General features: G+C 40.4%; 3 protein-coding genes across 3 annotated transcripts in view; all 3 read left to right on the top strand.

Annotated features, from left to right (window-relative positions):
• Window positions 1–1,770: 1,770 nt before the first annotated feature.
• abcc2 (ATP-binding cassette, sub-family C (CFTR/MRP), member 2) lies at window positions 1,771–79,301 on the top strand. The gene is given in 33 exon segments (XM_034184682.1): window positions 1,771–3,508; window positions 4,944–5,117; window positions 6,990–7,136; window positions 7,227–7,367; window positions 28,598–28,720; window positions 28,803–28,858; window positions 28,963–29,218; window positions 29,319–29,500; window positions 31,007–31,184; window positions 45,042–45,296; window positions 47,482–47,547; window positions 50,135–50,272; window positions 50,378–50,459; window positions 50,462–50,523; window positions 50,613–50,697; window positions 50,810–50,876; window positions 50,957–51,083; window positions 52,520–52,696; window positions 56,279–56,446; window positions 61,011–61,194; window positions 63,116–63,251; window positions 64,274–64,376; window positions 67,086–67,293; window positions 70,797–70,951; window positions 73,510–73,665; window positions 73,814–74,013; window positions 74,145–74,271; window positions 74,388–74,489; window positions 74,754–74,897; window positions 76,652–76,810; window positions 76,897–77,063; window positions 77,178–77,372; window positions 78,952–79,301. Coding segments are annotated over 33 exon segments (4,695 nt in total). The 5' UTR covers window positions 1,771–3,463; the 3' UTR covers window positions 79,082–79,301.
• Window positions 79,302–92,181: 12,880 nt separating this feature from the next.
• LOC117523889 (rho GTPase-activating protein 19-like) lies at window positions 92,182–102,353 on the top strand. The gene is made up of 11 exons (XM_034185511.1): window positions 92,182–92,264; window positions 92,584–92,831; window positions 94,953–95,033; window positions 95,566–95,775; window positions 95,887–96,113; window positions 96,923–97,009; window positions 98,496–98,561; window positions 98,926–99,129; window positions 99,364–99,459; window positions 99,799–99,900; window positions 100,511–102,353. The coding sequence occupies exons 1-11, from the start codon at window positions 92,212–92,214 to the stop codon at window positions 100,514–100,516; spliced, it is 1,380 nt and encodes a 459-aa protein (XP_034041402.1). The 5' UTR covers window positions 92,182–92,211; the 3' UTR covers window positions 100,517–102,353.
• A 5,877-nt stretch (window positions 102,354–108,230) lies between these two features.
• slit1a (slit homolog 1a (Drosophila)) overlaps window positions 108,231–121,896 on the top strand; it is a 290,699-nt gene continuing 277,033 nt past the window's right edge. Inside the window, 1 exon segment of the mRNA XM_034184458.1 lies at window positions 108,231–108,877. Within this exon segment, the coding sequence (XP_034040349.1) occupies window positions 108,681–108,877 (197 nt within the window). The 5' untranslated portion in view covers window positions 108,231–108,680.

Here is a 121,896-nt window from a genome sequence, read left to right as displayed (position 1 = left end):
CACTGCATGAGGCAAATGGTGGTCACACCAGATACTGACTGGTATCCCCCCCCCAATAAAACAAAACTGCACCTTTCAGAGTGGCCTTTTATTGTGGGCAGTCCAAGGCACACCTGTGCACTAATCATGGTGTCTAATCAGCATCTTGGTATGGCACACCTGTGAGGTGGGATGGATTATCTCAGCAAAGGAGAAGTGCTCACTATCACAGATTTAGACTGGTTTGTGAACAATATTTGACGGAAATGGTGATATTGTGTATGTGGAAAAAGTTTTAGATCTTTGAGTTCATCTCATACAAAATGGGAGCAAAACCAAAAGTGTTGCGTTTATATTTTTGTTGAGTATAGAAATCATGGCGGGCTCTGAAATTTTCATCTCAGGTGCATGTCCACTGTGAGAGACATAATCTAAAAAAAAAAAAAAAAAAATCCGGAAATCACAATGTATGATTTTTTAAAAATAATTTATTTGTATGTTACTGCTGCAAATAAGTATTTGAACACCTAACAACCAGCAATAATTCTGGCCCACACAGACCTGTTAATTTTTCTTTAAGAAGCCCTCTTATTCTGCACTCTTTACCTGTATTAATTGCACCTGTTTGAACTTGTTACCTGTATAAAAGACACCTGTTCACACACTCAGTCAATCACACTCCAACCTTTCCACCATAGCCAAGACCAAAGAGCTGTCTAAGGACACCAGGGACAAAGTGTAGACCTGCACAAGGCTGGGATGGACTACAGGACAACAGGCAAGCAGCTTGGTAGAAGATAACAACTGTTATGATTATTTATTAGAAAGTGGAAGAAACACAAGATGACAATCTCCCTTGGTTTGGGATTCCATGCAAGAGCTCACTTTGTGGGATAAGGATGATTCTGAGAAAGCTCAGAACTACACAGGATGACCTGGTCAATGACCTGAAGAGAGCTGGGACCACAGTCACAAAGATTACATTAGTAACACATGATGCTGTCATGGTTTAAAATCCTGCAGGGCAGCAAGGTCCCCCTGCTCAAGCCAGCACATGTCCAGGCCCGTTTGAAGTTCACCAGTGATCATCTGGATGATCCAGAGGAAGCATGGGAGAAGGTCATGTGGTCAGATGAGACCAGAATAGAGCTTTTTGGAATCAACTCCACTTAACATGTTTAGAGGATGAGAACAACCCCAAGAAAACCATCCCAACCGTGAAGCATGGGGGTGGAAACATCATACTCTGGGGGTGCTCTTCTGCAACGGGGACAGGATGACTGCACCGTATTGAAGGGAGGATGGATGGGGTCATGTATTGCGAGATTTTGGCAAACAACCTCCTTCCCTCAGTAAGAGCATTGAAGATTGGTCATGGTTGGGTCTTCCAGCATGACAATGACCCCAAACACACAGCCAGGGCAACTAAGGAGGGGCTCCGTAAGAAGCATTTCAAGGTCCTGGAGTGGCCTGGCCATCTCCAGACCTGAACTCAATAGAAAATCTTTGGAGGGAGCTGAAACTCCAAACCTGAAAGGTTTGAAGATCTGTATGGAGGAGTGGACCAAAATCCCTGCTGCAGTGTGTGCAAACCTGGTGAAAAACTACAGGAAACGTTTGACCTCTGTAATTGCAAACAAAGGCTACTGTACCAAATATTAACATTGATTTTCACAGGTGTTCAAATACTTATTTGCAGCAGTAACATACAAATAAATTATTTAAAAAATCATACATTGTGATTTCCGGATTTTTTTTCTCTTTAGATTATGTCTCTCACAGTGGACATGCACCTAAGATGAAATGATTTCTAAGTGGGAGAACTTGCAAAATTGCAGGGTGTTGAAATACTTATTTTCCTCACTGTATGTCTGTTAGTGGAATAATGACTATAAACCATGAGGTCCACCCTCATTCATGGCTCCACTTAGTCAGATATTGTGTTGTTTTTATTATTACAAGTACACATGCCGGCTTCATGTGTCACATTTTTGTCCTTTCGGCGGCATACAAACACACAGGGGTCAGCTGGATTACAACTTGTGTTGTAAGATGTCTAATGATTAACTATCACATAGTCAGAGTAATCTATATAAGGACCAGCATAGTCAATAAAGGGCTTCTTCCATGCTACTTTTACTTGTAAACATGGTGTAACACAATAGTGGCCACCAGGACCCTGCAACGAGCAAAAGCCTTCACAAGAAACTTGATAAAATGCCTTTATTATATGTTGTATATTCAAAGATGCCAACATGGCCCAAAAAAGGAGGTTCATTGGTCCTCACTAGCATCTATCAGAATGCTAAATTTCAGAGCAAAATATGCAGCTGTTTTTAAATCCTCAATGTACAACTGGAGTTGCATCAGGAATAGCATCCAGCATAAAACTTGTGCCATATTCCAATATGGATCTCTACCAGATCTGCTTTGGAGACCCCTCCCAGCTGGGAGCATCCGAAAAGAAAAAAAAAAAAAAAGACAAACAAACAAAAAAACTGTAGTTTTTATGCTGTTACTTCCAGAAAATTAATTCATGCCCAACTGACACTCTTAAATGTCCCGATAATTTCAGAGAATACCTACTTTTATGTCAGCCAGATTTCAACAAAAGCCTGAGGTTCTAGATAACGTGATGAAGGGGAAGCAGATCCAGATACAGTTTTTAGTTTTGAATCTCTTTTGTTCTGTGTGTCTTTGATTGTGGAGTCCAGCTCTCAGTATGACAGTACAAAATGGGGAGAGAGCAAAAGGGTGAGAGAAGAAAGACTGAAAGAATGTCCCCCTTTCAAACGTGCCACTGGCTTACAAATGCAACTTTTAAATGCTTTGTTTTCACATTACCCTCCCACTGAATTCAACCCAGCAACCTGCGTTCCTGTCTGACATTTTTAGATATTCAGTCAGTTCAAAGAGAGTGAAGACTTGCAGGGAAGCAGAGTACAAAGCGATTACTTCCCCCTCCATTTCCAAAGTATTTCAAAGTATTCCTTTTTGGCTGAGTTATCCCACTCACAAATGAACAGATGAATACAGTACTTGTGCAAAGTACTGCCCCTTCACATGCAATCGTCTGCCCAGCGTGTTGAACTTTAGACATATAACACTGAACAGTTTTTTTTTTTCTCTTTGAGCTCTTCGGGATCAGTGTGTGTGTGTGTGTGTGTGTGTGTGTGTGTGCTTCCAGCCATCAGACAGCTGACTGAGGACTTCCAGAAGACAACTCTTCAGTGCCTTTAAAAAAGAAGTCTCAAGATCAAATCTTCTTTCTAGAAAGCAAGAACATTTTGGAAATGGGAATATCTTCTGACTGTATTTGAAGGTTGCACGATTTGCTTTTTGTTTAAAATTTTATGGCTCAAAGTCTCTCAGAATCACATCCCGTGGCCGTATCCGGGGAGGAGCCTTTGATCCAGCAGTCAAGTAGAGCTGGAGAGATGTGCTGGTGTCACTTACGGGGGTGCTGAAGTCATCGGTGTGGACAATGGCAACAGCAGCTCTGGAGGAATACTGTGGCTCCATTTTCTGGGTGAGTTCAAAGGCGAGAGTTGATGTGTCCGAGAATTAATTTATCTGTAACCAGAGAACTACAGGAAACAAACAGAGCAATGACACTACAATTTGTCTTGATTAGACAGTTGTCTTACATTGCTCTACATCACGTTTCCTGTTACTTTATTACAAATTAGTAATAGTGTTATAATCTTTCTTAACATACAGTACGGGTCAAAAGTCTGAAGCACCTCAGTGTTTTGGTGTAAATGTGTTTTTTTTCCACATTAATATGTCAGTAAAAGATCAAGTTTGAAATTGTACAATATTTAAATAAAAAAAGTGAGAATTTTGTTCATTTAATTAAAGGCAGTGGTACATTAAAGAAACTAACATAGTTTTTCAGTTTAAGAAAAAAGGTGATTTTTTTTTTGTTGTTAACATGATTTCACAAATTTAACAAATGCCTTAATAATGAATGCTTGATAAATTGATGAATTAATGTCTTGTAAAAACCACTGCATAAGTTGCAGTGGTTGCTGCAGGCTTTCTTTTTAGATTATGTTCTATATATATATATATATATATATATATATATATATATATATATACCATTATTGTGAGTTTAGGTAATTTGTTAAAGGCACAACTGAGAAATGGTTAGAAACATGTTTAAAAGGTAAAATAAATAGAGTTTTTATTTTCAACCTTTTTATTCTGTTTTCACCCCTGTACACAGTGAGTGCTTGACTGAGCACTAATGACAGATAAAAGTCCAACATGACTCAGCATGTCTATCAAATGTTTAGGAGCTGTAAATCTGCATGTTCATTGTTCCAATAAAAAAAAAAAAAACATGGTTACGTGTTTGCCTGAATATCTTGTCATTTCAGGCTGACTTTAGATTGAAATTAAATTATACAATGGTACAAATTTTACTGAGCCAATAAAGAAGCTTTCGGTTAACTTTCAAAGTCTGATTAGGTATCCAAAAGAATTACTCAGAATAAGACATAATCATATAGCTAGCTCAGAAAACCTGCATTTTTCTGGATTATGTAAGTATGGCATTCATGTTATACGGTGCATCTCAATAAATGAATAAATAAAATTAGACAATTTTTTTCTATTGTAGCTTTTGGCTGTAATCATCAAAATTAAAATAAAGTTTATAGGTAATGAGTTTCTAAAGTAAACAAATTGTTCACTTTCTGAAATAAATTACAACAAATATTGTGCTTTTCATGATTTTTTGAGATGCACAGCTCCGTCCCGAGTCACTCATTCTCAGGAAGCACAGATTTGAGGTTTAATTACACGATTCACTGTTTATCCCAGCATTAGTCGCAGAAATGTCCGTCCCTGTGGTACAGTTTGTGTTAAGGTGGCTACATGAGAAAAAGACTGGCTTTTTCAGGCAGGCTTTTTTTATTCATTTGGAGATAATCCAGTGCATACCCGATGTCCTTCAGAATGCTTCATACCTGGAAAGCGAACAGCCGGACCTCCCAGTATGCGTGGAGCAGACGGTGCTGGTCTGGATTCCTCTGGCGTACCTGTGGCTCTCTGCACCACATCATCTAGTGGCTTTCTGCAGGAAAAGAGTGAAAACAAAGCACCTGTCCAAGCTGTACATGTGCAAACAGGTGATGCATCCAGCAGGAAAAGGACACTAATAAAACCTGATTCTAATGATGTGATGTTGAAGAATCAGCAGATGTTAGTTACAGAATCATCAGTGAAAGTAACACATTTCTCAAAGCAGTAATATTACACCCGGGTACAGTGGCGCCTTTGTTTGTTTTCTTGCCTCTGTGTCGGAAGAGTTTTGATCTGATTTGGGCCAAGCATGATGGAATGAGTTCAGATCAGCCAAATGATTTAATTCTAAGAAAAACTGGTTAAAAATCAAGGTCACAAGCCAAGGACTAAATTTTCTCCCAGTACTTAAAAATAGGAGATATTTTGAGGAATTGGTTAAAGATGCACCTTTGGTTACTGTGAAACACTAACATGAAGTCACCTGTCACCTACGGAAAACTGTAAAAGGACTACATTTATATAGCATTTTTCCATCTGCATCAGACGCTCAAAGCGCTTTACAGTTATGCCTCACATTCACCCATTCACACAGACACACTCACACACCGATGTTAGGGTGCTGCCACACAAGGCGCTCACTACACACCGGGAGCAACTTGAGGATTAAGGACCTTGCCCAAGGGCCCTTAGTGATTTTCCGGTCAGGCTGGGGTTTGAACCGAGGATCATCTTAACGCTTAATCACTAGAACATCACCTCCCCAATCTATCTATTCGTTACATGACCTTTGTCCTTGAGTGACCATAAAAACTCAAAGTCATAGGTGTTTAATTCAAACAGTTTGGAGGGTTGTGTGTCAGTAAGGGATAAAGTTATTCTATTTTGGGCGGTATTAATTAAATGTCAAGGCTTTCTGTGTAGGCTCTCAGTTGTCCAGGTGGTTTCCATAGTAGAGAAGCTTGAATCTTCGACTGGACTGGGTTGCTTGACGCAAGGACGTTTTGCTTCAAATCGCAGAAGCTTCCTCAGCTAAAATTCTTGCTCTGGTAGTCTAACTTCTGTCTTGACTCTTGTAGAGAAGAATAACAGAACTCAGACTCAGACTCATTTTTATTATCACTCGACCCTTACAGGCAGAACGAAATGCAGTGCCAGAAGACACAAAAGCTGGAGTTTTAAACCTAACCAAACCCCTCCTACCAAGAGGCAGACTGCTATAGGCTAGTGACTAAACAATTGCTGTAATTAGCACCTATTGTGCTCTAGTAGCACCCTCCTAATGACAGGGCAGCTGTCCCTCCTAATGATGGGACTGACGCCTCTCCTGACGGCTCCCCTGACGACTCTCCTGATGACGTGAATGACTCATTACCATGAACAAAAGACTGAAACTGCTTTGGCCTGAGTACCCCATTGTAAACAGGGGACAAAGCGTGTCTCAGACCCCCTCCCCGGTTAAGGCTGGGTTTCAGCTGTTTCACATACATTGCCTCCTTCACTCCTCTCTCAAACCATTCCCTTTCTCTAGCTAAGATTTTAACTTCCAAGGAAGTTAAAAGCACAATAGGAGCTAATTAGAGCAATTGTTTAGTTACTAGCCTATAGCAGTCTGCCTCTCGGTAGGATGGGTCTGGTTAGGTTTAAAACTCCAACTTTTGTGGCTTCTGTTATTCGTCTCTACAAGAGTCAAGACAGAAGTCAGACTACCAGAGCAAGAATTTTAGCTGAGGAAGCTTCTGCAATTTAAAGCGAAACGTCCTCGCGTCAAGCAACCCAGTCCAGTCGAAGATTCAAGCTTCTCTACTAAATGTCAAGGCCTCACAGAACTATAATAATTTTCATAAATTGGTATCAAATGTGTAAGGTGTGGGTATTTCACTCTCTGGGTGGCCCTTCTAGTAGACTGTGTCTGTCTACTGATGGGTAATTTAGATGTTTGTTGACCTTGATGCATTTCCCTGCCTTTCCGTTGACAGATGGTGGTGTGTTTTTTGTTCCTGACGGCCATAGCAGGCCTGGCAGTCACGTTGGCACAGGATTATGGTCCAAACAACAGTCCACCTTCGGCAGAGAAGAGCCCTTGTGTATATTATGTAAACCCAGTCCTTTATGCCGTCTCGTGGGTAAGTAGAGTTGGTTTATTGTTCAGATGTTTGTTGCAGTGATGACTGCAGAATGGTTCATGCTCTCACAGTCTACTTGTTTCCCATTAGATCATTATATTGCTGTGCCAGGAATGCGTAAGGCGCAGGGAAAGAGCATTTGATTCTGGCACACTGTTCCTCTTCTGGCTGTTCCTTGTAGTGTGCAACATCTTTCCTTTCCAGACTCTGTTGCGTGAGGCAATCGAGCAGGTACGTCCAAGACATGAAACCGTGTAGTTGCAAAGCTTTATTGTTAAACTTTCAAAGCATCGCTCTAGACTGCAGACGCTGACACTCCTCATCAATTCCCAATTTTTAACTATTGCCACATACTAATTACAGAAGTTGGACACTGAAGACAACACATACAGTTTTTGTAGTCAGCGGATCCATATGAATTATTCTTTCCAAAACATTTCATGTGCATCTGGACAAAGCTAGGACTTATCCTCTTTTTTTTTCTTGGTCTTCTTTTTTCCCACAGTCGGGTGTGTCCTGACAGTGGTAGGCACAGATCAGCTAGTGCTTTTCAGCTTTTCGCTAGTGGATTAGCTTTTCAGCTAACTTTGACAACTATTAGTGGGCCAATTAATGTAAATTGACTGGGATTGTATAGCGCATTTCCATTGAAATCAGAAGCTCAAAGCACTTTACAATGATGCCTCACATTCACACACATTCATGTCAGGGTACTGCCGTGCAAGACACTCGAAGAATTACGGGTCTTGCCCAAGGGCCCTGAGTGATTTGAACTGAGGATCCTCTTGTCTTAAGCCAACTGCTTAACCACTAGTTCATCACCTCCCCCAGGGCCATACTAAAATACGAAATGGACAAAATGGAGCGAAATGGGGACTGATAGTCATAAAATGAGGATAAAATGTAACAAAATGGAGCAGAGTGAACCAGACTCACTCCAAATAATTACTTTTATTTAATTGTTTAGCTTTTGTTTTTTTGTGAGATGTGCTCAGTACATGTAGTAGGGGCAGGTGCACCATCTGGCGTTCAAGAGATGAAACTTTAATCAGTGGGTCAGTCTGCTCCATTTTGTTACGTTTTCCCCCAATTTTGTTATCAGTCCCCATTTCATCCGATTTCACAAAAAACTTTTAATAAAAGTACTTAATTGAATCATATTTGGAGTCAGTCTGCTCCATTTCATTATGTTCCTCCTAAGACCCAGAGGTTCTCATGAAACAAAACTTAGTATTATGGTCTTGACAACCAAAATGTCATGTCCACATATGTGGATGCCAGGCTCTAGGAGGTTAATCCCTGTTTTGCTATTATCAGTCCCCATTTTGCTTAAAAATAATTAAATAAAAGTAATTAATTGAATCATATTTAATCATATTTGGAGTCATTCTGGGGCAGTCTGCTCCATTTCATTACTTTTTACCCCATTTCGTGATTATTAGGCTTCATTTTGCCCCATTTCGCTCAATTTTGTCCATTTCGTATTTTAGGCTAGTCGCCTCCCCCATTAGCTTCCACTAAATTTTGTTCTGCTAACTTTAAGTCAATTATATTTTTGTTGAGTGTGTGTGTATATATATATACACTCAACAAAAATATAAACGCAACACTTTTGGTTTTGCTCCCATTTTGTATGAGATGAACTCAAAGATCTAAAACTTTTTCCACATACACAATATCACCATTTCCCTCAAATATTGTTCACAAACCAGTCTAAATCTGTGATAGTGAGCACTTCTCCTTTGCTGAGATAATCCATCCCACTTCACAGGTGTGCCATATCAAGATGCTGATTAGACACCATGATTAGTGCACAGGTGTGCCTTAGACTGCCCACAATAAAAGGCCACTCTGAAAGGTGCAGTTTTATCACACAGCACAATGCCACAGATGTCGCAAGATTTGAGGGAGCGTGCAATTGGCATGCTGACAGCAGGAATGTGTCGCGGCTCGTCTTTAGTCTTCTCAGGATGTCGTCTTTTAGATAACACAAACTAATTGCAAGTGATATGCTAGAAAATGACACAACACTTTAGAATAATTCAGCCTTAAGCAAGATAAAATGCACAGAGTTTTTAAGTTTATTTAAGCCTTCGACACAAAGCTTAAACAAACTGAGTCCTCTAGAGAGACTGAATAGGTGACAACCGCGCTCATCTATTTATTGGAGACCCGCGGGCATCGCTCCTCCTTCGACTTTTTTATTTATTTCATTCCCAAGACATGGTTTTCTATTGGAAGCGTCCTCTAGTGAACCCTAAGCAGGTGTTAGGCCATTATTTCAATGTGACAAACGCTCCCATTAAAACGTGAAGGATTTACAACTGATTTTTTTAAAAGACCTTCAGCCACAGGTGCAGCTGGCCTGAGGCCCCCTCCGCACGTGGCCTCAGCCACACGTGCAGCTGGCCTGAGGCCCCTGCACGCGGCCTGCGGGAAAGCACCTAAAAGGCCTTGGAAAGCCCCTGACAGACTGAATGACTAATAGAGCCCTTTTTTTTGGGTTGAACACCTGCTAGTTCAACCAGAGGACATACAGTTCGGATCAGGACACTTGATAGTTCATCACAGTTCAAATATGGACCTAAAAATTCTTCTACAGTCCCTCCTCTGGGACTCGAAAGAGTCCCATTACATCAACTATACTCTTGGGTTGTTTACTGACAAGACATCCTCATTTGTGCATTGCAATAAAAAAGAAAAACACATCACTCGACTTACTGATAACTCTGGTGCGGATATGAATATCAGTGATACGTCACACGGTAAATATATTGAAGTGCAGGTGAACCTACATACTAAGGCACAAGGTGATCAATTAGCTGGATTATATCAACGCAAGGTGACATTCAAACATTGAGTTTTGGTGTAATTCAAGGCACTTAAAATGGCCACATAAAACAAGTTACAGCAACCTCTTAATCATGGCAAAGTAAAGGCTTTACATTGACATCAGTGCAACCAATCATATTCTGGCATCTATTGTCTCACTCGACCAGAGGCTCCAACCCATTATACCTGGTTCTACATATTATTTTGTTAAAGAGTCACACATTTATTATTTAAATGCATCAAATAACCCCTACGTTACCACTATTTAGTCAACCAATCAAGAAACTATTCTAAGGTTAGCGCAGCTATGTCTAGTTAAATGATAAACTCAATAAATGGTTTCCCTTCATGTCCGTCCTTAAGTCATTTGCCTTAGTCAATCATATAATGGTTTTCATTATAGGCCATTTCTCAACATTCTCCACTTTGTTTTTCTTCTTTTTTCAGCTTGTTTTCTAATGCCCGTTTTGGCCAGACACCAAATTTAGGCAATGCATGTCTCTTGAGGCATGCTATAATTTAAGAAAAAAGGGGTCCCTATGGTGCATCTTTACTACTAAATCTACAAACACGCCGTGTAAGGGTCCCCTTTTTATAACTTTGCAATGTGATATCTATGTGTATGCATTTAGCTTTATCTGTGTTACGCAGATGATGGTAAGGACAGACATTTACCCAACCTTCGTTACTAACATATATCCTTCTTTGTTTTTATTTACACTCAGATTTCTGAAACCAGTCCGCAATTCAAACTCAAGAACCAAGATCATAGTCCGTGTTCAGTGCCATTACGTCAGTCCGCGCTCCTCAGCATTTACTCAGCATCTGAAGTTTTGGGAGAAGTTGGGGAACATGGGGAGGTTGGCCTTTCAGGGGTAGTGGGGGGAGGATCAGGAATTCTGGCTTTCAGACAGTCGTGCAGTTCTCTGATGGATCTTTCCAGCTCCTTGTGCTGCTTGGCCAGGTTGTACAGGGCCCCCAGAGAATTCTTGCCCACATTCAGGGTGGTGGTGGCCAGCCCTAGCTGTTCCCTTTCCATATGCTCCATCATGCAGGCTAGCATGTCCATACTAGACTGAAGACCACACAGTTGAGTATGGAGGCCCTCCTGAGCACAAGAGATGTTGGCATTGTCACGGTGTATCCTGAACAGGTATGCAGCTGTCTGACTTAGTTGTGGCATGATTTCCTCAAATAGCTCATGGGGAATGTGATTTGTGAGGGGCAGGAGCTGCTCCAAGGTTTTTGGAACAGACTCTTGTGGAAGATGAAGCTCTCGAACCAAGATTGCAATGTCCTGTGGGGTGACCATGACCAGATTAAGGTTGTGCAATCCAGGGGACAGGAAGTACAAGGGGGAAGGCATTTCGTGTGTGGGGGAGTATTGTTGATGTCGCACAGGCAAGTGGGTGGGACACTCTGGGCATTTAGCAGCCTGTACAAAGCTCCCCTCTGTCCTGGTGGGTGAGTTCGGCTAAGGTCTACCCCTGCTGATCCTCCTCCAGAGGTACTGGGCTGATCAGAATATCTCTCCTGCCTTGGGGGTGGAAAGCTGGGGACAGGTCCTAGCAGTGAATTGGGTCTAGGATGCACTCGGGCGGTTGCTGCATATGGCCGACCTTGGCTGCCTCCCCTGGAGGGTATCGTTGCCACTGGCACATGTGACTGTCTCCATGGCTGTTCCTGAGTCCAAAGGGTCTTTCAGGTGATGGTGGACTCCTCGGGCCGACTCTTGCTGCAGGCAGATTCTGTGAAGCCGTCATCGCCAGGTGCTGGAACGATGAAGATCCTTCTGTTGCCAACTGGTTTAGCTGCTGGATGGAAGGCGGCTGTGGCGACCAATCATGTCTCGACCATCCCTCCTGTATATCCTCTTCTCCAAACAGTTCTGAGAGTCCAATCAGACTTGATAGAGGCAGATCAGGCATAGGTCCCTGATCAGGGGAGTCTGGTCTCTCAGCCATACTCCTGTGTCCTAGTAATATACATATACGTTCATTATTACAGCTCCATGTCATTCTTTCAGATATTGTCTATCCTATCCCTCATTTTTGTGGGTGCATGTGTGTGAATGTAAATGTGCGTGCATGTCTTCTTCCTCGTCTACAATATCACCAAGCACGGTCCATCCCAGTCCTCCCTATCTGGGGTATACGCCACAATATTAGGGAGCTGGGGGCTGTCGGGGAGGATAATTGGTATTTCATCCATTTCCATATATTCTGGTTCTCTGTCTGTTTCGTTGTGCTTTCTTCTAGGGCTCGGATGGCTAACAGTGGGAGCTGTCCTACTGTGGATGAAATCAATTTATTGACCAGAAATTTTATCAAGGGAATACCACAACATATTACCAGCAAGACCGCCAACCCCTGTTAGTGCCAAGATTACACCTATCTGGTATAACCAGTCTTCCATGATATCCACCCTCTCCTTAGAGTCCCAAACAGTGAAAATAGTGGGCCAATATTCATTCCATTCCCTACAATGTATCCAGAATCGTCAGTTTCATTTCTCCCTCCTATGGAGTTACTTAACAGTTCCTGTTGCATCTCCTCAAGTGTGATTAAGAGCTCTGTCAAATTTCCGTCTTCCCCTGTACGCATGGGAATAGCTGTGCAACATTCGGTGGCTTTGATCATAATACAAACTCCTTGTTCATCAGCCATCATCATCTCGATAGCTAATCTATTTTGCATTGTCATTAGCGAGGTGGCGTGCAGTTGTTCGGTTAAGGCTCCTACTGCTGCCAATGTCCAGTTCAGGTATCTTTGCTGATTATACCACAAGTAATTAATCCACTGCACCTCCTGGAACCTAGAACGGATTTTTTGGAGTAACCCCGAACAGAGCCAATGCCCATCCCCATTTATCCGCATCTTCATCTGCTTTAACTCTGCTACTGTCTATGGCTACTAACTGTCGGGGTATCCCTTCTGGTATCCCGTTTCTTACTGTGATGTTGTAGTCTGTTTTAAACGTCATTATTCCTCTTTTCTTACGAAGTTTCTGTGGCATGGGTTGTATTGAATTTGGCATTTCAATTACTGTTATAGCTCCTGTGAGCATCACAGGAGCACAAAGGCCCTTCCAATTAGGGGACAGCGATGACAGGAGTTTCCTTATTTGTCCGCATATCCAAAAGATATCAGCTAAGGGTACCGTTCCCTTAGCTAAATTTGGAGTAGATACCCATGAAGCATGGGTGAGATTCAGTCCAATTACTGACCCCCCTGTGGCCGGTACTATTTGTTCACACTGTATGCCTGCTGCTGGCAGGGTGTGACAGACGGTAATGTTCCATGCTGTTTTGGCCGGTTTGTATTCTTGCTGCTTTTGCATACACTGTATGTGGTGTTTTGGTTGGGTCGTCCCTACCTGCCAATCGCTTATGTATTGTGCTACTAAGCCTTTAGCTATACAGAATGGGTGTATCATCCCTTTCTCTATTTTAATCATAGGTGGAACGGTTCCTTCTGTACTTAGGGGCACTGGACAAAGTTTACTGTCGGCAGCATATTTTTCATCACCTACTGCCATTTTCATAACACATTGTGTATAGCATTCTGCTTGGTCTGAGTTATGTTGGGGACTCCTATAACAGTTGTTGATATCAGGTAGGGGTTTAGCCTGAGGTATCACACCTTTCCGGTGACAGGCTATGCAAGGCTTTTCACTGATCTGCCTAGCCGAAAATTTCAACCATTGGTAAAATAAATTGGTCTTCAACCCTTGTGTGCGGGCTAGGTCTGTACTGGGATCCCATCTCCCTAAGTGACTGCTTGTTTCTAGGCTTCTAATTGTCCTCTTTTTCCTTGGTTTGATTTTTACCCATTTTGTGGCTTCATGTACTGTAACAGTTACGTCTTGCTTGGTTTCCCTGCATCCTCTTTTATCACAAATTACCTCTATGTTGAGTGTTCCCTCCTCTTCACATTTGATGCTAATGGCTTCGCCTAATATGTAATCCCCCAGCTTTCCCTGTATTCCTATGTTCTTGTAGGCTTTTGATTTAATGTATACCAAATTATATGTTTTTCCTGTGTTTAGAATGCCTTGTTTAGCTGCTATTGCGGCCATGGCCACGGCACAGTCCGTTGTATGTTTTGGATGTCTATTTTCTCCCATACTGACCACCAGTAGTATTGTCAATCCCTTGAATAATTCCTTAATCATTGCTCTGATGACTGTTGAGATGTGCTACTAGATGTGCTACTAAGTGAGCCGTCACTAGATGAGCTGTCACTAGGGATGTGTGGTGTATCTGTGCTTTGTCTGGGTTGTACTTCCTGCGGTTCTTCTGTCGGTAAATCTACTGAGTTGCTGTCCGAGTCTGATGTCTCCTGTGGCCTGTCTATCTGTCGGTCTGTATTTCTGTCTGTCTGTTGGCCTGCGTCTCCAGTTGTTTCTGAGTCTGCATCTGAGTCTGTCGCTGCTCTATCTGGCAGGGATCCACTACTCTCTGAAGCTGTGCGTCGTCTTTGTTCAATCAGTCTCTGTGAGCGCCTTGGCCAGTGTTCGCCTGGCTGCAGGGAGGCGTGGCCTTCCCTCGGTGCTTCTTCTGGCTGCAGGGAGGCGTGGCCGTCCCTCGGTGCTGCTGTAGGGTCTCTGGCTTCTCCTGCTTCCCCCCTTGGCCCGGCGGCTCTGCCAAGACGAGCTTGCCGAGGCCGCAGGGGCGCTGGGCCACCAACCCTACAGCAGTGGTTTAAATGAAACCAAGTGTCCTTACCGTCTACTTTGACTGCTGTACGTGAGGCAAGAATAACTTTAAAAGGACCTTCTCGGCGGGGCCTGTCCCACTTCTTTTTGAACACCTTGACGTAAACCAGATCACCAGGCTGGATGCTCTGATTTTCAAGTGGAATCTCTGCTTCTCTGTCTTCTGTAGCACCTTTGACCTGCAAAAAGATAGTTTTGTGTATTTGGGTTAACTGTCTCAGATAATTATGCCATTCGTCTTGTAGCTGCTCCAGCGATGGTCCTTCGTAGGGTCCTCTCAGGTATGGAATAGGCATCGGCCGACCTGTAAGAGCTTCAAATGGTGTCAAATGGGTTAGTCGGTTAGTTTGTGAGCGCATTGACAATAAAGCAAGCGGCAACGCATCCAGCCAGGTTAGTTTGCCATTGCTGTCTGCTATGATTTTTGCTAGTTTGTTCTTTAAAATGCCATTAGCCCGTTCCACCGCCCCATTTGATTGGGGGTGATAAACACACCCAAACTTCTGTTTGATACCCAATTGTTTGAATGTTTCTTGTGTAACCTTGGCTACAAAAGCCCTACCGTTGTCAGATGAGATAGTATCTGGAATGCCAAATCTTGGAAAGACGTCTCGGCACAAGAATTTGGCTACCGTTTTATGGTCTTGATTTGCAGAGGCTACTGCCTCAATCCATCGGCTGAATCTGCATATCACTACCCAAACATATCTCATTCGTTTAACTCGGTTTTCAGCTCCCATGTCTATGAAATCCATCATAAGATGTCTGAATGGCCCATCAGGGACCGGAATGTGGGCTAAAGGGGCTGTGAATGATTTCCGGACATTGTACTGTGCACATACCTCACACTCATTCAACAAACGCTCCACTGTTGCTGCCATATATGGTGACCACCAGACAGCTTTTAGTTTGTTCATAATTTGGACTCGCGAACAATGATCGGGTCCGTGGGCCCAAATGATTGCATGTCGTAATAAATTGGTGGGTAACACAAAATGTCCATGACTACTGCGCCACAGCTTGTCCGCTGGCCCCTGACTGCGTGTCTCAATAGCGCCTCGTTTAACCCACATTCGTTTTTCTTCTCCACTGGCCCTACTTTGAGCCACTATCAGTGCGTCAAGTGAAACCAGTGGGGCACAATCTTGGATGGTTAGCAGGGGAAACATATTTTCTCCTTGTGCTCCTTTGCGAGCTGCGTCATCTGCTAGGTTGTTACCTTGAGCTATGATGTTATTATTCTTTGATGACCTGCACATTTAATGATGGCTACCTCAGACGGTAATTGGAGAGCTTGTAACAGTTGGGAAATCGCTTCTCCATGAGTGACAGGGGTGCCATCTGCTCTCAGGAATCCCCTTTGTTTCCAAATGTTTGCATGTACATGACATACGCCATAAGCGTAGGCTGAGTCTGTGTAGATATTAACACGTTGATCTTTAGCTATCTGGCAAGCCATAGTTAAGGCTTTGATTTCTGCCAGTTGGGCTGAACAAGGCTGATCAATTCCTTGGGGCTCCAGTAATTCAAAGGTTTCGCCATCCGTGTTTAGTTTAACAATCCCCATACCCGCATGCAATCCCTCGGCATCCCGAAAGCATGAGCCATCCACGAACAGGGTTAGATCTGCATCTATGGCGTGATTATACAAATGTTCTCTGGCTCTCAAAAATTTCTCTGTCTCTGCCACACAGTTATGTGGAGTACCATCTAACGGTGTGGTCAATTTGGTGGCGGGATTCACCGTGTGACAACGTTGTATTGTTATTTCTGGAGCGGACAACACAACTTCATATCCAGTGCGTCTAGCTTGTGTTAAGACAAAACGTTGACTGGTTAGCAGGGCATGTAACTGATGCAACGTGTACAACGTTACTGCATGTCCCATGATTATGGATGATGCTTTTTGAAATGCAAAGGCAGCTGCTGCTAGACCCTGATAGCATGGTGGCAATCCTGTTTCAATGTTGTCAAGCTTTGTACTATAATAGGCCAATGGTTGTTTTCCTTCATTTGTTTCCTGCATTAGTACAGCACAAGCATATCCAGTTTTTTCAGTAACATACAAATGGAAAGGTTTCCCATAATCTGGGTTACCTAACGCGGGAGCAGATTGCATGTCTGTTTTTAGGGCCTCAAAAGCTCCCGTTGCCTCATCTGTCCAGACGAGGAGAGCTGCATTGCTTGTTTGCCCCACTGCTCTAATCATGGCACGCAAAGGTGCAGTTTTTATAGCATAATCACAAATCCACGGCCGACTGTACCCTGCCATCCCAAGGAATGAAAGCATCTGTCCCACTGTTTGGGGTTTGGGAGCCTTGATTATAGCCTCCACTTGGCTTGGGGCTATACATCACGTGGTCCCACACAACTGTCTTCCCAAGTATTCTACTTGTTGTTTGCAGAACTGCAATTTGTCCTTACTTACTTTATGACCTCCATCTGCCAATGCATGCAATACAATTAATGAATCTTTTTCACACTGTTCTTGAGTCTCTGATGCAATAAGGAGATCATCCATATATTGCACCAATGTACTGGGTATGTCAAGGTGTTGTAAATCTTCAGCCAGGACTTTGTTAAAGATGGCTGGGGACAGGTTCAGTCCCTGAGGTAGCCGTGTATACGTTAGCTGTTGTCCCAGAAATGTGAATGCAAACAAATGTTGTGAGTCTGGGTGCACAGGCACACTGAAATAGGCTGAACACAGATCGATTACTGTGTGCCATTTTACTCCAGCAGGGATGCTTGATAGTATAGTATGCGGATCAGGTACTATAGGTGCATCCATTTCTATTATTGCATTGATAGGACGCAGATCATGTACCAGCCGATACTCTTTGGTATTGTTTTTAGGGATAGGATAGATAGGAGTATTGCATGGGCTTGCAGTTTTTATTAGAACTCCAGCTGCCATTAGTCCCTTAATTACTGGTTTATGCCTTCAATAGCCTGAGGTTTTAATGGATACTGCCTTTGGTGAGGCAGTTTTGCTCCCGGTTTTACTTTTATTTTTACTGGTAAGGCTGTTTTTACTAGTCCTACATCCGTTTTGCTTTTGGACCACACCACTGGTGGTATTTGCTCTAACAATTTCTCTTGTTGGGCTGATAACACCATCTGTCCCTCTGGTCTAGGATTGAGCTCCACTTTTTGAGCTATAGCCTCATCATTTACTTTTAAATTAATTCGTATAAACTGCTGGTCTTTTGACAGATGTACTTGTGGACTTTCCATGTTTTGCCATTCTTCAACTTCTGAGGCTGTCTTTACCATTGGACCTAGGTCATGGGATTCGTACTTTTCTGAGACTAAAAGGGTCACATGAGGCGTGGCATTTGGCACTTGATACCATTGTTGTTCAGCTGAAGTTAGCTTGACAGAAGCTGCGGCCCCTTGGGGGCCTAAATAAATTTCTGTGGTGGTTATGTGAAACAGCCGTTGATTCATCAATGCATCCCAGCAGCATGCATAGTCAGTTTGTTCTTGTTTGGCATCGAACATCAGGGTGACATGTAAAGGTAAACTAGGTGTACATACTGCTTCATAGTGTTGTTCTGCCCAGGGCTTCCATTTTTCCCATTCCAGTTGAAGATTTGAATTTTCTGGTTGTAACTTCAGCCAGTATACCATGGGTTGCACAGGTCGGACCTTGTTTTCCATGTCCATAAGCACCATAATGTTGGCGAGTGCTTCGTCAGGAAAGTGTATTTGCAGTCCTTGGTGGGTACACACTATCTGGGTTTGTAGCTTACATAAAATGTCTCTTCCCAGCAAATTCACAGGTGTATTTTGTGAGTATAACAGGGGTGCTTCAATTGTTTTTCCTGCAATCGTTACAGGAAGTGGGCGTGTAAAAGGTATTATTTGAGTTTTCCCAGAGAAGCCGATGGTCTTAATTACAGACCCCGAGAGGGGGAGATGAGCGCCCATTTTCCCTATGCAAGAGTATGTTGCCCCTGTATCCACCATGAACGGGAAATCTCTGTTTTGTATATTAACAGTGACGGTTGGCTCTTCCTTAGGTATCATCGAAATAGCCAATGCCACCGTTTCCCCCTCTGTCTTCTCTAGGCCTCCCTATTGCCAATAGGCAGAGGGTCCAACCCAAGGTCGGGCTGGACAATTTCTCATTCGATGTCCAGGTTGTCCACAGCTCCAACACTCATTAGAGGGTTGATCCCCTATTGGGGGTGTTGGTCCCATAGGCGGTCCCGCTTGACTGTTCCTGGGAGCTGAGTTTTGGAATCTGCTTCCAAATGAAGGTTGGCAAGATCCTCTTCGCCACCCTCCTCTTTGACCTTGAAAGTTCTGTGACTCTCCTCTCCACCCATGACTGTAGGTGGGTCCATTTCCGGGTGTGCCAGTGCTATGGTAGTGATAGTGATGCTCCACTGGTGCTGAGACTTCTCCTGCAGCAGTGCTCCCTGCTGCTTCTTGGGGGCTCTGTGTGGCTGTTACCACAGGTGCCTGTATGGTGGCAGCAGTGTTTGTCGTAGGGCCTGTGCTTGCCGACTCAGAAGGAACAGGGGTCATCATTGGTGCCTGGGTCTTTGTTTTTTCTTTCTTGACTTTGGTTAGCTCTCCCAACTGCATCTGCACCAATTTTTTCGTCAGGGATTTTGCTGCATCTTCTTCTTTTTGTTTTTCTTTCTTGTAGATTTCAAGATGGTGACAAATATGCTCAGAGTATAAAGCCCAATTCATTTTCGATAGTCCCACGACTCCATCTAGGGCTTTCTGTACCTCATCTGGTAGAGCCTTTTTTACAGTTATTTTAAACAGGATTTCAGTTGCTGGAGAATGGTTCCATGCATTTCCTGTTTCCTCCGCCCATCTTTTCTGGAATCGGTGCAGGAACTTCTTTGGGCACTCTTCAGGTGTCCACTCCTCATCATCCAATTTAGAGGGATCCAAGACCTCAGGGTACTTTCTTCTCAGTCCTTCCCACATGGAGTTTCTATAGCGATTAAAGGGGACTTCATCATGTTGATTAGTGCCCATCATTTGTGTTAGTCCAACCTTTCCTGCTAATTCTTCAGTGTCATGTTTTCCCATGACATGCATTAGCAAGGCTTTTATGTCACCTAAAGACAAGGTTACCCCTGCAGTGCCTTCTTCTAAGGCAGTTATCCATCTCCCAGCTCCTTGGGTGATGTCTGGCAGCCTGTTGGCCAGCCCCACCATGTCTGTCCAGCTCCATGGGGTATACACATGATGACCATTTCTAACCACCAATGGGCATATGAGGTCTTCGTCCTCCTCTTCTTCTGTGCGGGCTCCATACTGTCTTCCAGATCGAGTGCGACTGACTGGTTCCAGGCAGTCCATCCAGTCGGTTATATTCTGTTCTAAAGCCGCTATGTCTTTGGCTACACATCGTTGTCTTTGCCTGAGTCGGGCCTCTTTTGCACTCTCAATGATGATCTCACCAGAAATTTTTCGGGTGGGTGGCTGTATAATGTGATTCCCTTGATTGGGCGTCGATTGTTGTAATATTCTTCTTTCCTCGGCGTCCCTATGTCTTTGTATTCTTTCCTTCGCTAGCCGAAATTGCTCAGCTAGTTCTTCATTATCTCTTCTGGCCAGATCCAGTGTGTCACAGAAGCTCTTGTGCCACTCTTCGGAGCCTCTATAGCCTGTGAAGGTCCAGTCGGCTGACTTATGGTGGGAGGGGACGGTTTTCAGTGGACCTCGATGTGCAGGCGGAGCCTTCAGGTCTCTCTCTTTATCCTCGTCTGCCTCCGTGTCACTGTTATTTGTGGCCCCCCCTGCTGGTCGTGGTGAGCGACCACTTACTTTCGGACTTGGAGACCTTGTATGATCCATTTGACAGACTGAGGACCTGTCTCCTTGTGGCTCTCGAGCTTTTAGTGTCAGTGTGAATTTGCCCTCCACATCCATGCCTTGGTCCTCTTCACGAGTTCCTAATACAAATTGTCCAGCTGTCTTTCCCATATCATGACGTTTATATGGGGGTGGCTCTGCTTCCCAGCTCGGTGCACTGGCTTTAGTCTCTTTGGATCTTTCCTCCGTCATTTTTTCTCTTTTCTGCTGTAGCCTCTGTGCTTCCTGCTTGAACAAGGCCAAAACTTCTTTTTCTTCAGTGCGTTTTTTGTTGTTTTTCACGTTCTTCTGCTGATCTTTAATTTCTTTTTTCTGTATTTCTACCGCAACTGCTTCACACATCACCGGATCAAATGATCCCACCAAAGGCCATTGCCTGCCCCCATGTGACCTTTTGTGCCACTTTCTCATACATTGGTTGGCCTTAGTGCGTTTTCCTGGATATTTTCTTAGTACTAAGTCTAGCGGGGTACTTTCCCGACCTTGACCTTGAGAGTTACCCATGTAACCCTGACAAACGCTATGTGAGGTGTTTCTATGGTGTTCTGGTAGTCCCTCAGGGGCTGTCCTGATCCAGACCAATAACTTGCTGGCTGTAACACCTGTTTTGTATTTTAAACCCTTAAAAAGGATTAAATTTCCAACTGTTATGCCCGTCTTCTTTTTCTTTAACTAAATACGAAAATTTACCTGTTTCCCACCGAACCTTCCTTGGGACCACAGTCAGAGTCAACCTAGGAAACAGTTCTTCACCTGGATCGGCTGGCAGTGTTATTAAATGATTTAATGGTATGCTAAGTTCTTTATTAGGATCAGCACAAAGCAGCTCCAGCCACGGGGTTAAACCCTGATGCCACAGACGTCTTATCAGCAGCTCCCAATTAATTAGAGGGAATTGTTCTTTCTTTTGCTTCAGATTGATTACCTTAGTAATCTGCCATAATTTCTGATTGATCTTTTGTTCGTCCTGCCAATGTTCTGCTCCTACCCTGTCAAAATAGGTCCTTTCCAGCCAAAAATGTGTCCTGATTCCCTGGGTTTCGATGTCTCCGTCAGTCAAGTAATGTTCTGGGAGTATTATTTCATCATCACTTAAGTCTCCCATCAATGACTGTCCCAAGCATTGATCAGTCTGTCAGCTTTTTCACTATAATCTAAGCTTTATCTCTTTTGATTTATAACCAACTTTATTTATTTAATCCTCTTACAACCCTAACACTTCCTAATGTCTTTGCTCCCGACTTTCTTCTATTTTCCTTCTAATTTTTTAACTTTCTGCTTCTAGTCTTTTTCTGCTATATTTGTTTATTAGTTTTCTCTCTTTGAAATAATATCTACCTTTTCTGTATTTACATAGCACTCTTCTCCTGTCTTTTTCTTCACTGTCTCTGTTTCACACTTTACTCCCTGTCATGCCCCTCCCAAGTCCTCCTGTTGGGTCTAAATACCTCCCCCTCGTACTCTTTCACATTAATCTTGTATGTCAGCCAGCTTGCAAGCCCACAGCTTTTTGCTTGCACCTCCCCGCTTACTCTCCACTCTCCCACACACAATTTTCAACAGCTTTATACACAAAAATTATTAAAAACAACTTTCTATATATCTCTATCTAGACTTCTGCCACTTTTCACTCCGCGGCTTTAAACAACCTTTTTATTCACTTAACACCAATGTGTTCTGTTTAAGCATGTATCTCTTCTTCACGTTAGACAGCTTCTCCGGCGCTGTCAGCAACTTCATATATTACTTTTTTACAAGCCCTCTTTGAGCGTACAATATTTCATTTACTTCTACGCCTTACCGCACCTCGCGTGCGTATCCTGTGCTTAATATATTATTTTTCACCAGCTCCTTTCTGAGCATACAATATTTCATTTACTTCTACGCCTTACCGCGCCTCGCGTGCGTATCCTGTGCTTACTATATTATTTTCACATGCTCCTTTCTGAGCATACAATATTTCATTTATTTCTACGCCTTACCGCGCCTTGCGTGCGTATCCTGTGCCTTTCTGCACTTTCTTCTACCTTTTTTTTTCACTTACTGAGCTCCTCGTGAGCTTAATGTGCCTTTGCACTGAAAATATTCTCTTTTTCTTTTCTTATAAAAAAACTCATATTACTGTGTACTTAATTACTTATTCTTCTCCCACGCCCCACAAGCGTGTATCTGGTGCCTTACTGCACTATTTTCTGCTTCATTAATTCTCATGTATTCTGCACTAACTCTTCATTCATTTTATTTTTTTTTTTATAGTTTTTCTCTTTTCTTAAAAAATGACGTCCTTTATTGAGCTCTTTTACTTACTGTCAGCTGTGCCACTTTGCACTTTTAAATCTCTTTAACACGTACGGTATTTCTACTGCGCCCCCTCAGGCGCTTATCTTGTGCTTCCTCTGCACGTATTCTCTGTTAAACTCTTTTTCTCACGTATTTCACTTCAGTCTCTGTTAAACTCTTTAAACAACCTTGTATTACCTTGTATCTATTTGTCAGTATACTCCCCTAAATTAACCCCTACAGCGCATGCTATCAGCCGGCACGTTAGTAACGAATTTCAACACCAATTATTCCCCAAGCATCCAGGTTAGTTCTTCACGCACTCTTTCCGCACCAGAGTTCATGAACATTCCTGACCTTTCACTCACACAGACATTCTTTTTCCCGGGAACACACACACCTTCTGAGCATTTTATCTACAAGGCCTGATAATTTTCAATCTTATCTTTTTTAGTCTCTTATCAATTTTCTTAGTCCAGGTTCTTTTGGGTAAGAGGCAATTAAAAAATATCACCTGTCAACTTGGGCGGAAATCCTGACTCACTCCTCCAGATCGTGCAGAAATTATAAAAGGTTTCTGCTTACCTTTTAGTCGTGATCACTGTTATTTACGGTCTGGAGGGATGAGCTGGACTGCCCCAGGCTGCCGGAATGCCCCTGGACCCTCCTGAAGCTGGCTCGCCAAGTTCTGTCGCGGCTCGTCTTTAGTCTTCTCAGGATGTCGTCTTTTAGATAACACAAACTAATTGCAAGTGATATGCTAGAAAATGACACAACACTTTAGAATAATTCAGCCTTAAGCAAGATAAAATGCACAGAGTTTTTAAGTTTATTTAAGCCTTCGACACAAAGCTTAGACAAACTGAGTCCTCTAGAGAGACTGAATAGGTGACAACCGCGCTCATCTATTTATTGGAGACCCGCGGGCATCGCTCCTCCTTCGACTTTTTTATTTATTTCATTCCCAAGACATGGTTTTCTATTGGAAGCGTCCTCTAGTGAACCCTAAGCAGGTGTTAGGCCATTATTTCAATGTGACAAACGCTCCCATTAAAACGTGAAGGATTTACAACTGATTTTTTTAAAAGACCTTCAGCCACAGGTGCAGCTGGCCTGAGGCCCCCTCCGCACGTGGCCTCAGCCACACGTGCAGCTGGCCTGAGGCCCCTGCACGCGGCCTGCGGGAAAGCACCTAAAAGGCCTTGGAAAGCCCCTGACAGACTGAATGACTAATAGAGCCCTTTTTTTTTGGGTTGAACACCTGCTAGTTCAACCAGAGGACATACAGTTCGGATCAGGACACTTGATAGTTAATCACAGTTCAAATATGGACCTAAAAATTCTTCTACAAATGTCAACCAGAGCTGTTGCTCGTGTATTGAATGTTCATTTCTCTACCATAAGCCATCTCCAAAGGCGTTTCAGAGAATTTGGCAGTACATCCAACCAGCCTCACAACCGCAGACCACGTGTAACCACACCAGCCTAGGACCGCCACATCCAGCATGTTCACCTCCAAGATCGTCTGAGACCAGCCACTCGGACAGCTGCTGAAACAATCGGTTTGCATAACCAAAGAATTTCTGCACAAACTGTCAGAAACCGTCTCAGGGAAGCTCATCTGCATGCTCGTCGTCCTCATCGGGGTCTCGACCTGACTCCAGTTCGTCGTCGTAACCGACTTGAGTGGACAAATGCTCACATTCGCTGGCATTTGGCACGTTGGAGAAGTGTTCTCTTCACGGATGAATCCTGGTTCACACTGTCCAGGGCAGATGGCAGACAGCGTGTGTGGCGTCGTGTGGGTGAGCGGTTTTCTGATGTCAATGTTGTGGATCGAGTGGCCCATGGTGGTGGTGGGGTTGTCGTATGGGCAGGCGTCTGTTATAGACGAAGAACACAGGTGCATTTTATTGATGGCATTTTGAATGCACAGAGATACCGTAACGAGATCCTGAGGCCCATTGTGTCATGTTGCAGCAGGATAATGCACGGCCCCATGTTGCAAGGATCTGTACACAATTCTTGGAAGCTGAAAATGTCCCAGTTCTTGCATGGCCGGCATACTCACCGGACATGTCACCCATTGAGCATGTTTGGGATGCTCTGGACCGGCGTATACGACAGCGTGTACCAGTTCCTGCCAATATCCAGCAACTTCGCACAGCCATTGAAGAGGAGTGGACCAACATTCCACAGGCCACAATTGACAACCTGATGAACTCTATGTGAAGGAGATGTGTTGCACTGCATGAGGCAAATGGTGGTCACACCAGATACTGACTGGTATTCTCCCCCCCCCCCCCCAATAAAACAAAACTGCACCTTTCAGAGTGGCCTTTTATTGTGGGCAGTCTAAGGCACACCTGTGCACTAATCATGGTGTCTAATCAGCATCTTGATATGGCACACCTGTGAAGTGGGATGGATTATCTCAGCAAAGGAGAAGTGCTCACTATCACAGATTTAGACTGGTTTGTGAACAATATTTGAGGGAAATGGTGATATTGTGTATGTGGAAAAAGTTTTAGATCTTTGAGTTCATCTCATACAAAATGGGAGCAAAACCAAAAGTGTTGCATTTATATTTTTGTTGAGTGTATATATATATATATATTATTATTATTATTTTTTTTTTTTCATTTATATCATGCCAAATCACAACAAAGTTGGCTCAAGTTGCTTCACACAAGTAAGCCAGTGTCTTTAAATTCACAGGGAACATTCTTGGACAAGTTCAAAGATGGCTAACCTTGATCAACTTCAGTTCCATTCCCAAGTCTCATTCTGTTTCACATTTCCGTGATATGAATCATTAGCTCCGCCAAGGAGGTTATGTTTTCGGTCGCGTTTGTTTGTTTGTTTGTCTGTCTGTCAGCAGGATAACTCAAAAAGTTGTTAACGGATTTTGATGAAATTTTGTGGAGTGGTTGGAAATGACAAGAGGAACAAGTGATTAAATTTTAGTGGTGATCCGGATCACGATCTGGATCCCGATGCTAACGCGTTAGCATGTCTATGGCATTTTCAATGTTAAAAGTTAGCATTAAGCAGTTGCAGCTGTCATCACGTTCGGGTGCATTTGTTTTCAAATTGTAATATTTCTTAAATTTATTTTTGTTTATATATTAATAATCTAATGATTATTATATACAATTTTAGAGAAAGAGACAAAAAGAAATAGATCACTGTGCCAAGGAGGGAATCTCTTTAGGGTCAGTGACCCTATTGAGGCTTTTCAGGTTTCAAATCCCATAAAACCTCGGAGAGGTCGCCGCGCTGCGAGATCTCAGTAACATTGAGAACTGCATTGATACGCTCTGATCACGCTTCACTTTAACCGCTGCACACGGACAACACAATTAACATTGCAACATAAAACTATTTTTATATTGTGCCTAAAACTCTCGTGAATATATTCTCTGGGTTTATAGACGTTGTTATTGCGTTTGTTTTATGTAAACGTGAGAATCACAGGCTGTCTCTCTGTTATTTTCAATGGGAGCTGCTGTGAGCTACGCTCGCTTCCTGATCATGTTGTTCTGGGGGAAAGTGAAGTTTGCTCTTTAACGTCTTGATTGTTGTTCTTTATAACACTGTTTGTTCTCTTTGTTCTGGACTAATATATATAACATGTCTGAAATTCGGTTTGCGCTTATTAAATTCCACGCAGATTAAACATAGCAGACACGGATTTTTTGTTATAATTGTTTTAGCAAGTTTTCAGGGTATCATGCAGCAGTCTCTTATTAACGTGATGAAAAGCATAAAAAATAATGACATTTTTGTAGTATAATATTAATTTACAATTGTCATTATGTGGATTCTCTGTGTTGTTTTGACTGCAGCGACTCTCTGGCATGCAAGGGATTATGGGATACGTGAAAACCCCGAATGGCAGTGTTTAGAGAAGTGTTTCATAAATGTTAAAAAATTCATATATTTGCAGTTTAGTTGAATAATAAATTGAATTTTGTCTCTTATTTGTTTTTGTCTATAAGCACATGCAATATCAATATCAGTGCTCAGATGACAGTAGCTTCTGGGAAAGGTGCAAGTTGCAATAAACTGTGATGCCAAGCGCTAAGGATACATGCTATCCAGTCACAGCAGATTAAACTTTTTTTTACTACTGAGCAAACATCATTGTTAGACTTTTTTAGGTTCAGTGATTCCACAGCATGTAGATGTTATGGCGTCAGTGACCCCATGGCCTTAGCGGAGGTTTGCACTCTCTGAGTGCTTCTAGTTCAAATCTTTTTTTTTGTTTTTTTTTTGAGGAACGGGGTGACAGGCAATCAGAGTACAGCAGCACCATGACGTTACTGGCTGGTCTCTCTGTGGCGCTCCAAAGCCGCTTTCATATATGTGTTAATATAACGTGTTTCTCATATATTGTGTAAGGGATAGCAAGACATAAACACTTCTAAAACTGAATACGTTGTTTTTGTAACCTGATAACACCTCTGGAGTGATTTACAAGACAGCTCACAGACATATATATATATATATATATATATATATATATATATATATATATATACATATATATATAATATGAAGTTTAGTGGTCAAAAATGTCTGCGAACATTAAAGTCATACATGTGTGTTCCTGTTGCCACTTATACACTGATCCATTAAGCAAAATTGGCACATCACATGAAGGCAACAAGCATCACCTCGAGGAGCAGGAGGTCAAGGTAGAGTATATTTTCCACATGTTTTTGTTTACTGCTTACACCAGTCGGGGGGGGGGGGGGGGTTGCAGCTTATCCCAGCAGCCATAGGGTGAGGGGGGGTACACCCTGGAGAGGACACCAGTAGAGGTGGGCAATACTGTGAATTTTGGTATTGATCCGATACCAAGTAAATACAGGCCCAGTATCGCCGATATCGATACCGATACCAATACTTTTTCATATTTAAGCTTCATAGATCCAAAGGATCCAAAAGATCTAGGATAGAATTTCCCCAAACATTGTACGTGACAACAAAATACTTTATTTATCACAATCAACATTTTTGTTTAAAAAATATCACTCAACACAAATTAAAACAAAATCTCCTGAGGTAGAGGCCTGACTCGAGGAGAGCGCTGAGTGGGCGGGCCAGGCTGACCCTACCTGCATGGCTGTTGGCTAGCACCGCTGAGCCATGTGACGGCACAACAACAAAAGACCAGAGAGGGGAGGGTGCGCTGCTCCGTGTTGTGTGACGCAGCGCCTCTCTTACAGAGAGTAGACTTTGATGAATCTGCGTGCGCAGCAGTCAGTGCGTGCGGGAGAGAAAAAAGCTTGAGTATCGATCTTTTTACACAAGGATCATTCAATATCAATACCAGTGTTGGTATCGACATTATCGATATTAGGATCGATCCGCCCACCTCTAGACACCAGTCTGTCTCAGGGCCAGATATCGACAGACAAACACATTCACACACACCTGCAGTCAGTTTAAAGTTTCCAATTCACCTAACCTGCTTGTGTTTGGAAGTATGAGGAAGCCGGAGCACCTAGAGGGAACACACACCGACACGAGGAGAACATGTCAACTCTACACAGAAAGGACATGATGGGACATGATCCTAGAACATTCTACCCCAGTTATCAGTAGCTTCAGCTTAATGTTTTAACTTTTCTGTTAGCGCATTAGCAAAAAATTAAACATCGCTGATACCTGTGGGGTCGACTGTCACTTGATTTGAGACCCTTCGTGGTTAATGCCCCATTTACTGCTTAATTTTTCTCACATTTAAACACTGTGCTTAAACTCACTTTCACCTTCAGGGAGAGATCCGTGATCTGCCTCGTTTCTGTCTGTTCTATGTCTCATTTGGGCTTGAAGTGATTGCACTTGTCCTCTCTGCCCTGGCCGATATCCCTCCAGAATCAAAGCACCTTGAAAAGAAGGTCTTTAAGCACCAGCACACAGCAGAATCAACAATGATGTAACAAATGTATTACAGTCTATTAATACTGTTTTTTTCCTCAGAATCCTGAGGTAGTCGCAGCATTTTTGAGTAGAATCACTTTCAACTGGTTGAGTAGGTAAGATCAGTTTACTGCAGTGAGGATAATACTAACCAGCCATGAATCCACTTTTCCAAATGTCTTTCTTGACTGTTTCCCATCATCTGCGCCCCCTTCCACAGTATGGTGTTTAAAGGCTACAAACAGCCTTTAGTTCAGGAGGACATGTGGGAGCTGAAAGAGACAGACAGCACCATTTACCTCAACCAGCGCTTCCAGTCCTACATGCAGGTAGAGCTGTCTGCTGCTCGGGTTCGATTCAACAAGAAAGTCTGGAAGAAATTGAGCAAAAGTAGGGATAAAGCCCAGAACGAGACCTTTCAAAATGGGCTTCCTAAGAGTTTGGGGAAAGGGATAAGTCAGGATGTGCTGATGATGGTGAGACAAAGACGTATACGAAACGTATTTTAAACATGTATAAAGCTCTTAATGCTCTGTAAGGTACCCCAGCCTACTGGAAATGTTTTTCTTTTTTTAGGAGGAAAAAGGAGAGAAAGAAGATGAGGAAAAAGAAAATAACAAAAAGGAAGACCAGGAACACTATCCAAATTCATGGCTGATTCCAACCATATTCAAAACATTCAAATGGGTTCTCATTGAATCTGCCTTCTTCAAGCTTCTACAGGACCTGCTGTCTTTTGTCAGTCCTCAACTCTTAAAGTTAGTCATCTTATGAGACTTGCATCACATTTTACAGTTGACTATGAACTGAAATCACATTTTATTTGCATACATGCTTTAATTTTACACAGTTTGTTTTTCATTGATTATATAAAGCAGACCAGTGACCTTGATGAGTCAGTCTTTACTTTTGTTTGCTGTTGTTTGTTCTTTAACTCTGTCAGTGTGTTCTGAAATTATTAACTCGGATTCAGTGATCTCACATGACAGGACAGTGAAATTCACTTATGGCAGAGAGGAGAAGGTGTCAGAAAGCTATTTGAGCTCTAAAGCCATTAGAACATCAGTAGAGGAAAGTTAGAAATTTAGCTTTGTACACCCTTGCTGTTTTTGACACTTTAACAGCTATGTGGATTTGCTGTATTGATTGGTCAACTGTGCAGTGTCTTTAGTGTGGCGGACACATTTGTTTTCTTCCAGGCTTTTATTGATCTTTATTCACAGTGTTAATTTGACAAACACCAGACATCAAAAACAATGAAAAATGGATCATAAGGATGACAAAAATTGTGAATTCCTTGACCAGTATCCTCATGGGTTTTTCCACCCAGAGTGTTGGTGGTCTGTACCTTAATAGTTCTTTCTTCAGTTTAATACATCACTTTACATATTGCATGAATGGTTCCCAACCCAGTTGTGTGGAGCATCTTGAGGAGTGTGGTGCCGGTGCTTTGGGGTAGGACATGAACTAATGGGGAAAGTATGACCTGTAAGATAATTGAATCTTGTTGTGAGAGAAATATACATCGATGCTCTGATGCTGTCCAGTCAGCCAAACTTGAAGTTAGATACATTTATTGAGCAGAAGATTAATCAAATTTTTGTAAAACATGTGAATTAAAATATTGTGTGAATGCTGCCTAAATATGCACTTTGTTGTTGTTTCTGTTTGAGAAATAACAGTTTGTATCTTACATTTTTGATTTTTTTGAACAGTAATGTGGAAAGTGAAAACCAGTGTAAAGAACATCTGCTTGATGAGGTTAAAGTACCACAAGGTTGACTTCTGTTAATGGTCAATAGCAACTTCAGTAATAATAACTTTATTTATGCAGCATTTTTACTTCCAAATTATACAATTCAATGTGATTTAACATTAACAATTACACGTAGCAAATAAAAGCAGTAGAAATTAATCAAACATGAACACAGTACAAAACTATAAAACCCTTTATAGCACACAATAACACTTAAAATGTATGTACATAATATAAAATATAACACGCATAGCAAAGTAATGATGATAAATTATATGGTAATGAGAAAAGGTATGTCTTTAGTATGTATTTAAAAGACTTGGCACAAATAATTAGTCTTGTCAATCTGATCTTTCAGTTAAAGCCTAAGTTCATTTATCACAGATGAGATGGTCAATTCATAAAGAGGTGCACAACAGTTTGTGGTAAACTAATATAAATACAGATGTGTGTAATTTTTTTATCTTATTTGAGCTGACCCATGATCTACAAACATATTCTTTCCCAGATTGATGATCTCCTTCACTCATGACAAGTCCAGTTATGCATGGAAAGGGTACCTGTATGCGGTGCTGCTGATGGTCGTAGCTATTCTGCAGTCTCTCTTCTTGCAGCAGTATTTCCAGCGTTGCTTTGTGCTAGGGATGAAGGTCCGTACCGCTATCATGGCTGCTGTGTATAAAAAGGTAAGCGTACATTCTGTAAAACTCATCTAGCATGGGTGTATAAACCATATTTTCCAGAGTATTGGGCACAATAGTCTTGTTTAAACGGTGGGCACTAAAGGGGTAATATATGACACATATGATGCAATACTTCTACATCTGAGGACATCCCTCATCTGTCCCCATCAGAAACATGGCACTTTCTTTGAGTTTTTGGGCAAATGACACGGCAAACAAAGTGAAAATGCAAAGAAAAAGTGACAATGCAGTGGAAAGTGGACATGTGTTGCGGTTTGTTTATGACCCAGAGCTCAAATATGTCAAGGCGGTTGTGCAGGTGAGAGACTGCAGCTACTCTGTCAAGGTGTAGGTGTGCATGCTCAAACTTACCGACACGACCTCTCCCATTTGGCTCATCTTCCTTTCTGCACTGGGAACAGGAAAGAAAAACTGCACTTTTCCCAACTGCCTCAGTGATTGCAGCTGAAAACAAAGCAGTACACCATTTTTCCATGTGAAGTGATGCTGTGTTTGTGCAGGCTGTCCTTGGAGGTGGTCAAATCCCACGATATCACACAGGGGATCAAACGAGACTGTGGTTCTTCACCTTTGTCAAGACAATTTATCCACCTAGATGATGAGGCTTATTGACATACAGATTAAACAGCATGATTATTGCATAGATGTGCCTTGGACTGGTCACAGTAAAAGGTCACAATATTAATATTGTATAAAATATCTTTATAAATAGAAGAAGCTGGATATGGCACTTTTGGGTTGACATGGTTACATGTGGTCTGCTGTTATGACACTGGTTGACTGACTAGAAACAGAGTTGAGTCGACTAATGAAAATCATTCACACACCAGTTGGGTATTATTAATCATTAACTAGTTAACAATAAATGAATAAGGTCCAATCAGTGCAGTGGAATTCCAAATGAACTTTAAAAACAACTGGCACTACAACTTGAATTGTGGCATTAGTTCTGACTTCTCAGTGTTTAAGTCCTTATTCTTCATCTACAGGCTCCTTTCTGGTTTGTTGATTTGATTCATACCTGTGCTACAGCTTCACAGCCTCACTCCCTTTAACTGAAATTGATTCTTACTCTCTGTAATACATTCTTCACTAGAAAAAACTAAAACTAAGGGATTTCCTGATTCATGTAAGTAAAAGTAATCATTTTTCTAGTCAGAGGGCACTGGAAACAGTGGAAGTGTATACTGTGTCTTTGTAAATTCAAAACTGAAACAATGAAAAATTGGTGACTTAACAATTTCAAATTATTTTGTGAATGATTTATCTATAAAGTGTAGGAAAAGTACACTATCTGAATTAGCGACTTGTCGACTAGGAGAAAATTAGTCAGCTACCGTAGCACTCGCTGTAGTCGACTATAATGACTAGACGACCCAAACCCACTTGGAAACAACACTGGAGCCTGCTTATAGTAATGAAATGAACATTCAGTTTGCAGGCGACAGCTGTGGTAGACATTCCTGCACACAGTATGCCAACTGCACACTCCCTCAAAACCTGTGACATCTGTAGCATTGTCTTGTGTGATAAAATATTCTAGAGTGGTCTTTTATTGTCACCAGTCCAAGGCATACCTGTGCAATAATCATACTGTTTAATCAGCATATGCCGCACCTGTATGCAGTTAAATTTGTCTCATTAGTACCTTCAAATGCAGGTGTGTTATTTGCTCATAACTGGTGTACACATCACTCTGACGACTTCTTGTTTTCACACTATTAATGGTTCCCAGCATCACCTCTACGTGTCGGCAGTGGAACAATAGCTGTAGAAATGTGCGTACGCCAGCCAGGACATTTGCGTGATGCACCGCACATTTCCACAGTCATTTCACTTTTGAAACACCTAAACGTTAGCATAGAGAAGGACATGCGTGACGTTTTGTACATGAGGCCCCTGGAGAAGATCGTATGGAGGAGTGGACCAAAATCCCTGCTGCAGTGTGCAAACTTGGTCAAGAACTACAGGAAACACCTGACCTCTGTAATTGCAAACAAAGGTTTCTGTACCAAATATTAAGTTCAGTTTTTCTATTATATCAAATACTTATTTCATGTAGTAAAATGCAAATTAAATATTTAAAAATAATACAATGTGGTGATGGTTCAAGGAGGACAGACGCTCCGTGGCAGGTCTCCTCACTAGATTTGTCTATATAAATATATTCTGGCTCAACTATTGCCAAAATATAGCTGCTGTAGGCACTAAACCAACATGGTTACTGGAAATGTCACTGGATAATTTTTTTCACAAAGTCACAGAGAAGAGCACAGTGTAAGAAAGGCAGCAAGAGTACGGCTAACACAGAGCTACCTAGCCAAGATGGCAAGACCGAGCTAGAACTAGTTAATGACGAGGAGGAGCTCGAGGCTAACACAGAAGTGGAAACAGCCGAATCCCGAGACACAGGGTATGATAAAATGGACTCCATTTATATAGCACTTTTCCATCTGCATCAGACACTCAAATTATTACAATTATGCCTCACATTCACCCCATTGTCACACCGGGAGCAATAGGGGATTAAAGACCCAAGGGCCCTTAGTGATTTTCCAGTCAGGTGGGGATTTGAACCGGGGATCTTCTGGTCTCCAGCCCAACACCTTAACCACTAGACCATGGTGGAATGAGTGACTCGAAAGAAGTTACTGACCACTAAACTTGCTAATGTCTTGAAACCGGTCACAGAGATGTTGGAGAAACTAGAAAAAATTGTGGACCGAGTAGGGAACGTGGAGCAACGAGTGTCCGACCTGGAAGACACAGCGGTGGCTAATTCACCAAGATTTGACTCAGTGGAGCTGGAGCTCAAAAAAGCCATGGAAAAGCTTGAGAGCTTTGAAAATCAGAGCAGACGAGTAAATGTTACAATCATGGGTCTGAAGAAGAATACAGAAGGGAGGGATCCTGTAGCTTTTTTCAAGAAATGGATTCCTGAAGTCGAACATGGACACGCATGGAGAACAGATCAGAGTGGAGCGTGCTCATCGCTTGGGTCCTCCATTAGAGTCCAGCGGGAAACTGAGGCCCAGAGCAGTCGTGGTGAGGTTTCACAACTACACGGATAGACAGAGGATCCTACAAGCAGCAAGGGATGGAGGCAGTGTGACGCACGAGGGCCAAGAGGTGTTGTTCTTTCAGGACTTCTCGGCTGAGGTGGTAAAGAAATGAATCAGCAAATGCATGCAGAAAGCGCCGTCAAGTGGGGATCAAATATGGTTTTCTCTATCCAGCTGTAATTAAGATTCTTCCCCCAAAGGGTAAGCCCATTTACCTCCCTACACTGAAGGATGATTCAGACTATATCAAAACACTGCCTGCCAACCAGTGACCCCACCCCCCACACCCCCTTTTTTTTTATCTCGGATAAAAAGCTCTGTAGGAATACAGATTTGTTTCAGGCAAATTTCATTTAAAAACTAGCTGTAGTGGTGTGCTTAGCTATGACATTTACATGAGTCATATGCCCAGTAAATAATGATCATATTACCTTGATCTTGGTATTTTATTTTATAATGTGTATGAAGTTATTTACATTTTTACAGTTTATATCATCCAGATGGGGAGACCTGGCACAATATTTTAGAAACTTTTTTTTATTATTTCTGTCTTATTTTTATTTATGGGAATCACTGACCCTCAGGCCATACAGGTATAGCTAGAGATTAGTTTTTTGAGTTACGTCAGGTTTTGTGTAGTTTTGTTAGTTAGTGAAATCCAAGCTGTAGTTTATTCTATTTTCAATTTCAATTTATTTTCATTTATGTAGCGCCAAATCACAACAGAGTTGCCTCAAGGCACTTCACACAAGTAAGGTCTAACCTTACTAGCCCCCAGAGAAATAGTGGTAAGGAAAAACACCCTCTGAGGAAGAAACCTCAAGCAGACAAGACTCAAAGGGGTGACCCTCTGCTTGCGCCATGCTACAGACACAAATTACAGAACAATTCACAAAACGAATATACAGGAAATGCTGTTGGTGCGCAAGGCAGGAGGGTTTCCAGCACAAATACAATTCCCATCTCTGGATGGAGCTGCACTTTAAACAGAGAGAAAAAGCAGAACCAGGCATCAGAAAGACAAGAAATACAGTATAATTTGTCAGCATTAAACAACAAGAAAAAAAAACAAGAAATACTAAGGTGATCGCCGGCCACTAGCCCTAAACTTCACTAAAAGACACAGTATTTAGGTAAAGTTGAGGCTGCGGTACGCTCAGTTTCCTAATAAAATGAATTAAAAGAGTAAAAAGCGTAAAACAAAACCAGTATGCTAGCCATACGAAAGGAAAAATAAGTGCGTCAAGTCTGGACTTGAAAGTCTCCACAGGATCTGACTGTTTTATTGACGCAGGGAGATCATTCCACAGAACAGAGGCATGATAAGAGAAAGCTCTATGACCCACAAACTTCTTATTCACCCTAGGGACACAAAGTAGTCCTGCACCCTAAGAACGCAAAGCCCAGGCCGGTACTTAAGGTTTAATTAGGTCAGCTAGGTAGGGAGGTACCAGCCCGCGAACAATTTTATAGACTAGTAGCAGAACCTTAAAATCTGATTTCACTGGGACAGGAAGCCAGTGAAGGGATGCCAAAATGGGTGTAATGTGGTCAAACTTTCTGCTTCATGTCAAAAATCTGGCTGCAGCATTTTGAACCATTTGGAGAGCCGTAATGCTGGACTGCAGTAAACCAGAAATAGAACACTGCAGTAGTCCAATTTAGAAGAGATAAACGCATGGATCAGGTTCTCAGCATCAGCCGTAGACAGGATGGGGCGAATCTTCGCTATGTTTGGCAGGTGGAAAAAAGCAGTCTTCATAATATTTCTAATGTGGAGGTCAAAGGACAATGTAGGATCAAAAATGACCCCAAGGTTCCTCACTTTGTCAGTGTAATGTATGACACACGAGCCTAGGTTAAGCATTAGCTGGTCAAATTGATGCTGATGTCTCACTGGACCAAGAACCATCATTTCAGTCTTATCAGAGTTTAAAAGTAGAAAGTTTCTTGACATCCAACTTCTCACTAATGCAAGGCAATCTTCTAAGGATTTTATATGGATGAGATTACCAGCAGTTATCGGCATGTATACCCAGGGTTGGGAGGGTTACTTTAAAAATGTATTCCGATACAGTTACTAGTTACCTGTTGAAAAATGTAATCAGTAACGTAATCCAAGTACCATAATATTAAAGTAATGTAATTTGATTACTTTCAATTACTTTTGGATTACTCCAATATCAAATATGCTAATACAGACAAAAGAAACTAAATCTAAATAGTCTTGATTACATAGTACAGTTTATTAAGCAAAAATAAAACTGTTTCTTTTACATGGTATGCTCTGTTTTACTTCACATTATGAATTAAGAGCACCCACAGTATTGTTTTAAACACACCCAGTGTTCACCTGCTAAATTTTCAACAAAAAATGCCAAACGAAGGATAATGAAAACTCAGGCGTGTGCGGATGAATTTATAATTAAAAGTGGCTTGCAGAACAATATACAAAACAAAAAAAAAAGTCTACTAGCTCAGTAAATTTGCACCATGTTTAGCATATCAGTCCACTTATTGAACTTTCAAAATAAGAACAAAAGCATAATGAAAACCGTTAAGTACATCCTGTCAGTAAGGAGGCGTGATCGCCATTTTAATTCCGGGAAAGTTAGTGATTTGTGTGCATAGAAGTTCAAGAAACAGGTGGAATATGCCGGAAAGATGCGCATGTTGGCAAAGTAAGTGGTTTTGGTTCTTCTTGTCACTTTGTCCGTGATATTTGGATGATAAACAGCTGTATGTTTCCTGCCGTACCTGTGTCGCCCGATGACACGGACCATTAACTCTTCACTTATGTCAAGTTGATATTTTCCACTGCTAGACCAATGTCTAGCTAAAATACTTGTTGTTAGTGATTAAAATTGTTCGATAAGACTGGGGATTTTTTTTAAATTTGCACCTTAAAATAATGAGATTATAATGACCCCTGCTGTGCTGCTCACAGTCACACCCACACATAGAGATGTGTACCCACACCACTGACTTCATGAATGAAACTCGGTCAATAAAGGATAATTGTGTAAAAATATAATATGTATTGTAATGGTTTTAGGAGCCGCGCTGCGTTGAACAGCAGCTGCTGCAGGACGCCTCGGCACAGGAGCTTGAACAGCGCAGATCCGTGTCACATTCAACACTAATATTTGGGAATGTGTGTGTGTTCGAGTAAGTTTAATACTTTCCTGACATAATTTAATGTAATTTAATTTTACTGGCTCAATATCCAGGTCAAAATGGCATTTTAACACGTATTTTGCGAGCATTTTTCTGAGTGTGTTCAGTTGCGGATCTCCATTGAAAATGCATTAACATCCGGGTACTTCATCAATATTTTGCCCGGTTAGGAGACGTCATGTCGCTGTTCATGAAGGGACGTTTTCGTTTCAAAGAAAAAAAATATTATATACAGATAATATCATAAAATGCATTAAAATTGTAATCCTGCAAAGCAGTCCCCATTTTTACTAAATATACCTGTAATCTGAATACGTCTTTTTTTTCTTTAACTGTAGCGGAATACAGTTACCTTTTTTTTGTATCCTAATTACGTAATGCCGTTACATGTATTCCGTTACTCCCCAAGCCTTTGTATAACTATCATCTGCATAGCAGTGAAAGGTAATCTCAAAATGCCGCAATATGTGCCCAAGGGGCGCTATATAAAAGGAGAAAAGCAGGGGGCCTGAGACGGACTCCTGTGGAACCCCAAATTTCATGTCACTAAGGTTAGAGGTAGTATTACTGTACAAAACACAGTGAGAACAACTGGTCAAGTATGACGTCAGCCATGGGCACTCCCAGTAATCCCAAAATGATTTTCCAGCCTATCAAGAATATGATGATCCACGGTATCAAATGCAGCACTGAGATCTAACAGCACCAGAACCGTAGTGGTGTCCGAATCCATCGTAAGCAGAAGCTCATTCACCACTTTAGTGAGGGCCGTCTCTGCGGAATGATATTTTCTAAAAGTAGACTGCAGTGGCTCAAAGAGATTATTCTCAGTAAAATAGTCCACGAGCTGCCGTGACACCACTTTTTCCAGAATTTTAGAGCAAAATGATAGATTTGATAAATAGTCCACGAGCTGCCGTGACACCCCTTTTTCCAGAATTTTAGAGCAAAATGATAGATTTGATAAATAGTCCACGAGCTGCCGTGACACCACTTTTTCCAGAATTTTAGAGCAAAATGATAGATTTGATATCGGCCGATAGTTTTTCAATACACTAGGGTCAAGATTAGATTTCTTAAGTAATGGTTTAATCACTGCAGATTTGAAACATTTAGGAACAGTTCCAGAAGTTAAAGAAAGATTGATCATTTCCAGCACAGTCGGCCCAAGAGTGGGCCACAGGTCCTTAAATAGTTTTGTGGGTATAGAATCAAACAAACAGGTCGTGCTTTTTGTTAACATTACGAGAGATACTATCAAATTCTATAAATCTAGCTAATACCTCAGTAATGGTGCCCACCTCAATAGCAGGGCGTAGTGGCTGGGTTAGGGCATGCTAGGATATGTTTAACCTAATGTCTTCAATTTTCTTCTCAAAGTAATCCAGGAAATCATGTGCTGTAAAAGGAGAGCAAACTACAGGTGGTTGACCATGAATAAGTGTCATGTGTGTCAAACAAGAACTTTGAGTTATGCTTGTTTTTGTTGATCAAATCAGAGTAATAGGTCAGCTTTGTAGCCAGTATTGCATGCTTATAGTCTAAGATAGCGTCACGCCACGCAAGGTGGAAAACTTCTCATTTTGAACAACGCCATTTCTGTTCTAGACCTCTTGAGGTCACACAGGTAATCATTGAACCAAGGTGACTGTGTTTTGAGGGAGCGCGGTTTTAACACAGGTGGCGCAATCATGTCGAGTGTAGTTTTGAGCACTGAGTTTAAACTATCCACAACACTGTCTACTGATTGGGTATTTGCTAAATGTGAGGCTAAGACATCAGGCAGTTTAGCTTCAAATTCAGTCTTAGTTGAGGAGTTGATGCATCGTCGTAGTAATATATAAGGTTGTTGTTCCACTAAACAAGGCAGTGAAACTGTAAACTTAATAAGTGAGTGATCAGAGACCACTGATGTAAGAGGCATGATGTCAGTATTCCTTACAGCAATACCACGTGCGAGAACCAAATCCAGGGTATTTCCACTAATGTGCGTCGAGTCTCGAATGCATTGCTGAAATCCTAATGCATCCACAATTTCCATAAATGATTTGCAGATTGGATCAGAAGGCTTATTTATATTTAACTGCAGATCCTTTTTATTCTTTTTTCAGGTTTAACCTGCTAAAGATTATACAACATAATATAAAGCCAAAACGTTCAAATGATTAAATTTTGTACATGGAATATAAAAGGTTCGAACAGTGCAATAAAAAGGAAATCTGTTCTAAATTGTCTTAAAAAGGAAAACGTTCAGATTGCGTTTCTTCAGGAAACTCACTTGAACAATGATGAACACAAAAAAATTCTCAGGGAATGGATAGGGCAGGTTTACTTCTCCTTATACTCTACCAACAAGGGAGGAGTAATAATATTAATGTACAAAATGGTACAATTTAGGGCCATTGATAGTTATAAGGACACTGAGGGTTGAATTTTTTTTGGTGAAAGGAGATTTATATGGTGAACCAGTGTTACTGGGAAATGTTTACGTGCCCAGTGTTTACGATGAAGATTTTTTTTGCCCTCCTTCTTAGTAAAATTGCTGAAATGGATTGTACAAATGTAATCATTGGGGCGATTTCAATAGTAACCCATCTCCCACTTTCGACAGGAATCTCCCCACAGCACCTATTCGAGAACAGGTAGGGCATTATTAAATCTTTTAGAGTTTAAAATGATAGATATTTGGAGATATATGAACCCTAATAAAAAGAGCTACACATTTTATTCCTCCCCTCATTTGTCATCATCAAGGATTGACTACATTTTTATATCTTAACACTTTCCCAGTTAGTTGAACAATCAGACATTGGACCCATTGCTCTTTCAGATCATGCCCCGGTTAATATGGTAATGCAAGCACTTAGACCTGTAGAACGATCATTTTCTTGGAAAATCAATCCGTTATTATTCTAAATAAATAAATAATTGTCACATTTTTGGAAACTCAGACAGATTTTTATTTGGAGCAGAATGACAATGATGATTTGGACCCGAGAATGATGTGGGAAGCTTATAAAGCTTATATGCGTGGTACGATAATATCTTATTCGGCTCGAAGGAAGAAGGAGCGCATGCAAGAGTACTCTAAACTGGAAAAGAAAATAAAAGAATTGGAAGAAAATCTCTGTGTCTCTAAATCAAACGAGGTGCTGGAAGAATTAAAGTCAACAAGAACATTATTAGTAAATTTACTGACAAAAAAAGCTGAATTGGATATTATGTTTGCCATACAACGATTATTTGAATTTGGAAATAAACCGAACCAGTTTCTGGCCTGATTAGCAAGGAATTCCCCTCAAACATCATTCATTTCTTCAATATTAGATGAAAATCAACACCGTCACACAAATAATGTACGGATTAACGTACATTAACGTTAATGTTTTAAAAAAATACTATAAAAATCTCTATAGCTCGGAAATCAATATGGATACATTAAATGCTGGAATTTTTTTAAACAGGTTGGAAATCCCACAATTAACACATGAACGAGCAACAATGTTAGAAGATCCTGTTATGGTACCTGAAATTGACAAAGCAATCTCGGCACTTCAGACAGGTAAAAGCCCAGGAGCTGATGGATTCTGTGCGCAATTTTATAAAGCATTAAAAAATAAAATTAACAATTTGTTAGTCCGAGTGTTCAATAAATCTTTCGATGCCGGTGAACTACCTCAAACTATGTATTTGGCTCATATAATAGTTATCCTTAGAAAGTGGAAAGACCCGGAACAATGTTCTTCCTACCATCCAATAAGCTTACTGGGAGTAGACCTAAAAATACTTTCTAAAATTGTGGCTAATAGGTTAGAACTAGTAATAACGGAGATAGTTAATACAGATCAAACAGGATTTATAAAAGGTCACACATCTTCAAACAACACAAGACAGTTAATTGATATAGTTCATCATCTAGATTTGAATCAAATTCCAAGTGCCATTGTAGCAATGGACACAGAGAAAGCATTTGTTTGCATAGAGCGTGAATATATGATAAATATTCCAAAAAGATTTAACTTCCAGGCTGATTTTATCAGGTGGGTGTACGTTTTGTAAAAGCTGCCCTGCGCTTCAGTGCTCACAAATGGTCTCATTTCGTCATCATTTCCCCTCAATAGAGGTACAGCCCAAGGAAGTCTACTCTCTCCTTTATTATTCTCGTTAGCTATTGAACCACTAGCAATAGCTATCCAACAAACGCATAAATATTAAGGGTACAATGATGGGAACAACACAACATAAAATACTATTATATGCGGATGATAGCCTCTTGACGTTAACAGAACTGACAAACACGTTACCATTCTTAATCAATTGTGTTGAGGAATTTGGTCAGATTTCTGGCTATAAGGTTAACTTTACAAAATCTGAAATGATGCCTTTAGGGATATCTAACAATACTGAACCAAATTTTGTAAAACCGTCTCGCTGGGCACCCAAAGGATTTACATACCTGGAGGTGAAGATAACCTAAGATTAATGAACTTTACATTGAAAACATTGATCCCATAATAAAACATGTGAAAGAAATAATGACAAGGTGGAAGACATTCCCCATTTCCTTTCTTGGCAGAATCAATCTTGTGAAGATGAAAATCCTTCCTAGACTGACTTACCTGCTGTCAATGCTATTTGAAAAGGAAACGTATAAAAGATATAAATAAGGCTTTATCCAACTTTATCTGGGCTGGCAGAAAGCCTAAAATTAAATTAGACATTTTACAACTTCCTAAAGAACAAGGCGGATGGGGCCTCCCCAGCATTGCAAATTATACATTATCAATGCAAGCCAGAATTATTTCAATATGGGCATCTAACAGACCAAAGCCTCCGTGGTTTGAGATAGAATTATCATTTTGCAAACCATTTTCTCCCATCAATATCCTTGATAAATGAAGAGGTGAATTATCAAACCAGGCCAGAGAAAATTTTCTTATTACAAATGTGATTATAGCTTGGAACAATTTAAAGAAATTATTTGGCTCTAAACATAAACTGTGCTGTTTAACAACACTGACTGATAATCCAGATTTAGCCCAGGAAGACACTGGATCCAATTTTCGGAGATGGCAGGAAGCAGGGATTCACAATTTATATAGTCTCTGGAAGGATGGGAAATGTAAAACCTTTGAATCCATAAAAACTGAATACAATTTACCAATGGGAGATTTTTTTCAAATATTTACAGGTCAGACACTATGTACAAGGTTGGGTAGGATTACTTTGAAATGTAATCCAAATTAATCAGATTACAAGTAATCCAAATGTACATACATACATGTAATCCACATGTATTCTTTCAAAGTAATCCTACCCAACCTTGACTATGTACATAATAAAATGAAAAACTTGGACTTCCAGGAGGACTTTCATTTGATAGAGAGACGTTTACTAAGTTGCGCAAAACAAAGCCACTTTGTGTCTAGGTTTTACTCAAAGCTACAGCATCTAAATACAGATAAACTATCATTTTTGAGGAATTTATGGTCATCTCTACTACAAACACCTCTAGATACTGATTCATGGGAAAACAATTTTGCTTGTTCCTTCCAAAACATCAATTTGCAATAGATTTTGAGAACTTCAGTACAATATTCTGTTAAATGTTTACGTATCACCACAGATGTACAGTAAATATACTCCAGGGGCCTCCCCTAATTGGCCAAAATGTAAAAACAATATGGGAACTAGAATTCATTGTCTTTGGGAATGTGAAAAAAATCTGTCAATTCTGGGAAACGGTATGTATTGAGGTTAGTGCAATAATTGAACAACCAGTACCGCCCAATCCGCTTTTATGCCTATTGGGTCTTATACCAGGATCACTTAAAGACTATAAAGATACTGTACAGCTTCTGTTTATCATAGGACGGAAAGCCATTATGACCAAATGGGTTGGCGATGAACCTCCATCATTACAATTGTGGAGAGCATTAATATTGGATGTTGTTTCCTTGGAAAAACTGTGATTCTGTGTTGACAGTCAGTCTGGAATATTTGTAGACCGATTCAGCAAGGTATTGGGGCAGAAATGTTTGAAAAGTTATGATGCTCAACTGGGAGATAAATGTTTATGCTGTACTCTTTGTCGTCCCCCCCCCCCCCTTTTTTTTTTTATTGTATATTTATGTTTGGATCTGTAAAGGAAAAAGGTGTGTGTTTGACTGTACTGGACCGTTAATGTTTAAAAAATGTTCAATAAAAAGAATTTTCCAAAAAAAAAAATACAATGTTTTTTTTTTTTTTTTAGATTTTCTCACAGTTGAAGTGTACCTATAATAAAAATTGCAGACCTCTCCATTCTTTGCAAAATCAACAGTGTATCAAATACTTATTTTCCCCACACTATGTTTAAAAGTTAACACCATATGACAGTGCAGGCATCAAGCATTGTTTTGTTAATAATCACCGGCCTTGAATTATGCCCTGCCTCATTTAGGTCCGAGTCTGAGCACTGTTTGAAAAAAATAAATGGCAGGTCTTTTAATCACGGAAATACAGTACTGCTGAACTTCATTTCATACCTCTGTTACTGGGCACGTCCAGACTGCTCTGTCCGGTACATGCAAGGGGTTTTTAATAGAAATACCCTACAATGGGGCAGTACGTTTTGTCTGATGTGAGAGAAAATCTGTTTTATATACGGTATTTATTACATAGAAAACCATACAGAAGCATTGGGACTTTTGTCCAGTCAATGTGAATATCTGGCTTATATGATGACAGTTTAAGCAAGTTTTACTGTACACATTTATTTGTAAAAACCAACACACAAGTTACAAATCGGAAATTTTTATTTGTGGATCGCACTACAGGTGTGCAAATCAAGGAATATTTGTAGATCACCCTCTGTGCTTTGAAGGTATTAATGAGACAAATTTAACTCCATGCACCTGCCAGGTAAATGGATTATCTTGGCAAAGGTGATGTGCTCACTAAAATAAATTTTAACGAATCAAATAATACATTTTGTGTGCATAGATGAAATCTGAGACTTTTTTTTTTTATCAAGCATAGATAACTTTTAGGTAGACAAAAACATTAGTATATAAATAATGAATGTCTGAGTTCAGTAGTATGAATATTTCATGAGGTGAAAGCTGGAACATACCATTCAACAAGGCGAATCACTGAATTAAATGTTCATTCCATTGAAACAATGTAAAAACATTCATTATTTGTTTTATATAATGGCTAAAATAGATCCTTGTCATTTGATATTTTATTAATTTATAAACAACAGAAAAGGGATTTACATTTTGGTGTTCCACTGCTGCTAAAGACCAAATTGTGACATGTAGTCCAGTGATGCAGTGCACGGACTGTGTGCTTGTGCGCAGAGTGCAATGGTACCAAACATATAGAACCAAATTTGCACTCTAAATGGAACCAAACTGCACTCTAAATACAATGCAACACAAATGGGACGAATAAGCCATGTCATGCGACATAAAAGCACCAATCAAATGACAAGGTTCCACTCAACTGTTATATAATTGACTTTATACCCAGTCAGTGCACTCTAGGAGCATTTCTTTTTGTTTTTCCTGTCTGCATTGCTTCCTCCTACTTACCCTTGCTTGTTTGTTTTTATTAGTCATTGGTGGTGACAAATGACTCTCGTAAAGAGTCAACAGTTGGGGAAACGGTAAACCTGATGTCAGCGGATGCTCAACGTTTCAACGAGGTGACCAATTTCATCCACCTGTTGTGGTCCTCTCCCTTGCAAATAGTGCTGTCCATTGTTTTCCTGTGGTTCGAGTTAGGGCCCTCTGTGCTAGCAGGACTGACAGTTATGGTGTTAATGGTGCCAATCAACGGACTGCTTGTCACCAAGGCCAGAAAATTCCAGGTTAGCAGCAATACTCGTACTGTAATAAGTATACCATGCAGCCTTCAAGATTATTATAATGTGTTTGGAGATTATGTGCAGATATCAAGTTAAAGGTAAATGGACTGCATTTATATAGAGCTTTTCCATCTGCATCAGAAGCTCAAAGCGCTTTTCAGTTCTGCCTCACATTCACACAGACACACTCGAACACCAATGTCAGGGTGCTGCCATGCAAGGCGCTCACTACACACTGGTAGCAACTGTGATTTTCCGGTCTGGCTGGAATTTTAACTTGTGGATCCTCTGGTCTGAAGCCAAACGCTTAACCACTAGACCAACGGTGGGCAATGAGGGCCAAGACACTGGGGGTTTTCCTTGCAACCAATCCCCTCAGCAGGTGGGTTGCTGATGAGCTTCTCCCGTGAACATAAACACCTGATCATTAATGAAATCACCTGCTGAGGGGATTGGTAGCAAGGGAAACCTGCAATGTCTCGGCCCTTCATTGTAGGATTGCCCACTCCTGCACTAGACCATCACCTCCCCAAGTTAATATAAAATGGAGTGGGATTAAACTACATTGTGCACAACAAGGTGCACTTGTGGAGTTACTGCCTCACCTGCAGCAAACCAGATGTAAACAGCTCAGCCTTTGTCTCAGAATAGTGCTGAATACATTATAACATCTCATAATGGAATACATTTTCTTTAAGCTTTATGCACCTGCTGATATGAACTCGAGGTGGCACAGAAGGCTGTGGGACCCAAATGCAAACTCACAGACAGTAGAGTTGAAACTGAAAGGCTTTATTGGTCAAAATGAGCTGGGATTTGGTACACAGTTAGACAATCAATGATGCAGAGGTACAGGTAGTCAGCAGGCAAATGTCATCAGAAAGGCAGGCTCAGATCTTTTACACAAGCAGACAAAGTACGTGGGCAGTAGCAAGACAAGGTCACAAAACAGAACTGGGTCAGTACACGGCAAGACAAGGCAGAGCTATGAAAAAAGGCTGGTACAAGGACTGTGAAAATCAATGAACTGGCGAGGCTCGAGTGAAAACAGAGGGCTTAAATAACCAGGGTGAAAATGAGGAAAGTGAGAACACGTGTGTCAGAAGAATCAGGAAGGGGGCGTGGCAAACAGAAGAAACGGGAAAGTTCAGGTGGGCGTGACTAAGTGCAAAAAGACTGAACAGCAAAAACCAAAACATAATCCTGATGAAGAAAAAAAAAACCAGAAAGGACAAAATACAGAGACAAGTGCAGTGAGACAAAGACAAAAGAAAACAGACAGAAAAAAAACCAACTGAACAACATAACATGCTAACGGAAAGAAATGACCCAAAAACTAATAATGTTAAGGTGAACAGACCAGCCAGAAAATAAAAGACTAAGACAAAACTAGAACGGAACTGACCATGACTAAAGTATAAAAAACTAACAAGAACAAAATGTCAAAACAACCTATAGACTAAATAGAAAACAAACCCAGACTATAGAATAACAGATAATGCCAAAAAATGTCTGAACAGAAAAATAAGTGATTAACTGAAAACCAGAGACAAAAGTATACTTCACAGAAAAAGCCCGACTAAAGCATAACAAGAAATGAGTTAAACAGAACCAAACTAAGACTGAAGTGACTAAGGTAACAATAAATGAAAGCAATAAGGCAAAACAGCTACCAAGACGAAACTACACAATAAATGAATGATGACCTTAAAACAAAACCAATGATAAGATGAACATGGCGAGAATACAAATACAGATGTACAGAACAAGAAAGCAGAGATCAATGCAAAACTCATGACAGGAAGCCCATCAAGGGCAGGATCATGACACCTGCTATGTAACTGTACCCATGGGAATGAAAACAGTTGGGGCTACAGCAGTCTAACAAGTGACCACATGACCTTGACCTTCACCCATATGATTGACCTCTGACTGAAACAGTTGATTTATTTATTCATTTATTTTACCTGCACAAAGTTGATGTTGTGTACAATACCTAAAAAAGGTTTGACCAAAAATCACATTCAATCTTCATAAACTCTGATTTACTGGTAACTAAATGCTGACAACAGCCATCTGACTGCATTATCAGTGTCAGGCAGGTCATTCTCACAATTATACACTGCAGTGTGTAATGCTAATTGTCAGATTTTTAATTAACAAAAATATGCACATTATCTCTTTTCAGGTTGAGAACATGGCGTTCAAAGACAAGAGACTGAAAGTCATGAATGAAATACTCAATGGGATCAAGGTAAGTGCACTTCCCACATTAAATACACTTAGGCACAGTAGTAAAACATGTTTACGCTGCGCCATCTAATTTTAGGGAGTTGAGGGAAATTTGTTTATTTATTTATCTTTTTGTAAATTTATTAAGACTAAAAAAAAAACCCCTAAGAAATCACATGTACTTAAGTATTCACAGCCTTTGCCATGAAGCTTAAAATTGAGCGCAGGTGCACCCTGTTTCCACTGATCATCCTTGAGATGTTTCTACAGCTTAACTGGAGTCCACCTGTGATAAATTCAGTTGATTGGACATGATTTGGAAAGGCACACACCTGTCTGCATATAATGTCCCACAGTTGACAGTGCATGTCAGAGCACAAACCAAGCATGAAGTCAAAGGAATTGTCTGTAGACCTCTGAGACAGGATTGTCTCGAGGCACAAATCCGGGGAAGAATACAGAAACATTTCTCTTGCTTTGAAGGTCCCAATGAACACAGTGGCCTCCATTATCTGTAAATGGAAGAAGTTCAGATCCAACAGGAGTCTTCCTAGAGCTGGCCGCCTGTCTAAAAATGATCAGGGGAGAAGAGCCTTAGTTAGGGAGGTGACCAAGAACCCGATGGTCACTCTGTCTCCAGCATTCCTCTGTGGAGAGAAGAGAACCTTCCAGAAGGACAACCATCTCTGCAGCAATTCAGCGATCAGGCATGTATGGTAGAGTGGCCAAACAGAAGCCACTCCTTAGTAAAAGGCACGTGGCAGCCCACCTGGAGTTTCTCCAAATGCACCTGAAGGACTCTCAGACCATGAGAAACAAAATTCACCAAAGATCGAACTCTTTGGTGTGAATGCCAGGCATCATTTTTGTAGGAAAGCAGGCACCATCCCTACAGTGAAGCATGGTGGTGGCAGCATCATGCTGTGGGGATGTTTTTCAGCAGCAGGAACTGGGAGACTAGTCAGGATTGAGGGAAAGATTAATGCAGCAAGGTACAGAGACATCCTGAATGAAAACCTGCCAAAGGTACATTGACAAAGTATTGAGTGACGGGTGTGAATTGTTATGTACAAGTGATTTTGTTTTTTCTTTTTAATAACCTTGCAAAAAATTCCAAAAAAAATTTCACATTGTCATTATGGGGTGTTGTGAGTAGAATTTTGAGGGAAAATGGCTTTACTCCATTTTGGAATAAGGCTGTAACATAACAAAATGTGGAAACAAGATGAAGCGCTGTGAATACTTTACGGATGCACCATACATGCAATGAAAATTCCTGAATCACTCTGACAATATAAAATACCATAAAAACAATAAGCAATAAAAAACTACTATAGACCACTATAAAACCAGGTCTTTTTGACAAGCAGTTGTAATTTGTGCAATGTCCAGTAGTAAGTGCTGGAAGAATGGGGATGTCTGCTTGAAACATTCTAATGAGGATAGAAAATCCTTCAGTCTGTTAATTGTTGGCCATGTGACTGAGGAACCTCTTGCCTGAATTCATCAGGCTGAACAGGTAATTACTGGGGTGAGAAGAGTCCTTAATAAACTTTGTTGCCCTGGTCCTGCAGTGACTCATGTAGTTGTCCTGAGCAGAGGGTAGACCAAGTCTGGTGCAGTGTGCTGCTGCCTTAATCAACCTCTACGGCTTTTTGGTTTTAAGTGGAGCAGTTCCTGAAGTAGGATGAAATATTCATGGTTAAGATGTTTTTAACAGCAACTGTGTACAGTAGAAGGTTTTTACAGTCCCAAAGGTAACCCTGAACCTTCTTAGTTGTCTCAGATGGTTTGTCCATGTGTGTTCACAAAATAATTTGCATATTTACTCCAGTTGGGACCAAATGTTATGGAAAGATTGAGTGTCAGCCAAGGACAATACCATTTGAGTTTGAGAAAAATTCTTAAAACTCATGCTCAAAATGTTGGCCCAGTGACTCTACAGAAATGATAGCTAGAATGACTGATTTGAGGAACGAGTTAAAGAGACACCTTTGGTTACTATGAAACACTAATGAAGTCATATACCTATATCAGCTTTCTCTTGGTCACGTGATCTCAAACTCCTTTGCAATGGCTATTTCAAGAAATCGGTTTAAGATACACCCATGGTTATTCCCTATATTTGAAAGGTCAAACTCAGTCATAATTGTTTGACTCCAATATTCCAGAGCCAGTGTGGTTTAAACACAGTGGAGGGGTTGTATGTTAGCGAAGGACAAAGTAAATTTTTGACAAAATTAATCAAATTCCAAGATAATTTAGAACTATATATTACAATAGAGCTGAATCACAAATAATCAATTAGTATGAACTGACATCAAGCATGTGCTCTCTGGATTATAGAAGAAACAGCAGAGTGCTTTGAGTAATTTGTGTAAAATTGTCCCATTTTAAGTATTAAATGACTGGTTTGATGGAATTTGGGGCGGAGTGGGGGGTGTCACAGATGAAACGTTTTCTGTATTTTTTTTTCCTTTCATTGTGTTGTAGCCACTGCCTGTGGATTATTGACCTTGGCTGCCTGAAGTATGAATGCTATGGGTCCATTCTTTCATCCTTCCTCTTCATTGTCCTCAACATTACCACCTTCTCTCTACATCCACCAGATTCTGAAGCTGTATGCATGGGAGCCCTCCTTCCAGGCACAGGTGGAAGATATTAGGGAGGAAGAACTGAAGGTCATGAAGAAGTTTGCTTACCTCAACTCTGTGTCCGTCTTCATCTTCAGTTGTGCCCCGGCTCTGGTGAGTCCTGAGAGAGGACATCACAAAGACAGAAGGGAGAAAGTGAGGTCCTGTGGTTTGAGAAAACACAATAGTTCCTGTGTTTTCTCACACAATTCCTTGCAGGTGTCTTTGGCGAGCTTTGCTGTGTTTGTCCTGGTGAGCTCAGACAATGTGTTGACTGCTGAGAAAGCGTTTACTTCCATCTCTCTTTCAACATCCTTCGTTTTCCCCTGGCCATGCTGCCCCAGCTCATTGCTGGCATGGTGCAAGTAAGCAGCAACATCTAAAAGTATACATCCCGAACCCGAAACACTTATAAAAGATAGTGTCAAAACCACCGTGTTGTTTGACTCTTCAGACGTCTGTGTCCAAGAAAAGACTTGAGAGATATCTGTCTAGAGATGACCTTGACAGTGACATAGTGCACCATGACCACAGTTTTGGTATGTTTACACTCAGCATGTATACCTGTGGCTTATTTAAAGGAACGAGATTGACATTTGTACACAGAACTACATTTTCTTTCCTTGTCAATCTGCTTTTTTATTCTTCTAGACACCGCTGTTAGTGTTCGTGATGCTTCCTTTGCCTGGGAAAAGGATGCTGAGCCACTTTTAAAGAAGTATGTTTGTCACTTTAAAGGCGATATGCCTACAAAACATTGTATTGACCATATCTAATCTGTGTGTGTGTGTTTATTAGTGTGTCGTTGGACATTAAGCCAGGTGGGTTAGTTGCAGTAGTCGGAGCAGTGGGTTCTGGGAAATCCTCTCTCATATCAGCCCTCCTGGGAGAGATGCATAGTACCAAAGGCTTTACCAACATTCAGGTATCACTTTATTTGTGTTTGCATGTTTAGAAATATGCATAATATCACATGCAAAGCAGGTTTAAAGAACATCTGTTCTTTAAACCTGCTTGTTTGGTTGCATGGCCCAAGCAGAGGGTCGCCGCTTTGAGTTTGGTCTACTTAAGGTTTCTTCCTCAAATCATCAGAGGGAGTTTTTCCTTACCACTGTTACCTGTGTGCTTGCTCTGGGGGTTGGTAAGGTTAGACCGTACTTGTGTGAAGCACCTTGAGGCAACTTTGTTGTGATTTGGCGCTATATAAATGAAAATAAATTGAAATTCTGTTCTTCTTGTTGCAACTACAGTACAGTAATTTCACACCTTTTTAAAATCTGAACACCAAATTAACCAAAATGACTGTTCTTCTAAGATAATTGTTGAGAACACTAAAAGAATTTCAAAACAGTTATTTTCTATTTCTTCATGAGTATCAGACATCAGGACATTAGTTTTACCTTGTTTACCTTGTTTGTCCATCAAATATTTAAATACACTGAAATTTGACAAAGGTTTTTCTTCTTTTCATTAAACTATTAGCATCTTTTCTTAAACCAGATGGTTACATTTTAAAGAAAAACATGAAATCTAAATTATAGTTTAAAATAAAGTTTTTAGTAGGGGTGCGCCTATCCAATATTATGGATTTGTATTGTTTGATATTGGCCAAAATTACTCAATTGGATATTGGGAATAAAGAACAAAACAAAAAACAAAATCCAATCCTGTTCAAGTCTTCTAATGGACATCTGAGCCATATTTCTGGGCTATGAACATCCCCAAATCAGAAAACTTTGGGACAATTTGGAAAATGCAAATTAAAAACAAAACTGCTGCAGTGAAAAATAAGTCAACATAACTGTCAGGATCACTGCGGGAGTTGTATTTTCCATATCATCCCAACTTTTTCTGATTTGAGGTTGTATGTTTTCCTTTCGGGAAGTAGAATATTTGTTTCACAGTGTGAATTAATGTTTTGTTAGATGGTAAGATGAGTAAAGTACATGCAGACAAATGTATTTATGAGTAGATGAATTTTTGTAAGACAGAGAAAAAGGAATCTGATTAGTTGCGGTGTCAGCAGATATTGAAGATTTCAGTACTGGGATTGTGCCATCCCTAGTTTTTACCAGCACATTCAAAGAACAGGATGTTTATTATTGACTGAATTTCCTTGAACGCTCTGTACTTCCTGAGGAAGAACAAAACTTCAAACGGCTCTTTTAACCATGAAACGCAATAAGCCTTTGTTGCTATGAAAAGGACCTTGAGTTCCTTCTCTTCTCCCACACCCCCTTCTCCTTGCAAACTGGAAAATATTTCTTTAAAATATAAAACCTGTATATTTACCCCCTTATACTCAACAGAGTACTGAATAACAGGATTTCTTCCCCTAATCCTTGAGTCTTTCTTTTCTAGGGTACAGTTGCTTTTGTTCCTCAACAAGCCTGGATCCAGAATGCCACTTTGAAGGACAACATTCTATTTGGTTCTCCCCATGAAGACCACAGGTTCAAGGAGGTAATACAAGCCTGCGCTCTGGCCCCCGACCTGGAGTTGTTGCCGGGAGGAGCCCTCACTGAGATCGGAGAGAAGGTATGATAGACTGTTGGGGCATTTTGTTCCTCTTATCTCGTGCCTATGTACTTTAGGTAAACAGTGATGGCACAATATGACATTATGAGTGTGCATGTTTCCCATAGCATACAAATAAACCAGATCTTTTTCATTAATAATCTGGATGTAGCCTTGTAGTAGGAATCCTTAATCTGTTTCACTTTGTAATTTTCTAAATTGGTTCCTGATTTAATGTTTTCTATTTTTAATCTATGTATGTTTTTTTTAATATATAAGTTTTTAAGGACAGTTGTACATACAATGTATAGTGTATTCCATTCATCCACACATAACATCCATTTTTTCCAAATGCAAACAAAACAAGATAAAAATAAAACATGTAGCTGAACAACATGGGAGAATATAGATTTATATAAAATCAGATCTTATTGACTTTACAACCGCTAACCATCCCTTCCATATTTTCCCAAATTTTTCTTCCTCAAATCTCAAATAATATGTCAATTTCTCCATACAATATATACTGTGCATCACCTCTATCCAATTTTCAAATTTCGGTGCCTCTTCCTTCCTCCACATTTTGGTGATCCCCTTTTTCCCTGCTAAAAGCATGATTCTGAACATCTTAGTGTTGAGGTAATTCTTATTATTTACCTCAGGTTTTCCCAAATAGAATACCTCAAAAGTAAAAGGAAGGTCAGCCCTCAATACTTCATCTATACATTTTTTTAATTCGACCCAATAACTTTGTATTACCGGACAAGACCAAAAGACATGTACATGATGTGCCATTTCTTCCCCACATTTTCTCCAACAACTTGTGTCTAGATATTTTGTCTGTGCCGGAGTTCTAAAGAATCGTACAATATTTTTCCATCCATGCTCTCTTTTCCATACATGTTGATTGATCTCATCCCATTCTTCCCCTGTTAAATTAATATTGGCTTCTGCTTCCCATTTCAGCTTTATATATTGTGTATCTTGGTTTTTTAAATGTTCTAACCCTATGTATAACTTAGATATCAATTTTCTATTTAGTTTGGATTGGTATGCTGAAATAAATATTAATCTATGTATGTTTTTATTCAGTATGAGAGTCTAAGAACAGATGGTTTGTACAGTTTCTTGTATATTTAGATTTGCCTCGCGTGTGTGTACATAAAAGCTTGACTATTATTAACACATGAACCACATCTAGTCTTTGCCTTAGGTCACTGGTTATCCAAATGTCACAACAATAGAAAGCACCAGGACCCCAAAGATGTGGACCTTCACTATTTTGCGAATGTAACAATATCACCGAATATCTTTGTCCTGTCTCATGACTGCATTAACTCTTCTCAGGCATCTCTCAATTTAAAAAGGGTTGAAGACCCAGCAACATGAATGTCACGCCCAAGATACAGCTGTACGCATACGTTTACATACCTTGGCAGAATTTTGGCCATATTTCTAAGAATATGAATGATAGCACAAAAGCTTTTGTTTCACTCATGGTTAGTGGTTGTGTGAAACCATTTATTGTCAAACAACTGTGTTTACTATTTTTAAAACGTAATGACAACAGAAATTAACCAAATTACCCTGATCAAAAATTTACATACCCTGGTGATTTTGGCCTGATAACATGGAGACACAAACTGGTTTGAATGGCTACAAAAGGTACCACCCTCGCCTGTGATCTGTTGCTTGTAATCTGTGTGTGTGTATAAAAGGTCAGTGAGTTTCTGGGCTCCTGACAGACCCTTGCATCTTTCATCCAGTGCTGCACAAGTGTTTCTGGTTTCTGAGTCATGGGGCAAGGAAAACAAAAACTGAACTGTATAAAATAGGAAAGGGATATAAAAAGGTATCCAAGGGACTGAGAACGCCAATCAGCAGTGTTCAAACTCTAATTAAGAAGTGGAAAATGAAGGATTCTGTGAGAGTCAGGTAGACCAACAAAAATTTCATCAACTGCCAGGAAAATTGTTCGGGATGCAACGAAAAACCCACAAAGATGAAATACAGGGTCTTTGAAACAAAGTGGTGTGGCTGTTTGAAGATGTACAATAAGGAGGCACTTGAAGAAAATTGGGCTGCATGGTCAAGTCGCCAGAAGAAAGAAAGCCATTACTACACAAATGCCACAAAGTATCCCGCTTACAATACAGCAAACAGCTCAGAGAACAAAGTCATTTGGAGTGATGAGACCAAAATTGTTCAAACTCTAATTAAGAAGTGGAAAATGAAGGATTCTGTAGGCGTCAGGTAGACCAATAAAAATTTCAGCAACAACTGCCAGGAAAATTGTTCGGATGTCATTTGGAGTGATGAGACCAAAATTGAATTTTTTGGCCACAACCATAAACATTATATTTGGCGAGGAGTCAACAAGGCCTACGATGAAAGGTACACCATTCCTACTGTGAAGCACGGAGGTTGATCACTGATGTTTTGGGGATGTGAGAGCGACAAAGGCACAGGAAACTGGCAGGAGGAAAATTTGCACTCTTCAGCCCAGAAGCTGTGCATGGGACATACTTGGATGTTCCAGCATGACAACGATCCAAAAAGCAAGGCCAAATTGACCTGTCATTGGCTACAGCAGAATAAAGTGAAGGTTCTGAAGTGGCCGTCTCTTGACCTCAATACTGAGGTCAAGAGCCACATTAAGTCACTCTGAGGAGATCTCAAATGTGCAGTTCATGCAAGACAGACCAAGAATTTACAGGAACTGGAGGCCTTTTGCTAAGAAGAATGGGCAGCTTTACCATCAGAGAAAATAAAGAGCCTCACGCACAACTACCACAAAAGACTCCAAGCTGTCATTGATGTTAAAGGGGGCAATACATGATATTAAGAACTGGGGTATTTAAACTTTTGATCAGGGTCATTTGGGTAGTTTCTGTTGTCATTATGATTTAAAGAGTAAACACAGTTGTTTGACGTTGAATGGCTTCACGCAAGCGCTAATCATGACTGAACAAAATGTTTTTGTATTATCATTCATATTCTCTGAAAAAAAATTGCCAGGGTATGTAAACTCATGAGCACAACTGTATGTGAATGTCTGTATAAGGCCAAAACTTTCACCACATACAGATAAACTTCTCAGGGGAAAGTCCAGGTAGTCACTGAAAGCCAGGATCTTAGACTTGATCCCAGGCAGTTGCAAACATAGACACTCTGATTCCTCAATCAGCTTCTCAAATGCTGCAGTCAGGGCATCCATTCCATTCAGTACTAGGTCTTTTTTTTGTACTACTGGAATAACTTTGTGTGAAGTGACCAGTTACTTAGGGAGACTAAGATGAGTCCCACCTGCCAATCAAAAGGGTTCTGCCTGCAGTGTAAATGCAAACCAAGCCAGATTCCCACCTGAACCACTCAGTGGAAACGAGGCTGTCAGTAGCCTGTACAAATCCATAAAATATTCACATCATTGCTTAAGATGCAGTGTTCAAAGCGTGTGAAAAAGTAGCGGCTTATAGTCCGGAAATTGTATCTGCTGTAAATTCCAAACTTGATACTATGTGCTATATTTGCTAATGCTTTTGTGGATAAAATCTGTGATGAACTTTGTTTTCCTTGTCTCCCTTCTTTCTCATCTTTTAACAGGGTATTAACCTATCGGGTGGTCAGAAGCAACGTGTGAGTTTGGCTCGAGCAGCTTACAGCCAGGCTGATGTTTATCTGTTGGATGACCCCTTGTCTGCTGTGGATTCCCATGTAGGAAAGCATCTCTTTGAAAAAGTGATTGGACCCAAAGGACTTCTCAAAGACAAAGTGAGCAGTCAAGTGTTGAGTAAATATTTCATTTTGAAAGATCAGTCAGTGCATTGGTACAATATTGGGTCTTTTTTTTTTTTTTGTCGATCATTGTTGCCGTTACAGTGCTTTTGTGCTACGCAGTTAGACCCATAAGTATTTGGACAGTGACACTTTTTTTGTGTGTGTGTAGTTTAGCTTCTTTATACTATCACAGTAGAGTTGAAATTAAACAATGAGGATGTACTTGTAATGTAGAATGTTACTTTTAACTCAAGGAGTTTAGCAAAAATATCACATAAACCATTTTAGAATTACAGGCATTTGCATGCACAAATTACTTAGGAATTTCAGAATTCCTAAGTAATTGTACAAACTAAATACACTCAACAAAAATATAAACGCAACACTTTTGGTTTTGCTCCCATTTTGTATGAGATGAACTCAAAGGTCTAAAACTTTTTCCACATACACAATATCACCATTTCCCTCAAATATTGTTCACAAACCAGTCTAAATCTGTGATAGTGAGCACTTCTCCTTTGCTGAGATAATCCATCCCACCTCACAGGTGTGCCATATCAAGATGCTGATTAGACACCATGATTAGTGCACAGGTGTGCCTTAGACTGCCCACAATAAAAGGCCACTCTGAAAGGTGCAGTTCTGTTTTATTGGGGGGGATACCAGTCAGTATCTGGTGTGACCACCATTTGCCTCATGCAGTGCAACACATCTCCTTCGCATAGAGTTGATCAGGTTGTCAATTGTGGCCTGTGGAATGTTGGTCCACTCCTCTTCAATGGCTGTGCGAAGTTGCTGGATATTGGCAGGAACTGGTACACGCTGTCATATATGCCGGTCCAGAGCATCCCAAACATGCTCAATGGGTGACATGTCCGGTGAGTATGCCGGCCATGCAAGAACTGGGACATTTTCAGCTTCCAAGAATTGTGTACAGATCCTTGCAACATGGGGCCGTGCATTATCCTGCTGCAACATGAGGTGATGTTCTTGGATGTATGGCACAACAATGGGCCTCAGGATCTCGTCACGGTATCTCTGTGCATTCAAAATGCCATCAATAAAATGCACCTGTGTTCTTCGTTCATAACAGACGCCTGCCCATACCATAACCCCACCGCCACCATGGGCCACTTGATCCACAACATTGACATCAGAAAACCGCTCACCCACACGACGCCACACACGCTGTCTGCCATCTGCCCTGGACAGTGTGAACCGGGATTCATCCGTGAAGAGAACACCTCTCCAACGTGCCAAACGCCAGCGAATGTGAGCATTTGCCCACTCAAGTCGGTTACGATGACAAACTGGAGTCAGGTCGAGACCCCGATGAGGACGACGAGCATGCAGATGAGCTTCCCTGAGATGGTTTCTGATAGTTTGTGCAGAAATTCTTTGGTTATGCAAACCGATTGTTTCAGCGGCTGTCCGAGTGGCTGGTCTCAGACAATCTTGGAGGTGAACATGCTGGATGCGGAGGTCCTGGGCTGGTGTGGTTACACATGGTCTGCGGTTGTGAGGCTGGTTGGATGTACTGCCAAATTCTCTGAAACGCCTTTGGAGACGGCTTATGGTAGAGAAATGAACATTCAATACACGAGCAACAGCTCTGGTTGACATTCCTGCTGTCAGCATGCCAATTGCACGCTCCCTCAAATCTTGCGACATCTGTGGCATTGTGCTGTGTGATAAAACTGCACCTTTCAGAGTGGCCATTTATTGTGGGCAGTCTAAGGCACACCTGTGCACTAATCATGGTGTCTAATCAGCATCTTGATATGGCACACCTGTGAGGTGGGATGAATTATCTCAGCAAAGGAGAATTGTTCACTATCACAGATTTAGACTGGTTTGTGAACAATATTTGAGGGAAATGGTGATATTGTGTATGTGGAAAAAGTTTTAGATCTTTGAGTTCATCTCATACAAAATGAGAGCAAAACCAAAAGTGTTGCGTTTATATTTTTGTTGAGTGTACTATGATTTTGTTATAAACGAATAATCAGTTTTCTTGAGATAAGCTGGGGGACAGATGAACATTTGCAAGTCACTGAATATGTCTTGGGCTTCATTTACAAACTCTATGGTACTGTATCTGCCTGGAGTAGGCCGTTCTTGAAAACTGAGTGTCGGTGCAGAAACAAGACTAGTTGGGAAAGCCACCAAAACATCTCTAGCTGTGACTGAAGAAACTATGAAAAGTGCAGCTTTTGTCTGTTGCATCACATATAGTTTCACGGTGGAGTGAAATATAGGAGTGTCTTCTTAAAAAGATGTCGAAATTTCAGTTACTCAAGCCTAGATCTGATCTGTTTTCTTGTGTGAAATTTTTATTTTATTTTTATTTGTTCCACTTTGTGAAATTGTGACTGGTGGTCCAACAAACAAAAATTAATTTATAGGTGGTCTGCTCACAGTCACAGAATTCTATAGCTCCTTCAGAGTTGCCTTGAGTGTTTTTGTAGCTTCCCTCATTTGTCTCCATCTTGTTCAATCTCTCCACCTACTCTAGACAGATTTACCATGCAGTACCATACTGTTTGTACTTCTGAATAACTGATGTAAATGAAGTACTAGACATAATCAGTGATGTGATGGAAATGTTCCTGTGTCCATCTGCTGACTTGTCTCAAGAAAAGTAGATGTCAAAGTGATCATTTGTAATGAAAAGAATCCTCATTTTTAGTTTGCCGAATTACTTATGGGCTCTGAAAATGGAGGCACTATGTGTACAAGTGGTCAATTCAGTTTATTTGTTAAAGATGATAGAGAGAGGTTGAATGGGGCATTAATCCTTGTTCTGTGATGTGATATGTAGCCCAAAAAAAATTGGTTGGGTCTGTAATGGCTCAGAACCTTCCTAAAAGGCGCTCTGAAACAGCTATGTTACTATGCTGGGTTTAGAATGCCTCGTTTGCCTTTAATGGCGTCGTTTCGGAGCTTATTTGGCAACCTCATTATGAAATGCAAGTAGGTGGCGCTGATCGGTTGCCATTGTTTGATTGGCTGCCCTTGCTCTCACTGAAAAGAAAGCATTATTTATTTATTTTCATTGCTTTTATATTTTCTGTTGTGTTTCTATTCAGGTTTTTTTTTTTGCCTCTTTCTCTAAAATTGTATATAATAATCATTAGATTATTAATATATAAACAAAAATAAATTTAAGAAATATTACAATTTGAAAACAAATGCACCAGAACGTGATGACAGCTGCAATGCTAACTTTTAACATTGAAAATGCCATATACATGCTAACGCGTTAGCATCGCTCCCGTTTTAAGTTATAAAATACATCTATCAACTGTTTCAGAAGAACATAACAGGTCGGTTTAACATAGAAAAGGTAAATAATACTCAGACGTATGCTCTTTAGGGTTTTAGGAGAAAATTAAGCAAAAGAAAAAGAATAATCGAAGCATTGCTTCAATCTGCGAAGCACTGCTTCGATTGGTTCAAGGTTCAAAGCAAAGCTGCGCTGCAGAAAAGTTGTTTATGGATCCAATGCAGGGTCTGTAATCAATACAGAAATGATCATTTTCCTGACAAACACCCCCCAAAACACGGCCACTCTGCAGGACCGATAACATAATCGTTAAGCACAAAGCTTATTGATGTCGGTGGATCGAGTCATTTCTTAACGATACCCAAAAGGAACCGGTTCTCGATACACATCCCTAGCTGCTAAGGGGTTAGCTCATTTCCTTTAGAGGAACAAACCAGAGCTAACGTGCCATTCTAACATGCAATTCTTACAACAGGAATATGGCGCAACACAAATTTAAAACAAAAGAAAATGTGATACTCACAGGCTGTACTGATTGCTGGGGTTGATTTTGTCGCAAAGTCGGAACTGACCCTCTACTGAGTATTAAATGCCGACTGAAGCCAGCGCGAAATCGTGCAAGGTTTGTAAAACAGTCCTCCATAAAATGCGCAGAGCAAAGAAATAGTCGGCGGTTGTATGTACTGGGGATGCGGTTAAAAATGAATAAAAGCCATTGATCGCATACATTGCTTTCCGTGGGAAGATCGTAGTCCGCTAAAACAGCCTGGGAAAGCACACCTGTAGCTCGCCATTGCTCCTCTTCGAGTGTTACGAATGGGTGGGCACAACCTTATGAATAATTAATTTCGAAGGGGCGTGTGTGAAAGAGTGTGTGTGTGTGTGTGGGGGGGGGGTGCTATTGGTGAAAAAGTGATGTAAGTTTTCTCTCAAAAACGGATTGGCCTGTTTTCTAGGGGCAATTCCAAAAAAGAAGAAATACTTGAAACAGAGGTTCTGAAACTTGCTGGCACTTCGTGTGTATTCCCCACAGCGGGGAGACTCTGAACTAACACCAAAAACATGAAAAAGATGATTTTGATTCTCTATCCCCTTTAAGCCCCTTGGATTAAAGCTCAAAGTCTCCGTAGAAAGCACATCTTAATTGTATCATTTCAACTTAATTGTGGTGTGTACAGAGGCGAAATTACAAACATTACGTCACTGTCAAAATACTTTTGGATCTGACTGTAAAATTTGAAATCTAAAGCTGAACTGTCGTTACCTGTACAGACCCGTATTCTGGTGACCCATGGAGTGAGTTTCCTGCCATTTGTAGATGAAATTGTGGTCTTGGTGGGCGGGGTGGTATCCGAGGTGGGATCCTACAACAGCCTCCGTGCCAGTGGAGGAGCATTTTCTGAGTTTTTGGACACATATGCCAAAGAACACAGTAACAGAGCTAGGAAAGAAACAGGTAAGTGTGCAGAGAAGTTACCACAATAATGTTTCGACTGATTTCAAGAAAGTGTTGATCCAATTTTGAAATGACCCAGATCACCATGTGGCACATGGATCAATTTGGTCCTTTCCATAACAATGTGACATAGGGTATTTTGCAAGATCTTGAATAATTTCTCTGAGATTATTAAAACAGTTCAAAGCTTTCGGCCATGTGTGTCCTATGTAAGGGTTTCTCTGGATGTGATCCACCATGTAGGTGCCTCAATGTTGAGGACCCCAGTGACTAGAGAAGGACAAGGGATTGCCCACATTTAACGTGTAAGATCCCGCACGGTCCCTATATATATGTAGTCGTGTACCAGCTCTCAGTCTCAAGGGTCCAACCCTCGAGCCCCCACGGGTATCACCCGGCAGGGTGATAAAACCAGACCAACCTTTAAGAGCAGTTTGATGTTATACACCCAATGTACTTCATTTTTACACCCTAAGGAGCTTTAATAATCCAATGTCCAGAATCAGCACTTTAACTGCAGTTTAGGAATTTATTGCAGAATATGTAAGTGCAGGTAACATAGTTAACATGGATTATATTTCAAATGATTATACAAAATTGATTAGAATATGATTAGAAATATGGTTGGCAGAAACTACTTGATTCTAACGCTCTAAACTGATCACTCACTTTAGTGGGGACTGTTCTGATTATCTAAAAATCCTTTGGAGGTGAGAGTATGAGGATCTGAGATCATGCTCCCTGGCCAGGGGATCTTGACCTTGGCTGGTGAATAGAAAATCCTCTTCAGTTGGTAATATCCAACCTACATCCAACATCCGTATGTCGAAGGTTAATCCGACTTCAGTTGACAAAAGTCAACCTAGATCCAACATCCGTATGCTGAACACTGGCGTGTCTTCAGCCGGCAGCCACCAGCCAGGACCGATGCCCATCTGCCGAGTGTTGGTCTGTGGGTCGTTGGGAGCAGAGAGAGAAATCTTAGATTAATTATCACACACAGGTTAAGGGTCAGTGGTTATTCTCCTCTTCTGCAGCTTAATGATTCAAGCACACATCATTGTTTCCACCACGCCGTGACTGTCTGGAAATCCCCATTAGTAATGGAAAGTCCAGTATGATCTTACCCGCTTCTGGAAAGTACCAAACTCTCTGCATGTTAATCCAAGAGCGCGTCACCCCATGCTGAGATGAATTCAAGCTTAAAGTCATCTTCTCTGACACATGGTTGTAGCAGATAGATGCCTACTTTCAACAGGTGAGGATGGGCCTTTTATCTTCCTGGGTGGTTGCCATCCATCCAGGACCCAAGGCAATCCCATTGTGTGATGGATAAGGGAACACACAGCACCAGTGCGTGCCCTCAGACCTGATAGGAAAATACCTTTAATTTTAACAATAATATCAAATAGTAATGCGTAAAAGATCAATCAATCTCAAATCCAAATCTGGAGAGATCCTAGCAAGGTTCTGAGTTGTAAGTTATTAACCGAGGTTACAATGTCAAATTGCCCCTTTATAAAAGTACAGGTTTGCACTGTATGTATGTACAACTACGTACTATCAAGACAATGTATGTAAAATTGTAGTTTGTATTTATGGAAGATGCTTTTTTAGAGAACATGAAGTTAAAGCTTCATGTTAAGAAAGATTGAAATGTCTTCATTATAGGGAACTTTTCCTCTTTTTTTTTTTGTAATTGTTTTAACTTTTTTTTCTCACAGTCATACATGATGTGATTTTCTTTCCTTTAAATTTCCTTTAAATTTGGAATAACACTCTGCATTAATACATTTTGATTAAGCACACAGCTGGAGTGATTTTAATGTGTCACTTGTATGATTTCATGCAGGATCATTTATACTATACAACTACGTGTACAATTTTTTCCCCTTGCTTCTCCTCTTTTTGCTTGGGTTAGAAAAAAGTGAAGATTTTGCAGATGTAGATTTCCTCCCTGAGAGAGAGGACACCCAACCTGACTCACCACTGGAGGACGTGATTTCTTTCACACTGAAAAGAGAAAACAGCATTATTCGCAGCCAGCAGACCAACAGGTTAGAGCATATGGAACAAATCGCTATTAATGTAATGAGTTGTGGGATTTGGGTTGGGCCCATTTTACCAGAGTTATGGCCCTTGATTCACAAATCTAGACTTTGTCAGTTTCATGAGTGGGTGCCTGTATTCTGAAATCAACTCCTCTCACATTTTTTGTTGGAATTTCGTGAAACTTGGTACAAGACCTTGTTATATGTTGGTAATGCGCATATTATCATATCGTTCGAGTTGGGCCCATTTTACCAGAGTTATGGCCCTTGATTAACAAATCTAGACTTCGTCAGTTTCATGAATGGGTACCTGTATTCTGAAATCAACTCCCCTCACATTTGTAGGTGGAATTTTGTGAAACTTGGTACAAGTCCTTGTTATAGGTGGGTAATACGCATATTGTCATATCATTCGAGTTGGGCCCATTTTACCAGAGTTATGGCCCTTGATTAACAAATCTAGACTATATCAGTTTCATGAGTGGGTGCCTGTATTCTGATATCAACTCCCCTCACATTTTTTAGGAGGAATTTGGTGAAACTTGGTACAAGTCCTTGTTATAAGTTGGTAATACACATATTGTCATATCGTTCGAGTTGGGCCCGTTTTACGAGAGGTATGGCCCTTGATTAACAAAACTAGACTCTGTAAATTTCATGAATGGGTGCCTGTATTCTGAAATTAACTGTCTAACTAACTAACTACCTTGAAATCTTATCAGACTGTAGCATGCACTTGTAGCAAAGTACCATTTGCCAGCGGGGGGTTTTGTGCTCACAGACCACTCTTGTTATAATTTTTATGATAAGACAAATAATGTGAGATGCTTTTCAACATAATTGCAGCATTTTCAAATTTATAAATGTAAAATGTTACAGCGGTTACAGAACAGTGACAGGAGTGGTTACCAGCCTTAGCACAGTCAAACTGCCATTAGTGTATTTTTAAAAATGCCATGTAAAGGTACAACCTGTATGATAGGATGTTTTATTTCTGTTCTTACTTCATAATTTTCTGTGTATTTTAGTGTCAGACTAAGAGCAAATAGCTCTATCAGAAAACAAGAAGATGCTGACAAAGCAAAGAAAGGCCAGAGGCTGATAGAGAAAGAAGCAATGGAAATGGGACAGGTAAATGAAAGTTCTTGTATCAGCCTATACAGTTGAGGGCAGATGTTTCCTTATACCTTAACTACAAACTTTCAAACCCTATTTTCCCCAACTTCACACATTCCATATTCCAAAATGAAACGTGTTAACCCAGTTATAATGTACGTTTGATTTTCATATGTTTCATTAAAATTTAACAGATCATTACAATTATATATAAAATCTCTTCTCAGTATTTTACTGTTTCTTTTTATTTTTTGGCCCATTCCTTCTGAGAACTGGTTTAAATAAGTCAAATTAATTGGTTTAGTTTTTCCGACTTTAACCAAATTCCATCTTCAATCTACAAATTTTCTATGGGTTTCAAGTCAAGACTTTGGGATCCCCTTTCTATTGCTTTTATGCTGTTGTCTGCAAACCAGTGTCTCACAAATTTGGAGATATGTTAAAGGTTGTTGACCTGTTGAAATAACGAATTGTAGCCAAGGTTTAGCATTCTAGTGGATGTTCCAGATAATTGTCCATCATGATGCTGCCTATTTAATGGAGTAATTGCATTTTTTTTTTTTTTTTTGCTGAAAAGCACCATAGAACTGAATGCTGTCCCTCATGCTTCATGGCTGGGATGGTGTTCTTTGGATTGGAATCCTAAACTCAACAAAAATATAAACGCAACACTTTTGGTTTTGCTCCCATTTTGTATGAGATGAACTCAAAGATCTAAAACTTTTTCCACATACACAATATCACCATTTCCCTCAAATATTGTTCACAAACCAGTCTAAATCTGTGATAGTGAGCACTTCTCCTTTGCTGAGATAATCCATCCCACCTCACAGGTGTGCCATATCAAGATGCTGATTAGACACCATGATTAGTGCACAGGTGTGCCTTAGACTGCCCACAATAAAAGGCCACTCTGAAAGGTGCAGTTTTATCACACAGCACAATGCCACAGATGTCGCAAGATTTGAGGGAGCGCGCAATTGGCATGCTGACAGCAGGAATGTCAACCAGAGCTGTTGCTCGTGTATTGAATGTTCATTTCTCTACCATAAGCCGTCTCCAAAGGCATTTCAGAGAATTTGGCAGTACATCCAACCAGCCTCACAACCGCAGACCACGTGTAACCACACCAGCCCAGGACCTCCACATCCAGCATGTTCACCTCCAAGATCGTCTGAGACCAGCCACTCGGACAGCTGCTGAAACAATCGGTTTGGATAACCAAAGAATTTCTGCACAAACTGTCAGAAACTGTCTCAGGGAAGCTCATCTGCATGCTCGTCGTCCTCATCTGGGTCTCGACCTGACTCCAGTTTGTCGTCGCAACTTCGCACAGCCATTGAAGAGGAGTGGACCAACATTCCACAGGCCACAATTGACAACCTGATCAACTCTATGCGAAGGAGATGTGTTGCACTGCATGAGGCAAATGGTGGTCACACCAGATACTGACTGTTACCCCCCCCCCCAATAAAACAAAACTGCACCTTTCAGAGTGGCCTTTTATTGTGGACAGTCTAAGGCACACCTGTGCACTAATCATGGTGTCTAATCAGCATCTTGATATGGCACACCTGTCAGGTGGGATGGATTATCTCAGCAAAGGAGAAGTGCTCACTATCAAAGATTTAGACTGGTTTGTGAACAATATTTGAGGGAAATGGTGATATTGTGTATGTGGAAAAAGTTTTAGATCTTTGAGTTCATCTCATACAAAATGGGAGCAAAACCAAAAGTGTTGCATTTATATTTTTGTTGAGTATAGAACTGATGTTGAAGTGTTTCATTTTTGTCTTATTTGACCAGAGAACATACCTCCACAAGGCTCAGCCTTTGTCTTTCTGATCAACATCAGATGTTTTTGTACCATTTCAATGTTGATTTTGGAGGTTTCTGCTTGGATGAGAGAGTTTTAGGGCAAGTGCTCATGGAGTTTCACCTGGCTTTGGCAGAGAGACCGTTATTTTAGAGATGTAGGGATGCATCAGTTGTGTACCTGGGTGTTGTGGATGCAGTGCACCAGCATATGTTCACAGACGTGTCTTGACTTATGGAATTGGTGGACAATGTCACATTTCTACCCTATGCCTCTGTGCCCTTCATCAGTTCCTTAGTTGTGATCCTGGAGATTTTTTGGACGTTGTGGACCAAAGTTTGTTCATTCCTATGTATTAATTATGCCTCCTTCCTGAATACAACGTCTTTATGTACCTAAGATGCATATTTTCTTGTAGACTGTACGATTGTTTGTGGTACCTTGAAACATTTGGAGGTGACTCCTAGGGAGGAACTTGACATATGAACCTCAACACCTTTTCTTTGGATGCCTTGACTTAAATATTTTTGAGTTTTCCTGTTATTAAATACAAGAAGGCCCTGGTTACATAGGTAGGCAATTAAATGCAGAAAACAGGTGCCCCAGTCAACACTTCACTTTGAGAGTTACCCTAAAATTAAATCCACCTATTTTTAGAATCTTCTGCAATCTTCTGTGCTGTTTGAAAAGGCAGTCAACCTGTATGTAATCTTTTGACCTGAAGAAAATAAGGCATTGGTTTACTTCTCTTCAGTTCATTTTGTGGAAATGAATAACATTCTATTAGATTTATTACATATACTGGCTGATAACATTAAATGTGTGGAGTTGGAGAAAATTCAGTTTGAAGGTTTTTAGCTATGGTGTCTGTTAATTTATATCCTCAATTGTCTCTTTCTATTATCCAGGTGAAATTCTCGGTATTCCTCCAGTACATGCGTGCTATGGGATGGGGATATACCATCATATTCTTCATGGTTTACTTCATCCAGAATGTTGCTTTCATTGGCCAGAACATCTGGCTCAGTGACTGGACCAGTGATTCAGCTGAAGATAACAGCACCTGGAAAAGGGACTTGAGAGTGGGAGTGTTTGGTGCTCTGGGTCTGGCACAGGGTAACTGAACACTTACAACTTATGGCATGTACTTTACTTATCTTGTCAGTTTTACGATTTCTTTTCATTTTCAATTATTTATTTATTTATAAGAGAGCCTTAACTACTCAGAAGGCTTGTTTTCTGTTTCAATCATTTGCCATCATGTTTCTAAAAGCCACAGAAGATTACAAATTCAACAGAGTATTTGTTCATTCAGTTCAGTTTAGCGCACATCTTTCCTTCTCTTCTTATACTCACAACATGCACATTCCCATTTGAAAGCTGTCCCAGCTGTGGTGTGATGGCTTTTATTTTTAATGGACTGGGACTTTTATTTCATGAGCTTGAAAAAAGTTGTTGTTTTCATGCTAATCCCTCAACTGTCACGATACTTTTACAACAGGTTTTATATCAGTGAATTGTTAACCTTCTCTCCAGACGTAACTTAAACTCTCAGCTTTATTATCAGATGAGTGCATGAAAGAAAACAAATATGAATCGCAAAAGTCAGCTATCAACAGACTCGACTGGGTGTTAAGATGAAATAAGATCAAATTTATTTATCCCAAAGGAAATTATTTTGCCAGAGTACAGAAACAGTAAACAGTGAACAATGTTTTTTTTTAAATAAGTACAACAAATTTATGCAAAATGACTGGAACACATTTGCACAAGATGTTTGAGAATATTGTACATAACTCTGAATGAATAATGTATTCATCCTGCGGGGGTGGGGTGGGGGGATTATACAGTCTGATTGCCACAGGTAGGAAAGACCTCCTGTCGCATTCTGTGGTGCACCTTGGTGATCTCAGTCTATGGCTGAAGGTAGCAACACACTGACAGGAGATCAGTGTGTTGTGTAGGGTTGTGGAAAACAGCTTAGTTGCCTTTGTTGGCAAGGAAAGGTTTATTGACCTTGACTTCATGGACAATGCTGTGATCTTTGTGGAATAAATGGATGTCCTGATAGCAGCACCTGAGAAGTTGAGTGAAAAGAGTTTGGGTTTGCAATTGCTCTGGATCAAAACTAAGATCAAGGCATTTAATGACTTCCTGGACTCTGCCATCAGACATTTATCTGTATGTGGTAAAAGTGTTGAACTTTTAAAGAGACATTCATGTTTCTGAGTCCACAGCCTTTGAGATTGAGACATGCCTGGGTAGATCTCACGTAGCCATGAGAGTGCTAATCAGAGGTGTTACACCTTTGCAGAAGAAAGAAGGTCCACGTCTTTTCAGGGTCCTGGGGCTTCCTGTGTTAGTTTATGGCTGAGACTTGGACACTACCCAGTGATAGGCTGCAGGCTACAATGGTTCTGCATGCCCCCCCCCCCAACCCTATAAATTTGGTATCATTAAAAAACTTAGGATGTCTAGATTATAAAAATTCTGGGGCTCACTATGACATATGAGCACTGTTATTGACCAAACCTAGCCAAAAGAAAATGTCCGACTATGAAATGTAATATTTTTTTCCACACAACATAGAGAGTTGCCAAATCATCATCTTTTAAGCAAATGGAACATATAAGACACCAAATGAAAGCTGTCTTTATATAGAGTCAACTACATTTTGAATTATGTGCACAGCTTTCTTGTTGAGATCAGGGTATGCCTTCATACAAACCCCCGTGTCGAAGGTTGTAATGACATACTGTCTCATGTGTGGCGTCTTCTGCTACTTGCAGGCATTCTTTGACAGGTTTTTATTCTGTAATAGGGTGGTTAATGACAGGGTAGTAATCCAGTGCTGTCATTATGAGTCCCAGTCTTTACTGTTAAATTATATTTGTAATCTAGACATCCTAAGCTTTCTGATGATACAAAATTGATGGGGGTGGGGAGGATGCACCATACCGGCGCATGGCCAATGACCTATGGATGGTTTTGGTAATAGATTGCTTTGGAGGATGCGTGGGTCCTGATGGAATGATTATGTGTCAAAGGAGTGGTTCCTGTGGGAGCCTCAGATGACATTCCCTCAATTACACACTCACTTATTTTGGCTATGTGACACATTTGACAATGTGTCTCCAGTCCTGAGGATCCCATTGTGGGAAAATGACCAGTAGAACACTGACATGCCACCTGGCTGCAACAGATAGATGGTTTTATTGAAGAGGTGGGGCTTGACCAGTTTTCGGCCCGGTGGTTGCTATGCAGGACCCATTGTTCTTCTGTGGTGTGGTGACTTGACTTGATAATAGACTATGACTGTATTAGGGGTCATTCCATGCCAGGTCAACAGATGCCCCACCACCTGACCATCTCAGATTTGCTTCATAATTTATGGAAATATTGCTATTGGGTCCAATAACAAGTGCAAAATTTTAGGTTTGTATCTTTATTAATTTTTGACATATGGAGGCCCTAAAAAGTGGGCATGGCCCGAATTTTCTGTCAAAATCGAGGGCTTGTAAAAAAAAAAAAAGTTAGTGTTCAATCAGTAAGTAAGTAAGTAAGTAATGTTTATTTATATAGCACCTTTCACAGACAAGGGAAGTCACAAGGTGTGTCACAAAAGGCACACACAGATAAAAAGTCTGAGAAAAATACAATGTACATCACAATAAAATAACGCTAAGACACACACAGTGGTCATAAAACAGCCCTCTCACTACTAAGGTTTGAATGCCTGGAGAAACAGATGGGTTTTAAGTTTGCTCTTAAAAACATCAACAGAGTCCAGTGAACGAAGAGACAAAGGGAGATCATTCCAGAGCCTCGGCGCAACGGCCTGGAAAGAACGATCTCCTCAGGTCTTAAAGTGGGTACGAGGGACCCTCAGGAGGTTCTGATCCACTGACCTCAAAAGTAATAACTTTTGAGCTATTCATAGATAAATGAAATGTTGAAGAATTCAAGTATGAAGCAAATCTGAGATGGTCAGGTGTGAACTTTAAAACAAAAAAATTCAGACAATATGGCATGAAATATCTCTTTATACAAAATAAGCAAAAGTGAAAATTGGTACTTCAGAATTTGCTAAATGTATACAAGTTCCCCACACTGAGAATTATAATTGTTCTTTAAGTTGTGCAAACTTGCAAAGCAGATTGCTGTTCAGTGTTTAAAAGTATATTTTCTGCCACTTACAGTATATTGTATGGTCAAAGAGAATGTGTGCACAGAACATCATCTTTGTGCTTTCAACTGAGACATTATCCGAACGTGATTCGTTTTTGCTTCCCAGTATCAGGCTGATTTGTCACAGTGGTTAATAAGCTGAATGAACATGAATGAAGCATTTGATAACTAATTTGTGCATCAATTCACTGTTTTATGCATTTATAATTGTACAGCACAGATTTGGCTAAACTATAAGGTATTTGAAAGGTGTGACAATGAAAAGAAAGAATACTTAATATTTCAGGGAAGTGGATAAAAGTGTAAGACTTAATTATGGTGTATATAATATTTTATTTGCTTTAAGCATACATGGGTACCCAGTACTTTTTTGTGCATTATCTTTCAATATGAAGATGTAGTATTGTCTTTTGACAACCCTTTGTTTGTAGGCATCTTTGTGTTCCTTGGAACGTTGGTCCTGGCCAATGCTTCTGTCTCTGCATCACGAATCCTGCACTCCAGGCTGCTTAACAACATACTGCGAGTTCCCATGGTATTCTTCGACACCACACCCACTGGACGCGTGGTCAACCGCTTTGCAAAGGTTGGACTCAACATCAGCTGAATGTGAATTTGAAGGCTGAATTATTTATTTATCTATTGTTCTGTTTTGTTTTTCATTAAGTTTATGAATATTGCAATATTTACTTATGCTAAGCCCATATTATTACATTATTAATTATTAGTTATTGATTAGATTAACAAAGTGGCTTAGTGATTAGCAGTTACCTCACAGTGGCAGGGTCCTGGGTTAGAATCTGATCTGGTCCTTTCTGTGTGGGGTTTCCATATTCACCCCTGTGTGGGTTCCTTCTGGGTGCTCCGACTTCCTCCCACTTCTATAAACATGCAGGTTGGGTAACTTGGACACTCTAAATTGACCATAAGTGGGAGTGAATGGTTGAATGAATTTGTCTGTCAGCCCTGCGACTGACTGGTAGCCTGTCCAGGGTGTACCCCGCCTCTTGCCCACTGACTGCTAGGATGGACTCCAGCCATCCCAACCAGAATCTCTCCTTATGATTTCTGAGTTTTCCCAAGCATCCATAAAAGTTCTTATGTTGAACACACAAAAAGATTAAAAATCTGAGTGTATGAACAAAATGTGCCCAGTGTCCTTTGTTACAGAGGTAACTTAACAGTAGCATATGGTTAGGATCATGGCTATGATAAGGAAAGTGTAATTTAGAACAGTCTGGTAATTGTTGGATCCAAAGCAGTTCTGGTGTTGGACTAGACTGATGTATTTAATTGTAGCATTTGATTTATGGAAATGTGTCAGCTATTGATGGGTAAGAGCAAAAATTACTGGTATGTCAGTAATAGCCAGCTCATCCTACCTTTCTCCCAAGTCTATTCAGAAGTAAAAGATTCCCCAGTTGTTATGGACACTGAAGCATTTATTAACGTTCAAAGCATACTGTACATTACGATTTATGACTGCTCTCCAATCAGCTGCTGGAATGAATGGATGGGGCGAGTGAGCAAACATCCAGATGTAGCAACCTAGATTGTAATAATCGAAGCACAACCAAGGACCCCAGAGCAGAGAAGCGCAAGAATGGTAAAAGACTTTACTTAGCACTGATGGAACTGCGGAGATCAGCACAGAGTAGCAACAGTCCGTACAACAATAGAGTCCATGTGGGAACAGGCTGGTGGGTTGAAACGGTGACTCAGGCAGAAGTTCAAAGCATGACAGGAAAGCAGTCCATGAGACAATAGTGTCTGTATGAAAAACTGCAATTGAATTAACCAGATGAACATGCAGATGATCACAGGAACACAGTTATCAAATATACCAGGCAAACAGTCCAATAATCACCAGGCAAGGCTAGGCTGTATAGGTCAACAACAGCAGGTCAAACGTGGAGAAAGAATGTGAAAAAGCAGGCATGGAAACCAGACTATCTGGCACAATAGTGAAGGGCTGTGGAGGGTTAAATAATGCAGGACTTAATCCATGGATGAAGTGTGCACATGAACTCGAAAGCCCTTGGACAGGACGTAAAGACAGTGGAAATCAACATGGAGTGGACTTATCATAATAAAAGCATCATGGAGGACAATTCACAGAAGAAGCAAGTAAATGTTAGAGAACTATAATAACAGTAGTAATACTCCAAAGAAATAATATCAAAGAGAGCAGAAAATAAACACCAGAGATGTGACCAAATCATAAACCATGACACAAATGGGTAAAATTCCACTCCTGTGCATTAGAGGTTTTCTTGGAGCGAAGGGACTGCATTGCTGGATGGAGTGTATCAGTTGATGTATCATATTGATTGACATGTATGAGGTTCAGATGCAGTGCAATTAGTGAACAAAACTGTTTTTTTTCTAAACTGGACATGCTAATGAGTGACGACATTAAAAGAATTAAGGATTTTGTATACTGCAAGTGTGCGATGAACATATATCATGACTGAACAGGATATATATGCTGTCTACAATGGACGTTTTGAGAAATGAGAAATGTCATACTTAAATGACTTTCTGGCATCAGTACCATCACTGACTTCCTAATGCAGTCTATTTCCCTGGGACTCTAATCTTTACCTCCTTTTTGTCTTTTTAACTACCCCCCAGTGTGAACACTGGACTATATATGGCTATGTGGGTGTTGTGCTTTTTGTTTTGTCCCACTCATGGTGTGGGTCGACCAAAGACATTAGAGCCACATATAGCTGTGGATTCTGAGACTCTAGACCAGGGGTGGCCAAGTTCGGTCCTCGAGAGCCACCTTCCTGACACTCTTAGTTGTCTCCCTGCTCCAACACACCTGAATCCAATGAAAAGCTCATTAAAAGTCTGCTTTCATTGGATTCGGGTGTGTTGGAACAGGGAGACAACTAAGAGTGTCAGGACGGTGGCTCTCGAGGACCGAACTTGGCCACCCCTGCTCTAGACCTGACCCGTGTGTGGTGCTTTGAGCTGACTTGCATTTGGTGCTATGATTTGGTACTGAATAAATGAATAGAATAGAATTTAATTGTTTTTAATTTGTTCTGTGCTAATTTTAAAGCACCGAGTTGATTTATTTATTCTGTAAAAGTAACAATTTAAGAAACTGTATTTAAATTCCCCGTCATTCTAAAGGACATATTCGCAGTGGATGAAGCCATTCCTCTGTCTGTCCGCTCCTGGATCCTGTGTCTGCTGGGGGTGTTGGGGACACTGTTTGTCATCTGCCTCACCACTCCTTTTTTCATCATCGTCATCATTCCTCTGTCAGTGATCTACTACTTTGTGCAGGTAAACAGAACAGTCTGCAAAACCAAAGGCAAACAGTGAATATTTGAAGTTGCAGTAAAGGAGCAAGAGGTGTAGGGGAGTATCTTGTATAAAGATCATCCAATAAACCTTCAACTCAAGGTCTTTGTTTTTTTCTTCTCCGCTCTAGCGTTTCTACGTTGCTACTTCAAGACAGCTGCGTCGTCTAGACTCAGTGTCTCGATCTCCTATATACTCCCACTTTGGTGAGACGGTGTCAGGTCTGTCGGTGATAAGAGCCTATGGTCACCAAGACAGGTTCCTAAAACACAACGAAAGGACTATTGATGAGAATATCAAGAGCGTCTACCCCTGGATCGTCTCCAACAGGTCAGACCGTGAGCACATATTTCACCTGCAAACTCAGGCACAAATCGAATCATTATTATTCCCATTGGATTATGGTATATACACTGTTGGTAGATGGTGAAATGCTCATATTTGTTGTGCTCGTTGCACAGATGGCTGGCAATCCGTCTGGAGTTTGTGGGAAATCTGGTAGTGTTCTTTGCTGCCCTGTTTGCTGTCATTTCCAGAGATTCCCTGGGTAGCGGACTTGTTGGCTTGTCAATATCGTACTCCCTAAACGTCAGTACTCACACATTCATCCACATTCTTATCACTTGTACAGATGTCGATAACAGAAATAATAATGATGCTGATGCAGTGTGAATGCAGGCCACTCTCTTGTTGGGACTTTGCAGGTAACACAGACACTAAACTGGCTGGTGAGGATGACCTCAGAGTTGGAGACTAATATCGTAGCGGTGGAGAGAATCAGTGAATACACTGAGATTGCGAATGAGGTATGAGAACCGTTCTTTTCTTTCACATGCAAATTGTGAAAATGACTGTTTCCACCTTTTTTGTGAAAGTCCATGTGACAAAACCAAATTCCATTTCTACTTTTGTTGTGTTTCCTCTACATTTGAGTATATGCATGCAATTAATTGTCAAAAGCAGCTGTAGTAATATGTTAGATTGAATTCTGCATTTTAAGACTTTCTTTCACATTTGACTTGAACTCCTCAATAACTGATTTTATTCTATGTATATGTTTATGTTTTTAGGCTAAGTGGGTCACTGACAATCGGCCTTCAGAAGAATGGCCTGATTCAGGAAGACTACAGTTTGACAACTACAAGGTCCGTTACCGACCTGAATTAGACCTTGTGCTGCATGGAATCACCTGTGACATTAGCAGCAAGGAAAAGGTTTGTGTGTGTGTATAACAGATGGACAAAAAATATATGTATCTACATAAGTTATGCAGATGAGGATTACATTTGGCCGGTAGTCTGAAATGTTCAATTTGTAAACACAATGACTTCATTTAGATGCTACACTTGCAATTCATCTGTTTTGTTCAGCTACTCCCGTTAGGGGTCGCAACAGCAGATCCGTCAGTTCCATCTCACCCTGTCCCCTGTATCTTCCTCTGTCATGCCAACCACCTGCATATCGTCCCTCAGCACATCCACAAGCCTACTCTTTGGCCTCCCTCTTCTTCTCCTGCTTGGTGACTCCATCCTCGATATCCTTCTCCTTATACATATATCCTGAGTCCCTCCCCTACACCATCTGGCCAAACCATCTCAATCTCTCCTCTCTGACTTTGTCTCCAAACTGTCCCACCTTAGCTGTCCCTCTGATATGTTCATTCCTAATCCTGTCCATTCTCATCCCAAAAAGAATAATAAACAAATTATTAACCTCACTTCCTTGGTCTGTACAGGAATATCAGACCTCTGTGTTTCTCTCACAGACCTCGCTAATGCTCGGTCTGTACTTACACCTTGGTCTGATATTTATATTTTCCTGTACAGACCTCACGCTCGGTTAATAATCCTTTATTATTATTATTATTATTATTATTATTATATGGTATGGTATGGGATTTTTCTTTAGGAATGTCAATAAATCCAAATTACCAAATATGTCTTGAGGTTAATTTATATCATATTAATACCAACAAAAATAATTATATTTATATAGCACTTTTACAACCTAAATGCAAAGTACAGCACAGTATTAAAAATAATAGAGGAACAATAATTAAGGAAGTATTAAGACAGTAATTACAACAATAAATCCAAAATATAATAAGATTAAAATACAAATTATACATCCTCAGTGAGTATACGCTGAGTGAGATTAGATGAGTGTTGTCTAGTCTTAAAAGAACTCAACTGAACTTGACTGATCTCAAAAGATAAGATATTTCACAGTCATGTTGTATGAAAGGAAAAAGCTCTGCCATCTAAGCACACAACCAATGAAGTGACTGCATAAGAAGGACCCTTGTGAGGGAAGCCACCAAGACATGCAGTTTTGATGGCATCTGTTGCTGTGATTCTTGAGCCCTTGCACAGGGCAACTTTTGTCTGTTGCAGCACCAGTTACACAACTTCATAGGTTCATTGGTGTAGAGAACAACTTTTTTTGCAAGAAAACTGATAAAATCTGGAAAATCAGATGAAATTTCACATCTTTTTCAGAAAACCTGGGTCTGTTCCACTCCATCATGCCGCTATATAATTAGTGATGTAACATGATCACGTTAAAAGTAGTCAAGTTGGGTCAAAGATATGTATTCAGGGTTAAAGGTCAGCAATCAAGATAAATGTTCAGCAATCAGGATCTTAAGACTATCAGGAACAAAGATCAGGATTACACGTCAGCGATAAGAAACAGGTGAATGATCAGGGTCTGAATCAGAAAGATGTGTTCAGGATCCCATGATTGTCAACCCATAACCGTTCTTTAGTCTTTAATGATGTAGATCTGATGACCAGAAATGTTTTTATGGATGTGGCTCATCCACTACAATGGACTAAGGCTTGGACTTTATTGTGGGTGTGGGGTCTTGGCTGAAACGTGATCTGTGGTTCTAATCATTACTAATTCATACATATATTAATTTAGAAACTGATGGTCAGTTAATTGACGTTTTCCCATCTCCATCCAGATTGGCATTGTGGGACGCACAGGAGCTGGGAAGTCAAGCCTGACCAACTCCCTGTTTAGAATCATTGAAGCTGCTGAAGGACGTATCATCATCGACGGCATAGATATTTCTGCAATAGGCCTCCATGACCTGAGAAATAGACTCACAATCATACCACAGGTACACTCGCCAACATGTACTGCAAACCCATTCTTTCTCACATAGGAGTCCCTTTTAAAAGACACGTGTCTTTATGGGATATATAGGATTCAATACTGTTCTCTGGGACTTTGAGGATGAACCTCGATCCATTTGATAAATTCAGTGAAGGGGACATCTGGAGAGTACTGGAGCTGTCCCATTTGAAGGACTATGTAGCAGGATTGCCAGGAGGACTACAGCATGAAGTCGCAGAAGGAGGAGAAAACCTCAGGTGGGTTAATCCAGACACTGGTATAACTCCCGTGATTGTGCCAGCAAGTCCTTAAATATCCCATTTCTAATCTATATGTCTGGTTTTTTTTATAATTATTTTTTTTTATCCCAGTGTTGGTCAGAGGCAGCTCCTGTGTCTGGCCCGAGCGCTGCTGAGAAAGTCCTGTATCTTAATCCTTGATGAGGCCACAGCAGCCGTCGACTTGGAGACTGATGACCTCATTCAAAACACCATCCGTAAAGAGTTTGCCCACTGCACTGTGCTCACCATCGCCCATCGCCTGCACAGCATCATGGACAACAACAGGTGAACTGAAACGAATGTGCTTTCACTCTTGTTGATGCTCTTTTCTTTCCACCTGCACTCCGGTTTTGTTTTGCTCATCTCAAGCAACCCGCACATGGCCTTGAACCCTCAGAACACTTCACTGAGTATGTGCCACGGTATACAACATAAAGATTTTTCTTGGAATATTTGTCCCTTTGTGCCTTATTCAAACCACAAAGGGACATAATCATTCATCACTGCCATCGTAATCACTCGAGCTCTGAACACTACACCCAGATTCTGCTTCACAAATACAGGGTTGTTGTTTTGAAGGTGAAAAAAGTCAAGTATTTTGTCATGTTACAATGTAAAAATCTAGGAATTTGGGGAATTATTTTGTGTTTGAACAGTTTTGAAGGAATATGCCCAACCACAGGGCCGCCCCTTTGAGTCTGGTCTGTTTGAAGTTTCTTCCTAAAATCATCAGAGGGAGTCTGTGTGCTTGCTCTAGGAGTTGGTAAGGTTAGACCTTACTTGTGTGAAGTGCCTTGAGGCAGTATAAATTAAATAAATTGAAAATTGAAATTGAATTTACAACCCCAGTTCCAAAGAAGTTGGGACATTGTGTAAAATGTAAATAAAAACAGAATACAATGATTTGCAAATCCTCTTCAACCTGTATTGAATTGAATACACCACAAAGACAAAATATTTAATGTTCAAACTGATAAACTTTATTGTTTTTATGCAAATAATTGCTCATTTTGAAATGGATGCCTGCAACATGTTTCAAAAAAGCTGCGACAGTGGTATGTTTACCACTGTGTTACATCACCTAACAACATCAATAAGCGTTTGGCAACTGAGGACACCAATTGTTGAAGCTTTGTAGGTGGAATTCTTTCCTATTCTTACTTGATGTACGACTTCAGTTGTCACTGAAGGAACAGATCTTTGGGTGTGTTTTACAGAGTAAACAGAGTGTGGATATAGACTTTGGTGACCTATCTCACAAACCTCTAAATTTAGCTTATATAAGAGAGGAATTTTGGCATGCATTTTTTGTTATGTGAACTTGCTCAGTTGATTTCACTGCAGTGTGCACATGACCAATCGTGGGTGCTATGGAAACTGGGGACGCAAGAGTACGAGATTGGTTTCTAGAGACCTCAGAACCACGCAACCCCGGGACCAGTGATCTTGAAACCACTACATAAAACTTATGAAAAATGGTGAAAAATCGACCGCTAGAGAAAACACACTGTGCTTTGTAGCCGTTCCACAATGTAGTGGCTCCAAGATCGTATCAGTACCACTGTTACCGAAGTTGTTTGTTTCCAGTCTCCAGTTACTGCCAGATCAGTCAGGCGTGGGTGGGTAGGGGTCAGTGTTTACAACTGCATGAAGCCCCATCCTTAAGCCGCGTATGGTCAGAAGCTATGTGGATGTTATTGGTGTTTAAACTATGTGTGTCCAAGGTTCGTTTTTCTGTAGTGATGACGATTGATAATTGCAAAAATTTTGACATTTAATGCGCTGCACCAACATGTACTGATGTATATACAGTATTCCTGCTGATCTAAGCAATAACTACGGTCTTTATGTTCCCCTTCCACAGGGTGATGGTGTTGGATGCTGGTAAAATAGTGGAATTTGATTCTCCGAGCAACCTATTTAAAAAACAAGGCCAGTTTTATTCCATGGCAAAGGACGCTGGGATAACGCCAGAAGTTGTGACAGCTATTTGATTTTGTTTTCCCCCAAAGAATTATATTTCTATAAATTGTATATGTGGTTTGATTTTATTTTGTTTTTTAAATTGGATTATACTTTGTGTATTATTTAAAAATGATCAGAAAAGACTGTTATGTATGTACATCATTTTATATGCAAATTTAAGTATTCCTTTCCAAATAGCTTTTTAATAAACATATATGCTATCAGCTGTACATTTAAAATCTGCCAACAACAGTCATCTAACCTGTGTTTTTTTTCTTATTAACCTTTATCACTTCTGTTTTTTGTTTTTTTTATAGTGATTCATTAGCCATCCATTTTCTTAAGTATAGCATTATCTGGAGTGTATCCCAGTGGTCACTGGGCGAGAGCTATAGTACACATTGGACAGACCGCCTGTCTGTTGCAGGGCTGATACATATACACAGACAAACTCATTCATACCCTCATTCCAATGGGCAATTTGCATGTTCTGCTGTTGTTTGGGTTCCTTCTGGGTGCTTCCTCCCACATCTAAAGACATTCAGATTAAGGGAATTAGTGACACTGAATTGACTATAAGTGTGAGTGTTTGTTTGTCTCGATGTGTCAGCCCTGTGAAACACTGCCAGTCTGTCCAGGGTGTACCCTGCCGTACACCCTATGACTGCTGGGATAGGTTCCAGCCCCTTGTGACCCTTGATTGGAGTAAGCGGGTATAGAAAATGAAAGATTTTAGAGTTTGCTAACCACTGAACCATCTTGCTACTGTGATTTGTTATATTTCACAAAATAAAACATCCATCACAAACACATATAACACATTATCAAGAAGACACTGTTGTATCTGCAGTAAGGTGTGTTCACGAATTTAGGGTCTTGTAGTCTGCGTGGCACATTAGGCAATGCAGATCGTTTATCACCCTACAACTGTCAGTGGCGTACTGTGGAGATGCTCATCTCAGAAATGGACAGCACACAGATACTGTTATTTTAGGCAGGTGATGCTCATTCATGCCTATTACACCACATGACTCCAACAGTACTACTCTTCATTCAAACCAGTAGGCCCTTTTTAACCAGTGCACGAGTCAAAACAGTTTACATAATGTTAAGTGTCCTGACTCCCTGTCCAGTAAAACTGCAGGTGTAGGATGTCTTGGTGTTGCCAAAATGTACCACCCCTCACTGAGCTGTGACTTGCCCGAAGTACTTTAGGATGAACCACTTGGGGAACCAGTAGGTTGCAGCAGGTTGTGTCCTTGTCCAGGCACCTGCCACTGTTGATATACCATGGACCTCAAAGCTACCCAGTGCCAGAAATGTTTCTACCCCCTGTAGTCAGCTGGTCTGAGGTCTGTGGCAGACACCCTTCCACTTTGCTGTCCGTTCGAACAGTTGCCACCAGTTTCTATATGTTTCGCTTCTCCACTCTTGCCTACGTTAGCAACACTCTCGGCACAGAGCAGCAGGGAGAGCGAATCTGCATTGTGTTGCTGCTGTCCTGCTCAGTGCTGGATCTTGAAGTTATACATCTGCAATGATTTCAACCTTGACATGCTTGCGTTCATCAATGACATATCTGGTCCTCCGAGTGGATGAAGTTCATCACTGACATCAAGGAAATACAGTCTTTGCAGAGGAGAAGTTGGTGGACCACGGCTGACTGTGACGCAATACTCAAGGTGGTTCTTTCTCCTCTGTCTAACAACCCTCTTGCTGGGCATATGCATTGATGGCATTCATCACTACCCCTTAACTTACTAGCTTCATACTCTTCATCATTCTGACAAACTCACTTCACCTTGAATACACTCTTAATATAATCTTCCTTCTGGATTACCTCAAAGCCATTTCTTCTGCCATCCACCATGACAGAACACCTTGAACCTACCACCAATGCTCCTAGCCTGACTTCCCTGTCTTAGTCCCTTGTACACACAGTATGTTTACATAACTTTTGTCCACCATATCAGCTAACTCTCTCCCTTCATTCAAAGTTCTGACTGTCACAACCACACTTGGAACCTTCTCTCAGGACATGATCTTGTGCTCTTTGTCTTTTTTTTTTTTTTGGCCAACAATACAGCAGTTTTCACCAGCACCCTGCTGAACAATTGTACCAGTGGCGGTTGTTGTTAACCTGGGCCGAGGCCAATCCAGTATGGAAATGCGATTTGTGACCTGCATGTTTGGTTTGAGCAGAGCAGGTAGCTCTGAGGGACAGGTACAGTAGTGTTCAGAATAATAGTAGTGCTATGTGACTAAAAAGATTAATCCAGGTTTCGAGTATATTTCTTATTGTTACATGGGAAACAAGGTACCAGTAGATTCAGTAGAGTCTCACAAATCCAACAAGACCAAGCATTCATGATATGCACACTCTTAAGGCTATGAAATTGGGCTATTAGTAAAAAAAAAAAAAAGTAGAAAAGGGGGTGTTCCCAATAATAGTAACGTCTGCTGTTGATGCTACAAACTCAAAACTATTATGTTCAAACTGCTTTTTTAGCAATCCTGTGAAACACTAAACTAGTATTTAGTTGTATAACCACAGTTTTTCATGATTTCTTCACATCTACGAGGCATTAATTTTGTTGGTGTGGAACCAACATTTTGCATGTTTACTAGTGTGCTTGGGGTCATTGTCTTGTTGAAACACCCATTTCAAGGGCATGTCCTCTTCAGCATAAGGCAACAAGACCTCTTCAAGTATTTTGACATATCCAAACTGATCCATGATACCTGGTATGCGATATATAGGCCCAACACCATAGTAGGAGAAACATGCCCATATCATCATGCTGCACTGTCTTCACTGTGAACTGTGGCTTGAATTCAGAGTTTGGAGGTTGTCTCACAAACTGTCTGTGGCCCTTGCACCCAAAAAGAACAATTTTACTCTCATCACAAAATATTCCTCCATTTCTCTTTAGGCCAGTTGATGTGTTCTTTGGCAAATTGTAACCTCTTCTGCACGTCTTTTATTTAACAGATGGACTTTGCGGGGGATTCTTGCAAATAAATTAGCTACACACAGGCGCCTTCTAACTGTCACAGCACTTACAGGTAACTCCAGACTGTCTTTGATCATCCTGGAGCTGATCAGTGGGTGAGCCTTTGCCATTCTGGTTATTCTTCCATCCAGGAGGATTCTTCTGTTAGCGTAGTAGAATATGCTGAGTATGTATCTGGGTATATCAGCACCTGTGTTGAGAACATCATACCCACCATACAAGTCAAGAAGTTCCCCAACCAGAAGCCCTGGATTAATACCGAGGTACTGCGCTTACTGCGTGCTCGCACTGCTGCATTTAAATCTGGCAACGAGGCTGAGCGCAAAGCCGCACAATATAGACTGAAGAAGGCCATAAGAGCGGCCAAGAGGCAGCATAGAGAGAAGACAGAGAACTTATACTCCAATGCTGACCCCAGGAGGATGTGGCAAGGTCTGAACCACATCTCAGACTTCAGAACCGGCTCCAGGACCACCACCATCAGCTCTTCAGACAGCCTCCTGGAAGACCTCAATGTGTTCTACTCACGCTTTGAGAGCTCCACCTCCACCTGTACCACATCCATAGATCATACACACACTTCGGCTGCCCAACCTCCCTCCTCCCCTCTCGTTATCACACCAGCCCAGGTACACAGAGCACTGAGGAGTATTCGGCTCCGGAAAGCTGTTGGCCCAGATAACATACCTGGTCGTGCCCTCAGAGCGTGTGGCAACGAGCTGACTGACGTTCTTACCTCCATCTTAAACCTTTCCCTCAGTCAATGCACTGTTCCCACCTGCTACAAGACCACCACCATCATCCCTCTCCCCAAGAAGAACCCCCCATCTTGCCTGAATGACTATAGGCCAGTGGCACTCACTCCAATCATTATGAAGTGTTTCGAGAGAGTGGTACTGTCATACATTCAGGGCTGCATACCGGACATCACAGACCCCCTGCAGTACGCTTACAGGCACAACAGGTCAACCTCGGATGCCATTGCTGCCGCCCTGCACGCCTCCCTCTCCCACCTGGAAAATAAAGACTCTTACATCAGAGTACTTTTCATTGACTACAGCTCTGCTTTCAACACGGTCATCCCTCACAAACTCACCTACAAATTGTCTGCCCTTGGACTCCACCCCACCCTCTGTGACTGGCTTCTGGACTTTCTGACTGGCAGACCACAGTCTGTCAAGATTGGGAATAGGACCTCAGCCAGCATCACCACCAACATCGGTACCCCACAGGGCTGCGTCCTCAGCCCTATTCTCTACACCCTCTTCACCTACGACTGTGCCGCCTCTCACCCCGACAACACCATCATAAAGTTTGCTGACGACACTGCTGTGATTGGACGCATCACCGGCGGAGACGAAGCAGCTTACAGGAGGGAGGTGGAAGGCCTGGTGACATGGTGTGGAGTCAACAACCTCACCCTGAACACAGATAAAAACCAAGGAAATGATAGTGGACATGAGGAGGGAGAGGGAACCTCATCAGCCACTGTCTATCCAAGGCCGCGAGGTGGAGAGAGTGAGCAGCTTTAAATATCTGGGGGTCCACATCAGTAGTGACCTCACTTGGACACTTAACACCACACAGGTGGTAAAGAAGGCTCAGCAGCGGCTGTACTTCCTGAGGAGGCTGAGGAAATTTGGCATGTCACCCAAGATTCTCAGCAACTTCTACAGCTGCATCGAGTCCATTCTCACCACCTCAATTACTGCGTGGTATGGCAGCTCAACGGTGAATGACCGCAAACGCTTGCAGAGAGTAGTGAAGACCGCATCAAAGATCACGAGGACGCCACTACCATCTCTGCAGAGCATCTACCATCGGAGAGTCCACAATAGAGCTGCCGCCATCATAAAAGACCCTACACATCCCCAATACGGACTGTTCACACTGCTGCCTTCAGGATGGAGGTTCAGGAGTGTGAAATGCAAAACCACCCGCTTCAAAAACTCTTTCTACCCCACTGCCATCAGACTGCTGAATGCTGCTAAGGACTGAGCAGACCCCCTGGGGTCACTTCACACTGTTACTGCACCTTACTGTTACTTTACTGTTAACTGTTAATACTTGAATCTTGCTATTTGCATATTATTTCATTTCACTTCATACTGTAACTGCACCTTTATTGTTACTTTACTTTTAATGCTTAATGCTTTTAATGCTTTTTTTTTTTTTTTTTTTTTGCTTTTTTTTAATGCCTATTTTGACTATTATTATAGACACCCGGTGAGAGCAGCAAGAAGAGAATTTCATTGCACAGGGAAATACGTTTCTTACTGTACATATGACAATAAACCTTTTGAACCTTTGAACCTTCTTCTATCCATTTTGATGGTTGTTTTCCATTTTCTTCCACGTGTGTTTTTTTTTTTTTTTTTTGTCCATTGTAAAGCATTGGAGATCACTGTAGATGAACAGCCTATAATTTTTTGCACCTGTGTATGTTTTCCCCTCTGCAATCAACTTTTTAATCAAACTACGCTGTTCTTCTGAACAATGTCTTGAACGTCCCATTTTCCTCAGGCTTTCAAAGAGACAAGCATGTTCAACAGGTGCTGGCTTCATCCTTACATTGGGGACACCTGATTCACACCTGTTTGTTCCACAAAATTGATGAACTCACTGACTGAATGCCACACTACTATTATTGTGAACACCCCCTTTCCTACTTTTTTTTTTACTACTAGCCCGATTTCATAGCCTTAAGAGTGTGCATATCATGAATGCTTGGTCTTGTTGGATTTGTGAGACTCTACTGAATCTACTGGTACCTTGTTTCCCATGTAACAATAAGAAATATACTCGAAACCTGGATTAATCTTTTTAGTCACATAGCACTACTATTATTCTGAACACTACTATGTTTGCCTATCCAATATATAGACCATAATTTGGATCCTGATGTGTGGTTCAGGCTACAGCCCTGACCATTGTCAGGCTGGGACAGTGCAGAAGTGTTCTTCTGCATTGTCCCAGTCCACCCAGCTGTAAAATGGTTACCTTCAGTAGACTGGTCTCCTGTTCAGAGGGAGTTGTAAACTAATATGTTTCACAGTACAGTATCTGGGTATGTCATAAGTAGCAACTAATGACATCAAAATCCAAGTAAAGGTGTTCCATTTTCCATACACCCCTGCAAGTCAGAAAATAAGGTAGAAGCCTCCAAGATTTTAGAGTATAGAGCTCTAAAAAATATTTCTTCTATCAAAGATGCCTCATGGAAGAGGACAGATAGCACATTGGTGTTTTCATTTACCAATCAGCATAAACAGCCATTATTGGCAACTTCTGCTGGCTGATAACATATTATGAGCAAAGTGCCGCAAAGCTCATTCATGGTACAGGGTGTCCTAAACAGGAAGTGCCAATTTTCAAATCCACAGTAAAACAGGAAATGTTCAAATGTCAAACACTTCCTGGATCAACACTTCCTGGATTGACAGACGAGATCCCGTGGAATCTCGCGGGAACTCAGTGGCACGCTCACACTCAAACAGGAAGTGCCAGTTTATCAGTCACAGTGAAACGGGAAATGTGAAATGTTGAACACTTCCTGGCATGGGTGGAGCTAGAGCGGAGGCCAGGGTTTCAGTGGACTCCCCTGAAAACTGATTGGACACAGATGATTGACATGTCACAGCACCGCACGTCTGGTTGAAAGACCTGCATTTTCAAATCAGTGAGTCACACTGACTGCTTGGTTCCTCCTGTCCAGTAGTTTGTGCTGTGTACCACAAAAACTTGTAATCCATCTTAGTAGAAGAAGAAAATGTTTGCTCCAGATTTGAACTGAACACGTTGCTTGAACTATGGACTTCTAATCACACCAAACTTATATTGGTGAGTAACGGCCATATTTTATGCCAGAAATGACGTCCAGGTTGTTAAAAGCAGCATTTCTCCTTTATTTCAGGTTGACTTATATACACATGTTTAAGCTAACAAACAGCAGCTAGTTCATGCTCTGTTGGCTTATTAATGCAGCAGATAACTGAAACAATCTGTTGTGTGGGCCGCCAGAAGAGGAGGTACTGCTGGCCCACCACCAGAGGGCGCCCTGCCTGAAGTGCGGGCTTCAGGCACGAGAGGGCGCTGCCGCCATGGACACAGCCGGGGGTGACAGCTGTCGCTCATTACCTCTTGACAGCTGTCACCCATCTACTCAACATCATCTCACTCCATAAAGACCAGACGTCATCTCCACCTCGTTGCCGAGATATCATACTTCATTGGAGGTAATATCCTCAGCCATTTGTGTTTCTAATAAGCTGTATATTGTGTGTGTTTGCAGGAGTACTGGTCCCTCTTCTTGTGGAGGCTGAGTGAGTGCAGGACGGCACTCTTTTCCTCTGAGGGATCACTGTAAATACCTCAGCATTCTGAGTGAGAGGTGGAGGTGGCATTCCCACCGTTGTTGTTACTGGGTGTACACACACCCACACTTGACTGTCTTTGTTGTTCACCAGCAGTACCAGATCCGACAGTCGGGGACGGTGATCACCTGGGAATTCGGGACTTGGCGGCTCCAGTATTCACCAGGTTCTGGGGCGGCGGAAATCGTGTGGTTCCGGCTCTTCTTGGGACAGACGTCTTCTATCCTCGAGCCTGCCCACACGTCACCTTTGAGTATTGACTGTTATGATATTCTGAGATTGTCTGTATGTTCGTTGTGCACATTCACAACATTAAATTGTTATATTTTGGCTCATCTATTGACCGTTCATTTGCGCCCCCTGTTGTGGGTCCGTGTCACTACACTTTCCCAACACAATCTTTCAAATGGTGATACAAGCATCAAATTCAACACAAATACAGCTGGAGCAAAATTAATGGAGTAACTTTAATTTTTGACCCCTGTTTGAACTTTTGAAACTGTGACCTTTGTCACCATTCTTGCTGCTTTTACCTTATAACTCCATAGCATTCAGTCACAGATTGTCCAAACTATACCTTTTTTGGAATCTTTATGATCAGGCAAATAATGTGGTGTAGTTTTCTATATGATTGGAGCATCTTTTAATTTAGACCAGGGTGGGCAACTTGTTCCAGAAAGGGCCAAGAGTGTGCAGGTTTTCTTTGCAGCCACTGGTTCCACCAGGTGATTTCACTGATTAACTGATTCCATCTGCTCAAAGTGATATTAATCAGTGGCAGGGGGTTAAGAGGGCTGTAATTAGGGGGGTCAGCTGAAAAGCAAAAAAAGAAAAATGCTTAAAAAGGTGGGGAGTATGGGGGGCAGAGCTCCTCCAGAAGCTGAAAGGCAAAATAAGGAAAATGCTTAAAAAGGCGAGGGGGGAGGTCTGTGGGAGCAGAGCCCCCCAGAAGCTAAAAGGTTTTCGTCATGCTCATGTTCCCAAGAACCATTTTACTGAAAAAATTCTGAAGGACCTAAAGGACATGGTTCGATGCTGAAGAGCTTTTCCAAGTATGTGAGACTTAAAGAAAAATGCTTAAAAAGGCGGGGGTCTGGGGGGACGGCGCCCCCTCTGAAGCTGAAAGGTTTTTGCCATGCCAGTGCTCCCCTGAAGCATTTACTCAAAGTCTAAAGAACCTAAATGACACGGTGAGATGCTGACGAGCTTTGCTCGTTCATGTTCGCGACATATGCATATTATGTAACATTTGGCAATGTGACAGCACTGTGTCCACAATTTATTACACTGGACACAAAAAAAGGGCAGAAGTGCTAAAAAACATTAAAAAGTACAGCTTTCACTATGTTGGTGCCAGTGGTGGGCACAGTTCCGCTAATCCACTAACCACTAATTGTCGAAGCTAATGTTTTCATTATCGGATGAGCTTTTCAGATAACTTTGTAAACCATCAGCGGACTAATTATCTTTCGATAAATTTTGGTCCGATAAATTTTTGCATGCGTGGTAAACAAAGCTTAACAGTTAGAAACATTTATGAAGTCATACATGTAGATATGAGACAGGACAAATGGTTCCGTGTTTTTTAGCATTCATTGTGGGATTAACAGAAAAAGAATATTCTGATATAGCAGACTGTAGACAGGTATTTTGCAAACACTGTAAACACACATTATACATATACACATACTAATATATGATAGAGAAGCAGATAGTGAAGTAAAGTCACTATTTTAATAATTTGAAGAGACTACACGATTATAGCCCCTCTCTCTCTCTCTCTCTCTCTCTCTCTCTCTATATATATATATATATAAACAAATACTGACTAATGAATACATTATATTTCTATATAAAACATAAGAATAGAAGTTCTATATCAGAGAAAATGAAAATATAAATAACAGTATCTATCTATCTATATATAGTTATGTATTAGAGAAATTAAAACATATATAAATCATATATGGAGTATCAATATAAAAAATATATCAGAGAAAATTATAATATATAAATAAATCATATATAGAGTATCAATATCATTCATATACGAGTATATACAACCCCAATTCCAATGAAGTTGGGATGTTGTGTAAAATGTAAATAACAGAATACAATGATTTGCAAATCCTCTTCAACCTATATTCAACTGAATACACCACAAACACAAGATATTTAATGTTCAAACTGATAAACTTTATTGTTTTTGTGCAAATATTTGCTCATTTTGAAATGGATACCTGCAACACGTTTAAAAAAAGCTGGGACAGTGTATGTTTACCACTGTGTTACATCACCTTTCCTTCTAACAACACTCAATAAGTGTTTGGGAACTGAGGACACTAATTGTTGAAGCTTTATAGGTGGAATACTTCCCATTCTTGCTTGATGTACAACTTCAGTTGTTCAACAGTCTGGGGTCTCCGTTGTCGTATTTTGCGCTTCATAATGTGCCACACATTTTCAATGGGTGACAGATCTGGACTGCAGGCAGGCCAGTCTAGTACCCGCACTCTTTTATTACAAAGCCACACTGTTGTAACTCGTGCAGAATGTGGCTTGGTATTGTCTTGCTGAAATAAGCAGACACGTCCCTGAAAAAGACGTTGCTTGGATGGCAGCATGTGTTGCTCCAAAACCTGGATGTACCTTTCAGCATTGATGGTGCCATCACAGATCTGTAAGTTGCCCATGCCATGGGTACTAAAACACCCCATATCATCACAGATGCTGGCTTTTGAACTTTGCGCTGGTAACAATCTCGTGGACTTTTCCTCTTTTGTCTGGAGGACATGACGTCCATGATTTCCAAAAACAATTTGAAATGTGGACTCATCAGACCACAGCACACTTTTCCACTTTGCGTCTGTCCATTTCAAATGAGCTTGGGCCCAAAGAAGGCAGCAGCATTTCTGGATGTTGTTGATGTATGGCTTTTACTATGCATGGTAGAGTTTTAACTTGCACTTGTAGATGTAGCGACGAACTGTGTTAACTGACAATGGTTTTCTGAAGTGTTCCTGAGCCCACGCGGTAAGATCCTTTACGCAATGATGTTGGTTTTTAATGCTGTGCCACCTGAGGGATTGAATGTCACGGGCATTCAGTGTTGGTTTTCGGCATTGCCGCTTACGTGTAGAAAGTTCTTCAGATTCTCTGAATCTTCTGATTATATTATGGACTGTAGATGATGGAATCCCTAAATTCCTTGCAACTGAATGTTGAGAAACATTGTTCTTAAACTGTTCGACTATTTTTTCATGTAGTTGTTAACTAAATGGTGATCCTCGCCCATCTTTGCTTGTGAACGGCTGAGCCTTTTATACTCAATCATGACACTCATCTGTTTCCAATTAACCTGTTCACCTATGGAATGTTCCACACGGGTGTTTTTTGAGCATTTATCAACTTTCCCAGTCTTTTGTTGGCCCTGTCCCAGCTTTTTTGAAATGTGTTGCAGGCTTCGATTTCAAAATGAGCAAAAAAACAAAACAAAAAACAAACAAACAAAAAAAAAAAGTTTGTCAGTTTGAATATTAAATATCTTGTCTTTGTGGTGTATTCAATTGAATATAGGTTGAAGAGGATTTGCAAATCATTGTATTCTGTTTTTATTTACATTTCACACAATGTCCCAACTTCACTGGAATTGGGATTGTAATAGATAAACATTATATATCAGAGAAAGACACCATGATTAGTGCACAGGTGTGCCTTAGACTGCCCACAATAAAAGGCCACTCTGAAAGGTGCAGTTTTATCACACAGCACAATGCCACAGATGTCACAAGATTTGAGGGAGCGTGCAATTGGCATGCTGACAGCAGGAATGTCAACCAGAGCTGTTGCTCGTGTATTGAACGTTCATGTCTCTACCATAAGCCGTCTCCAAAGTCGTTTCAGAGAATTTGGCAGTACATCCAACCAGCCTCACAACCGCAGACCACGTGTAACCACACCAGCCCAGGACCTCCACATCCAGCATGTTCACCTCCAAGATCGTCTGAGACCAGCCACTCGGACAGCTGCTGGAACAATCGGTTTGCATAACCAAAGAATTTCTGCACAAACTGTCAGAAACCGTCTCAGGGAAGCTCATCTGCATGCTCGTCGTCCTCATCGGGGTCTCGACCTGACTCCAGTTCATCGTCGTGACCGACTTGAGTGGGCAAATGCTCACATTCGCTGGTGTTTGGCACGTTGGAGAGGTGTTCTCTTCACGGATGATGCGAAGGAGATGTGTTGCACTGCATGAGGCAAATGGTGGTCCCACCAGATACTGACTGGTATCCCCCCCAGTAAAACAAAACTGCACCTTTCAGAGTGGCCTTTTATTGTGGACAGTCTAAGGCACACCTGTGCACTAATCATGGTGTCTAATCAGCATCTTGATATGGCACACCTGTGAGGTGGGATGGATTATCACAGCAAAGGAGAAGTGCTCACTATCACAGATTTAGACTGGTTTGTGAACAATATTTGAGGGAAATGGTGATATTGTGTATGTGGAAAAAGTTTTAGATCTTTGAGTTCATCTCATACAAAATGGGAGCAAAACCAAAAGTGTTGCGTTTATATTTTGTTGAGTATATATATGTGTATATATAGAGACAGAGAGAAAGAGAGAGAGAATCATTATAATATATCAGAGAAAAATATAATGTATATAAATCATATATAGAGTATCAATATAATTCATATACATATCAAAAAATTATAATATATTTAAATCACATAGATTTAATATACTTCATATCAGGTCAGAGAGAGAGTTCCAAGGCTGTACAAAGCAGTGAGAGAATAAAATGTATACTGTTAAATTGACACAAGAACATGACATCCCACTCCACACCATATTTACACATGTATAAATTTGGTTGTGAAAGTTTTCCAGCTAAAAGCCCTAAAAGAGGACGGTATACAGAGCTTCTTTCCCGTGCTCCCTTTCTGCAGGTCAAGAGGTGAGTTTGGCAATGTGGTGCAGAAAAACATCCTCCATTCCAATCCCCTCCTGGACCATGTGTGTGACTCTTGACACCTTTGGAGCTTGTTTTGTTGAAGCCTAACCCTCGCTGCAGCTCTCAGCACCTGATTATGAGCGAAGCTCGCTCTCATGGTAGACGAAGGCACAAACCAGAAATGGCACAAAACAATCTGGAAATGGCACAAAGAATCCTACCATAGGGGAAAAAGCCAGAAACCGGACAACATTGTGGTTAAAAGCTGTGAAAAGCCACAAACTGATGGTTGACGAAGCCACAAACCGGACAATATTGTCGTAAAAAGACACAAACCACAAATGGCACAATAAATCTGCTGCACATGGTAGACGAAGCAGCCACAAACCGGACAACACTGTCGTGAAAAACCAGCTTTGCTCATTGTCAGCTACATCGAACATATGTGTGTGAAATACCAAGTGCTTTGGTAGTTTTGGAGGGCACTGTAACCTAATGATGAGTGTAAAATGGGTGTGGTATTATGCACAGTGCTAAAAGACACTTTACAGAACAAAGAAAATAACAAAGAATAAACAACTTTAATATAGAAAGATTCAAATAAAAAATAAGATTAAAAAAGCAAACCTGTGCCTTGTGATGGAATCACTACGATGACCGCTCCAAGATGGTGCCGCATTTCTTGCGCCTCGGCAACCAATGCGGCTTCAACTCATAATGTCTATGCGTGACACGTCAACGGCTGATAGACGTTTGTTTTAGCCAATCTAAACCTTGTGGGCGTGACCGAGGATGAAACAGCGGAAGATTCAAAATGAAGATGGCGGCTGAAGGTGATCCGCATAACAATCCCAAACTTGGTCGAAGGTAATAATATTTAGCGTTCTCGGTTTATCTCATGTTTAATAAAAAGTAGCAATTCTGAAACTATTTTTTTTCTTTTAATTGGCTCGTGCGTTCGAAATATCTGTAATTTAGTTTATCTTTGGGTCTCTACTCCAACTAGCAGCAGGTACATTAGGTACATTAGCTAACATTAGATAAAACGCAAACGTGTTAGGTTTTAACATAATTGTACAAACTAAAAAAAAAAAAAAATTGTAGAAACTGTCATACATTAAAGTTAGATGAACCGTACGAAGCCCAGCCTGTGTTTTTTTTGTTTTGTTTTTTCCTGCGGTAACAGTGCCACGAAGTGCAGTGTGGTGATCAGCCAGGAAAAGACAAGCCAACCTGTCATCTTTAACCCGGACTTCTTTGTGGAGAAGCTGAGACATGAACATCCACAAGTTTTCACGGATCTGATGCTGAGCAACATCACTAGGCTCATAGATCTTCCAGGGGACGAGTTTGCACAACTTACTGGAGAGACTGAGCCTCGGCTTCCCTCCCACAGTGGGTTTTTACGTCCATTCACCTTCCTGAAACGGAAAGGTAACAGTAAGATGAGAGAATACTGAAGGTACTGTTTTCCAAATGCTATCAGCTTGGTGGAATGCTGGCTTTTACAAGATGGCTACCTGTACTAGCCGTATTACAAAATTATATTTATGCATAGCCCTGTTAGTTATCCCTTAGGGTTATAGCAATTTATACGTGGCATGTATGATAACGTCAAGCTATAACTCACTGCACAGTGTGAGATGCTGTTGTGTAAGTGGTGGGGCATGGGACATCTGAGCCAAAGGCCCCAGGTTTGAATCCGTCATGATAAGCATGTTATTTTTCTACTTAAAATATAAACTGCACATATGACAGTCATAAACTTTGATTATTATAAATATTTTGGAACCAGGTAAAATGTTTAAGATCGTCACTTCAAAACATTATTTCAGCCCTACGTACAGATAGAAAAGCAAAGTGAAGGTACGTAGCCTCATAATGGCGTGACTTAGATTGACAAGTCAGGAGTTCTACAAACCATTAGAATTGCATATTGCCAATACAGCTATGCACAATTCCCATATTGTCCTTGTGTCTGTGTGTTTCCTCTATAAAAACATGCCTGTTTGTGAATTGTGAATGAGTGTGGAATGGAACTGCAACTAATGATTATCATCACTCATGCTGTAGTGGAGACATAGTTGCCTCAATTGGGGCTACTCAACTATCTTCAACATTTTTTCTCATTATGTTTTAGCCTGTACATAAAGTATTGGTGAAGTTGATCTCTAAGGCCAACATTTATGAAGTACAGTTTAATTTTCAATTTATTTTAATTTATATAGTGGCAAATCACAACATTGCCTCAAGGCGCTTCACACAAGTAAGGTCTAACCTTAAGAACTCCCAGAGCAACAGCGGTAAGGAAAACTCCCTCTGAGGAACAAATCTCAAGCAGACCAGACCCAAAGGGATGACCCTCTGCTTGGGCCATGCTACAGACACAAATTACAGAACAATTCACAAAACAAACATACAGGAAATGTTGCCAGTGCACGGCACGGTTCCGGAACAGATGCCACAGCACAATATTTATCTCCTCTGGATGGAAACAGATTCTAGTTTAATCACCTGTTGCTGGTAAATTTATTTCTGTTATGTTATTAACTGGTTGTCATGTGTTTTGTAACATTACAAAAAAAAAAAAAAAAACAGTTGATGGTTTCTTGTTTGGCCGAGACTGGCTACGGCAATCAGTTCACCCTATTAAGGTTTCAAATCCCGCAAAATCTCACAAGCTGTCAGAAAGGTGGCTGTCACTGTGACATGCATATTATATTAGTGTGTGTGTGTGTGTGTGTGTGTGTGTGTGTGTGTGTTTATATATTTGAACACCCTGCGATTTTGCAAGTTCTCCCACTTAGAAATCATGCAGGGGTCTGAAATTTTCATATTAGGTGCATGTCCACTGTGAGAGACATAATCTAAAAATTATTATTATTATTATTTTTTAAAAATAATTTATTTGTATGTTACTGCTGCAAATAAATACGTATTATTATTATTATTATTATTATTATTATTATTATTATTATTATTATGGTTTCACGGCTAAGGAGAGTGCTCTCCATAGTCATTAAATGGCTACAGAATCAGTTCCTTCTTGTGTTTGTTTGTTCAGGGTTTTCAAAACCTTGTTCAAAATAAAGAAAATATAATTACAAGTGTATGTCAAAAAATTAGAATTGTGTGAAAAAGTTCACTATTTTTTATTGGTCACTTCAGAAATGGAAATTTTATCTATTCTAGGCTCATTACAAATAAAATGTTTCAAATGCTTTATTTTTGTTTTTTATAATTACAGCCTACAGCTTCAATAAAAAAAACCCTCAAACTATTAGAATATTTCATAAGATCAAGTAAGCTTGTAATACAGAAATGTGAGACTTCTGAAAAGTATGTTCAGTGATGCAGTTTGTTTGGTTACTTACTCCTTTTAAATGAATTACTGCATATATGCAGCTTAGACTTTCTTATTGTACTGCATAAGGTATCTTTTTAACCCTTTTAATGGTTAACTCAGCTGTTTGGTAGAGCATATTGATATCCACTACATTCTACTGAAAAATGTGAGGATATTAAAGGGTTACTGTGCTTTTTGGTGTCTTTCAGAAAAAGGAGTGGTTTTTGGTGCACCCTTAACCGAAGAAGGAATAGCACAAATCTATCAGCTCATTGAATTCCTGAGTAAAAGTATGTACTGAGTGGCACATACACAAAGTTTGCTATGTGACATACATGCTGTAATCAGGACTGTTTAAATTTTTAATGCACAACAACAGGGAAGCAAATCTCGAACCTTTGTGAGAGACGTTAGGGCACAGTATGTGTGCCATGCATTTTAATGTTTTAATGACTTCTACATTAATAATTGTAGCTCCTACCTTTGTTATAAGGATAATTTGTTGCACATCAAGTTAATCCTTTTTGTGTGTTGTCAGTTCTTTAGCTGAGTTGGAGAGTGGTGAATTAGTATGAGGTCATGGTTTATTTCTAGAAAGTGGTGATGTCATGTGCTGAGAGTGGACGCTGGGAGCAAATGCTTGAGTCAATAATTTATCAGAAAGCATTTTGCTCCTGCTGTCTCCCTCCTTCCTTTTCAATCACTTGTTCTCTCTCTTTGTCTCCTTGCATTTCCCTCACTCTTTGATGAGCTGCCTCCGCACATTGTGTTTTTGTGCCTCCTCCTTGGCCGTCTGTCCCATGTTTCTTTCTCACCTTACAGACCTTCATGTAGAGGGGTTGTTCCGTGTGCCAGGTAACAGCCTGAGGCAGGCTGCTCTGAGGGACATGCTTAACACCGGTGCAGAAATAGATCTCGAGACAGGCGACTTCCACCCCAATGATGCCGCCACGCTGCTCAAAACTTACCTGGGAGAACTGCCTGAGCCCCTGCTCACACACAGGCACTATCATGCTCATCTGAAGATTGGAGGTTTTCACCACTCAAACACAGACCCTCATGTTAGCTCTGAAAATACATGCAAAAATTACAGGCAGATCAGTTTAAACATACAATTTGTTCTCTTCAATCTGCTGTATTTAGAACTGACTCGCTTTGATGACAACGGAGATAAGACAAAGGTGCCCGCCAAGGAACGTCAGATCGAGGCTTTGCAGTTGCTTTTCATGCTGCTCCCACCAGTGAACCGCAGCCTGCTAAAGCTTCTGCTGGACTTATTGTACTACACTGCTCGCAATCAGAGCACCAACAAGATGTCTGCTATTAATCTGGCAACAATGTTTGCACCACACATCATCTGGCCCAAAAATGTAGGCCCTGGTTTGTTTTACCTGTATGGGTTATTTTGTATTTTCTGTGTTCTATTGTTTAATCAGCAGAGGTTTGCTCACGTTGATGATGGAACTGTATATTTGGGTTCTTCCTTTTTTAATATGATTTAATAGAATTTTCTTAAAAAGAAGGCCTGAGTTCAGCTACAATTTGCCAGAAGGTACATCTGAGATGTAAGCCTAGATCTGATGCTTTAGTGAAAGAAAATCCTCCTCTATACCACTTCATCATGAAGCTGTATAACTTGGGATACAAAATGCAAAACATACACTATGCACAATTTCTCCAATCACAGTCAGAGAAGTCTATACCTTCTTCTGGGTTGTCTGGGTGTCTTGGTGGCTTTCCTCACTCTTCTCCTTCTTGCAGAGTCACTCAGTTTTTGAGAATGGTCTACTCCATACACAAAATCCATACATTGTATTTCTTCATAATTAATGTAAATAAAGTCCAAGACACATTCAGTGACTTGGAAATGTTCATTTATCCATTCCCTGGCAATAAAATATTATTTACAGGTATTTTACCAAAGCATTCCAATACTTATGCAACCCATCTTCTTGGCTTTTATATTTTTAATTAATTTATATGAAGTTGTAGAGATTTGCTTTCAGTTTGAGTCTAAGGAAGATAATTTTAAAATTTTTGGTTTTTTGTATTTGATATGGCATAAACAAGTTAAAATGTGTGAAATACCAACTGCTCCAGTACTTTTGGAGGGCACTGTATAAGCCATGACTGTAAAACTTCATGTGAATTTGTTTCTTCTCCAATGTTTTTATGATAGGTGACAGCAAGTGATCTGCAGGGAAACATGGAGAAGCTTAACAGTTGCATCGTGTTCCTCATTAGGCACTCTCAAAAACTGTTCAAGGTAAGTAGCTGTACTTACATCACCCTCCTCTTCCCCAATACACACACCGAGTTCCTCCACAGTAAGATAACCTGTTCTAAAATGATCATCAGAGAAACAGCTGGCACATCTCACAAAAAATGGAGACCTATTGGACAAATGTCCGCACATCTCTTGTTGTTGTTGCTCAATTTCAATTCATGTGTACTGCGCCAAATCGCAACATAAGTCGCCACAAGGTGCTTCTCAAGAGTAAGGACTAACTGTACTAACCCCCCGAGGAAGCACATTGGGAACAGTGATGAGGAAAAACTCCCTCAGACATATCTGATTACAGAAGGAAACCTCAAGCAGAGCCGACTCATTGGGGTGACTATCTGCTTTGCCCATACTGCCAATAATAATTGATGAAACAAAGTGTAGCTTATATTTGATGAAATTTGTTGTTTCCTCTTTTTGCCTCTGTTGGCTTTTCAATTGTTTTTGTAGCTATGATAGAACTGAGGTTTCATTTGTCTACACAGAAAACAAATATTGTTTGAAAACAAGTTATGTTTGCATTACACAGGGAATGACATCGAACAGCATCAGGTACTGTAGGTGGTTCTCCAGCCTACACATAACTTCTTTATAGAGATTGTCGGGAGGATCAAAACACTTGACAAAGCTCAGCAGCAGAAAAAAAACACTCTTTGTTGCATACTCTGTGAGCGTAAGTGATGCTGAACTAACTGCTGTAAAGTAAGTAATGCTGCTGCTTTCCTCCAGAGGGTGGCACACTTTATGAAGAGATTTTCATGTCTGGAAAAGCTAAACCCACTGGAGAGAACTCAGGGTGCTGTCTGTGAAGAGTGGTGACAGTCATGGTGATGTTGTCAGCTGCACGCCACCATCCTTGTCCAAACCTGAAGTGTCTCATGTTGGTGGACACCTGGAACATGCTTTCTCTCAGAGACAGTCACCATCTGTTACTGCTGGTGAGGGAGGCTGCAAAGCTCAACATTGCACTAGTGGCTGCTCTCTCTGAGGTCCACATGCCTAAAAGTGGTGAGATCTCAGTGGATGGATTGGCCTACTTTTGATCTGGTTGGTGAACTGAGAATGGCTATTGTGGTACACCGGGTCATTTTGATGGTGTGTCCTGTTGTCTCGCTCTATGCTCTGCTGGGAGCGATATCTCAGTGAGTTTCTACTTGCTGCTTCACTCTGATTTGATGACTGTCCCAGAGGTTAACGCTCCACTGCTCTTGGATGATTTCAGTGCAATCTCTGGCACTGACTGAGCTGGCTACAAGTAATGTACAAGTATATATCTCGTAAGTGCGCCGCAAATGGCTCAGTTGGCCCTCCTCAGCTTTGCCAAAAAGCCTCGGGGCTGTGACTTGCTGAATCCTGGTTTCATCTAATACTGACTGCACTGTATACAATCTGAATATTTCTGCATATTTGTCTGTGGTACACTAAATTAATTCTTTAGAACACTCACTTTTGTTTACTCTTGTTGAAGGCACCCGTATATATCAAAGAATATGCCTGCTTATACTTCACAGGATCAAAAACTCTGCAGTCAAAGGTCAGTTTTTAATTTTTGGCTGTTTTTCTTTTAATTTCAAATTAGCCATTGTGATTTACATTGAAAAAACTTGACCATTGTGAATTCAAGAGGAGTTGGCATACTTTTATATTTATTTATAAAACTACTTCCATGTAGCTTTCCTTTGTGATTTTGAAGCCATATGAGTAATTTCAATAAAAGATCATAAGTTTGAGACTTTATATGTAAGAATATAACATAATAATATACAGTAATATTATTTTTTGTTGTCATGGTTGAACAGTAGGAGGCTAAAGCCGCTTGTTTCCTAAGGATCAAGTCTTCATTGTGTATTGAGCAGATTTACAGATTTATGGTGACAATGATGTTTAACCTTTTGTAGGACGACCTGATGCTGTGTTCTGGGGATAAAGTTGGTGTAGCAGACATCTCATCCTCCGCTTCGGCGCCAGTAGTTGGTGGCCAGGTCAGTAGGTCATGCACAGTCGGGTCAACTGAGAGTTACACTGAAGCTGCCCTCAGAGAGCTGTACCAGCAGGTCAACAACATGCCTGAATCGGCCAAAAAGAAGAAACTAATCAGACAGGTATGTCAGGTCACTCAACAAACAGGTGAACTGTATGTACAGCGAGGCAAATAAGTATTTGATCCACTGTCAATTTTGCAAGTTTTCTCACCTACAAAGAATGGAGAGGTCTGTAATTTATATTGTAGGCCCACTTTAACTGTGAGGGAGAATCTAAAAAAAAAAAAAATCAGAAAATCACACTGTTCCTATGAATGACTCGCTATTTAAATGTGTTGTATTTGCTTTTTGTAGTTTGAAAAGCAGCCTTTGTTGGTACCTGCGACCGACTCACGCTCACCCTTCATCAGGAAACATTGGCGGTCACGCTCCTTGGGTGGAATTATCAAGGTTTGTTGGCACTGCAGCCTTGACTGCTGCTGTTTTCTTTCAGATTACTGAGATCATATTTCATTTATTTTTATGCTTATGAAGACCTTTGCAATGGTGAGTCAGCAATATCCAGTTAGATTTTTATTTACGAAATTAGCAACTTCACTGTTCGATTGTTTGGTGAATGGAGTAATAGGTTGTTTTGCAGTATGTGTGTTGATGTGCACAAGGGTGCACATGCAGACCAGTGAGGTGACATGGTAGCATTTATTTATTGCTGTCAGATTTCAGTTTGGCAGAGTATAAGTGTAGTACAGCTTAACCTTCTAAAATACTGTACTTTCATTTATGCAACAGAAGAAGGTGTTGGGAAGCCAAATAATAACAGGGAAAGAAAACCACAAACAGACTCCTGTTCCCAGCATTGACCAGGGCAGACTAAATCCCGCCTGTGCAGGAGTGAGTATTGTGGTTACCAGATCACCAACAGCAGTTCTCATTCACTTATAGATTTATATGTATGGATACATTTTTACAAACTATTGTTTTGTTTTAGATGGGGGGAGAAGGTTAAGTGCAAACTTTAAGCTTTATTTTGAGTGTATTTACATCATGCACCTGTGCTGAGCAGTGTAAGAACAGGAGTGTTTTTTTTAAAGATTCGGACAGATTACTCTTAGAGGATGATACATGACTCCCTCAGATTTGCCTGAATTATTTATGTATTTTGGGTGGACGATCTATTGGCAGACAGAGAATCCAAAAAATCTAGTTCTCTAAACAATAAGGGGCTAATTTCATGAGGGCCAAAGTTGGACTTCTTAAAAAAATTACGTTTTGGAGTTAGATATCCAATATGCCAGTGACTGCAGAGCTTCATTTTGGTTGGCATCAGTCTGTGGTGGGAGAAGTTCTGTAAAATTGCAAAATGTTGGTCAGCAGTTGAGAGCCATGCCTAAAGGGCCTATACTGTTGCACTTTCATTATTCAACATTAATTTGAAGTGATGTAGTATTGGGCGTGCTAATGCAATAAAAATGGATTAAGAACCCCCCGTCTTTCTTTCTAGGACTGATCGTTCTTCAGGAATTTGCACTTCGCCAGCTGAGGATACACTGGTTTCTCTGTGAATATTAAAGGGTTGCTCTTAAGCTCTCAGCACAAAGTGTGCTGCAGCATGTAACTTTATTTTTATACTGTTTAAATCTACACTTTTCAGTTTTTATGATTCTGACCAAACTAAACCATCTGTTCGTTGAAGACATGTAAATCTTTCTTAAGCCAAGGGGTATATCAGGGAAAGGGTTTTAGTGTCTCGGACACTAACCAATTTGACCAGTAACCCATAAAATAATAGTTCCCGTTGAATGTTTTTTTTTTCTCTAGATTTCCTTAATTCTTGATAATTTCTGCATTATGAGATTGACACATTCATACTGTCACACCACAGGCATTAAGTGTGTAAAATAGGAACAAAAACCCTTAGTTGTGTTTGTTTATTTTTTTGGTCATTTTTGATGGGTTCCAGTGCATAAGGTGCATCGATACATGCAGTGAACTTGATTGCTAGCTTTTACATTTCAATTGTTTTTGAGTAACACAAAATAGGCTTTTCAAAACTAAAGAAAAGTGATGAATTCAAAGATGTGCCTTAAACCCAAATGCTTTGTGTGGTGCAATTTTAACTTAAGTACATAGTTTTCTGTTTTGTTTTTTATCATTTTTATAGCGTATCGTTTATAGCTTTAACAACATCTAGTAGATGCTGTTGCAGATTTTTTCTTTTTTTTCTTTTCAAAGTAAAAGTGCAGGATAATCAAAAGTGAAAATGATAATCTAGTTTCAATGAAAAGATGTGGTTGCTGTTGGGCAAATTACTCTTTTGTTTTTTTACAACATTAAATATAATTTACTTTTTGCAATAACAAAGAAAACAATTTAATCTGGATGCGAAAACAAATCTACAACATGATCTGAATTTGATGAGACATAAAACAAAATAGTTTGTGTAAATACACACACCCTTTAATAAAATACAAGTGCATTATCACTAAATGTAAGATGGATACAAGAACATTTCAACATTGCTGAACATCACCTGGAGCTCCACTGCTCAATTATAAAAGGAAAGAGAATAACACAACATTTTTATTTTAGGTCCCATGTAGATTTTTCACTTTGACATTAAAGCGTGGTATTATTTTGGAAATATAATTTTTTTTTTTTAATGTTCTAAAAATGTTCAAATTTTCCTATGGTTGCCCACATATTTGCATTCAACTTTGTCAAGGAGCAATAAAAAACAGAATTACCGTTATTTATATATACATACATACTTTTTTTTTTTTTTTTACTTTAGCAAAACTTGTGAAGTGATGATATTGCTAAATATTTTGTTTTTCTCAGGATTTTTAGCATTGTGTTGGGTTTTATAGCAGCTGTGTGTCTTTTCCATCAGTGCAAAATGTTTTATTTTTGTAAATTTTTATTCTTTTAACATGCAGTATAGTAAGAAAATTCAGATGAAAGTTCGGCTTTTATGGTTGCTCTTAGACATTTGAAACACCACTTTGCTCTTTCATGAATTTCAAAGATTTTACTGACAGTTTTTTGTTTGTTGAAGAATATCCCTGGTGCACTCTGGTCAGTTGTTTTACACTTGGAGTAGCTGTTTCTGTGATGTAGCCTCTCTGTAAAGCTGTTACATTTTTAAATCACTATTTGATAAATGCAACATGGTGTATTAAATGGACCATATAGACTGATTGCATTAAAAGCTACTGTGAAACTATGCAATTTTTTCCACATTAAAAGACACCAGACAGTGCATGTTGTCTGTGTACTTGAATTGTAAAAAATTGTATGCAGAAGTAAAATGTGACATTAATGAAAGCTGTTACTTGGATATGTCCTACATTATTCATTTTTCTTTTAGTTTGTGTGGTATTGCTCTCCGCAGCAACATCACATTTACTATTTTTGCAGCCACAAGGTGATGCCATTTAGCTGAAAATACTTGATCTTGTTCAGGTATTTTTAACATTGCTTTTGTTCCTCCAAACTTTGAGCATCATTTTGTCTAAATTCCTAAAATTATTAAATTCAAAACAGTTTTATCAAAAGGAAACCAAAATGTGATAATAATTAAAGAAATATTTTACTTGCCTCATTTCCTACTGCTGTACAAAGTACTTAGAAAAGTGTTTGGAAGAATGTAGTGTGATGCCATTTCAGCAAATGTACATATTAAACTGTGGCTCAAAAAAAAAAAAAAAATTAAATGTATCCATTCTTATCCAATTCCTAAACAAAATTAATTCAACTGCAATATCATCCTCTTGCGACCAAAATACAGTAATCAATAAGAAAAGCATGACTTACATGTCCACCGAAGAGCAGCAAAATTCATGAAAAAGTTGTAACTTTATTGTAATTTGCACGTTTAAACTGATTATATAGCATAAAGTTAAAGGGTGAGGGAGCCAATAGCAAGACTGAAGGCAGGAATGCCTTAACGTGTCATTACAATGTCAGCACATGTTAGTATGGCCCTGCTATTTTTCATGTTCTGTAATATACTCAAAACTCCATTGTACGAGTCATTCTGTTTTAAACTTTAAACTCCCAAGGGGTATTTAGTTTGTATTTCTACTCCAGAATGAGTGTCACGGAAAGAAAATACCCCAGCCAGCCTGCATTCCACTATGTATGTATGAAAACACATTTGATGAATTTAGACTGTTTGAAATGTTACTCAAGTAGGGTCATGAATTGCGATAAGTTTTCTTTGTGTTCAAAGAATCAAACTCAAGGTTACGATATCTACTCTGCAACATAGTTACATATTTTTGTAAAATTCTTCCTTTGGTATGACTGACAGAATTGCTTTGATAAAAGAAAGTACCAGACTGCCAGCCATTAAAAGTACTTTTTACCTGAGGCTATCAAATATGGCCATCGGGTATAACGAAGACTGTGTCTGTCTGCTCAGCATAAGTCCAGTCCTGTTACTGCCAGTATCTTCAAATTCGCATGGAACATTCTTGGGATACAGACCTTGGACAAGCTCAAAGATGGCTAACCTTGACCTATTTTAAGAGGTTAAAAAGTCCCACTCTTCTGTTTTTTTTTTTTTGTTTTTTTTTTGAGGTGTGGGGGTGACAGCCAATCAGAGTAGAGTGTGACAGTGGCTCATCTACCTAGCTCCAAACTGTTTAGTTTTGTGTAAATATAACCTCTGTCATATATGATGTAAAAGCTAGCAAGAATTAAACACATCTAAAACTGAAAATGCTGTTTTTGTAACATAACACCTCTAAAGTGATTTGCAAGACATTTTGCAGCTGTTAGTGTGGTGATGTCAGTGGCTGGACTAGTTAGCTGAAAACTTTCATTTGTGTGTAAATATAACTTTTGTCATATATTATGTAAAAGCTAGTAAGAAATAAACACTTCTAAAACTGAAACCGCTGTTTTTGTAACCTGATAACACTGGAGTGGTTTGCAAGAGATTTTGCAGATGTCACCATGCACGCTAACGTCTGCTAACGTCCGCTCGTATGTGCACACGCACGCCTTCTGCAGATGCCGTTAAAATGAAAATATTGTTTGTGATTGACAGAGGGGCTTTATTGAACATGTACAAATTGTATGTAAGACAATATGATCTTAATAAGGTGTGTGTGTGTGTGTGTATGTATATATATATATATATATACACACACACACATACTTTGTACTGGGATACCACTTAAACAACTGCAAATTATGAAGAAGACCATGCTCACACAGCCAAGGGTATTTTAGCATAGAGTTGTATTTAATACTTTTGATTCAGGTTTCCCATGTATCCTTAAAACGTCTCAGAAGGCATTGAATGTGTTAACTTAAAAATAAGGCTTTAATTGATATTAAAATGTCTTAAATCTGTATTTCATGAGTCTTAAAAATGCCAAGATGTGAAGGACTTTATGTTTTCGTCCTACATCACAATTAAAATATCAAAATAAATGGCAATATCTTTTTTAAATAATTCAACAGAAGCCACTCCTAAGCAAAATAGTGGGACTAACAAATCTGTTAGCTGCCACACCACTCAAAGCAGAGACTGAAATAGCTAGACGTAACTTGTATGATGTCATGGGGAAGTGAATTTACTAAAAATTGTCTTTTTGAGGAAGACTTGGCACTGTGGGTTAAGCTAGTAACCTTTATAATTTACAGTAAATACTTTGGCAAATCTGGCCCTAATCCTCAGTCATTACAGTTCATTTATTTATTTATTTCTTTTTTTTTTCTATTATTGTAATGTTGGTCTTAATTTTCATTCCAGCTGGCATTAATAGAAGTCATAAATCTGTCTTGCCTTAAGCTGTAGGAAGCCTAGTTAAGAGAAAATACCTGAACTCATGCAGGCTGCAAGTTTGTGATTTGTGTTAGCTGTTAAGTTGGAATGTTTTGCAATTTTTTAATTTTTTTTTTCTTTCATGTTCCTTCAGTTCACTGAGAGCAATAGATAGACTTTTGTGAAAGTGCAGTAGAAATTGGTATCATGGATCTCTGACTGCAGGCAATCACAGTATTCAGTAGAAGTGCATTTGTGCAATATCACTTGAATGTCAAATGATTAAAATTTCTTCTCCTTCAGTAATTGCATTATGTTGACAAGTAGTGTTTTCATGGCCAAGTGGCACTAAGAAGTAAGTCCTAGGTAGGCCCTGATCCCCATTTGTACTGGTGCTTATCTCTGGATGCAGTAATGTTGAGGAGAATCTGACAGCAGTCCAGGACAGGTCATTTCCCCAACCAAGACTGGGACAATGCAGATGAAATGTCTTGTTCAAGGACACAGAGGTCATGTGACCAGGAATCAAACCTGGGTCTACATAGTTTTAATATTTTCATTGACCTCATGAAATTCTGGCTACATTTTCCAATAGGCAGGAGACTGGAGCCTAGATTTGATCTGTTTCTTTGGAAGAAATTCCTTGTCTTTTCAACACCCATCATGAAGCAGTTGAGTGGTGGTGCACTGTACAAATGTTGGGCTATACCCGGTCTCCAACCACAGCCACAAAAGCCCAGAACTCCTACAAAATTGTCATGGATATCTTGTGGTTCCCCTCACTAGTCTCCTTGCACAGTCACTTATTTATTGACATGCACATCTAGGCAGATTTATCCTTCTGTTTGTACTTCTTCATGCAATCATTACAGTTAAGGAAGCTGCAAGTCAACAATTAACTTATTAATTTATAAGTTTATATCAAGGTATTAGTACTTACAGCAATGGGTTACATAGGGAAAAACAGGCATCAATTGCTAAGTGATACTTAGTGTAAAGAGAAACTGTATTTTAACACAAATCATCTATTACAAACAAATGTTTAAATCTGAAACTATGGTTAAAACTATGTCCTTCCAAACAACTACCACAACAAATCATCTGTTTTCACTGCTTGTAGCCTACGAGCTAATCGTGCTTCCTGAATGCCTGAAAGGCAAAATAATAGGAGAGGCTAAGCAGCCCCAAACCTTAACTTGGTGCTTTGTGCAGTTATGTGATGCATTTCTCATCAGGTTTGGTCTGGTAGCATGATCTGTTGCTGGGTGCTCCACAGCATGGAACCACTTGTTGGTAGATGGCTGCCACCCAGGCAGATAACCGGACTGTTGCCAGTTCTAGAAAGTAGCCATCTATCTGCTGCAGCCAGGTGAAACGTGTGCATCCAATTCACCTTTTCAAGTTAGTGCGGTACCTGCGTGCTGGTTCATGCCCGGAGAAACGTGCCACATGGCAGTGCACTAATTTGCACTTTGTGTGAGATCAGACCCATGGAACTTTGTCATTCTTCAAATAGGTAAAAAATAAGATTTCGTTACGTAAGATAAAAAAGTTCTACCATGGCCAAAATTTTGTGTATAAAAGAATGTGTACATGCACAACTATAGAATTGTGGGGAGATGGAGGTTTGTCATTGTTTTTGTATAATTAAGAAGTCGACTTTAATGCCTGCACAATCCTCACACTGACTGCTACCTAACTGTCATAAACCCAAACAACAGAGTAGTAGGTTTGTCTCTTCATCTCACTATTGTCCTTGCAGCAGTCACGCAATTGTTGAGAACTGCCGACTTGACATTGATTTACCATACAGCACCATACCATTTGAATTTCTCAGTGATTGATGTAAATGGACTGCAACAGACTGGCATCCAGTCCAGGGTGTAACACACCTCACACCCTATGACTGCTCGGATGGGCTCTAGCCCCCCTCCCCCGAGGATCCTTAATTTAGGGTGACGAAGCGTTCTGTTTTCCCAGGACATATCTTTTTTTTGTTGTTGTTGTTTGTTTTTTAAGAAAGTGATAAAAATGTCCTGGTTTTCATTGTTTTTCATCTTTGAGAATCTTTGAGTAAACTTCGAGTATCATTTGTGTATCTCATTGCCGGGCCGAGTGTCCCGGTTTTCAGAGGTCAAAATATGGTCACCCTGCTTAATTGGAGTAAGCGGTTATAGAAAATGGATGGAGGGATCATGTAAATTTACAGTAGTCACATTTTTAATTTGTATTTTCTGTATCATCCCAACCTTTTCTAATTTGGGGTTGTAGACCTAAGTCCCATCTATATCTAGGGAGACTGTACAGTGAAGCAGATGAGTGTCTATAACACTCCCTGAAAGAGATGCCAATCTGACTTGCATTACTTCCCCAGCCAAGGCAGGTACCCATTTCCAGCTGGGAGGACTGAGATCGTCCATTGTCACAGACAGGTCGCTTGAGCAGAAATCAAATCCAGGTCTACATATTGGTAAGCCTCCTTATCCATTGAACTACCTGTTCTCTCCTAGATATAGGGATTACATGCTAAACATCATTTTTACATCCAAATTTTATTCAGACAAGTCAGGGATGGATACAGGTACACTTCCAAGTCACAGAATGTGTCTGGAACTTAATTTAAATAAATTATAAATACAATTGTCAGGAAGGTTAGTGAAGGAAACTACATAGACATCAAGACAAATGGAGTTATAGGCTTCTGTGGCTGTTTGGTCAAATGGTGCATCCTGCAACTTTATCTGTTGTACCACCAGTCACAGCTTATTGAAGCAGTGGTTCAGTGAAAGACTTTTTTTTAAAATGTTTTGAAATGCCATAGACAGCTTGTTAGAAGGCACATGGGAGACTCGAGCATAGATTTTAGCTGTTTTCTTGTAAGAACAATCTGTGCAATACTGTATAATACTGGCTGTCTTTTTGGTTTTATTTTTTATTGCTGTGGTTTGTCTTTCCAGTAGCTGATGAATATTTGCGGGTGTCTCACAGCTGTTCTCTGTTGCAGCCTCTGTCTGCACAGCCACACTTAATGTGCACATGTTCAGATTATTTATTCCATCCCCTTGCCTCTGAGGATTAAGGTGTTGATTCCTGTCATTCCCTTGTGGATCTTCCTTCGTAACGGCTAAGCATCCGTATGCCCCGGCCTCTCGGCGGTTGCTCCCATTGGGCTGGGGTTATGCAGTGTCATGCAGGTTAGGTCTCTGCGGGGGTTCTCCTGCAGACAGACCTGAGAGAGAGTGAATGGAGGAAAATGGAAAGATACACAAGGAATATATTGCAGATACAATGAAGAGACTGAAAGGGAGATACGGAGAATGAGAGGGAGTTCAGACAGGGTTCTGGGGGGGGTGGTTGTTGTGTGAGGAGGGAGAGGATTGAAGGAAGAGAGGAGGGGTAGGGGTGGAGTCGGGGGCTCTGCTATTTGTAGATCCTTGTGATGGATGACTGGTGTGTGTGTAAGAGAGAGAGAGAGAGACTGGGTTTTTTCATTCTGCTCTTTCCCTATTCCCTTTCTTTTCAGCAGAGCAGAGCGGGACTGAGTGAGAGGAGGACAGAGGCGTGCACGGACCAGAGCTCAGCAACTCCACAAAGACAAGACAGGAGAAGAGTTTGCAAGGAGAAAACAAGAAAACTGCTGCTTTTATTTATTTCTTGTTTTCCCCTGTCAGACAAAGTGGGGTGGACGTCAAACCGACACCAACAGAATAAAAGAAATCCAGAAGAGCAAAAAGGATTTGCTTTGGAAAATAGAATTAGAACATCACTGTAGATTTTTTTTTTTTTTCTCAAAAATTTGCACAGTTTTTAAGGAACTTGCAAGGCTTAGTCTGACTCGAAAGGTGCACCAGGCAGAATCGGGGTTTTGGAAGATCAAGCAGGGGTCCTGGTGATTATGGCTTTTAGAAGGAACTGTTTTGGGGCAGCTGCTGGGCAGCCACTCTGCTTGATGCTGGTGATGCTTCCCACATTGCTCATGGGCAATGCTGGTGCCTGTCCGGCACTGTGTACCTGCAGTGGCACCACAGTGGACTGCCACGGACTGGGTCTGAAAACCATGCCAAGGAATATCCCACGCAACACCGAGAGACTGTGAGTACCATCTGTACCCTTTGTGTATTTGCTCTTTAGTTTGCAGATTGTACAAGTGCCTGTGACTTTAGTCAAAGAGAACAGCTGTACCTGTGAAGCTTTGTGCATCTGTCACTCACTGGCATTCCAGGCAGGTATAAATAGACCTGAGGGGCAGCAAACAGCAGCATTACTCACCTGCTTGTTTCTAAGGTGTGCATGGTTTGGGATTTTTTTTATTATGAATTCTGCAAAGCTAAAGGTTTCTCCACTAATTTCTAGTTTAAACATGAATTTGGTGCCACACGTAGAGCTGCAGGGCCTGTAAGCGTGAATTATTCTGTTTGCAGGTTTGTTTCTCCAACTCATATGTCCCGTCTCTGCAGCACTCTTATTGCACTTTTTTTATCGTCTCATGCAAATCGGGTAGAAAATTAAGCAAATCTTGCTGCTTTAGCGGATCGTGCACATGGGTCAGGGAGACGGAGACGGAGAGGGAGGGAGGATAGAGAGTTAGGCTGCGGATGGCAGAGTGGAGTTTCTCTGTCTTTTTTGACATTCTTTTGAAATATTAATTTACAAATCAGAAGTGAGGATTGCAAGGGGAAATAGATTCTTCTATTTCAGCTTTTAGAATATCAGTGGTGAATAAAACATGCAGTGGGAATGGAGGAGAGAAAGCCTGTGTCAGCTGGCATACTGGGAGCTGGTTGCATATTTGATGCTTTTCATATTTAATTTCTAAGAACACCTTAAAAAAAACATTCCTCCTGCTTTTTTTTTTTTTTTTTTGCTTTTGCTTGTTTCCGGGTTTCTTATGCTGGTTCAACACAAGTAGTGAGGAAACAGTTGTTTTGTGGTTTCCTGTGACATGAATGGCTGTTCACACTGGAAGTCCACCCCGGCCCCCAATCAAGAAAAGTTGTTTGTGCATTCATGGGTTGTGCACAGCGTGAAGGTTTTATGGTTGTAGCATCTCAGAATGCATGCAGGCATTCTTCACACCACAGTGTGCATCACTGCAATTTATTTATGTCCTATTGTTGTGTGTGCATGTGTAGGTCATGTAGAAGATAACCAGCATCTACAGAAAAGGTAGTGTAAGTTAACAATGAGGCCCTGTTGTGCAGACTGTTACAGGGTGATTTATCAACATAATTGTGCTAGTCAGTTTTGTGCGGTCTCCTGTGCGTTTATGTGCATTTGACAAATGTCTGTTTATAGGAGTGAAGGTTTGCCACATGAGTAATGGGTCGCTTATCGCTGAGGTTGGTGACTCTTTTAGGTTCAGTGTTAAGGCACTTTTCACCAAAGGGATTTGGGACAAAAAAAAAAAACAGACAAAAACCTTATCCAAGACATGGAAGGTGGAGCAGCAGAATTCAGATACAGATGTGAGAGAAACCAGATGGAAGTAGGTTAACGCACATGCCTGTGTCATTCCGTTCATAGAAAAACTGCCAGGTCCACAAGTATTTAGACAGTGTCACGTTTTTTGTAATTGTACCTCTGTACAGCACCACAGTGGAGTAGAAATGTTGTTCAAGATGTGCTTGGAGTGTACAACCTGCCGCATTTAATGACAGGTCAAAACTTTGAAAAAATGAACACCTGCCTTTAAAAAAAAAAGCACCGGGCATTATGTGCATTAAACAGGGTTGCATTTGGTCGAGTCACTCTTTTTTCTAAGTCTGCAGCAGAGTGGTACCTTAAAATCCTAAAGCACAATTTATCCTTCTACAACTCCGTAACTTTGTGGCCATGCAATGATGTCAACGTGCGCATGACCCTTTCAAAGTTCTCCGTCGTTTTGGTGAGTGTTTTAATGCCATTTGCCACAGGAACAGTGGCTTTTTCTGGATTAATTTGTCCCTCAACGAGCTCTGCTTCTTTATACAATCATCAGCTTCCAAACCAACATTAGGGTATGTGCAATTTCCCTCCATGAATTGTGGGTCATTTGAGCATCTTTGTAGGTTTTAGACTCGGTGTTGTAAAGTTGGTCATATTGCAGACTTTCCTACCAGATGTAACTGATGCATGATTGAAATGTAATGTAACTGCAAAAACTTAAAATATGATGGGAGAGGAAGGAGTGAAACTGGAAAAGTGACCAATCACAGCCCTTGCGGTGTGCATCGTTTGAGAGGTGCATGTCAGTCTACAGAGTGGGTTTGCAGTGATGCGGAGGGCTCCCACACCCAGGGATATCTGTGTGAAAGGTTACATATTCCAGTGCAGGCAGCAAACAGCGTTTTGTTAATAATCGCTGGCCTTAAATAAAGGTCTGCCTCATTTAAGTACTGGGACTGAGCACGATCTGAAAAAAAAAAAATTCCTGAGTTTTTAATCAAGGATATATGGAAGATGTTTAGCTATATTTCAAGAGGGTTCAAATTTTCTTTTCTTTTAACTGGTCAAGGGATGGATACATGAACATTTCCAAGTCATTGTATATTTCTTGGATTTGATTTGTATCAATCATTGAATACAACTATTGTGGTACTGTATATGGAAAATTTGTCTTCAGTGGGCCATTCTCAAAAACTGAGTGACTGGGGTGCCAAAAGGAGACTAGTGAGGGAAGCCACCAATACCCAGGTAACTTTTAAGGACTTAGAGGCTCTGATTGGAGACTTCTGCTGCTGTGATTGGAGGAACTGTACATAGTGGAAATTTTGTTTGTTTTGATGCAGCTTCATCGTGGAGTGGAACAGAGACGGATTTTCATGCAAGAAAACATGTTAAATCTAGGCTCGAGTCTCCCATGTGGCTTCTGCCAAGCTGTAGCTGAAATTTCTCATCTTGTTTTTCAGAAAATCGTTCTCTGTGCCACTCCATCATGAAGGAATGTGTCTAAAAAGTTGCACATTGCACTGTTTGGCCTACAGACTCATCTTGGTGTCTTGTTAGCTTCCCTCACTAGTCTCCTTCATGTACGGTCACTCCATTTTTGAGAACGGCTTAATTCAGACAAATTTACATTACAGTGTGATGCTGTTTCTTTCTTTCTTATTGACTGATGCAAACGAAGTCCAAAACATATTCAATGAGATGAAAATGTTCTTGTATCCATCCCCTGACTTGTTTAAATAAAACTGGCTCCAAAACTCATGATTTGTATTAACAATAATCCTCATCTAAACTCTGTCAAATTACTTTTGAACCCAGCAAATGGAGTAACTAGAAAAATGGTGGTAATTCCTCAGTGCTCAATGTGATCATTTTGTTGAACTGATTGAAGTAAAGATCACAGTTGACACTACAAGCACATGTTAATAGTTTCTTTTTTTTTTATCTCTACTGGTGCACAGAGGTTTACGAATATGGTGTCACTGTCCAATTACTTATGGACCGGACTGAATGTGGCTCACAATATGCTAGATTGTTATGAAAGTGTAACACAAAGGTCAGTTTTTCAAGTTACATGTTTTTATTGCAAACTAGTTTGAAATTGTAGTACACATATATCCATCCATCCATCTATTTTTGTCCGCTTTATCCGGAGTACACATATATTTCTTTCATAAACCACAAAGCTCAAGATAACTCATTAAGTATTAACTTTACAAATTTCACTTTTCCATTATGGAAAAGTGAAATTAATGAGTATGGACCCTTGCAGATGTTACTGACGGACAATTCTCAGGTTGTTTTCAACTTGTTATAATTTCTTAATACGCGTATCATTTATACAAATTGATGATGTATATCAGAAAATACATATTTCAAAGTATAATGCCCATCTAAGTGTAAATGTTAGCTATAGTTTATGTGACTTTTAACCATCTATATCTCCCACTTGGTTTTGACAGATGGCGTAACATCCGCAAGGGTCATTTTTAATTTAATTTTTTGGGGGGAGGTGATGGTCTAGTGGGGAGGTGATGGTCTAGTGGTTAAGGTGTTGGGCTTGAGTCCAGAAGATCATGGGTTCAAATCCTCACCTGACTGGAAAATCACTAAGGGCCCTTGGGCAAGGCCTTTAATCCCCTATTGCTCCCGGTGTGTAGCGAGCGCCTTGTATGGCAGCACCCTGACATCGGGGTGAATGTGAGGCATAATTATAAAGCGCTTTGAGCGTCTGATGCAGATGGAAAAGCGCTATATAAAAATGCAGTCGATTTTGTACTTAAAATTGACTCAAGGGCCTTTTATTTACTTTTAATTTTTCATTTCATGGGTTTTCTATTGACTAACGCACAATGCAATTGCCTTGAGGTTGGTTTGAAAAAAATATGACCTGGTTGAAAAAGTGAGGTCCAATTGTGTTATAATATGTGATGAAAAAAAGTGGATTTTCCAAATTTCTTTTCAGTTTTTCTTTATTTTATAAGCAACGAAATACACTCAAATTATGCATACTATATATACATTAGTTACATTAGTATTAACAATAACAAACATTTCTATTCAACAATCCATATTTAATAAACACATTCATGAAGTACCTCAGGTGTAATATAGCGGTTTAGCATATTGTGAGCCATGTGTGGTTGAGTTTTGTGTGTGCTCGGGTGGTGACACTGGGGGGGTCATATTTTGGGCAAAGTGTTCAGTGGGGGTGTGTGGTTTTATGTACAGAGAGCAGAATCCCATTTGCACTTGTCAGTGTGGGTTTGGATCAGGTCTGACCCCTGTGCTCCTCCGACGGTGGCTGTAATGAGACCGTGAGCTACACGTGTTGTAAAATCACACCCTGCCTTGTAGCCGTCTGGCCCTCCCCCCATCCTTTCCTCTTTGCAACCATCATCTCTTTCTCATCTTCCTCACCTCTTGTCCAAGCATCTGCTCTGCCAGCGCTACATTAACATGACAATCACCATAATATTACGCGACAGAGAAAATCAGCATCTGTACAGTGAACTGAAGAGAATCTATAACGACCAAGCTAAAGACAGTGACCGAGTCTATCATCACCATCTCCCCCCTCTTTATTATCCTAATAAAATTAATATAGCCAACATCAGAAACCCTGAAAATTAGTTCACCTCAGACTGATTACTTTAAACGATTTAAATTGATCTCCATCATTTAATTACCAAAATTTAATTTGATTACAGAAAATAATGGTGGTAAATTAACTTAAGGTAACACGATGTCGTGATGATTTTAAGCTTTTTGCACTTTAAGCACTGAGGGTTTGATCTAATGACCTTCTGAATTGTTTTACCAACTGAGTCACAGTTACTGATGTGATGTGTACTATATGCATTTTGTTTCTTCTGTTTTTGTTTATTCCTATAAATGAAATTGACTGACTTCTTACTTACTGCAGAAGGTTTTTAAAAGATATTTACTTTTTTAGTTTAATGAGGGAGACTCAGATGACATAAGTCAGGTCAAGTTAGGTCTGTGAGCATGTTATGGCCATTGTCACATCTACCAGATTATGGAAATGGCAGCTGGTGATGGCATTACGAAAAGTCATTTCTATGGGTTTGTAATATTGTCATGAAAATGGGATGCTTTTCGTGACAGGGGCACAAATTTATTTTTCGACAGGGCAAGCAATGTGGGGTGATGGGGGTGTGAATAGGGTTAGGGGAAGGGAGACACTTACGTTATGGTTAGCGTTAGGAAAATGAGGAGGACAGCCAATCCCTCCCAACTTCCAGAAAGTAGTAATCTATCTGCTACAGCCAGTTGATACGTGGTCTTTTTTAGTTGCTGGCGTCTTCTGAGGCACTTGCTGGCTGGATCATGTCCAGAGAAACATGTCATGTGGTCAAAATATCAGAGCTGATGTTCCTTCACAATGCAAGTAATGTGCCTCATCTGAATTTCCCTAAATTACTACTTGTTTGACACAGTCATTCCAACATTACCCAAGGATTCGCCAAAGAGACCTTCTACCAAAGCCATCCAGGCATCACCTGTTTACCATCCAAGTCTCACAACCATACAGTAAGACAGGAAGCACCAGGATCCTAAAGACTTGGATCGTCATTCTCCATAATGATATCACCAACATAATGGTATCACCAAACACCTCTGATTAGCAACTTCATGACTCCATAAGTCCTTTCAAGGAGTCTCTCTCAAAGGAAAAGGTCCCAGAGACTTGAGATAAGTGAATCCCTCAACAACTTCATCATTTTCACTACATGGAAATTCAATTCTGATTTCTGAATCCAGGAATTCACTGAATGGCAGGATCTTAATCTTGATCCAGGACAGTATCAAACCCAGACATTTCAAAGTACTGCAATCAGGGTATCCACTGATTCTGCATAGACCATATGATCATCCGCAAAGTCAAGATCACTAAAACTTTCCTCGCCAAGGTGGTATGTTGGAATTAAGCAGCAATAGTTTGTATGCTGTTAATAAACTCGGAAGCTGAGGGATCTGTTCTTGAATACTCTGGTACTTAAAAGTGTCCCTGACAAAGACACAAATTCAGGAACTGCTTCAAGACCCAACCTGGTTTAAAAGTTGGAGCTGGATCAGTTGGAGCAACAGTAGGTGAGTTACCATTACAGATTTGCGCAGAGGTTTAGTGATATTTTCAGAATGTCAATTAAAAAGAAGGTGTGAAATGACCATTATACCATTTCCATGGAGTTATTGAATGCCACTGCTGGGTTTTGCTGTTTTATGAGAACTGTCATTCCAGTGAGGCTCTCGTGAGAACTGTAATTCCAACAGTAATGGCGATGGAAGGGTACATCCAGCTAAATATTACTATGTTCTTGTTTTTTTCTTAATCCAATATTGCCATGACATCATCTCTTATAACATTTAACAAGTTCTCTGTCTCTTACTTTATATACACGTTGTGTATTTTAGAATGTCGTATGACTTTCTATACGTCATGTCACCTATAACAGTGAAAAAAAATGTTTTCATTGCAGTTTTTTTTAAATAAGACTTTTTCAAATCACCTGAAAAACTGCCTCATGCGAGCTTTAAACTCTTTAGAGATGTCAGAGTTTTTTTTTTTTTGACATGCGTGTAAATGTATTTTCATTTTGCTTCAATTTGTACAGTTTGGAGGTTAATGGAAACACGCCCACTGTCTGGCTGTAAAGGCGACAGTGGATTTAAAAGATACTTAAAATTTTTACCCGAGATCCAAGGTCAAATATGGCCATCGGGTATTGGGAAGGTTTTGCTTCCGTCTGTCCGTCTATCTGTGCTCAGCATAAGTCCAGTCCTATTACTGCCACAGTCTTCAAATTCACTTTTTGGGACACAAACCTTGGACAAGTTCAACAATGGCTAACCTTGACATATTTTAAGAGGTATTTTAAGAGGTTAAAAAATGCATTCTGTTTCAATCTATTCCATTTTGTTTTTGAGTGCCAGGGGTGACAGCCAATCAGAGTAGAGCTGCACCTTGACATCAGTGGCTGGTCTTTCCAAAATCACTTTGTTTTGTGTGTTTATATACATGTCTCTCATATATTATGTCAAAGGTAGCGAGAAATAAACACTTCTAAAACTGAAAACACAATTTTTGGAACCAAATAATACCTCTGAACTTATTTACAAGACATTTCGCAGATGTTATCATGGTGTTGTCACAGACTGGTAGGTAGCAGCAAAACTCCATTTCATTTGTGTGTAAATCTATCCCCTTAGTCATATATTATGTAAAAGCTAGCGAGAAATAAACACTTTGAAAACTGAAAATGCTGTTTTTATAGCCTGATAACATCTCTGGAGTCATTTACAAGACATTTTGCAGCATTAGCATGCATGCTAACCTCTGCTAACTCAAAGCTACCTTCCTACGGAGTAGAGGTGGGCGATACTGGGAATTTTGGTATTGATCCGATACCAAGTAAATACAGGCCCAGTATCGCTAATATCGATACCGATACCAATACTTATTCATATTTAAGCTTCATAGATCCAAAGGATCCAAAAGACCTAGGATAGAATTTTGCCAAACACTGTACGTGACAACAAAATACTTTATCACAATCAACATTTTTGTTTAAAAAAAAAAATATCAATCAACACAACTTAAAACAAAATCTCCTGAGTTAGAGGGCTGACTCGAGGAGAGCGCTGAGTGGGCGGGCCAGGCTGAGGCTACCTGCATGGCTGTTGGCTAGTGCCGCTGAGCCATGTGACAGCGCAACAACAAAAGACCAGAGGGGGGAGGGTGTGCTGCTCCGTGTTGTGTGACACAGTAAGGCGCTGCTCTTACAGACAGAGAGTAGACTTTGATGAATCTGCGTGTGTAGCAGTCAATGCGTGCAGGAGAGAAAAAAGCTTGAGGATCATTCAATATCAATACCAGCGTTGGTATCGATATTAGGATCGATCCGCCCACCTATACTACAGAGTTAAATTTGTCTCATTAATACCTGCAAATGCACACATGGTGATCTACAAATATTCCTTGATTTGCACAACTTCTGCTCTTGTCAAAAATACACGCACACGCAAGGCCTCCTGCAGATGCCGTTAAAACATAAATAATGTTTTTGATTGATTGATAGAGGGGCTTTATTGAACATGTACAAATAGCACGTAAGACAACAGAATATTAATAATTAATTAAACAACTGCAAATTAAAAAAAAAACAATGCTCATGTGGCTAAGGGTATTTTAGCATTGCATTACATTTAAATTAGTTGATGGACTGTTATGAATAATTGAAATATATTTAAAAATATCAAGTTACAAAAAGTAAAAGAGAATTTACTAAATTATTCTCATTCAACAGTAAACCAAGTTTATTTGACCTAATTAAAAAAAAAAATTTGATGTTGATTGAATTATTTGAGTTAACTGGTTTGAGGTTTCAGCCAATGATTTGAGTTGGAATAACATATGGGATTTTCTGGCGTCTCCCTCAGCGTGTGTATACATTTTGACTGAACTGTGCTTCTTTAGATGACTATCTTTGGAGCAGAATTTTGGAGCTTTTCCAGTGGAGGGGAGCTGGAGGGTGTCCACAGTTTTCATGCATTAGAGCATGCCTGTATAAATGTGCCATTCACTTGTCTTTATTCATAAAAGTGAGCGGACACTTTCATATGTGTTTGGTGATTAAGAGGAAAACGACATGCTGCCTCACTTTGATTGGCGTGTGAGTACTTGTGCCAGGGAATGCCTGCGTTTTTGGCACAGGCGTTTAGCCGGTACAACTGTCGGCTCACCGGCCACCTGATCCGTAATTTACCCTGACATGACTGAGCACAGCCTGCTCACCGTCTGCCAGCTCAGCCCGTGTGGGAGTAAGTCAGACAGGATAAAAGAGAAACAACAAAGGAGAAGCAAAGTGAACGGTGATGTTTGAGCTGGATGCTGGCACACTAAGACTGAGAGGATTATTGCACAAAGGAATGAAGAGATGCATAAATCGACCACAGATGATATCTGAATGAATGAGATTGTTATTTATTAAAGCTAAATAGGTCTCAGGGTCTCAGGCAGACTGTTTCATTCAAGTTCTTTGCGACAGTCTCGTATATCTGCGCTCATAGCTGGTAATCCCGTGAGGAGCGATAATGTTTAGAAGGAGGATAAATCAGATGGTTTATGCTCAGTGGAGGATTCTGAAATTACAGGCCTGGGATTTAGTCCATTCAATTTGCTGCCTGCGTGATGCAGCTGTGGTGTGTTGCTGAGGTGAACACCATCGATCTGTTCGTGTCCTTTCAGTTTATTATGTTTGGGTTTGTCTTGGCAGTGTTAGTATCATTATGGTCATCGTATACAGTAATGTAGTAGTATTGTAACAGGTCCTGCAGCACCATGTTTTTTTAAATGTCATTTTTATGTTGGTGTGAAGCTAGCTGGAGTCTGGCAAGAAAGCATCAAAGCCAGCTGTTGTGTCGAAACTCACCTCAGGGTCAGACTGAAATAGTCAGTGACGTGAGCATAAAAGAACACCTTCTCTCACCAGTTTTGTTTATTTTTACTATATGTGTCCCTCTGCATGTACGCACTTGACTCATACTGATGGATAACAAATTAAAGGCCAGGTCTTGGGGGATGTGCTGAAGCGGGGTCCTGGATGGCAGCCATCTAAGCAGATAATCAGTCCATCCATACTTCTCCAAAGAGGCCATCTGTCATCACATCCAGGTGAAACATGGCCATTTCTTTGGTCTTCTCCATCCGCTGAGACACCATTTTCATGGGGTTATTGAATGCCACCGCTGGGTTTTGCTGTTTTGTGTGAACTGTCATTCCAGCGAGGCTCTCGTGAGAACTGTAATTCCAACAGTAATGGTGATGGAAGGCTGAGCTGGCTCATGTTTGATTGACACAAAGTCATTCCAGCAGTACCCAAGGGTCCTCTGAAGACACATAGTACCAAAGATATTGTATCCAGCCTTTGCCTTAGGTCACTGTGTAGCATTTAAGTCTCACAAACACACAGTAAGACACTAAACACCAGGCCCCGTATCTACGAAGCAACTCAAAGTCCTCTCAAAGAGCTACTAACTTAGCCTAAAATTTTCTGGCAAGGAATCTTAGCCTAAGAGTGAGCCAGCAGATGCCTGAGAGCAAGTCTGAGCAAGGAGGAGACAGAAACTCCTATCTTTGTGAGGAGGTGGGGTTGACGTAGTCCTCTAAGAGCTGTGATTGGTTGTCACGGAATGTAGAGGAGAAATAAAAAACAATGCGCGCCGCCCTCCTAGTCATGAATGGACAGTGAAATCAACCGATTGTGTAAACTGAACTGCATGAAGACGTGTAATCGTGAGGATAACTGCTGTGATGATGAAACCCAGCAAAAATTAAATGAATTGTTACACAGCTTAAAAATGTGCAGGGGTGGTGGCCAAGTGGTTAATGCACTTGGTTTCAGTTCAGAAGGTTCCATGTAATGTGGAGTTGTGTCAGGAAGGGCATCCGGCATAAAACCTGTGCCAGTTCAACATGCAGATCCACCTTGGACTTGGACTTTTGTTTTCCTGCAAAGGTAATTGGCATCACCAAACACCTCAGTCACGGGACGTCATGGCTCAGTGAGCTCTTCCCCAGTCTCCCCTGCTCTCAAAGCCGACGACCATAGACACAAATGTTATTGCTAAGAAAAGTAAATGTGTCTTATGGCTGCCAAGTCCAGCAAGTCATTGACAACCTTGATCTTTGTCTTGATCAGGGCAATCACAAACCCAGACACATCGACTCAGCTTCTCAAGCACTGCGATCAGGGGATCCACTGATTCTCTAAATTAAAGGAAAAACCTGAATAAATGAGTGGAGATGAACAATGCATCCTCCATTCATAGAGCACGAGGAGTCACTTAATAGTTTTGATGAGTATGAACATTAAGTGATTCATATACTATATCCTTTGCCATCACCTACTGCATGTGTGAGTTTAAACCGATGTGTTTTGACAGCGCTCACAACCGCCATCATCAAAACGCCAAATGAGAGAATATGTTTTGGAAGAATTCCCATTCCTTTCATAGAGTTCCAGGGATTTGTAGAATTTATACCAGGTCAGATTGAAGTTGTTCTGGTGGAACACACTGAACCAACACCTTGCTAAAGCACTTTGTGTTGGCTTTTTCTTTGTAACTCATCTATATATCCATGATATTAAGAATGGTTGTTTCTTTCCTGAGCATGAAAATCAAATTTCGAGGCTGTGCTGGTATCACCTTTCATCTCTGAGAAGTCTGTCTTCCCTGTTACCTCTCTTGGCCAGCAATAAAATGCGAAGAATACGGCGTGAAGGAGTAGCTAATGTATATGGGGGGTAGTGTTGTCTTACTTATAACTTCATTACGCAAACGTTTGGTGCTCTATATGTTTTGGATGTTAGGCAGGTCCAGAACAAAATTACAGGCAGCTTTTCACTGTTATGTGCAAACGACAATTCAGCTCTGCTTTAAAGGACTGATTCATTCCTTCCTTTAGGAAGAAATGAATGCTGGCGAACAGGGAAGCCATACTAAGTTGCAAAAAACTGACCATACACTCAAAATGGCAAGGAAAAAAGACTTTGTAATCATTGGTATATAACTGTATTCTAATATAATAACATTTGAATAAATATGCTCAGCTAAGTCTATTATTTTTATCTAATGTACCAGTTTACATCAACCCTGTTAACTCTCAACTTTACTAACAACATTAAACACGCAGCATAACAGACAACAGAAAATATCAACAGCAGGCAATACATGTAACAATGGTAGAACATGAAATATGCAGTGAGTCTTTCTGGGAAGTTAGCAGTGTACAACAAATGTGGATTCTGAATTTTGAGTTGAGGGTTACAGTAACCATAAAAAGCAAGAAACTCTTAATAATGATGCAATTTTCCAATTTTATGATTTGGAAAAATTAAGCTTCAGTTCATTTTGCAGCGTACTGTTGCCCCATTGATACCGATGTATTTTTCTTTGTCAGCAGTTTGTGGTGGAAAAAGGATTTCTCTCCGAGTACAGTAGTTAAACGGGAGTAGGAGGTTTGATTGACAACAATGTGTTCATATTAGGTTTTAAAAGAAGACTTGTGTTGTGCTACAGTTGGTGTATTCTCTATATCCATTTTTCATTGTTGCATCTCAAAAAAGTCTAAAGCTTTTTTTTTTTTAAAGATCAGAAACAAGCCACTCAAAGCGCACATGCTGTTTATCTGACTTCAAAGGGATCATATGCTGTAAAATTGGCTATCATCTATTTTTAACATTAAATATAATTTAAAAATTATATACGTATAATTGGAGTTTCATGTTACAGATCCTCAAAGTCCCTTAGTTTTCTGCAGAACCTTTCGACTGAAATCAAATTTTAAACTAAAATGATTACTTTTACAGTGTTAAGGTAATGCAAGTTGGCTGTGAAGCGTCATTAAAAATAAATAAAATAATAATAAAATAAAATAAAACAACAATGAATAAAATTACCCAAAGATATTTGATTATTTAAAAACGTAATCACAGTTAACAAAACAAAACCATTTATCTGACCTAGTTTAACACAAGGTATATATGGAAATACTCATGTGTCAATCAAGATTTGGATTAAAGGTTAGGACGGGTCCCAGAAGATTTTCAGATTTGAAAATGGGCTGTGGCATCCTTAAGTTTGGCAATAGGTGCATAGAA

This window comes from Thalassophryne amazonica, chromosome 13, assembly GCF_902500255.1.
Source record: "Thalassophryne amazonica chromosome 13, fThaAma1.1, whole genome shotgun sequence".
Taxonomy (NCBI): Eukaryota; Metazoa; Chordata; class Actinopteri; order Batrachoidiformes; family Batrachoididae; genus Thalassophryne; species Thalassophryne amazonica.
This window is presented reverse-complemented; position numbering and strand designations above follow the sequence as displayed.

What these genes read in the sequence shown, in the direction of transcription:
- LOC117523889 (XM_034185511.1), top strand. Translation starts at nt 92,212, where the DNA reads ATGAAGATGGCGGCTGAAGGTGATCCGCATAACAATCCCAAACTTGGT. An exon ending in CACCTTCCTGAAACGGAAAG is followed by an intron (nt 92,832 to 94,952) that starts GTAACAGTAAGA and finishes GGTGTCTTTCAG; the next exon opens with AAAAAGGAGTGGTTTTTGGT. An exon ending in CATTGAATTCCTGAGTAAAA is followed by an intron (nt 95,034 to 95,565) that starts GTATGTACTGAG and finishes CTCACCTTACAG; the next exon opens with ACCTTCATGTAGAGGGGTTG.